This window comes from Sus scrofa, chromosome 7, assembly GCF_000003025.6.
Source record: "Sus scrofa isolate TJ Tabasco breed Duroc chromosome 7, Sscrofa11.1, whole genome shotgun sequence".
Lineage (NCBI taxonomy): Eukaryota > Metazoa > Chordata > Mammalia > Artiodactyla > Suidae > Sus > Sus scrofa.
Genome location: NC_010449.5, coordinates 9,941,278 through 10,085,456, shown reverse-complemented (window position 1 = coordinate 10,085,456; position 144,179 = coordinate 9,941,278). Strand labels below are relative to the sequence as shown.

Sequence of the window (144,179 nt, the reverse complement as noted above, 5' to 3'; positions counted from 1 at the left end):
TAAAACCTTTTCAAATGTGAAAGCCCTTCTAGATGCTAAGTGCTTCTATTCCATGTGGGTTCACCCCTCATTCTGGGGGTTCTTCCTGGACCACTCCACCCACGGCCATTGCTCCATCACCCACCTATAACCCAACGACCTAAATAGTGATGTCCTTTAAGTTCCATCTTCCATCAAGAGGTGTTAAGAATGTCCCATTTTCTGTATTCCAGGAAAAAAAAAAATACAGTTGTGCAAATGAAAAGAGGGCAAAGCATGTGAACAGACAATTTACACAATAGTAGATGTTGATGGCTTTTAAGCATATGAAGATTCTTGACCCTCCTATACAACAGAAGAACGACAAGTCAACCCACAATGAGATGTGGTTTCTCAACCTTGCAGACTAACAAAGATGAAAGAATGATAACAAAAGAAATTGATGGGGTATTGGAGAACTAAGCATCATCCTTTTTGATGGCAATATCTACCAAAATAGAAATGCACGTACCTTCTGAGCCAGGAGGTCCATTTGTAGATAGTTACATGGAAAAGGCAGCATGGAAGACACATGGTGGCCCATGACTGCTTGTGTGCAGAAGGCACAGGAAGAACACATGCACACCCTGCAGATTGTTCAGAGTGGGGGAGGGCGGGGCGCAGAAACTACAGAGCTGGGAGTCAAGGCTGGGGAGGAACTTTTTCAGTGTGTAGCTTTTCGTATTATTAGAATATTTTTGTCTTCTGCATATAGTATTTTTACCAAAAAGTTTAACATAGGAATTCTCATTGCAGCTCAGCGGGTTAAGAACCCAACTGGTATCCGTGAGGGTGCAGGTTCGATCCCTAGCCTCGCTCACTGGGTTAAGGGTCCTGCATTACCACAAGCTTCAGTGTAGGTCACAGATGTGGCTCGGGTCCCACGTGGCTGTGGCGTAGGCTGGCAGCTGCAGCTCCAATTCAACCCTAAGCCCGGGAACTTCCATATGCTGCAAGTGCAGCCATAAAAAGGAAAAAAAATTAACATAAATTAATGAGTGGATAGATACATAGACAGATAGTTGGAGGAATCTTATAAACAGAAAGAGGAATAGTTGAGGCACAAGGGACCTTGAAGGCTATCTAATCTGACACCTTCTTTTGTGGATTTTGGGGATTTTTTGTGTTGTGAGGAAACTGAGGCCAGGGCAGTTCTGTGACTTTCCTAAGATCCAAGGGTCACTGGCTGAGCAGGAACTTGAATCCAGGCCTCCTAATGCCAATCCAGCTACTGTCCCTGTCCACACACAACATCGGATTTCTTGGCTGACCCCCTCCATGAAGGAAGTTCACCTAAATAATTGGAACTTGAGGAAGAAAGAAGGCATTTGTAAGAGGGAACAATGGGATATATGCATATTTTTAAAGTCCATTCTTATATTTTAAAATTACCAGACTACAGGCACACCTCATTTTATTGTGCTTCGCAGATACTATGTTTTTTTTTTTTGTTTTTTTTTTTTTTTTTTTACAAATTGGAGGTTTGTGGCAACCCTGAATGAGCAATCTGTCAGCGCCGTTTTTCCAACAGCATTTGCTCACTTTGCGTCTCTGTGTCACAGTCTCTCCGTGGTGGTAATTCTCACCGCCTCTCAACCTTTTTCCTTTTTACCGTCTTTGTGATGATGACCTGCGATCGGCGATCTCCGATGTAATACTGCCAAAAGATTACGACTTGCTGAAGGCTCTGATGGCAGATAGCAGAAACAAACCAGACCAGTATCTATGAGGATGCGGGATCAATCCCTGCCCTTGCTCAGGGGGTTAAGGATCCGGCGTTGCCGTGAGCTGTGGTGTAGGTCGCAGACGTGGCTCGGATTCCGCGTTGCTGTGGCTCTGGCGTAGGCCGGCGGCTACAGCTCTGATTCAACCCCTAGCCTGGGAACCTCCATATGCCAGGGTAGCGGCCCAAGAAAAGGCAAAAAGACCAAAAAAAAAAAAAAAAAAAAAAAAAAAGAAAGAAAGAAAGAAAAAAGAAAAATCCCAATCTGTTTGTATTAGAGCTAATTTGATTTAGCTTTTCTGTTACATACCAGGTGAAGAGACCTAAATGACACATGTTTAAACAAATGAAAGTCCCCTCACTTCCATGTCCAAAGAATAACTACTGTAAAAAATTTCGTGCATGTGTCATTTTTTACATACATGTATGTATAATTTTTTTAAAAATAATCCTCAGTTATACTGTTCATGTTCTTTTACAGCTTGTGTTTTTTCCACTCCGTAATATGACATGAGTAGTTTCCCAGTCAATAAAAAGAAAACTCCCAGCTTGCTGCACGGTATCCCATGGTGTGGCTGTAACTTGCTTTTCAAACTATCCTAGTTTTAGAATTTTAGATTTAATCTCTATATTCTAGTAATGCTGTGAAACAGGGAGTGATGATATGGGTGGGCTCTGGAATCTGACTGCCTGGATGTAAATCCCGGCTTCACTCTTGGCTGTGAAACCTCAACTTCCCTAAGCCTCAGTTCCTCCTCCTTCTGGGGAATGGAGGGGATCACAGGCCTTCGCTCATCCGGCCTTTACTCCTTGCACAGGAAGCACTGAGGTGTGAGGTCCCTGGCGTGGGACCTGGCCCCTCGACCGTGCTCAGTTAAGGTAAGCTGGTGTTATTTTCCTTGAAGTCAATTCCTAAAATTGGACTCTCTGGGCACAAGCATGTTTACCTTTTAAATGTTGGTAGAAGCTGCCAATTGCCCTCCAGAAATAAACCAGGTTGCACTTTCCCTGAGTGCCCTTTGACCTCCGCCTTTACCAACACTGGATCTTTTTCAGTTTTTGCCGATCCAGGAAACCAAAACGTTACTCACTGCTGTTTTAATTTGCATTTCTTAGATCACAGATCTAAGATCTCTGATTGTTTATCCCTTGTTTTGCTGCTACACGAACTGCTTGTTCCTCTCTCTTGCCTCTTTTCCTTGAATTGGAGTGTTTCTCTCTGGCTCTTTGTGTGCATTTAAGATTAAACCTTCGTCTGATCCATCTGATGTAAATATTTTACTCTCGCCTATCATATGTCTTTTAACTTTTTAAAATGTCTTTTGTTTTTCAGAACGTTTTTTTTTTTTAACTCCACAATCCTCAAATTTCTTCGATGATATCATGCTCCATTGCCCTTTTTTTTTGGAGGAGGGAGATGGTTGTTGGCCCACAGACACACTTTGAACATTTTCAGAGACGTCTCAGTTGAAAATACCATAGGGACTACTGAAAGTTCCTTAAGACCAACACCACATAACAGGATACAATCCAAAGGATTGTATTTCTGGACAGGAAAACCCAGTTATGCAGGTCACATTCAAATACCAACCCAAACCAATGTGTTTATAGTAATGAGGAGGGGGGTGTGCCATATTAATTTCTGTCCCTAAAAAAATGAAGTTAACAGAATCCTGAAATACAAAAAGGCGTGCAGATTTTCTTTTGGTGCTTTTTAGAAAATAAGTTAAAATTCCATCTACTGATGCTCTATATTGATTTTATCCATTTCTTCAGAGACACACTTCCTTCAAGGGGTTGACATACAGGGTAGAGGGTACAGACCATATTTCATCGATTAGAAGATACTACCATGTGTCAATATACTCTTATCCTTTGAATCTCTAAAGGAAAAAAAAAAAAAAAAAACAACTGCTAATTAAACAATGACATGCCATGGGTCATGAGGCTTCCAGTCTGAGCAGTGTTGAAATATGAACCTACTTTGCGTTCTTCTTTCTTCCCCTCATATTATTGAAAATGTTTTCCCTCTTTAAAGACAGTATTAAAGATGAGAACAATACAAAAAAAGGACAAGATTCATGAGATTTCTGTTCACCTTACTGTTACACTTATATTCAGATGTTATAAAGGCTCTCTTTAAACAGATCAAACAAACCGTTTTTAATCATTCTGTTTGATTCTGAAAAAACTACCCCCGAGGAAAAACGCAGAACTTCCTAAGATAGTTCTGTTTGAGAGATGGTTCATTTAAACTATTATTTATTAAACACTTAAATCATGCACTAAACCAGGTGCTTAACATCTGTTATCATTTAATTCTCACCACCACCTGTGATATTATTTTCATGCCTACTTTTAGGATTAGGACGTTGACGCATAGACGCCTTAAATAACTTGCATAACAAGATGTTTCGTGGCAGAGCCAGGGCTCAAACCCAAGTCTTCACGGCTTCAAAGCTTGTATTCTTCAACACTTTATCATATGTCTAAATTATCTCACAAAGTGGAATAGGTAAAATTGAAAGAATTAATTGCTAGTAACTAATGTATCTGCTTAAAGTAGCCCAATCTATTGAGTTGTTTGTTGTTTTTTTAATGTAGTCAAATCTTGCCTTTTTTTTCCTTACGGCATCTAGATTGGGTCTTTTTAGGATAGTTTTTGGTTTGTTTTCTTCTTCTTCTTCTTTTTTTTTTTTTTTTTTTTTTTTGGCAACACCCAAAGCATGTGGAAGTTCCTGGACCAGGGATCAAACCCATGCCACAGCAATGACAGCACTGGATCCTAGCCCACTGAGTAACCAGGGAACTCCTAAGATTGTTTTTGTTCAGGATTCCTTTCTCTCTTTCATTCTTTCTTCCTTCCTCCTTTCCTTCCTTCCTTCCTTCGTTCCTTTCCTTTTTGGCTGCCCCATGTCATATAGAGTTTCCAGGCCAGGGATCAGATCCAAGCCACAGTTGTCACCTATACAACAGCTGTGGGATCCTTAACCCACTGTGTAGGGCGGGGGATCGAACCTGTGGCCTGATGCTGCAGAGACACCTCCAATCCCGTTGCACCACAGCGGGAACTCCTTGTTCAGGATTTCAGCATTTGGCTTTTCTATTTAGAGCAGGTTTGCTTGTGGCTTCTGGGCATACCATGGGATTTTTTTTTTTTTTTTTTTTTTTTTTTTTTTCTGTAAGTGTGTGAGCCATTATTATAGGCTGGTCTGAAAAAGGTTTATAGTGCCCAGCCCTGGGGGCTGGAAACTGTGTCCACAGTGCCCCCTCCTGGGCACCACCTGGACACCCAGCCTAAAATAGGCCTGAGCTGAGAGAAGATGCTGAGGATCCGGGTGGAGGAAGGGGGTGCGTCTCTGGTCTTCTGTGGTTTAGTATTTACTGAGCTACTGAGCGTGGTATTTAGCTGCGGAATAGGGGAAGGATACAGGCTATAGAAGCCATAGCGTTCCTGCCCCGAAGTTGCCGGGAAGGAAACAAACACATAAAAATCCTTTCAGTTTTCCTCTAATGCCTGACTAACAGTCTGCTGGACCTTCACAAACCATTTAAATACGGATATGAGGTTGACCACATCACTTCAGGGAATACTCCAGCATTCTACCTTTAAAAAATGGGGAATAATATGGAGTTCCCGTTTTGGCTCAGCGGTAAGGAGCCCAGCTAGCGTCCATGAAGATGTAGGTTCGATCCCTGGCCTCGCTCAGTAGGTTAAAATCCAGCGTTGCCACAAGCTGTGGTGTAGATCGCAGATGCGGCTTGGATCCCGCGTTGCTGTGGCTCTGGCGTAGGCCGACAGCTGGAGCTCCGATTCGACCCCTAGCCTGGGAACCTCCGTGTGCCTCAGGTGCGGCCGTAAAAAAAAGAAAAAAGAAAAACGTGGGGGGGGGGGCTATGATCTAAATTCCATGACAACCATGTGCCTTAATTTCCTTTACCTGCAAAAATGGGGTAACTTGAATTGTCTATACATCATAAGGGTATTGCAAGATCAGATTATGTGATAAATGGAAAGCCATTCAAGCGGGAAACAAATCGGCATTATACTACACATGCGTTTGCAATTCGCCTGTGTCATTTAGCAGTATATCCTGGGCATCTTTCTGTGTCAGGAGAATAAAATCTACCTCATTCTTTCTAACAGCTACATAGGGTCCCATGGTTGGGTGTAGCTTGATTTTCTTTCTTCCAGTGAATTTTTTCCTATTTTTAAAACATACGTAGCATAAGATTGACCATTTTAATCGTTTTAAATGTCTGTTTTGGTGGTATTAAGTATGTCCACACTGTTATGCAGCCATTACCACTGTCTGTTTAAAGAGCTTCCTTCATCATCCCGAAATGAAGCCCTGTAGCCATGAAACGATAACTCCCCATTCCCCTCAGCCCCTGGTGGGCTCTAGTCCGCTTTCTGTCTCCATGAATCTGCCTATTCTAGGACCCTCATATAACTGGAACCATCCAGTGTGTGTTCTTTTGTGTCTCCAGTGGATTTTGAAGGATGTTTTCTCGGTGCCCTTCCTGCACAATCCACACTCTCGATTTTGAAACTTCTGAGGAGCTGGTGGTTGTCCTTCTCGGTGGCCCAGGCAAGACATAGGTCCCACTGCTGACCTTCTGCAACAGGCAGCCTCTGCAGGCTTCTGACGTGTCATTAACAAAACCCCAGGTCACCCTCCTTCCCCCGACAGCTACGCTGGCCAGTGCTGGACCGGGTTCTGTGGTGTGCTCTGCAGTTGGGAAATGAAACCTCATTTTGGAGATGCAGACACTGTGGATCAGAAAGGCTAACTGGCCTGCCTGCTCTTAGTTAGGGACAGAGGGGGGTTAGAGTCAGGCCCAGGTCCAAAGCCCGTGCCCTTTGCCACTACCTATGAGTCTGACAAACACAAAAGCAATTGTTTCCAGAATATTTTCAACAATATTCTGATTAACACAGGTAGAACGCCAGTAACCTCATAACCCGAGGTTCTGATATGTAGCCAAAGTAAGTGGGGTTTGGGCTGAGCAGAAGAACTCCTCACCGATCCTCTCTTGAGCAAAACTTCTCATTTCTTCCTCAGTCGCCCAGAGAGAGAACATTTTCAACTGCATGAGTATTTGAGTAGGTGTATACTGCCTACTATGGTCCAGCCTCTTTTTTCTTTCTTTCTTTCTTTTTGTCTTTTTAGGGCCGCACCCAGGGTATACAGAGGTTCCCAGTCTAGGGGTCAAATCAGAACTACACCTGCTGGCCTATGCCACAGCCACAGCAACGCCAGATCCGAGCCACATCTGCCACCTACACCACAGCTCATGGCAATGCTGGATCCTTAACCCACTGAGTGAGGCCAGGGATCGAACCCGCGTTCTCATGGATGCTAGTCAGATTCGTTTCCACTGAGCCATGACGGGATCTCCCAGCCTCCTTTTTCAGGGGGTCTCATTCCCATCACGAGAGTATGTTGATTCAGGCAGAGGCAACCTCTGTGATCTCTGACACACATAACAGAATCCAAGTGCTAGTTTCATTTCTTCTGATATTCCCTAGCCAACTAAATGGGCAAGTGGTGTGTGTGTGTGTGTGTGTGTGTGTGTGTGTGTGCATGTGTACCCAGTTACTTCATAGAACTAGAGTCAAATGATCTGTTAAAAAAAACCCAAAAAACCTACTTTTGAATTTGATGGAAAAAATCCCCTAAAAATGGCTCTAACGATCACATGTAAAAATTCTGTTTCTTTCTCCTCCGAGGTGTCTTTTGTCTCTTGTTTTTGCCAAGAAGAAGAGAGCTCTGTTAACATTTTGCATCACCCTCTTCACGTGCTCGCCCGGGATCCTCTTTGCCAGGCTCACATGTTTTGGCAGCCCGCGGGCGTTCCTCCCTGCTTCCCCCCCTTAAAGGAGCCTCGAGCAGCCGAGCGAACCAGGCTGTCACCCGGGCAGCAGGAGGATGGGTGTATTGCAGGCTCTGCCTGCCCGATGTCATGCTCTGGGTCTGTTTTGACTAGCTGGGGAAGGCTTGATCATATCACCTGAATACGACGTACCACCCAATGCCACTCTCTTATTCATGAGGAACAGCAAGAAAACAAATAAGAATAATATCCCAAGGCCTCTTGGAAGGTGTACTGCTCAGGAGGGCAAGATTTGCCAGATCTTGGAGTTCCCGCTGTGGCTCCCTGGGGTAAGAACCCGACTAGTATCCATGAGGCAGGATCCAGGTTTGATCCCTGGCTTCACTCAGTGGGTTGAGGAGCCGGTGTTGCTATGAGCTGTGGGGTGGGTCACAAACACGGCTTGGATCCTTTATTGCTGTGGCTGTGGTATAGGCCGGCAGCTGCAGCTCCGATTCAAACCCTAGCCTGGGAATTTCCATCTGCCACAGGTGTGGTCCTAAAAAGCAAAAAATAAAAGATTTTCCACATCTGATGCTTTTTAGTGTCTTGGGTCAAACTAGTTAACATTTCTGTGTTGATGACTAATACCCAACCCCTACACAGTTACTAGGGATTTAATTATAAGACAAACGTCTGGTTTGTTATTATAAATAAGTCTAAAATTCAAATCACATGCAGCTCCATCCACTGACTAGCTTTGAAGGATACAACTTCACAGACCAGCAGCAGCTGCCTTAAACACCGGTGCCGTGACACAAAGACTGAGGGTCCATGTCATGCTAGGCAATTGTTTTGATTATTTTTTTTTAATTGAAACCAAAGCTGCTGCCTGTCTTCACTCAGACTCTGTCAGAAGATGATCTTAACCTTTGATCCCTGTGTTTCAGTGGTTCGTAAGTATGATTGTGCATCCCTGTTCAGTAAGAATCTTCTAAATTAAGGAGTTCGCGTTACACACAGGGTCCAGAAAAACAGGTGTTTTGTTTTGTTTTTCTATTTTGGCCACACCTTGGCATATGGAGTTCCCAGGCCAGGGATCAGATCCAAGTTGAGACTGCAACCTAAGCTGCATCAGCGGCAATGCCAGGTCCTCAATCCACTGGGCCAGGCCCGGGCTCGAACCTGTGTCCCAGTGCTCCCAAGACACGGCCCATCCTGTTGCGCCACAGCGGGAACCTCCCTCCAAGATTTACATGCGTGTCCTGACCATCCTTTGAGGTAGGTGAAATATGAATTATGCGGCTTCTGAGGTCTACACATTCTGGAGAGAGTGTTACTTTATATGCGAAATTCTAATAGATATTTGTTGGACTTTTGATGCTGTGCTTGCCTTCAGCCAAGAGCTGAAACTAAACGAGAGGCCAGAGGTGAAGTAGCTAAGCGGCCCCTCTTCCGAAAAAATTTCCATCCATCTCTCTCCACCCCAATAGCGTGTCCCTACCCAGGGCGCTGGTTTCCGTCTCTCAACAAGCCTGTGAAAGACATAACGAAGTGGATCTTTAAGGCACTTCACTCTCTAGTTCACGGGAAAGGCTGTGTATACATAAAAGGGCTAGAGATCCACACGAGGTATTACAGAATCGAGAGCGAGAATGTGGGGACGAAGGTGGGGCTGGGATTTTAGAAGAGGAGGAAATGGCTGAACTCAGGTTAGCGAGGTTCTTCTGCAGGAGACAGAACCTTGGGAGCGGCCTGTGAAGGAGGCGTTGAACTAGCGCAGAGGACAGAAAAGTGGGCTTTTCCAAAGACTGGAAAATAGATAAGCTCGAGCAAAGCAAAGAGGTAGAACGAAAGGACTGTGCAGCCTCGCTTCCTTTACATGTTTCTCTGCTGCTTTGCATCTCAGAGGTCCTCCCGCTCCAGCGAGGGGGCTGCAGATTCCGCGCCCAGACACCTTGATGTCTGTTCAGGGAACGTGGAATTCTGCTCTCCCATCTTTCAGGGGAGGGGAGGAGAATTGTATTTGATGGGGGAAAAAACTTAAGGAGAAGTGTGCTCTTTTCCTCCCTGGCCCTTCCCTTTCTTCCCAAATGGTTCCGTCATCCTAAAGTATTCAATGGGGCAGCGGAGACGGACGTACGCGGTGCGGGAGAGAGGTTAGCACCCAAGCAAGGTGCATGCGGGGGAGCTGGCCTGACATGGGGGTCAGAGCCCATGAGCTAGGGGCATCCACATCTGGGGTGGCTCCGTGTGTGTGTGTGTGTGTGTGTGTGCGTGCGCCAGAGTCTGAGCACGATGACCAAGCCTGCTTCGAGCGAGGGTATCGGGGCTGGAGCAGAGAGGAAAGTGGCCACGAGAGGGAGGGTGGCCGTGGAGATATTGATCAAATAAATATAGGACGGTTTCGCACTCAGAAAAAGAAGTTACAGATATGGAAAGAAGAAAAAACGAAAATTTTCACAGTGGTGTTAAACTGGGATTGGTAGGAACCATGAGTTTCAAGCTAGATAAATGAGAGAGATGGAGAGACTGGATGGATGGTAGGCAGAAGCACGGGCATAGATGTGCGTGTGCACGCAGGTGCCGCGGCATCCGGGACCACCCCCTCCCCTTCCCCCTCCCCCTCCCCCGTTACTCGCTTTGGGAGGCTGGGTCTCTCCTTGCCTTTGCCTCTTGCTAAGGGGATTACAGTAAAGAGATCCTAAGAAGGTTCCCCGCCGGTGCCCCCTCGCCCCGGTCCTCGTGCCCGTGTGTAACCCCCAGCCCCTTGCATGTGACACGGCCTGTGACTTGCTGCTAATCAACAACGCAAAGCTAATAGGAGGTCACTTCCGCTATTAATGCTGCATACGATCACGACGCCTGTCTTGCTCAGAGACTCGCTCCCTTTCTGGCTTTGATGAAGCAAGCTCTTTGTTTAGTGCCTTGCCCTGTGCAGAGGCCCACGTGGCAAAACAAAACAAAACAAAACAAAACACTGGGGGCAACCTCCAGGAAACAGCCACCAAGAAACTGAGGCTCTCAGCCCCACCAATCCACAAAGAAGGGAACTGTGCCATCCCACGAGCTTGGGAACAGGTCCCACCCCAGTTGAGCCTGGAGACAAAACCACAGGCCCAGCTGATGTTTTCTGGGGCTGTGATGCAGAGGAGCCAGCGAAGCCATTGCAGGGCTCCTGACCTCAGAAAGCTAAGATAATAACTGTGTGTCATCCCAAGCTGCCAAGTCTGTGGTAATTTGTTACGCGGCTACGAGAACTAGAACTAGAATATACACCTTAGCTCTCCCTGAGGAGGCCTGAAGGCGCAGCACTCCAACAGCAGTGAGCACAGCTGGTGCCCAGATTTGGGCTTCTGTGCCATTTTCGACTAAAAGGACCCATGACCCCTTAGAGAAATGGCTGATTCCAAGAAGGCAGCAGAGAGGACAGTTGATTCTAGAACATTTGGCTATGGCAGAAAGGAAGAAGGTGCTCAGAGAATGATGGGGACATGTCAAAGGGAGAGAGAAGGCAGCTCGAGAGGGCTCCACGAGCCAAGTCAGGAGAAACTTGAGCATCGAGGTGAATAATCATAGCAGTAGAATCTGAGCCTATGAAGGAAACTAGGAGGCCTTGAGTCCACAGAGATATAAGTAAATACTCAAAGGGATAAATTCAAAGTTCGATTAAAAAGGGAGATTTCGGAGTTCCCGTCGTGGCACAGTGGTTAACGAATCCGACTAGGAACCATGAGGTTGCGGGTTCGGTCCCTGCCCTTGCTCAGTGGGTTAAGGATCCGGCATTGCAGTGAGCTATGGTGTAGGTGGCAGACATGGCTCAGATCCTGTGTTGCTGTGGCTCTGGCGTAGGCTGGTGGCTACAGCTCCAATTCGACCCCTAGCCTGGGAACCTCCATATGCTGCGGGAGTGGCCCAAGAAACAGCAAAAAAAAAAAGACAAAAAAAAAAAGGTGAGATTTCGGGGCGGGGGGGGGGGGGCCAAGCCCATGGCAGGTGGAAGTTCCTGGGCCAGGGATTGAACCCCAGCCACAGCAGTCACAATACCCCATCCTTAACCACTGGGTCACCAGGCAACTCCAGAAGTGAGCTATTTAGGTCATTTCAAATTACTTCTTAGGAGTTCCCTGGTGGCCTAGAGGTTAAGGACCTGGTATTGTCACTGCTGCGGCTCAGGTTTGATCTCTGGCCCAGAAACTTCTTCATGATGTGGGTGTGGCTAATAGTAAAAAAATTTTTTTTTAAACTAGCAAAAAATCTAAATACTTCTTCACACAATATTTCTTGATGACAGAGGAATAGACTAACTTGATAGCAGAGAGGCCTGGCCGATACCACCTCTCTTAAAGCTCCCTCCTCACCAATGGGAGAGCCTGAAATCGTGTCACCTGGTAGGGTGCACTGAGAGCACGGGGACATGTATAAGCTATTCCTGCCCAAGATGCAGAACGTCCGCCTACTCACGAGGAAATGTCAGACAGATCCAAAGCGGGGGACACCTCAAAACAACTGGCCTTTGGCCTTCGAAAGCGTCGGTGTCATGAAAGTCAAGGAGAGATGCGAAACCGTTCCATGGCTGTGGGTACAGGACAGGTAAATGCCGTGCCTGGTTTTGAACGGAATCCTTGGGCTATAAACACTGTCACTGGAGCAGGTTGCAAAACGAGAAGGATGGGGGACGATTTGATGGTAGAGAGCTACGGGCCCTCCTTTCCTGAGCACAGTGGACCTGCTCTGATGATGTAGAAGAATAACTTTGAAAGTATGAGAAGGTGATGGGCCATTATATCCACGTGAAAGTATGAGAAGGTGATGGGCCATTATATCGGCAACTTCTTTGTTTTTCAAGGCCGCACCTGTGGCATGTGGACGCTCCTGGGCCAGGGGTCGAATCGGAGCTGCAGCGGGTCATCACCACAGTCACAGCAACGCTGGCCACACCTGTGACCCATGCCACAGCTTGCGGCAACGCCAGATCCTTCACCCACTGAGCCAGGCCAGGAATCGAACCTGTATCATCATGGAGACTACCCGTGGATCTCAACCTGCTGAGCCACAACAGAAACTCCTCAGCAACTTATTTTTAATAGCTCAGTTTAAAAAAAAAGAGATTTTTATGAGTTCCCTGGTGGCCTAGCAGTTGAGGACTTGGCACTGTCACTGCTGTGGCTCTGGTTGGATCTCTGGGCCAGGAACTTCCACATGTTGCTGCCCCTTGCCCACCCCACCCCCCAAAAAAGATTTTGTACTGTATTTCCAACTTTCTTGTAACTTTATTCTTGTTTAAGAATTCCACTCCAGTGATTCTCAGAGTGTGGTCCCCAGAAGAGAAGCAGCAGCACTGGCTGGAAACTTGGGAAATGCAAATTCTTGGGCCCACCCTGGCTCTATCCTTTAGCTGATAAGGAAGCATTCTTTTTTTAAAAAAAAATTTTTGTTATAGTTGACTTATAATGTTCTGTCAATTTCTGCTCTATGGCACAGTGACCCAGTTATACATATATATATTCTTTTTCTCATATTATCTCCATCACATGTTCCATCACAAGTGATGGGACATAGTTCCTAAGACCTCATTGCTTATCCACTGCAAATGCAATAGTTTGCATCTACTAACCCGAAACTCCCCATCCATCACACTCCCTCCCCCCTCCCCCTTGGCAACCACAAGTCTGTTCTCCATGTCTGTGAGTCTGTTTCTGTTCTATAGATAGGTTCGTCTGTGCCATATTTTAGATTCCAGATATAAGTGATATCATATGGTATTTGTTGTTCTCTTTCTGACTTACTTCACTTGGTATGAGAATCTCTAGTTCCATCCACGGCATTATTTTGTTCTTTTTTATGGATGAGTAATATTCCATTGTATGTATGTGCTTCATCTTCTCAATCCATCGATCTTTTGATGGACATTTATGTTGTTTCCATGTCTTGGCTATTGCGAATAGTGCTGCAATGAACACAGTGGTGTATGTATCTTTTCGACTGAAAATTTTCTCTAGATAGATGCCCAGGAGCGGGATTGTTGGATCATATGGTGGTTCTATATTTAGTTTTCTGAGGAAACTCCATACTGTTTTGCATATTGGTTGTACTAACTTACATCCCCACCAACAGTGTAGGAGGGTTCCCTTTTCTCCACACCCTCTCCAGCATTTGTAACTGGTACACTTACTAATGATGGCCATTCTGATGGTGTGAGGTGGTACCTCATTGTAGTTTTGATTTGCATTTCTCTAATAATTAGAGGTGGTGAGCATTTTTTTCATGTGCCAGTGGGTCATCCATATGTCTTCTCTGGAGAAATGTCTTTTCAATTGGGTTGGTTTTTTTTGGTATTAAGGTGTATAAGTTGTTTGTATATTTTAGAGATTAAGCCCTTGTTGGTCTCATCGTTTGCAACCATTTTCTCCCATTCCGTAGGCTGTCTTTTTGGTTTTTTACAGTTTCCTTTGCTGTGCAAAAGCTTGTCATCTTGGTTAGGTCCCATTGGTTTATTTTGGTTTTTATTTCTATTGCCCTGGGAGACTGACCTAAGAAAACATTTGTACGGTTGATGTCAGAGCAAGTTTTGGCTATGTTCTCTTCTAGGAGTTTTATGGCGTCTTGTCTTATGTTTAAGTCTTTAAGCCATTTTGAGTTTATTTTTGGGCATGATGTGAGGGTATGTTCTAATTTCTTTGATTTACATGCAGCTGTCTAGTTTTCCCAGCACCAGTTGAAGAGACTGTCTTTTCCCGTTTTATATTCTTGCCTCCTTTGTCGAAGATTAATTGACCAAATGTGTCAAAGTTTCAGAACCACTGTTCGAGTCCATTTATTCAAAACAACATTCAAAAAGCCATTTTTTAGCTGAGTGTAACTTAAACTATTGAAGACACATAAGATTGGTTTTTTTTTTGAATTCTCACCTCTCATTGCATTGATGATCCATTATATAGCTGATGAACTAGATACTAAGACAGTGAAATACTGGATTTTAAAACTGTTTTGGAAAAAGAAGAAAGGAACTGCTCTTTATTGAAAGTATGTCATATGCCACGTTTCTTGCTAGGTTCTTTCCTGTAGGAAAAAAAAAAAATCTGTAGATTTTTCAGGATAGCCTCCAGAAATTTACCAAATTAAATTGGCCAGAATCCCCTAACCCAATTCGCTGAATATACTAGGTTTTTAGAAGTCTATTCAACATTCATCCAGTAAACATCTACTGATCACCTCCCGTACACCACACAGTGAGCAAAGCACTGAAAGTTATACTGTAGTAAATTTACACACGTAGTGTTTTGTGGCTATGACCAAAACCTTCTCAGCACATAGAATCTTTTTTTAAAAAAATTACAGCTTTGGGAGTTCCTGTTGTGGCTTAGTGCTAACAAACCCGACTAGTATCCATGAGGATGTGGATTCAATCCCTGACCCCACTTAGTGGGTTAAGGATCTGATGTTGCAATGAGCTGTGGTGTAAGTGGTAGACGTGGCTCCGCTCTGGGATTTGGCATTGCTGTAGCAGCGGTGTAGGCAGGCAGCTACGGCTCTGATTCGACCCCTCGCCTGGGAACTTCCATATACCACAGGTGTGGCCCGGAAAAAAAATAATCAAAATAAAATGACAGCTTTATTGAGATATATTTCACACGCCGCATAGTTCATCTATTCAAAGTGTTAAATTCAGTGGTTTTTAGGATAGTCAAAAGTCATGGAGTTCCTGCGTGGCACAATGGGCTGATGATCCTGCTTGTCTCTGTGGCGTTGCCAGTTTGATCCCCAGCTTTACACAGTAGAGGATCTGACGTTGCCTGCCACACCTGTGGCTTAGGTTGCAGATGTGGCTGATTCAGTCTGTGGCCCTGGAACTTCTCTATGCCACGGGTGTAGCTGAAAAAGCCAAAAATAAGTTTTCAAGGAGTGCTTACTAGATGTAGGGCACTGCAATAGGAAATAAGCCCTTCTAAGGTGTTTCTCGTGGTTGTGTTCAGTAAATGGGACACCTATGACTCAGATTTCCCTGGCAAGCCAGGAAGTATCTCCAGATCTCTGCATCTGGTTCTACAGGCCGAGCAGCGTGACTGAAAAAACTGGCGCTTCCAAACTCCCACAGAGGGCAGAGGCACATGGCGACATGGGTTTATTTCTTATTTTTATTCCATTTTGAAAGTTACCTTCCATATACAGTTATTGCAGAATATTGGCTACCTTCCCCTTGTTGTACAACACATCTGTGAGCCTATCTGACACCCAACAGTTTGTGCCTCCCACTCCCCACCCTCTAGATTGCACCCCCCCACCCCTGGCTGGTAATAACCAATAGTTTGTTCTCTATATCTGTGAGTCTGCTTCCTTTATGTTATAGTCACTAGTTTGTGCTGCTTTTTAGATTCCACATATTAGTGATGTCATGCAGTATTTATCTTCGTCTGACTTCTTTCACTTAGCATAATGCCCTTCAGGTCCATTCATGTTGCTGCAAATGGCCACACTTTGTTCTTTTCCATGGCTGAGTAGTATTCCATTGTGTGTGTGTGTGTGTGTGTGTGTGTGTGTGTGTGTGTGTGTGTGTGTGTGGTACACCTCCATCATTCATCTGTCGTTGGACACTTCTGTTGCTTCCATGACTTAGCAGTTATAAATAATGCTACCCTGAACACCGAGGTGCATATATCTTTTGAAATTAATGTTTTTGTTTTTTTCAGATATATACCAACAGGTGGAATTGCTGGGTCACGTGATAGTTCTATTCGTAGTTTTGGAGACACCTCCACACTGTCGTTCACAGTAGCTGTACCAATTTACATTCCCATCAACAGCGTAGGAAGGTTCCCTTTTATCCCTATCCTCACCAACGTTTGTTAGTTGTGTTCTTTTTGATGATGGCCATTCCGACAGGTGTGAGGTGATACCTCATTGTGGTTTTGAAATAACCACAGTTTTTGGCTCCTCAGGGAGCCAGACAGATGTGCGATGCAGAGAACAACCAAGACACCTGCCATTGGCCTGGATTTCCCACTTTGAGTTCAGGGTGGCCTTTAAGCCACTAACTGGTGACCCAGTAGCCAGATCTGACCCACAGAAGTGGTCTGTTGGGCTCACGTTATGTTTCAAACCTCCTGATTTGAATTCCTTTACTGTGTCTAGTCTCTTATCGTTCCTACTCATCTCCTGTTTTTTATACCTCACCTGGTTCAGTCTTTTACATTCTCTCTGGCTCCTAATCTTCAACTGTGCACGTCCTGCTTAGGATGACATCTTAGTCCTATGGCGAAAGCCTGGGCAATTATTAAGTAGAGCTTTACTGTCGGCATCCCAAAGAAAAGAGTCACGGCATTGTCAACATGAAGGGGTTGTTAAGCAGATAATTGAGCAACATGTGACATGGAGAACAATACATAGATGGGACCTGTACCTACTAGGACCTTATAGACTAAAATAAACCGTGCTGACACAGACAGACACTCATGTGGTCAACAGAGATTGGAAAAAGACATACAGGAGTTCCTGTTGTGGCTCCGTGGTTAACGAGTCTGACTGGGAACCATGAGGTTGCGGGTTCGATCCCTAGCCTTGCTTAGTGGGTTGAGGATCCGGCATTGCTGTGAGCTGTGGTATCAGTTGCGAACGCAGCTTGGATCTCAGGTTGCTGTGGCTGTGGTGTAGGCTGGTGGCTACAGCTCTGATTCGACCCCTAGCCTGGGAACCTCCATATACTGCGGGTACAGCCCTAGAAAAGACCAAAAAAGACCAAAAAAGAAAAAAAAAAAAAGGAAAGAAAGAAAAAGACACACAGGCCATGATGCAGGTCAGGCCTGGGCCCGGCAGCACAGCTAAACTTGTGACTCCTGTGAACACAGGCGTCCTCAAAATGGATTTCTTTACAAAAGATGCTCTTCCCAGAGTATCCCTTTTAAGATTTAAAAGTATTTGCTCATTAGCTCTCCATAATATGATTTGCAAGACTCATGAAATTCCAACACTCTTCAGTAACACAAACGTGTTGTTTTCTTTCAGAGAGTTCTCTTATGGCAGATGTAGCCACTAAAAGGATGAGCTGGGTGATGAGAAATGCAGTTTGAAGCCACAACCATTTGGGCCTAGATGCTACGGTTCCCCCAGGGTGTTCATGTCAGGCTGCCATGAGCCTTGGTTACCCGTGGTTCACGCCACACCCTCCTCCAGAGAACTGCCCTCGCCTAAAGGGAGACTCCTTGCCCAGAGAGGCCCAGGATGTCATGCTCCCCCGGGGAGGGAGGTGGCCTGCAGCCAATGAGTGATTAGTACAGGTCGTGCAAGTCCTGGACTCTTGCTGGGGCTGGGGGCGGGGTAGGGTGCAGTTCTGTCGTGCTGAACACCCTCTAGCTCCCTGTGGGGTCAGGCTGAAGCCAGACTTCACCAAACCCTCATTTTTGCCTGGCTTCTCCCCCTGCCATATCCTGCCTCCCTAACAGATTTCATCTGAGAGCACTCTCCCCGCCAAAGGCACTTGCACTAGAAACGCTACCTCGGGGTCTGCTGCTAGGAAACCCGATGTAAGACACCTGACCTATCCTGCGAAGTGCCCCTTATGGAGTCAGGTATTTAAACGGTTGTTAAAGTATAATACACATCATGTGAGGCAGGTAATGGTTATAAAGTAAGAGCCCTGAGCTGTGGCAGCCAGAGTGACCCTCTAATAGTGTCCTTAAGGCAGTTTGATGGCATTTAGGCTTCTGCTTCGCAGAAGAGCCATTTTAGTTCATACCCTAATCATAAAATTACTTTTCCATCAAACCAGAGTGCTTATAGCCCCCTCCCCCGCCTTTGGTGTGGAAGTGTGGTCAGAACCCAGAGAGAGGAAGACTAAGCTATAAAATGATGAAGACAAGCAGTGATTCTGGAGTTGCCTTCTTGATGTATACAGCATATGAGCTCTGCAGCTTACGGAAAAGTATATTCAGGGAAAAAGCATTTTTTTTGTTTGTTTTTTGTTTGTTTTTTAGGGCCACACTTGTGGTATATGGAAGTTTCCCAGCTGGGGGTCACATCAGAGCACCAGCTGCCAGCCTACGCCACACCCACAGCAACTTGGGATCCAAGCCATGTCTGCAACCTACACCACAGTTCACGGCCACACGAGATCCTTAACCCACTGAGTAAGGCCAGGGATCGAACCTGCATTCTCGTGGATACTAGTCAAGTTCATTACCGCTTAGCCATGACGGGAACTCCCACGAGCGCTGCAATTTTGAGCAGGGAGATGAGTTCATGGTTCACGTATCCCTCTGGTCTCCACATTTTACCATATACAACTCTTTTCGCCAGCACCTAAAAGGTGTGAGCTGGATGTGCGCATTAGTTTCCTACGGCTGCCAAACAAATAACCACAGATTTGGGGCTCAAAACAACAGAAGCTTATTCTCTCACCGTTCTGGAGACCAGCAGTCCGAGATCAGGATGTGGACAGGGCTTCGCGCCCCCTACACCAACACACACACCCGCCCCCAGTTCCACAGGGGAGAATCTATTCTTTGCCTCTTCCAGCTTCTGGTGGCTGTAGGCATTCCTCGGCTTGTGGCTGCATCTCTCTGCTTCATCTTCACACAGCCTTCTCCTCTGTGGGCGTCTACCTCGTTCCTCTGTCTCAAATCTCCCTCTGTCTCTCTTCCTAAGGACACTTGCCATTGGATTCAGGGCACAGCAGGATAACCCGCAATGATCTCATTTCAAGATCCTTCATCACATTGACAAAGCCCCTCTTTCACACTCACAGGTTCATAGGTGGCGATCTTGGTGGGGGGGCACTTTGGGGCTGACCACAGTGTGTACAGGTGTGTGCAGACACAACGACACCAAGCGGAAGAGGGACTTGCACATTGGAACCACCCGATCGGGGCCAGACTACACACTTCTGCTCATAGTGAACCTCGCAGCCTCCACGCCTTCGAAGCCATTGGGGAGGTTCTTGGTGTAGTTGTGATGCATCATTGTGCCAAAGCACAAACTGCGTCACATGTATGATGAGGTTAGTGCTGGCATAGGCATATGCACTTGGTCACTGAGTGGTCTAGCCGCCCCCCAGTGTTCTCATGTCACTGTGATGCTGCTGTTCTTGACCCCTGTAGATTGTTCTCATTACGCATATTGCATTTTAGGGGAGGGCATGCTAGGCTGCGGCAGAATTTGGAATTTAAGGATTTCACAAGTTGCTGGGCCTCTTAAGAATACCAAGGATTGGGGTTCCCATCATGGCTTAGCAGGTTATGAACTCGACTAATATCCATGAGGATGTGGGTTCAATCCCTGGCCTTACTCAGTAGGCTAAGGATCTGGTATTGCAGTGAGCTGGGGGCCCAGGTCCCAGAGAAGGCTTGAATCCTGCATTGCTATGGCTGTGATGTTGGCTGGCAGCTGCAGCTCTGGTTTGACTGCAAGGCTGGGAACTTCCATATTCTGCAAGTGGGGCCTTTAAAAAAGAAAAAAAGAATGCCAAAGATGAGATGGCCGGTAGCATAAGGCTCATATGAAGAACAGAAACTGTTGGTGACATTAGGAGACCAATAATTTCACAGCAAATGCCACTCCTCTTTAAACCATTGATATATATAAGTTAATTTTTTAATTTTTGTTTTTTGGTCTTTTTAGGGCCTGGAAATTCTCAGGCTAGGGGTCAAATCGGAACTGTAGCTGCAGGCTGAGGCCGTAGCCATAGCAATGCCAGATCCGAGCTTTGTCTGCAACCTACATTGTAGCTCATGGCAACGCCGGATCCTTAACCCAGTGAGTGAGGCCAGGGATCGAACCTGCATCTTCATGGATCCTAGTAGGGTTGGCTACCACTGAGCCACAAGGGGAACTCCTCTAAGTTAAATATTCTTAAGATAAGTAATTGCAGCTGAAGCAGAAACTAAAGAAGTCTTTGAAACAGTTTTTCAGATACAGATGTTCTGACATCTTTGAAATGTTAAAATTTTTGAAAGCCTCAGATACAGCTGGGCATATTTTTCCTTGCATATCTTTAAAGGCACTTAAGGGAAACAAACAAAAAAATACTTAAAAATTTAATTACCAAGCATCAAAGGATATAGAGCCATGACAAGAGAAATAGTGAATTGGGAAATAAATTGCTTCACTAAATTACTTTCTTCTTATATTTACTTAGATTGCAAATTAGGCCTTGAGGACCATCCTGATAAAATATATTTATGTATTTTATATAGTTATCATACATATTAATATATACTATACATAAAAATCTATACTATATGCTATCTCCATGCTATACCCTAGGTACAAAGAAACTTACTTTTAAAAATTCATTTTAGGGAGTTCTCATCGTGGCTCAGTGGTTAACGAATCTGACTAGGAACCATGACGTTTTGGGTTCAATCCCTGGCCTCACTCAGTGGGTTAAGGATCCGGCGTTGCCATGAGCTGTGGTGTAGGTTGCAGACGAGGCTCAGATCCCGCATTGCTGTGGCTGTGGTGTAGACCGGTGGCTACAGCTCCGATTGGACCCCTAGCCTGGGAACCTCCGTATGCCGAGGGTGTGCGAGCCTAGAAAAGACAAAAAAAAAAAAAAAATTTCATTTTAAAGATAACAGTAGGTTAGGCCAGAGAATTACTTTTCCTGGGATATTGGAAAAATAGCCCTTGTGCTTTTTGTCTCTATTGTAGCACTTTTCATCCTCTTCCCTGAAAAATAGGTTATGTAAGTAATATTCTTTGCCACAAAACTTAAGGACCTTAACTTCGCTCTCTTTCTCTTTTTCAAAAAATTTTCCACATGCTGCCCAGCACTGTGTATTGCATATACTAGGTACTCAAAAATGATGACTGAAATGCAGCCCACATGTCAGGGAAAGTACCCGGCTGAGTCGGAGGGTAGGCAAGTTACAGTCCTCAGTGATGTCTGGCGCTTTGGGGAAAATTTTACCATTATTCTTTAAGGATAGATTTTCCTTTCCTCTTCTCTTTTTCTCCTTCTAATTTTGTCTTTTCCTTTCACCTACCTCTTCCCTCCTAACCATCTGCTATGGACTGTCTGTGTTTTCCTCATCCCCCAACCCTCTCATCTGTTGAAACCTAACCTCCCCTCTGATGGTACTAGAAGGTGGGGCCTTGGGAGCCACGAGGGTAGAGCACTCGAGAGTGGGATTAGGGCCCTTATAAGTAAGATCCCAGAGCGCTCCCTCGCCCTTTCTGCCATGTGAGGACATGGAGAAGATAGCAATTATGAACCAGAAAGCAGACTTTGGGTTTTGGGGGTTTTTTCAGCCATGCACGTGCAAGTTCCCCAGCCAGGGATCAAACCCGAGTAACAGCAGCCACTGAGCCACTTGCAGTGACAATGCTGGGTCCTCAACCCACTGCATCCCAGCAGCAACTCCCAGAAAGAAGGCTTTTATCAGACACTAAATCTCCTGGTGCCTTGATCTTGGACTTCCCAGCTGCCGGACTGTGATAAATAAATGTTGGTTATGTATAAGCCACCGTGTCTATGGTATTGTATTAGAATTTAGATCAAATGGACTAAAACACTATGCCTTTGGCTGCCTGCATGGTGTGGAATCCACTGAAACTGTAGGTATTTCCTAGACTGCTGCATGGTGTGGAATCCACTGAAACTGTAGGCATTTCCTAGGCATTTCCTAGGTGGCATTGCCTGGAACTCAGGGAAATCCTGGGGAGGCTTGCCATTCCATGATTCCACCAAGAACTTGTCACACCCACCAGCAGCACCGAGGGAGACAGCGCAGAGGAAGTGAGTTTTCAAACTTCACAGGGAGTTCTGGTCCCCACTGCTACTCCATTCCAAATGTCCTTTTCATGTCACCCTAAGGAAATAAGAAAAAGGGCGCACACGCACACACGCACAAGGGCACATAGAAATCAATATGAAAGAAAGAAGGTGAGTTTTGACAAATGAAAAAGGAGTTACAGTGGACTGGAGAAAGCAGAAGGAAAAATTAAGAGAATCAGGAGATCGATAGTAGATTATCCTAAATAATTGTTGGCCCAGGTTCTTTAAGCTAAAATTGAAAATATTGCTCAAAGTCTTATGGAACAGATTAATAAAACATCCAGTTTCCTCTAAATTTAATAACTTTTGGTTTTCACATATATTTTATTGATGAACCCTGAATTGTAACTGTTTTATTCATACTCGAATAAAACCAAATAGTGCATTCGTGTTACCCTGTGTGATGCTGCAGAACGTTTGCACCCTGAACCCTACGCCCCAAGAACACTGTCTCTGGGTTTGTGGTTACAGCCCAGCCCAGCCCCACTTTTCTGGTTTGGCTAAGATAGCGTAAAAAATCCTTCCCCCTTAGACTGTTTTTTATCTGGCCTTGGACTCTCTGAAGGCTTTGTTTCTAAAGAGCATCAACTGTTTCTCTAAGTCCTTGCTTTTCAAAAAATAGACCGTGGACCAGCACCAGTGGCATCACCTGGAAGCCTGTGAGAAATACAGAAATCTTGGCTCCCACTTGGGAAGTGCCCACAGTCACGTTTGAGAAGCACTGTTGCTGTGCATGTGCGCTAACCCTGCCTCTTCAACTGGATCGTATTCACTGAAGGAATAGATTCTGCACTGCCCTGTTCATCATTGTGATTCTTCTTCTTTTCCTTACTCTTTGGCCAGAACCTAACATAAGGCTCCATACATAATAGGTGCTTAAAAATGCTGACCAAGGAATTCCCTTTGTGGCTCAGCGGTTCACGAACCCGACTCGTATCCATGAGGTTGCAGGTTCGATCCCTGGCCTTGCTCAGTGGGTTAAGGATCTGGTGTTGCTGTGAGCTGTGGTGTAGGTTGCAGAACTTCCTACGAACTTTTGTTTTAGGGCGAGTGAGGCCCTAAAAAACAAAACAAAACAAAACAAAAGGCTGAGCAAGAACTCCTCCTAACTTGGACCCCTTCCTGCTGCAGTTTCCTAGCATTGTTCAGCCACTTGCCATCCAGTTCAGTCTGCCACACAGCTGCAGGAATACCCTGACTCCCATCACATGTGGCATTGGGCCTGTTCGGGGCTCTAGGGTGGCGTATACATTACTGGTCATAAAGTGAACTTGCTGACCTCTGGGATTTCACTGTTAGTGATGTGGTCTTGCCATCAGAATGGTTTAGAAGGGATGCTGATAGAAGGGTCTAGAGCTGGGATCACAAAATACAGCCTGTAGACCAAGTCCAGCCTGCTGCCTATGTTTTGTAAATGAAGATTTTTTTGGGAACACAGCCACACCCATTGCTGTATGTACTATCTATGGTTACTTTTCATCTAAAAAGGCAAAGTTAAAAAAAAAAAAAGCAGGAGTTCCCGTCGAGGCTCAGTGGTTAACGAATCCGACTGGGAACCATGAGGCTGCGGGTTCGGTCCCTGCCCTTGCTCAGTGGGTTAAGGATCTGGCGTTGCCGAGAGCTGTGGTGTAGGTTGCAGATGCGGCTCGGATCCTGCATTGCTGTGGCTCTGTCGTAGGCCAGAGGCTACAGCTCCAATCAGACCCCTAGCCTGGGAACCTCCATACGCCATGGGAGCAGTCCGAGAAATGGCAAAAAGACAAAAAAAAAAAAAAAAAAAAAAAAAAAGGCAGAGTAGTTTTAATAGGCATACAGAGCCTAAAGTATTTGCTCTGACCCATTACAGAAAAAAGTTGGCGTAATTGATGTGTGTGTGGCAAGTGCAGTTCCCCTGGGTCACTGGAAATTGCAACAACCCTGTGATAGGCAGCGTTCAAAGAAGGCCTGCAAGATCCCTGCCTCCGGGTATTCACACCTGGGTCATCCCCTACCCTTGAATGTGGGCTGGACCTAGTGACTTACTCTGACCAAACAGATTATGGCCAAAGCCACGGGACATCATTTCTGTGATTAGGTTACAAAAGACTGGGACCCTGTCCTGCTGCTAGTACTCCCTCAGCCTGCACACTTAAAAAAAATTTTTTTTTAGGGAATTCCCGTTGTGGTTCAGTGGGTTAAGAACCCGACTAGTATCCGTGAGGATGCACATACAATCCCTGGCCTCGCTTAGTAGGTTAAGGATCTGGCATTGCCACCAGCTGTGGCGTAGGTCACAGGTGCAGCTCGGATCTGGTGTTGCTGTGGCTGTAGTGTAGGCCAGCAGCTACAGCTCTGATTCAACCTCTAGCCTAGGAGCTTCCACATGCTGCAGGTATGGCCCTAAAAAATCCTTTTTATAAAAGTATAGTTTATTTACAATGTTGTGCCAATTTCTGCTATATAGCAAAGTGGCCCAGTTATATATGTGTGTGTGCGTATGTGTATATATATACATATATATATATATATTCTTTTTCTCATATTATCTTTTGTCATGTTCTATCACAAGAGGTTGGATATAGTTCCCTGCGCTATATAGTAAGATCCACTCGCACACTTTGATGAAGTGAGCTGCCGTGTTGGAGGGGCCCATGTGGTAAAGAACTGAAGGCCCCTTCTAGCCAACAGGGCCAGCAAGGAACTGAGGCCCTTAGACCAAGAGTGTCCAGAAACGGCATCCAATCCTCCAGGAACAACCATGTGAAAGAGCTTGGAAATGGATCATTCCTGGGTCAAGTCTTTTCAGCCCCAGCTGACACCTTGAATACCTGTGAGGTTCCTGATCCACAGAAACTGATAATAAGTGTTGTTATTTTAAACCACTCAGTTTGGGGGTAATGTGTTCAGCAGCAGTAGCTAACCAATATCCTAAAGTCACACGACAGATCTGGGCACACACTGCCATCGTATTTTTCAGTCCCTGGAAGGATACTGTCGTGGACGTTTACTGAAACTGGCTGGCCAGTGTCTGGACCTCTTTCCCGGTGTTGGAAATTCCTCAGTGGTTGGGTATCAGCGACTCCCTTCCCATTAGGGCAGCATGTTCTAACCTTTTCATGTCATGCCAAGCATAGAAAATGAACGAGATATGTTAAGTACATGAGGCTACTCACTGCCTGACGGGGACCAGAACCACAGGCTCTGGCCACTCCAGGCCCACCTTGAATTGAAGGTCTCCGTAACTTAGCATCTCTGTAAGCTGGAAATGTCTGCTCCCTGGCAGCCCCTGGCATGAATATGCAACCTAGGCTTGGCCAAAAAGGCATGAACACCTTTATGTCTCTTTATAAATAGCACCTCACACGGGCCTTTCTAAAATGATGTTGATACCCTCTGCCACCTCCAGTATGAGGAGAGGCCCGAGCCATAGCCTCCTTCTCCGCAGCTGAAATCATTCATTTCTTGAGGTTGCTAGGTAGAGAGCAACCAGTAGCTTCTATAAAAAACTTCCCACAAAATATCAGATACTTTTATTCTCTCAGCCGTTCCTAGGATATGCAGAGTTCTAAATGGTTTCTAAGTGTGCTGACAGAATAAAGTACACCTTCATAAATAAAACCTTGATGACTATTTCAAGAAAGTCTGATGAGGCCTGGAGCCCATTTTTTTCTACCTTGGCTAGCCATCATTTAAATAGAGCTTGGCTTACATTTAGCTCGTTGCTGTGATATAAATGACAGACTTAGAACAATTTAAATACAATGACATCGTGTAATTTAAAGTGCAGTGGCTTGAAGAAAGTCATCAAACAAGAGGTTAGAATTATCGGATATTTTTATTAAGGAACAACAGGGCATCCAGTTGCTGGGTAATTGAGGGAAAAATTAGACTCAATGACTATTAGTTCTGGCCAGGCATTGAGGGCCTTCAATTAAATCACCATTTACCTACCCTCTTCAAGACAAAATAAATCTCCATTCAGCCAAAAACGTTCCTGACCTGTTTGGCCCAACAATGACCCTGGTATCTTTGGAAGCAAACAAAATACCAGAATTGATATCGTGTAGATTACATGCGGAAAGCTCGATTTTTTTGCCAGCTAAGGAAAGGATCACCTGAACGAAGGGAAGCGGTGAAAACAAAATAGTAATGTTAGGTAGACGGTCAGAGAGCAAAACTTGGCGAGTTGTGCCCAAGTAGTCTACCAAGCAAATCACTACTGGGAATTGCAAAGTAGGAAGTCCTATTTTTGACTCTGCTGACCTCAGTGAATATTTCCTTGTTTTAAAAATGAGCATAATTCTTTGCTACCTAACCACGAGGCCTGTGATGAAAATTAATGAGTCTATAAAAGGTTTTGATGCCTCTTGAAGCCCTTCCGAAATACACCTTGTGTTCATACGGTTCGTGTTCCTGCTCTTTGAAGAAATGCCAATCTTTATTAGTTTTCCTAATAAACGAGTGACACTTTCTGCCACTCCAGGTTCACTTTAAGGCCTCATAAAATTAGTAAAATGCTCCCTGTTTTAAGTGGGAGACTTCCCCCTCAGAAAGGGTTATGTTAGGTATTGAGGACCGTGAAGCACGCAGAGCAGTTGGTTTGTAAAGAGCGAGGCGGCCAGCCGGGTCCTGCACGGAGGCACGAGCTCGAACAGAGCCCGAGCAGCCGGCGGACGCCTCACCTCCGGGAACCCGAGCTCCTGCGTTCGGCCGGAGCTCGTGGACCGGGCTCGCGGCGGCGCCAGCGGGGCTCGATTACTTTCGTCTGGGCGAGAAGCGGCCCCGCCGCGCCAGCGGGAACCCTACGGTGGGGAGGTGGGGCGACGACAACAAAAAGAAGTAAAGTAGGAGGAGGTTCTCCCGGGGAGGAACCGGGCGGGCGCGAGGAGGTGACGGGCTCTCGGGGACGGCGGGGACGCCCGCGCCCGGCCGGCCGGCGGGCAGCCGGGGGACCCGGGCAGAAGCGCTCCGCCCCGCGCCGCCGTCCTCCCCAGCGCCGCCTCCGCCCGGCGCCGGGACCCCCGCGGGCCAGCCCCCGCCGCCCGCGCGGCCCCGCCCCTCGTGCCGCGCTCGCGCCTCCGGCCCCGCCCCCTCGCCCAGCGCCGCCCGCGCGCAGCGTCTCGCGCCGGCCCGGCCCGCCCGCCGGGAAACAGCCGCGAGAGCAGCGGCCGCGGCGGCCGCTACCGCGCCTTCTCCTCCCGCGCTCCCGCCTCGCCCCCGCCCTCGGCGCCTCGTCCCGGGCCCGCGCCCGCGCCCCGGCCAACGTTCTCTCGGGGCCTCCCCCGGCCGGCCGCTCACTCCCCCGGCTCCGAGCGCCCCAACCGTCGCGCTCTCTCTCCCTCCGCGCGCGGCCAGCCGCCTGCTTCCGGGGCGGGCGGACTGGGCGCCTGGTGCCGGCGGCCGCAGCGACAGCGCCCCCGGGAAGCGGAGGAGGAAGGAGAGAAGAGGTGGAGGTGGCCGCAGGCTGAGTCGCGGCCGGGATGTCCGGGCAGCCGCCGCCGCCGCCGCCGCCGCCGCCGCAGCAGCAACAACAACAGCAGCAGCAGCTGCCGCCGCCACCGCCGGCGGCCGTGGCCCCGGTGCCCGGAGTCGTCTTGCCGGCACCCCCGGCCGTCAGCGCCGGCTCCTCACCGGCCGGCTCACCAGGCGGCGGCGCGGGCGGCGGCGGTGGCGGCTTGGGGGCCGCGGCGGCCGCCCTGCTCCTCCACCCGCCGCCGCCGCCGCCGCCCCGGCCACCGCGGCCCCGCCGCCGCCCCCGCCGCCCCGCCGCCCGCCTCGGCGGCCGCCCCCGCCACCGCGCCCCCCGCACCCCCGGGCCTCGCCGCGGGTCCCGGCCCGGCCGGAGGCGCCCCGGCCCCGGCCCTGGCGGCAGGCAGCAGCGCCGCGGCGCCTTTCCCGCACGGGGACTCGGCCCTGAACGAGCAGGAGAAGGAGCTGCAGCGGCGGCTCAAGCGCCTGTACCCGGCCGTGGACGAGCAGGAGACGCCGCTGCCCCGGTCCTGGAGCCCGAAGGACAAGTTCAGCTACATCGGCCTGTCTCAGAACAACCTGCGGGTGCACTACAAAGGTACTGGGCGTGTGTCCTGCGGTGGGAGCAGGGCCGCCGACCCCGGCCCGCCCCCGCCCCCAGCCCTGCCCGGGCCCGGTGCCCTCGGAGGGGACTCGCCACGGGCTCTGCTGCTCCGAGGGCGGCCTTGGGGTCGGGAGAAAGGGGCGGTTCTGGGCAGGGGAAGGTGAGTTTAACGCCCTCGGATCTAATGGAGCTGGTAATCCCAGGCCAGGAGCAGGACACCTTGGGGGAATCCAGGATGACAGGACATAACTCGCTTTCTGATTTCCCTTCGAGATAAATCGTAGGGCCGGGATGGAGGAATCTCTGGGCTCGGAGTTGGGTTACATTGTTCTCCAGGTGGTGGTGGGTCAGGCGCTCTCCTCTTACGTGGGGGGAAGAGAGGCACGGTGCTGAGGGATAATTTCTAATTAAGGGAGAGCAGGGACGTGTAGGGGGAGGAGTAATCAGTGGAGGATTTTGCCCAAAATTAGGCCAGAAACCGTCTAGGGGGACAAAAGGACCGGGGCCCAAGTTTGGCGTCGGTGTATCTTGCTGAAAGCTACGGGAGGGTAAGAGAGGTGAAACCTCTGGAGTACGTGTTTTCTTAGGGGAGCAGAAACCTACCTCTGCTGATTGGAAATGCCCCGTATTTATGCGTTGGCATTATATAAAGTCCTGCTGGAAACAGGGATTTGTTTAAAATGTTTTTTAGGATATCAGAGGAAATCGCCTGATGTTTTTCACCTGCAGTTAAAAAAACAAACATCCTTAGGCTCAGAGCTTGTCCCCCTCTTCCCTCACCTACCTCTCCTATGTGAAAACAAAGCTTTAAGCAGATCAGTTGTATTTAAAATTATAAATGGCCATAGGAATTTTTGAAATGTAGTCCAAATTAATAGCACACATCAAGTTTACTTGTCTGAGGTGGGGGGGGGGGATCAATCCAACATATCAGTCTATCCGGAAACAAATCCAGTTTTTTTAGGCCCCAAACCTGCTGCTTTTACATTCAAAGCAGCCTCATTTTGATTGGTTTCAAAGGGAGGGTCTTACTCAGATCCTAGTGACGTGGAGATAGAGGGTATAAACCACCATTGTGGTGAAATTCTTCAAGTTTACCCGACTGAAATTTGAGAAGAACCTTGATAAATAAGTTACTATTTAATCAGAAAGGAGAATGGCCGCAGAAATCTCCCAAATGATTTGGCTGCAAAGAATAACACACAAAAATAGGCCTTGTTGAGTAGTCTTTCCTTTTATCCATAGATCCAGAAAAGTACTTTCAATTTTAAATGTTATGGGTCTTAATTGAAATGGATGAAAATTCCAAAATATTGGACCTCGACTTTCTCTTTGGTAGAACATTTTGTTAATATCCTATGAAGACTACTATTTAATTTGTTTTAATTTGTGTGAACATTGCTATATTGTGTAAGTATTTACCTCTGATCTAGCTACCAGAATGCTTTTTGTTAGACCCCACAAAACTTTAAATTTATGATTAATGGTTAATAATTAGCTTACAAAATCAAAGGAAGAAGATCGAGGAGATTACTGAACAAAGGATTCTAGCTTTCCAAGTTCTGCCATCATTTGCGATGTCAAGCATTTTCGCAGCCAGGGCCTCAGTTTCTTCCTCTGAGTGATGAGGGAATTGAACTGGGTGATTTGTAAGGCAATTTCCAGCTCTGAATCTCTGTGATGCCTAAGATTTGTGATTACAGTTTACTTAGCACTGTAACATGCCTTGACTAGTTTTACCAGCTCCTTTTACGTAAAATTGATGATTTGGGTCAGGGAAAAGTGCATCTTATGTGAAATTGGTTGGAGTTTGGAGTATTTATGACCCTGCTGTCTCCGTTATTTTTCCTGTTGGCCTCTTTATTACTTTGTATTGTGTAATACTAAGATTCACTTTCTGGAAACTTCACTCTTTTATAAACATAAACATTATTTCTGGAAGAACAGATTTTGTTGTTTGTCATCTTTTTTCTTTCCTCTCCCTTTCTTCTGTCTCCCCTTTGTCTCTTCCTTCCCCCTTGTCCCAAACATGGACTCTTTTGCCCCCTTTTTCTGCCTCTTCCTCTGGTCATTTTTCATGTGTGTGAGTGTGTGTGTGTTTTTCCTGTTGTTCTTCTGTGTGCCTTCGGAGTGGACCACCCCAGAAGTTCTGCACATCTGAGCACAGGGGGGATCATAGGTAGTGGTAATCAAACTTGCAGTGACAAAATCACATTAAAAACGACTGTTCATAAAGTACTTTTGTATATTAGAGAATTTCAAAAGATTGATGATAATTATTTTCCAGAATGATGAGGATTTTCCTGACCTTTGAAGTAGAAATTTCTTTTGCTCTGAAGTATTCTGTTTTGAAGATGTTATTCTCCTAAAGTGGAGTTACTCTTTGGAAGCAGCGAAGGTCCTTAACCGAATCAAAGGGATTAATGCCAGCTCTGTACACAGACTTGATTGCATTGCAGATGAATTGGGTGTGTTGACTGTATGTTAAAAATTTTAAAAACACTTTGCTTAGCAGTCACACACCAAATGTTGAACCTCTCAAGAATGGCCCCTTTTATTTTTAAAATTCTTGTCAGCTTTGAATAAGTACAAATATACGACAAACTTAGACCTAGTTGTAATGATAACTTTATCCCAGCCTAAGCATTTTAATGAATATGACAGAGTTTGATTAGTCTGAATGTTTCGGTTACAGGTTGCATTTTTATATTTGTGAAATTCCTACTCTTTGGATACTTTGCAAAGTGTTTTGATACATGCGCTCAGGAACGTGTCAGTGGATTGGGATAAGATGGTGGAATTCTCATTTTAGACATGAAAAAGTAGGAGCATCTGGAGGTTAGATTTTCCCAGTCCCAAGTAAGCCAGGATTGGAAACTAATTTTCGCCGATTCTGTATTGAGTGTTCTTCCCACTATACCCTGTTGCCTGTTTCAATTTCTATGAGACTTAGTATCTCAAATAGATAAAATCCAGTGATCGTATTTATAACCTTTTGAAGAAGAGTTGACATTGAAGGTACTTCCTCTGGGGAAGAGTGCTGCCTTGAGTACACTAATGCCAAGGAAAAGTCCAGACACCTTGATTATCCCGATTTAGGGCAGCTTGGAAGAAATGTAAGATAAGTGAAAGCTAGGAATGGTAGGAAGTGTAATGAGTAGTGAACCGCACCTTCTAATTGAAGCGTTATGTATGAATAGTAACCAAATAGCTTGAGCTTTTGCTGCGCCTGTTACCCCTCCCCTCAGTATCACCCGACATTGGGCCTGAAACACTTCCTAAATTTAATTGCTTATCTAATTTCTTGCACTTCTTTGTGTAGAACAGATATCTCAACAAATATTTGCTTGCTTACCAGTGTAAATCTCTTTTGAGATTTATGGGAGGTGATATAAAAAGGTTCTTTAGAATCGAAGAATTTAAAAACTGGGTTTTTCCCAGGGATCCCTTTGTCGGAATTTAGCTTTAAAAATACTAGTCAATAATAGCATGAGTTAAGTGAATCTAACAGTCATACTTAACAGAAAGTAGACTATAATAACGATTTTTTAAAATGATGGTTTATTGAGCAGTTGCTATAGGGCAGATATTCTTTTAGACAGTTTGTATGTATGCCTAACTATTTATTCATTTCATTTATTCAGTGAGCTTTTAGTGAATATTGACTCTTTTTTTTTTTTTTTTTTTTTTTGTCTTTTTAGGGCCGCACCAGCAGCATATGGAAGTACCCAGGCTACGGGTCGAATCCGGGCTACAGCTGCCAGCCTACACCACAGCCACAGCAACACCAGACCCAGGCTGCACCTGTGACCTACACCGCAGCTTGCAGCAACGCCAGATTCTTAACCCACTGATCAAGGCCAGGGATCGAATCTGTATCCGCATGCATACTAGTCACATTTGTTTCTGCTCAGCCATGATGGGAACTCCTGAATGTTTACTCTGTGCCAGGTTCTGGGCACTCGGTGAATAAGATGCTGTCTGTGAATTCAAAGAGCTTGGAGGACATAAAACTGTGTAGTAAGGGGAGTGTTTTAAAAAGCACTGTGGTAGGTGGGCGGAGCATCTGCTCCAGGCTGACATTGGAAGGGGCTGAAGTTGTTGGGTCAGGGACAGCTTCTCGAAGGGGAAGAGGCCAGTGGTCAGTCTTAAAAGATGAGGATGCTATCGGGGAAGAGAAGGGGCTGGGCATTACAAGGGAAAAAGCATAGAGGAGAGAATTACTCTGTCTGTTTGGAGCTACAGGCAATATGGGATGGTTGGGATTTAAGTGTGTGACAAGGAGGGAGCAGCTGGGAAGAGATCGTGCGAAGCCTTATAGAATGTTTTATTGAGCTTAGATCATCTGTAAGAGATGAGGAATCATCAGAGGATTTTAAATAGGAAGTGCCCGGCTCATTTTCGTCTTTGTCAGATTGCACAACTAATTGGAAGATGGATTCAGGGGGCGCGGGACTGAAAGCAGCAGCCTCATCTTGACCCTGTAAGACGTCAAGACCCAAGGCTGGTCGGTGGTGGGGTGGAAACGATCAGACCTGCTGTGACCTGTGTGGAAGGGACCCTGACGGGATATGATGGGATGATAGAGTAATCAAGGATGGCGCTGGCTTTCTAGTCCTGTTAGTTTTTTGCAGAGGACTCGATCCAATAATGAGTGCAGGGAAGTAGTACAGTATATTTGGAGGTACGTACAAATGGCAATCACGATCATACCACCGTCGGACTTCTCGTAAACCAGAAGCCAAAAATCCAGTCTTAGAGAACGAGCAGAAGGAGGTCTTCTGGAGTTAAGGTGGCTCTGTAATCGCCACAGCTGGAGTCCAAGATTGTCACTTTCTTCTAATGTTAGAGTGACCCAGCTACAGTACTCGCTTTGGTTGCTGTCTTTTCTTTTCCTTGCTGCCTGGTTTATCCTTTCCTTCTTATTTTAAATTCCTGATAGACTTAGCACATCGGCCTAGCTAATTGCCCCCAGGCCCCCGTCCTTAGCTGGGCGGAGCTTTTCGTTGTCTGCCGTGGTGTGAACTGGTGGTCTTCTGGTAGGTGCTAACCTGTGTTGAATCAGCTCTAGGGACATTATGAAATACAGAGTGTTTGCCTGGCACAAGGGTAGTCTGGGCCCCACTTCCTTCTGTAGGGACGGTGCCGGGGGCAGGAAGAGCTGGTACATAACATCACTGACCTGAAGTTGGGAGAGAGGTTGAGGTCATGACTGATTGGTGAGTCACCTCCAGCTGGTAGTTGAAACTCAGAGTGTATGAGAGAAAGTAAAGTGAGACGAGCAGTGGGCCAAGGATGGAACCCTGAGCGACACCAGCACTAAAAGACTGGGAGGAGCCCAAGAAGGAATAGTTAAGAGGCACCTGGACAGAGGGAGGGTGGTGTCACAGAAGCTGAGCAGAGGAGTATCAGAAATGAGGAAGTGAACTTTAGTGTCAGATGCAACAGATAGGTTTAGTGAGCTGGGCACAGAAAAATTTCCACTGCATTTGGAGATGAGATTGTTGTGGCCTTAGGCAGAGCTGTTTGAATTGAGTGATGGGGGCAGACATCAGAGTAAGGGAAATACTGATGAGGAAAGAAGCAGTATCTGGAGGAGAATGAGGGTTAAGGCAATTTTTTTTCCTCTTTTTATTTTTTTAAATTTTTTAAATTTTTTGTCTTTTTTAAAATTTATTTTTTTAGGGCCGCACTCTCAGCTTATGGAGGTTCCCAGGCTAGGGCTCTGATTGGAGCTGTAGCTGCTGGCCTACACCACAGCCCCAGCAACGCCAGATCCTTAACCCACTGAGCGAGGCCAGGGGTCGAACCCGCAACCTCATGGTTCCTAGTTGGATTCGTTTCCACTGCGCCATGACGGGAACTCCTTCTTTTTATGGCCGCATCCACAGCATGTGAAAGTTCCTGGGCCAGGGAAAGAATCGAGCTGCAACTGTGGCAGTGCCGGATCCTTTAACCCACTGCACCAGTCTGGGGATTGAACCCACACCTCCTCAGCAACCTGCATTTGGAGTTTTAACCCACTGGGTCGCAAGGGGAACTCCCAAGGCATTTTTTTTTCCCCCAATGGCTGATGGTGGAGTTACGTTGTATCTGGGATTAACTTCTAACATCAATGTGTAAAACGTAAATCCACATAGTTAAAAGTATCCCTCAAAAGCCCTTTAGAAAGTACTCTATTGGAGATATTGTATCATTCCTAAGTAGGTCCTGTTTCAGTTTCGCTGTGTGGGTAAAACTGAAGTGACATAAGTGAGATGAGAGTATGATGTTTGTGCAAGGTATGACGTCCCAATCAATGTCTACAAAATTTAACATTTTAACAAGTAAGATAAATAGTAACGATACCTGGTTTTAATAGCTTAAAGTTAGGGAAAAAGTTCACTATGCTGACCACCAACCCTGGTGCATTCTTGACAGTGATTTGTAACACAGGCATAGAATTTTATGGACAGCGTCTATGTTTTTAGGACACTTTGCCCTTGCAGGTTGAGGAGAAGGAGAGTAAAGAGGGAGAGGATGAAAGGACTAACCCCGGAGCTTGGAGGGAGGAAAGAGGTTCAGAAGCTGAAGACGTTTGGCCTTGAAGAGGAGGGAAGTGTGCACTCTTCCTTTGATGATAGTGGAGCGAGGGACAGGTGTAGACAGAGCACCTGGTGAGAGTGGAGAGAGAGCGTGACCCCATGTGACGGAGTGTATCATGGTGGCGTCCCTTCTTATGACAAAGGAAGCCAAATTGTTTGCTCACTGAGTTTGAGGACCTAAAGTGAATGAGGACGATGTGGACCAGGCGTTGGGGGAATGGGGAGCAAGCTAACTGAAGACGTCTAAGTTGTCATCGTGGGGGATCCCAGCTGACGTCGGCAGTCCACAGTGGTGGCTGTTTGCAGGGTGGCTGGACTTTATTCAGCAAAGGCCAGCTGCCCGGAGCAGGAGCAGGAGCAGGGAAGGTGGATTATAATGTTGATTTAAGGCTGTGGTTTTGCTGGTAGGGGAAGATGGAAGGATAGACCAGTGAGGGAAGTCAAGATGTTTGAATGATGACCACGTCGTATACTATCCTGGGAGAGGAAGAAGAAAAGAAACGAAGAAAGGGTTCTGGGAATTCGAATTCCCTGGATATTGATAAGTGCAGGAGTGAATTCTTTAGGAAGGGGAGAGGGTGGGGGGTGTGTCCTGGGGGAAGACGTCGGTATTTCCGCTGTAATGCCAGGATTGCATTGCTGGAAAAAGCTCGTGTTTTCCACAGAATTGCACACTAAAAGTAACAGGGCTTATGGGAAAAATTGGGCTGGAGCAGACCACTTAAAACCTATGGAACTTTGTAACCAGAGCACTACAAAAATATCAGTCTTAGTAAAATACAAGCCCAGTTAAATTTCTGCTGCCACTTGTGCACAATATCACTGGCTGTTAGATCCTTCACAGCCTTCAACTCTGGGGTTTGGTCTCCTTGTTGGAGATGTTAAGTTCTTGCCAGTCGTTTAATAAAATTAAAAAAAAAAAATCTGATTCAGGGTTTAGTCCTTTTCACCATTTTTTTTTTTTTAAACAAAGAGGAAATACTTATCTTAGCTATTCAAGTGGCTAAAATCCAGAGAAAACCTGACCATCACAGTTGCTGGTGAGGGTGCAGAGAACGACAGGAGCTCTCAATGCTGCTTGTGAGAGTGCAAAATCACAGCCACTTTGGAAGATGGTTTGGCAGTTTCTACTAAAGCTAAACATAGTTCTACCGTATGATCCGGCAGTTGTGCTCCTTAGTATTTACCCAGCTGATTGGAAAACTTATGCCCATACAAAAACCTGCGTGCGAAGGTTCCTAACTTTTCTCATCATCACCAAAATCAAGAGGCAACCAAGATGTCTTTGAGTAGGTGAATGGGTAAACTGTGGTACATCCAAGCAATAGACTGACACTCAGTGATAAAAAGAAGTGAGCTGTCCCTGCACACAGAGACACATACGGATCTTAAATGCACATTGCTAAGAGAAAGACGCCAGTCCGAAGAGATTACATACTGTGTGATTTCAGTTAATGTGACAGAACTCTGGAGCTAGTGAAAAGATGAGTGGTTGTCGGGGACCTTTAAGGGGAGAAAGAGGGGGAGTGAGGCAAAGAACGGGGTTTTTTAGGTCAGTGGAAGTCATTCTGTGTGATGCTGTAATGTGTGTTTCACAAACACGTAGAATCTCAGGCCATAAAGAGCGAACCTTAATATGTACATATTTTAAAAAATCTTAGATGGGAAGGGGGAAATCCTAGGATAGGATGTAGAATGTGACAAAATAATGTATCTTACAGATGTATGAAAGAGTCTCAGAGAGGAGGAGGGAAAGGCACTGACCTGAGTAAGTAACTTTGGAAATCGGTGGAGTTTGTAAAACTAAAAGTATTGAGTTCTTGTTGCTAAGTTGTGTCCCATGGAGATACAGATGAACAATCCTGATATACTGGGATTTAACAAGTCAGCGGGCGGTGGAGGGTGGGAACTGGGTTTCTAACCATTGAAGTGGAATTTTACAGGTAGGCAAAGGGTTGTGTTAGAATGATCCATGCCATAATGGATTAGAGTTGGGCTCAATGGTATAAACTCATGTATAGCTTAGTATGTACACAAGTGACTACGTGTAAAAGTGTAAATGTGTGTATATATAGGGGTTAGTATACACACATGTTACTTCCTTGCTCTTATCGGAGAGAGGGCCTAAAAGCAGTGATACCTCAGCAGCAAGCGTACCTGGTACCTAGATCTTGGGTTCTAATGCCGTTTGTTCGTAAAAGGAACCAGGGCTCCTTGGGGAAATAGCCGATTCTAGGACTGGGGCAGGAAACACACAAGTTGAGCTTCCAGCATCTTGTAGTGCCAGAAAGTAACAAACAAAACCAAAAAACACATAATGGAGGTATGTCAGAGTGCCAAAGCAGCCAACTGAAAAACCTCCCGGTGACTAAACGGGGAACAGTTTGAGCAACAAAAGGAATGAAGCAGTGTGGAATTATAACCCAAAGTAGAAAGTAAACATGCATGAGATACATGAGTCCATGCCAGTATTAAAAAAGAAGAGGCCTCTTAGCACTTCTTGATCTGTATTGTACTTGCCTTTTTCCCAGATGGCTGGATATAGCAGCAAGTATAGAGTTGCTGAAGCATCAAACACAGTGTACAATAGGAAAGAAAACCCTTCTGTAGGAGTCTCGTTTTTTTGACTTAGGGCCTTTAGTATTTTGCTAAAATCTTCTAACTCATTCATGTCCCGGGAAAGGCTGTGTTATGACCTGAATGTCTTTATTATGCTGACATCATTCCCGTGCTTACCAAGTGCATGTGAGCTAGTTTGTATTCAGGAAATGTGTTTTATAGCAAAACAGACTATAGAGTTTAATATTTCTGAGGTGGAATAGTTTGAGGGCATGTCAGAATCCAGAGTGTGGCTCTGGGAAGAGTGATTGAAATCAGAGTGGAAGTTAGAGGGAAGAAGGAGGTCCTGGAATTAAAATGCAGGAATAAGAAAAACAATCACCAAAAAAGTGTCGTGTGTGTTGATGTGCTATGGAGGGCATATAAAAAAAAGGACGTTCGATGGACTCAGAGAGGTTAGAGAAAGAAGACGTGAGGAAGTAAAGCTTGAACTGGGACGGAAAGGCCAGGCAGGGCCTGGCCAGTCTGGGAAGGAAGGGCACAGCTTTCGGGGTAGCAGGGAGTAGCTGGGTCTGGCTGGTGGGGCCGGAGCAGAAGGAGGTGGAAAATGCTGAGGGAGGCCGAGATCCAACAAGGGTTTCAGGAAGTCTCTTTTTCTAGGCCGAATGGGAGGTACATTACCTGTGTTGAGGGCTAGCGGTACAAGGAAGGCAGTCTTAGACGTGGCTGCATGTTGGGGGGTGGGGGCTGGGGTGGGCTTGATTCAAGTCCTTTCTGATTCAGTCGAATGCCGTCAACAGATTGTTTGACCAGGAAGAGCTGACCTTGTTAGCCTTAGAGTTCTGAAGTAATACATGTATTTGCTTCTTGAACCATCTAGAAAGCACTTAACGGTGAAGACTGTGGGTTTTTGTATTTTTTTAACTTTTTAATTTTTTTTTTTTTTTTTTTTGTCTTTTTGCCTTTTCTAGGGCCACTCCCGCGCGGCACATGGAGGTTCCCAGGCTAGGGGTCCAGTTGGAGCTGTAGCCACCGGCCTACGCCAGAGCCACAGCAACGCGGGATCCGAGCCGCGTCTGCAACCTACACCACAGCTCTCGGCAACGCCGGATCCTTAACTCACTGAGCAAGGGCAGGGACCGAACCCGCAACCTCATGGTTCCTAGTCGGATTCGTTAACCACTGCGCCACGACGGGAACTCCGAAGACTGTGGTTTTTAAAATGCACACTTTAAAAGAGGCATTCGTGTGCGGTTGTGCTTTGGTCACCACAGAATTTAAGGTAGTAAACGTCCTGCTGATGAACAGAGTTAGAAATAGGCCCTTTGCTCTTTTAGTCCCACCTGAAAGTGGTAAGAATCCTTTTAATCTTGCATCTCAACTTTTTCCTTTAAAACTTTAAAGTTAATTTTAAAATGAAACAAATCCTTTCAACGATTTCAGAATTGTCTTTAGTGTCTAGGTAGAGCATAATGAGTATCATTGAATCTTGAAGATTTATAACCGTGTAGTTCTTCACAGTTATTTTTGCGTAATGGAAGGATGTAGAGGATTTTAATTCAGACATGGATTTAATGCATGATTCTATCAATTTGGGGCAAGTTATATAACCTCTGTAAGAATGTCTTCATTTTTAAAAATGAGGTTAAATAATACCTGTTTCACAGATGGTGACTGAGAAAAATCTGTACAAAAGCACCTAATACTTTGAGATTGTTTAGCCTCTAATATTAGTTTCCTTTCTCTTTTCCTATAGAAGTAGCTAGAATAGGAGGTGGGAATACATGTGAAGTGATCCCAGAATGCTCATTGTAACCGAATCCTTCCTGTGGGTTCAGGGCTTGCTCTGAATCAGGCTTCTAGAATTTAAATCCCAGGGAGAATCCTGGTTTGGGATTCTCGCTCAGCAGTACCCCCTGGGGAGAGTTTCTCCATCTTCCCTTAGCTTCCTTAACTGTGAAATGATAATAAATAGTACCTACTTCATAAGTTGTTTCGAATGTTGAAAGGAATTAATATATACATTGTGTCTATTTATTAACCATTTTTTACATTGAAGTATAATTAATGTACAGTGTTGTGTTTTAGGTGTACGGCAAAATGACTCAGTTATACATACACATATATATGTTTTAAGGTTCTTTTCCATTATAGGTTATTACACAGTATTGAATATTGTTGCCTATGCTATACAGTGAGTCCTTGTTGTTTATCTGTTTTACATATAGTAGTGTGTATTTGTTAATCCCAAACTCCTAATTTATCCATTCTCCCCCCACCCCCTTTGGTAACTTTCTGTTTTTTTGTGTGTCAATTCAATGCCCTGGAATGGTGCCTTTCACATAGTATTAAATGTATGTCATAGTATTAAATGTATGTCAGCTATTATCCGTAAAAGTTTTGGGATAAGGGAATCTCAAGGTATACTTAAACCGAAAATAAAGGCTGGTTGATTTAGGACTCCAGAGTTAATCAAGGTATTCTTTAGTTATTTTTAACTGTTTAAATTTTAAAAATGCTTTTCGTATACATGACCTTTCCCCAGGCAGCTCAATTATTTGAACATAAGTTTACTGAAGAAAGATGTTTTGCTGAAGTCGTAATTTATTAAATGCCTGTTTTTAAAAGGTGACTAGTGTATCATTCTGCAGAATTGAGCTGTTTTTTCTTCTTTTCCTTAGCTCAGTATAAACGTTATCTGCATGTGTTAAAGCAGTTTTGTTGGCGCCTCTGTGTTGCTGCTTACATTTTTTTTTTATTTTTATTTTCCCACTGTACAGCAAGGGGATCAAGTTATCCTTACAACTGCTTACATTTTTATCTTCTAGCTAAGTGTATCGCCTCTCAGCGGTCACCAGGCTGAGAACTTCTGCCCATAACACACACACTTAAGACCTCTGTGAGCGGCCATAGACAAGAGCAGCTGAGTTTATTCCAGTTTCTTTTAGGCCATGTGAACATGTGCGCATTTGCATCACAACTAAACATAACTGTTTAATGATAGGGTGTGCATTGATAATTTGGCAGAGTAAGGGAAGATATGTGTGATTTTTTTTTTTTTTTTTTTTGCAGGGGGTGGGGGTCGTGGGAGAGGTGGGCTATGCCTGCAGCATGTGGAAGTTCCTGGGCTGGGGACCCACCCTGCACCACAGCAGTGACCCGAGCTGCCTCAGTGACAACACCGGCTCCCCAACCCACTTTGCCATAAGAGAACTCCCTAAGATATAACTTTTGACTTAAAAGAGGTGTTTAGTTTTAAAACCAAATTGGTAAATTTGAGAGGGGGAGTTCTGCTAGCCATGAGGGTGATTAAGTTAGAGTCCGACTGAAAGATGAATGACACAAGTTTGTGTTGGGTGAAGCGTATCTAACTAGAACACCTGAGTGATGATTGCGAGCCTGGTTTCTCCTACAGACCTTTGGGGGATTGGGGAGCCTGTCTCGCTCCCTCTCTGAGTACTTTCTGACATGCTCCTTCAGCTTGTGTCTTTAATCTTCTGGTGGTTTTATGGGTATATTTCCTCTGCTCACTGGCTTTGTTCACGTGCTAGCTTTCAGGGTAATTTGTGTCTTGGGCCATGAACAGGGGAGGTGATAGAGTAAAGAAAACCCTTTGGGATTAGATTGAGGAATAGCTAATTCAGAAGTTTAAATCCATTATCTAAAGATTTCCTAAGCATGTCAGCAATAGCGTGGTGTTATATTCCTTTGTTAAAAAAGAAAAGACAACTAGAGGTTAGATATGTTTATCTGGAGGCTGTTATTGACCAAAGCAATTTTATGGATCAGCCTTTGTATAGAATTAATGATAAGAGTATGTCCAAGAACAAAATTGTGAATTCTTAAAGTAGGAAAGCTGTTTCACCAATTGAATCTAATTGTATAAAATTTCACTTAAAAATATACTCTCTGATACAGATGCTTCCGGTTTAAAAAGTATAGGCCCTTGGGAGTTCCCATTGTGGCTCAGTGGGTTATGATCCTGACTAGTATCCATGAGGATGTGGGTTCAGTCCCTGGCCTCGTTCAGTGGATTAAGGATCCAGCAGTGCCGTGGCTGTGGTGTAGGCCGGCAGCTATAGCTCCGATCCGACCCCTAGCCTGAGAACTTCTTTATGCCACCGGTGCAGCCCTGAAAAGCAAGAAAATAATAAAAAAAATAAAATAAAAAGTAGGCCCTTTGGCAAAAAGTGCTGTTTAGGAATTTTATAAATTATATTCAAATTTAGATCTAATAAAAATAATCCTTCTCATCGTGTTCTTTAATTGCAGCTTTTTGTTTCTTAAAAATACTGTCTATCTTAAAATACTTTAATTTGCATAAAGGACTGCTAGGTTCACTGTGCTTACATTCTGAAATTTTAGCAAAACTAGTAATAGTTTGGAGAGTTCCATGACTCATTTGTGCTACTTTTCATATTGGATCAGTTGTGATGATGAAAGTTTCATTAAGTCTTTGGTTATTTGTACTGATGGGAGCAGAAATGTATATATCATTCAGAACCCATATTTGATTCTGAATTATTTGTTAAGATTTTCATTTGACTGTCTTTGTTTCTTTCTTTCCTGTTTCTCATGCAGGTCATGGCAAAACCCCAAAAGATGCAGCTTCAGTTCGTGCCACGCATCCAATACCAGCAGCCTGTGGGATTTATTATTTTGAAGTAAAAATCGTCAGTAAGGGAAGAGATGGGTGAGTGTAAATTTTGGTGGGAGAAATCATTTGCTTAAAGTTAATTATTTTTGTTTCAATTCATAACCATTTATATAATACAATTGGAATTTTGTGGAAATGTCGGTAATTGCAAAAATGGCATCTGAGTATTCCAGTGTAGCAGGTTGGATCTGGTTCTGCTTAATACTAGTTGAAATTAACACTTGGGTTGATGAAATTACCAAGTTTTTCTACTAGGTTTGTCAGTAAAATGGAGAATTGAAATAAAACAATAGATTATGACTCATTTTCCATGCCTTTCTTACACTGCCATTTCATTGCCATTTTCTGAATTTCTGCTGAGAAGTTAAATCTCTAAGGTAGTTAACCAGAGCTAAAAGGTGGTTCATAGATATTTTACAGGGTGGGGGCTCAGAATTGTGGGTACAGATGAGGGACATTGTTTGCTCACAGTTGGCGGCGAGTCCCCAGAGTTAGGATGTGGTTTAGGAGTCTCCAAATGGGATCTTCCTGTAGATGCTGGAATCAGCTTTTATATCAGCTTTTCAACTTGGGATTGTGGGTGTGTGTGTGTGTGTGTGTGTGTGAATATCAGAATCAGAATCACTTAGGGATTATTAAAAATACAGTAGTTGGGGGTCTTACCCTAAAAATTCCTTAATTAGTATTTTCAGACGTAGAGCTTGGGCAAGATAGGCATTTTGAGGAAATGCCACATGGAATTTCAGTGCATATCTCTGATTGAGAGCTAATTACCTAGAATCATTGGATCTGTCTGCTGGTATATTTCTTGATAACTTCATTGTGGGATCAGAGATCCTTTAAAGCATCTATAGAGTCATTTGTCCAGCTACTGAGATAAAATTATGAGGCTGTGTGAGTTGACCTGTAGTGGAAGTGAGTCATTTAACCCCTCATGGTGCTTCTCTTTATTTGACATAATAAGTGTATTCAGTAGATTTTTCCTCTTACTTTACTTGCTGAGTATCTTCAGTGTCAACAGTATGGAAAGTACAGAGTGAAACCTTGGATTCAAGGATAACTTTTTATTTAACTACCTCAGTTTTCCCAGGGTGATGTAGCCAAAGATGAAATCAGAGAATCCAAGGATAAAGTGGTTGAGAGACCCCTGATTGAAATAGGCACATGACTGTAACCGTTTCTAACTCTTCTAACTCTTCTGCTGCGTACTCAGTAAGCCAGTTCTTTTTATACTTCAAGTAATACCATCAACTCCATAATGCCGGTGTTGCTCAGGATAATTCCCAGGGTTCTCTTTACCTGTCATTCTGCATATTCTGTCTTTGCCTGAGCTTGGCCTTTTGTTTTGATTGCTGCAAATACCCTGACGAGTCTCAACTCCAAAGCTCAATTCCCTTGAGCTCTAGACCAATATATCTCACCAGATGTTTGCATTTGAATGTCCCACAGGCACTTAAATTTAGCTTGTTTAAAATCTTTTTCTCAACCCCACTTTGGTTAATGGTTTCACCATTGGTGGAAACTCAGAATTTCCTGTGTCTAACTTTCTCTGTCCATTTCTACAGTTTCTGCTTTAGTCAGATCTTAGATGTTTGTCCTCTAAATTACCAAGGTCTCCCAATTGCTCCCTGTTTTGCTCTCACGCCTGTCTGTAACGGTCATCTGTCTCCTTTCTAATACACAACTGACCTGTGTCTGTCCCTTTCTTGAGATCATTTGGTACACCCTGGCTTTCAGGACAAAATCTAAAACTTAGCAGTGTCCTTCATGATGGGACTAATACCTTTGTAATTTTTCAGGCTCATCTCTTTTTTGCCAGGTTCCCTCATCATATTTTTTTCTTGCATTTTTGATGTTGGGCGTATCTGGCATGTAGTAAGATGCATGCACCGTTTGTAGTGTGTAGGTCTGTGAGTTTTGACAGTCACGTGTGTCGTGTAACCATCACCTCGCTCAATCTGTAGCACAGTTCTGTCACCCCCAGAGTTCCTCCACACCCCTTTTGACCTAGGCCTTCCCCGTCTCCAGCCCCTAGCAACCACTGACTGGTTTTCTTCCTTTATTGTTTTGCCTTTTCTAGGGTGGTATATAGATAGTCTTTTAAGTCTGGCATCTTTCACTTAGTATAACGCATCTGAGGTTCAGCCCTGTTGTTACCTGTATTGGTACATCAGTCCTTGTTATCACTCAGTGTATGATGGAACCAACCAAGTTTGCTTATTTACTCTTCAGGTGAAGGATGTTGGTATTATTTCCAGTTTTTGGCGATTAGGAATGTAGCCATGTAAACACTTACGTGCAGGTTTTTATATAAACATGAATTTTCGTTGAACTTGGGTAAATACCTAGGAGTGGAATTACTGGATCCTTTGTTAGGTGTGTTTTTTTTTTTTTTTTTTTTTTTTACCTTTATAAGAAACCGCCAAATTGTTTTGCAAAGTGGCTGTACTAGCTTGCATTCCCACCAACATTGCATAAGAGTTACTGTGGCTTTACCTCCTTGGTAGGGCTCATATTGTCGGGGTTTGTTTTGTTTTGTTTTGTTTAAATTTGTAGCTGTTCTAATAGGTATCTAGTGGTTTCTTGTTGTGGCTTTACTTTTCCCTGATGACTAATGATATTGAAGAATCCTTATCTGCCCCCCCCAAACCAAACTCAATAATTCCTTTATTTTGATTTTAAATTATTTGTCAGCAGTTGTGAAGGTGGTGAAGAAATTATCTACTTAAAAATACTGAATTGATGGAGTTCCTGTCATGGTGCAGTGTTTAATGAATCCAACTAGGAACCATGAGGTTGTGGTTCGGTCCCTGCCCTTGCTCAGTGGGTTGACGATCCGGCGTTGCCGTGAGCTGTGGTGCAGGTTGCAGATGCGGCTCGGATCACGTGTTGCTGTGGCTCTGGTGTAGGCCGGCAGCTACTGCTCCAATTAGACCCCTAGCCTGGGAACCTCCATATGCCACGGGAGCTGCCCAAGAAATAGCAAAAAGACAAAAAACAAAAACAAAAAACAAAACTGAATTGACAATTCAATTGAACAGAATGCTTCTTAGCGCAGTTCTCATTTTGGCATTCACCCTGATGAAATTTAAAGTCCTTATCCCTCATTTCTTTGCTAAGCTGAGGGAGCTCTGACTGGGGCATCTAGTTAATCTCCATTTCCACTTTTCTGCCGGCTTAGGCTTGGAGAAATAAGCCCCAGAAAATAGAAAGTAGAGTATTTAACAGTTGAATCAACATAAAGTGACCCCAGAGAAGAGGGATGGAACAAACTTTTTAGGTTAGGAAATGTTGCCTAACCAGACTGGTGTCCCCTTGCCCGATGTCCTGCAAAGCCAGTCTGCTGACCAAGTTGTGGTGAAGGAAGATACAGGGTTTATTGCAGGCACCAAGCAAGGAGGATGGGTAGCCCCTGCTCAAGAGACCAGAGTCCCCAAGGGCTTTCCGGGAAGGCTTTTTAAAGGCAACGTGGGGGCGAGGATTGCGGGCGTGTGATCCGCCTGTGGACTCTCTTCCGATTGTTTGGTGGTGAGGGTGATGTTTGGGAATCTGAATGATCAGCCTTCTGCTTGTGCTCCGCATGGAGTCACCGTCCACCACCTGCAAGGGTGGGTCTTACTTTCTGCAGAACACCTGAAAAATATGTGTCAGATGGTTGTGTATGTTCCTTGAGGAGGAACTAGGACTCTGTTTTACAGTTGCTGTGCTGTTGTTTGAAGCGGTCATTCCTTTTCTTGTTGACTACTTTTCCTTTGTTTCTGCATCCCCTCCTTCCCTAATTAGTAACTGCTTGAGTCTGCTCTTTGGAAGTCAAGGAAGGCCTAGAAGATGAAAGTCTTTTTTCTAGAAACAAACATGGAAGGGTTTTTATACCCAGGAAGGCCCCGCAGGGTCATTCACCCCTTTTCTTTGAAACTCCTCAATCCTGAGGGGATGAGGGGTGGACAGGAAAGGGAATAATTTTGCGTAGAGGTTAACCATAAACTTGGCTGGGGGACTTGGTTTTAAAAATACTCTCAAGGACCTTTTCTAATCAGAATTGGCATCTGTGGAACGTGCAGTGGGCACACGGGAGGTATGTGGTGCCGTTAGGTACCCTCTGTAGGGCCCTGACCGTACTTGCTGCTCGTGTTTCTAGTTCTGCGTCCAGGTTCTTCCTTCCTCCTCACCTATATTCACTTTCTCTTGTCCATTTCCCCACTTGCCAAGCTTAACTAATTATTCTTCAAGTCCTAGTTTAAAGGTATGTGTTTTTTGGTGCCACTTTCTCCTCCCCAAAATGTGATTATGTTTTTATTATGGTTCCTTTGCTTTTTTGGGCAGACTGTAATTATAATATCTGTAATTGTTTTTTATTGTCTGCTTATTGGTGGTGTGTACAGATTCAATCTGGTGTACAGCTTCAATAAGGGACTATTTTATATTTCTGTAACTCCAGTACTTAATTTTTAGCTAGCATTCATATGAATGAACAAATGAATGGATGAGAAACAGTACCTACCTCCTGAGTATTCTTGGAGAAAACTGTTGTGTTTTCTTTGGTCCAATTTTGCTTATCTCTGGTAATCTTTTTGAACAGTTTTAGATCCAACCCACTGCTTTTGGAAGGAAAGAATGAACAATTCGTTGATGGGAGAAAAGCAAGTCGTGTAGCTTATTTTGGCCAAGTAATAGCTTTCTGGGGATGTATTGAAGTATATCAAGAGATATTAAAAATTCCTTCCCAAAATCCTAACGTTATTGTAAAGCCTTGATCAGAAAGAGCAACCGTTAGTTACCTTTCATTTGCAGTGATATATGCTTATCTAGGAGTTTTTTATACTTAATTTAAAATTGAGAGTTCCCTGGTGGCTCAGTGGGTTAAGGATCCAGCGTCATCACTGCTGTGGCTCTTGTTCCTGCTTTGGCATGGGTTTGATCCCTGACCCTTGAACTTGCAAATTTTTTTTGAGTTTTCTTTTAAACAGTATGTTTATCCAAGATAAGGACAAGTAAAGAAATATTTGGGTCCAAAATGTCAGTTTTCTTAAGAGAAATTGTCATTGTAGCAAGTTTTCTCATGAAATGGTAAGACTTGGTTATGAATTGCTTTTCAGTTTGTTTGTGAAATGCGTGATTTCTAGGTCTGCCTTGGAAGATTAGAAATATGACTGTGATTGTTATTTTTATTTCTTCATTGCCTAAGAGGTAAGGCTTGAAGGAATTTCCTTTGAGTGAAACAAATAATAGATTTATTTTCTGCCTTAGGTTTTCATTTCAATGAAACATAATTTTCGTGTATGTTCAGCAAAGTTTAATTTATTAGGACAGAATAGCTTGTTTTAAGTTTTTTGATTAATTTAAAAATGAATTTCTAACACATTTTGCAGCCAAAAAATTAAATCACCTTATCTGCATAAAATCATTTTTTAGGAGATGTATTTAAAGGGTATGTATTTATGATTTTGCTAATTCTTATTGCCTGTCAAGATGAATTTATAAAAGTAGCCGTGTCTCATGAATGTACTTTTAGTTCAGGAATTTCATTCAAGTTTTAAATTATGCATATTAATAGAAGCAGTGAAGATAAAGTTAGGTGTAAATGTGAGAGATAATAAATTTTTTATTTGGAACTTTTTATAATAAGAATTTATTATGAGTGTGATATTTTTAGCTCTTCAAACAAAATGTTGATGCCATTCTGCCAGTGTGATTCAGAAGAAACCAGCAAGTAATCCCGTCTCTGTTCTGTTCCTACATGCTGCTGATAATAAAATGCAGTCTTCAGACCATTCTTTCTATTCTTCCGGCCATTCTGACTTAGGCCGTTCTGGATTATTCCTTCAGGGAGGGGAAAAGAAAGGCCTTTCTTCCCATCTAGCTTTAAAAGGCTTTAAAAGATCTTTCCTTTTAATTTCCATTGGCGATAAGCAACAATGGAGAAAAGGATAGAAAATATTAACAAAGACATCAAATAAGCAATATGTTTATTAATGTAACAGATATATTGAACAGGTATGTATCAGGCATTGTCAGCAGCTGCATGGTAAGAAATTATTTATCTCTAATGCATAGTGTCTAGTGGAGGACCTAACACTGAGTAGAAACTCAATAAATTCATTGAATGAACTGAATGTGGGTTCTTGTCCTCAAGGAATATCAAATTCAGTATTTGGAAGGTACAGTGGGGGCAGGGCAGAGAGCAGACCTAATAAGTACTTAAAGAATGAGAGAGTAGGGAGTTCCCATCGTGGCTTAGCGGAAACAAATCCAACTAATCCATGAGAATGTGGGTTCGATCCCTGGCTTCGCTCATTGGGTTAAGGATCCAATGTTGCCGTGAGCTGTGGTGTAGGTGGCAGATGTGTCTTGAATCTGGCATTGCTGTGGCTGTGGTGTAGGCCAGCAGCTACAGCTCCAATTAGACCCCTAGCCTGGGAACCTCCACATGCCACTAGTGCCGCCCTAAAAAGAATAGAGAATGAGTATCTGGGCAGACTGAGGAGAGGATGATTAATTGTAGCTCAAGGAAACAGATTTCTAAAGGAAGCAGTATTTGCCTCAGAAAATGAGTAAGAATTTGAGGCACTTTGTTGGGGGAAGACATTCTAAACTGTGACGAACGGCTGGGCTGGTCTCGGGAGGAATGGACCTGTATGGTGTCTTTGGCATATGGCTCAGTGTTGTTGGATCTTGAGGGCTTGTCGTGAAGAATTTATGGAAGTAAGAGTGGAATTGGAATCAGATGTTAGAGGGCCTTGATGATAGTTCTGAGGGGGAACCGTCTGTGTGCGGTAGGGAGCCGTCAGTCTTCCTGAGGAGGGCAGTGAGATGGGGTCTGTTTTAGAAAAGCAGTGCTGGGTGGGGATGCGATGGCAGTGGCAGTGCGGGAGGTGCCTAGTGATAGGAGGTAGCCTGGGGATGGATTGTATAGAGGTTAAGAGGAGAGGAGGAGCAGGTAGCTTAATTTTGTTGGTCAGAGAAAGAAAAGTATGGCGGAGCTGTGAGATTTAAAACCGTGAGTTTGTTGTGACAGCAGTTCATATCTGTAACATTATTTTTCCCTGAGAACTCAGCTGGTTACGGAGGAAAGTTGAATTGTATGGTTGCTGCAGGATGGGAAAGTCTAAGTTGGGTAAGTTGCAAGAGCAGTTGTAGTAGTTGAGGTCACTGATGAGGGAGCATTTAAGTCGAGAGTTTCGTTCAGGCTGGGTAAGGAAGGAATGAAATCAGTAAAGAGCTGATGAAAGCAAACAAAATGGAGAAATGTGTATGCTGCTGTTTCTCGTGAGGTTTGTGAAGAGATGTGGCGTTTCGGAGGTTGGAGCTGCTGGAGAGCCAGGTGGGATGTGGCAATGAAAGAGCTTATTGTGAGGAGAGTCGGGGAGATGGGGGTTTTGTGCACTGTATCCTCGGCGCGAAGAGCCGTGCCAGGCACATAGCAGATGCTGGGGGCATGTGTGGCCTGAGTGGAGGTTGGGGGGGTGGGTAACACCTTCCCTCTGCACCCCCTCAGCTCTGCCTCGTACAGAGTGTGGGTGTCTGGTGTTTACAGATGAACATAGTGAGTCTTGCATTTTGGATACTTCCTTACCTATGTTTTGAAACCCCCAGAGATGGTTGCGAGCTGCGTTTTTGGTGGTGAGAAAAACGTTATCTGACAAAGTACCCAGTGAAAGTGGGAAAAGTGCCCCAGAGATACATAACCATCACGTTTCTTAAAGTGTCCTTAAGCTGGTTACCTGTCTTCGGGGTAGTTTAAATCCCAAACCGCGTCTGCCCCTTCCTCCATCAGGTGCTGTATTACCCGGCAAAGACGTGGATTTTTTAAGAGCCTTTTTTCCAGTGGTAAGGTAATGTACTCTTAATGCAAAAGGAAAAATCAAGCAAATCCTGTGAAATAGGAAAAAGCAGAGCTATTTTTTTTAAAAAGCATCTGCTGTCCAACACTCATACTAAACTACAGTTCACATTTTGTGGTATATTCTGCCTGCCTTTTTTCCCTCTGTTTGAAGAGATTTTAACATTAGTCTAAGAAAGAAAAATTGGTTTAATATGTATTTGAATCACAGAAAAGAGATTTTTTAAAACACATTATTCTCATGTGTAGCACTACATAATATACGTTTAATTAAAAATACAGAGATGATCCCATTTTAATAAATATCTTAAAAGATAGCCATTCGTTTCAATATAGTGTTAAGATTGTATAGCTTTGTCGTAATGAATGTGTTACTTGAAATCATATTTCAGTTTTTCCGAACCGGAAAAACAGCTTGTAACAATCTGTTTGTGTTTACCTCAGATAGATTGAGCGCTTGCTCTTTGCCTGCTGTTGGAATCACTGATGTGGAAAGTAAGTGGTCCAGCATCAGAGGCAGGTCTGTTAGTGCCGGACCTTTTGATTCTTTGTGGGTGATTTGGCGGTTGGGTAGGTTTTTGGGGGAGAAGTGGTTGAGATGTTGAAAATGATGAGAATGTAGTAACTGTTGGGGATGGAAGCACAGCCTGGCGAAGAGTTGGGCTTCACCCCGGTGCTGCTGGCCCTGCCACTTAGACGCTTCAGAATCGCAGCACTTTCCCTCCCCCTTGACGTTTTCAGACACCAAGTTAATGCTGTCAACACCATGTATTACCCTGATTTTAGTTAGGATTTTGCTGCTGTTCTTCCTCACAAATTTGTCCATCCATGAACCTGTCATTTGTTAATGCCTTTCAGGGTGAGCGTTTCCAAATCGGCTTTTATTCATATTCTCTAATTTTACACTTGGATCTCTTCTTACTCTGAAAGTCTGTGTCTAATGCTGTCGACTAATTTTTAATTTGCTTTGTGCTAGAATATAATGATACATTTAAAAATCAATATACCAATATTACTACCAAAAAGAATATTGAATACTGTGTGATTTTTCTTAACAGTTTTTACTTATTTTTGTCTTCTATCCCACTAGGGATAGCTATTCAAACTACTGTGCTTTAAAGTCAGTTGAAGTAATTCTTTTCTGTTTCTGTCACCAACTTGATACATTATTAGTTTCACTTGTTTATCTTCTATTTATAGGGTTTACTTTATTCTTTTTTTTTTTTTTTTGTAGTCTTCTTTTTTGCTATTTCTTTGGGCCGCTCCTGCGGCACGTGGAGATTCCCAGGCTAGGGGTTGAATCGGAGCTGTAGCCACCGGCCTACACCAGAGCCACAGCAACGCGGGATCCGAGCCGCGTCTGCAACCTACACCACAGCTCACGGCAACGCCGGATCGGATCGTTAACCCACTGAGCAAGGGCAGGGACCGAACCCGCAACCTCATGGTTCCTAGTCGGATTCGTTAACCACTGTGCCACGACGGGAACTCCTGCTTTATTCTTTCTGATTTTTGTTTTCTTTAAGTAAAACGTTTGAACATTTTCATTGTTCCCAAATTAAAACCGTAGAAGGTCTGCTTCATCCTGGTCTTCTCCCCCAAAGGAACCACTTGGACTAGTTCTTGTTTTTTCATTTCATTATTTCCTTTTGAAAATATAAGCAAATGTACCATAGAACACTGTGAACAGATCTCACAAGCAACTGGTGACACTCTTGCTTCTAGCTAGGGGAAGTGGTTAGCTGGAGATCGGAGCGAAAGGAAACTTTATAAACATTTTGGTGACTTTTGAAATTTTTTTTTTATGATGTGGTCTCTTTGCTTTTTTTAGAGGGGGAATTAGTATATTTTTACATTTAGAAAATTGCTTGATCTAATCCCTCTTTTAAAGATATTCTCTCTTGTGAGCAGTGATGAAATTAGTTATCAACATCTTCACCTTCCCTTCCCTCTTCCCTAGAGCCTTTTTTTAATTGATTAATTTTTTTTTTTTGGCATTTAAAAATTTGTTACTGATTCACTTTCAGTAAAATTCACTTTGGGGGGTTGGTGGTGTAGGTCTGTGAGTTTTGACAGAGGTGTAGACCCACGTAACAATCACCCTAATCAAGATCCAGAACAACTCCCTCACCTCCCAGAATTCCCTCTTGATGCCCCTTTATAATCAGATCCTCCCCCACACCCCTAACTCCTGGTAACCGCTGATCTGTTTTCTATTCCTGTAGTTTCTCTTTTTGAAATCAGAGTGTTGTGTGTCATATAAATGGGAAGGTCATACAAACGGAACCTTTTGAGTGTGGGCTTTTTTTTTTTTTTATCTTCAGCGTGATGCATTTGAGATTCATCCAGGTAGTCTAGTGTATCAATAGATCATTCCTTTTTTTGGTAAACTCCACCCTTATCCACTTTATTAATTGTTATATGAAAAGCACATAACATTTGCCTATACAACTGTTTCCTGCTTCATTTAGTGTTACTTCTCAATTCAGTGTATTTAATACTCACCACCAGATCTTATCCCAAAGCTTCTCTTAGGGTTTGGGGTTGTCTGAAGCTCATTCTTTGCTAGAGCCTAGAAAGAGCTTATGGGAATAATGTTGTTTAAGTCCTTTCTGGTTCATAACATTTGTTTGTGACCATTACACCCGTTATATTTGAAGGTTTGATTGAATATAAAATCCCTAGCTCAGTGGGCTTGGATATCAAGTATCACTGTTAGAGTCTTATGCCATTGTTTTTTCCCTTGCAAGAAACTTAGTCTTTTGCTTGGGTGCTCAAAGAATCAATCTATCTATCTATCTTTCTTTCTTTCTTTCTTTCTTTCTTTCTTTCTTTCTTTCTTTCTTTCTTTCTTTCTTTCTTTCTTTCTTTTCTTTCTTTCTTTTCTTTCTTTCTTTCTTTCTTTCTTTCTTTCTTTCTTTCTTTTTTCTTTCTTTCTTTCTTTCTTTCTTTCTTTCTTTCTTTCTTCCTTCCTTCCTTCCTTCCTTCCTTCCTTCCTTCCTTCCTTCCTTCCTTCCTTCCTTTCTTTCCTTTCTTTCCTTTCTTTCCTTTCTTCCCTTCTTTCACTTTCTTTCGTTTTCTTTTTCCTTTTCTTTTTACGACCATACCTGCGGCATGTGGAAGTTCTGGAGCTAGGGGTCAAATTGGTGCTACAGCTGAGGCCACAGCCACAGCTATATGGGAGCCAAGTCACATCTGTGACCTACACCACAGCTTATGGCAGTGCTGGATCCTTAAATTAACACTGAATGAGGATTGACCCACATCCTCATGTTGGGTTCACAGCCTACTGAACCACAATGGGAACGGCCAGATTTTTCTTTAAAAAAACAGTTTTAAGTTAGAGAAAAACAAATATCATATGGTATCACTTATACGTGGAATCCTTAAAAAGTGATAGAAATGAAATTATTTACAAGGCAGAAATAGACTCACAGATATAGAGGACAAATCTATGGTTGCTAAAGGGGGTAATAGGGGTGGGGTGTGCGTGATAAAACTGAAGTTTGGGATTAGCATGTACATACTACTATATATAAAATAGGTAAACTATAAGGACTTACTGTATAGAATAGAGAACTATACCCAATTTCTTATAATAATCTATAATAGAAAAGAGTTTGGAAAAGAATATATGTAAAATAACTGAATCACTTAGCTGTACATTTGAAACTAACAACATTGTAAATCAACTTCAATTTAAAAAACAGTATTAAGTATGTCTTGGTGTTAAGTGTCATGTATGACTGGATGTATAGACTCAAGTCTTCTATTTCAGAAATGTTTTCTTCAGTAATAATTTTCAGTATTTTCCATTTTCTGTCACACAGGTTTCTTTTGAGGGGACTCTAATTTCAAGTGTATGTTGGATCTTCTTTGCCTAACTTCATTATCATTTGTTCACAAAACCTTTTTGTTTCCTTCTTTGTGGTTTAAAATTTTTCCTCCATTCTGTTTCATCTTTTCTTGTAAGGTTTATTCATTCTTGTGTTCCATTTAGTTTGTCTTCTTTTTTTTTTGATGTAATCCCCCCCCCAATTCTTGTATAATGCTAATAAAAACACCATTTTCTTATTTATATTAAAAAATGGTGACTTCCTATGAAAAAGTTAAGTTAGAACACTTATGGAAAGAAATGGTATTGCTGAAAAACCTTAGAGTAAAATGCACCCCAATCTTAGGTTATAGGTGTACCTCACTTGGTGTGATGGATAGTACCCATAAAATTTATAAAATTGAAATGCGAAGCGGTTTCTTACTAACTTCTCATGATTTGGAATTGCTGCTTTCATTCTTCGTCAGTTTTTAAAGATGATAAGAAATAAACGATTTTAAATATGGATTGCAGGAGTTTCCATCATGGTGCAGTGGTTAACGAATCCGACTAGGAAGCATGAGGTTGTGGGTTCGATCCCTGGCCTTGCTCAGTGGGTTAAGGATCCGGCGTTGCCGTGAGCTGTGGTGTAGGTTGCAGATATGGCTTGGATCCTGCGTTGCTATGGCTCTGGCGTAGGCTGGTGGCTACAGCTCCGATTCGACCCCTAGCCTAGGAACCTCCATATGCCAAGGGAGTGGCCCTAGAAAAGGCAAAAAGACAAAAAAAAAAAAAAAAAAAAATGGATTGCAATATAAAGAATTTTATTAACCAAAAACTTCACTTTATTGGAGTCATAAATTATTTATGCCTAGATGAAAAGTAGGATGTGTTTTATACCTATAATGTGATAAATTATTTTCCTCACTCTACATTTAAAACTCTAACAGGCTACTTTAAAAAACTGATATGTTGTTATCTGATACACATCAGATTCTTTGACAAAGGGTTATTAGAGGAACTCTCAAACTAGTGTTCTGCTTTTATTGATCTTAGAGTTTTATTGTCTTAATTAAAAAGGCAGGATAAATGAATAGGTACTTAAAGTCCATCTTAGTAAACATAGCCAGACCTTAATTTAAGATATTGATATTTATATAGCTATTTGAGAGGTAATGGGAGAAACACACAACTCAGGGGTTGATGTATATTATTGTGGCCTTTGCTGAGGCAAGAAGTAGAGCCTGTTAATTTTTGGTTTCTGTGATTCTTCTGCTTTGGGAGAAATGGGGGAGGGGATCCTTAACCCAGTGAGCAAGGCCAAGGGTCGAACCTGCCTCCTCATGGATACTAGTCAGATTGGTTTCTGCTGAGCCACCACGGGAACTCCTAATTTGTACTATTTAGATGTGCATATTCTTGAATTCCTTTTGCATATTAATAGAGGCTGATCTAAGACTGTGCATGCTGGATATAATGTGGTAAAGTCATTGGGACCAGCGGAGGCTTGGAAGGACGTTTATTATACTCATGGGACCCGGAGGGGGTTATGAATGCGGCTCAGGGTCACAGGGAAGCACCAGGTCTCAGTCAGGTGGGAGAAGAAGGTAGGGGAAGGTGAGGCTGAGCAGGGGTGGATGGTGTCAAATTGACTGCTTTGAATGATATCAGCCGGCTTTGGGCGGTCTCCAGTTAGCTGGTACCTGATCTGAGATGATGTGGGGTGGGAAATGCTGTTTTAGGTGTGAGAGTAAAATAAGGAGATTGGGGCTGTGGACTCAGAATCGATTGGTTTGTGTGTGGGAGGCATGTTCCTGGCCAAGTCTTTTGCTCGCTCATAGGAAAGGGCAATCTCTCTGACCAGCAAGTTTTTTAAGATGTCAGGACTTTGTATGAAACACAGAAAATAGAAAACATGACTAGTACAGTGGCCAAGTGAAGTTGTATCTGATTACTCTGTCATATAGTTTGTGATATGTTTATGATCTTAGCTTTCTGGATAGTTGCTTTGTTTGCTTTTTCATAAGTTTTTAAAACCTTTTAGTTGGTGATTACTTTTGGTTTTTTGACCCTGAAATATGAATCTTTGAAACAGCTGATTAAATTATTTTCCACAGGAGGACCTGCAACTTTAATGAAATGGTTTTGATTTAATGTTATAGCACTACTCTAGGGACCACTAGTTTGGTATATATCAGCAGTTCACTTTTTTTTTTTTTTTTTTTTTTTGGTGATGCCTGAGGCATGCAGAGATGCCTGGGCCAGGGATCAAACCCACGCCACAGTAGTGGCAGTGCTGGATCCTTAACCCACTGAGCCACCAGGGAACTATAGCAGGTCACTTTTTTTTTCCCCTTTTTACTGCTGTACCTGTGGCACATGGACAATCCCAGGCTAGGGGTTGAATTGGAACTGCAGCTGCAGCCACAGAAACATGGAATCCAAGCTGCCTCTGCAACCTACACCGCAGCTTGTGGCAACGCCTGATTCTTAACCCACTGAGTGAGGCCAGGGATTGAATCTGCATCCACATGGACACTATGTCAGGTTCTTAACCCACTGAGCCATGGTGGGAATCATTTTAATGATTCAAAGTAGTTACATGTTTCTTATTGATGAAGAAGAAATAGGTGTACATTCATATCTTTTTTAAATGTTTAAGATTGTAGCTTGTGAGTTGTAGATAAATGTCCTGAGTTTCTATATAGAAAGAGGCAGATATACATACATCAGTGTATCTTGCAGCACTTGTGCTCTTTTGGTCCTCTTACTATTTTTTTTTTTAATGGTTACACCTGTGGCATATGGAAGTTCCCAGTCTAGGGGTCGAATTGGAGCTGCAGCTGCTGGCCTACACCACAGCCACAGCAATGCCAGATCTGAGCCACATCTGTGACCTACGCCACAGCTTGCAGCAACGCTGAATCCTTTAACCCACTGATGAGGCCAGGGATCGAACTGGCATCCTCATACTAGTCAGATACTAGTCGGATTCTTGACCCTCTGAGCCACAACAGGAGGGTCCTTGGTGCTGTTATTTTGAAAGTCTTATTTCATTATATTTGTGATGCCATTTGACAGAAATAAAACATTTTATTTCAAAAGATATGAAGCAGTTTTAAAATCCTAAAAGACAGGATCCCACTTGTACCTTGAGTAACATGAAGAAACTATCCAGAATTTGAAAATTTTAAAATTAAACATCAAGCAAGAAATTTGATAAATGACTGTTTGGCCCATTAGATGAATTGCTTACTGAGCAGCCAAATTATTCAGATTTATATAATTTGAAATTTTCTTTATTTCTGAAATTCATGAATACTTGTGTTAAGAAATTACATTCATAAAATTGCTTTTCAAATAAGGCATTAAATTACTATGTAAATTAAAAGCTAACTCCAGCCCTGTAGGACAGAAATGTCTTGCTTGCCAGTCTTTTTGACATTGTATTATTTCATTCAAAAAGGCAAGTCTACCCCCACGTTTACCCTTTTGGAAAGCAGTGTTCATTTACATACTGTACAAGCTGTTGGTAAGATGTTTTGCCCCTGTGATTGTTTCATATCTTTACATTTCATTAAACACTGTTTCTATAACAGCGTTTACAATGACCACATAATACCCTCAAGATTAAGCCATGTTGATGCTTGAACCAGTAGGTCAGTGCTTTTTGATTCCTGAGTAGTTGTCCATTGTGAGGAGTTGCCACGCTTCATCATCCTTTCACCAGTTGAAGGACTTGGAGTTGTTTTCAGGTTGTGTCACTAGAGGGAGGACAGCTATAGAAGTATTCGCAAACAGGTTTTTGCGTGAACCTCAAATATTTTTAAGCATACTTTATTTTATGGATAAAGTTCTTTATTGTGTATGCTGCAGTATTTCTCCTAATTTGCCCTTTATATTTCCCCCTAACAATTAATAGACATTTTTAAAGAACAGTTTCAGATTTACAGAAAAACTAAGCAGAGAGTACAGAGTTCCCATATATTCCTCTCCTCCAGCTTCCCCATTGAGTTCTTGCGTTGGTGTAATACATTTGTTATGATTGAGGAACTAATATTGGCTGTTATTAGCCAAAGTCTACAGATTGATTAATTAGGCTTCCCTCTTTGTGGTGTACATTCTGTGGGTTTTGGCAGATGCGTTATGTCGCACAGCCACCATTACCGTATCATACAGAACACGTATTTTAACCACCCCCCAGGTCCCCTGCGGTTCACCTCTTCATCCCTCGGCCTCTGCCCTCCGTCTCTAAACTCCTGGCAGCCATGGATCTTTGTATTGTCTCCATAATTCTGTGTTTTCTAGAGGGTCGTAATTGGGATCATACAGTGTCAAGCCTTTTCATACTGGGTTCTTTGACCTAGCAGTAGGCATTTAAGATTCTTAGGTCTTGACACGGCTTGATCATTTCTTTTTATCGCTGAATAATATTCCTCGGCTTGTTTTTTCAGCTATTAAGGAGCATCTTGGTGATGTTCAGTTTGGGGCAGTTATGAATAAAGCTGCCATGAACATTCATGTGTGGGTTTTTGTTTGGACATTTTTCAGTTCATTTGAATAAATGCCTAAGAGCATGCTTGCTGGTTTGGGTGGTAAGGCTGTGTTTAACTTTGTAAGAAACTGCCAGTGTCTCCCAAAGTGGCTATCACTTTGCAGTCCCACTAGTGAGTTCCTGTTTCTCTGCATCCTCATTACTAATGGGAAGTCAGGGTTTGTTTGGGATTTGTGAACTATTATAATAGATGTGTAGTGGTGTCTCATCATTGTTGGAGTAATTTGCGGTTCCCTGATGGCATATAATGTTTAGCAGTCTTTTCATTGTGCTTTATTAGCCATTTGTAGATATCTTTTGGTGAAGTATCCGTTCGGAGTTTTGGCCACTTTTTAATGGGACTGTTTGTTTTCTGATTGTGATTTTTAAGACAATTTGAATATTTTGGATATAAGTCCTTGATCAGATATGTGTTTGGAGAAATATTTTCTCCTAGGGTATGGCTTGTCTTCATTCTGTTAATACTGTCTTCTGAAAAGAGAATTTTTTTTTTTTTTTTTTTTTTTTTTTTTTTGTCTTTTTGCCTTTTCCAGGGCCACTCCTGCGGCATATGGAGGGTCCCAGGCTAGGGGTCCAATCGGAGTTGTAGCCGCAGGCCTACGCCAGAGCCACAGCAACTCGGGATCCAAGCCGCGTCTGCAACCTACACCACAGCTCTCGGCAATACCAGATCCTTAACCCACTAAGCAAGGCCAGGGATCAAACCTGCAACCTCATGGATCCTAGTCAGATTCGTTAACCACTGCGCCACGACAGGAACTCCCTGAAAAGAGAAATTTTTAATGAAGTCCAGCATTCCCATTTTTATTTCACAGATCTTGCTTTTTGGTTTTATACCTGAAAAGTCATGGCTGAACCCAACAAGGTCACTTAGATTTTTTTCTATGTTACATTCCACACACTTTATAGTTTTGTGTTTTATATTTAGGTTTATCATCTATTTTGTGTTAATTTTTGTAAAAGGTATAAGGTCTCCATCTAGATTTATTTTTACAAGTTGATGTCCAGTTATTTAGTACCATTTGTTGAGTCTCCTTTCGTCATTAAATGGCCTTTGCTCCTTTGTCAAAGATCAGTTGACTGTGTTTTTGTGGGTCTATTTCTCAGTCTTAGTGGGAAAGCATTTATTTTCTCATCAGTAAATATGATATTAGTTGTAGGGTTTTATGGATGTTCTTTGTCAAGAGGATGTTTTCCTGTATTCCTGGTTTACCGAGAGTTTTAATCATGAACGAGTGTGTTAGATTTTGTTAAGAGCTTTTCTATTATGATCATATGATTTTTCTTCTAAATTATTGATGAAATGGATATATTAATTGATTTTCAAAAATTGAATTGTCCTTGGTTGTAGTGTTTAATTCTTTACATACATTGTTGGATTTGATGTGCTGATATTTCGTTGTGGATTTTTTTGTGGTTTTCTCATTAGGGAAATGCTCGTCTCAAAAAATGGCTAAGGAAGTGTTCCCTCTGCTTGTATTCTCTGGAAGGGATTTAGACAGTCATATCATTTCTTCCTTAAATTTTTTGTAGGATTTACCAGTCAAACTGTCTGAGCCTAATGTTTTCCTTTTTGGAAGGCTGTTAATTATTGATTCAATTTCTTTAATATATAGGGGCATATTCAGATCATCTGTTTCTCCTGTTGTTAATTTCGGTAGGTTATGTCTTTCAAGGAATTGGCCCATTTAGTTGTAATTATTAAATTATTATCTAAGTTGTTAATTATGAAATTGGTTTATTTTATCTCTATTATTATTAATAAATTTTAAAATAATTTCCTTTGCTTCTTTTAGTATCCATGAGATCACTAGTGATATTACTGACATTAATTATTGATTTCTTACAGTTCTGATATTAATAACTTGTGTCTTTTTTTTCTTGCTTAGCTTGGCTAGAGGTTTATCAGTTTTATTAAGCTTCTCAAAGAAACAGTTTGAGTATGTAGAGATAAAACTAGTTTTTTCATATTGTATTTGTTTTTTTTTGTTGTTTTTTTATCTTTTGTCCTTTTGAGTGCCGCACCTGGGACATGGAGGTTTCCAGGCTAGGGGTTGAATCGGAGCTGTAGCCACTGGCCTACGCCAGAGCCACAGAAATACCAGATCTGAGCCGCGTCTGCCACCCACACCACAGCTCACGGCAACACTGGATCCTTAACCCACTGAGCAAGGCCAGGGATCAAACCCGCAACCTCATGGTTCCTAGTTGGATTTGTTAACCACTGCGCCACAGTGGGAATTCCTCATATGAATTTGTATCCTGATATCTTGCTGAACGTATTAATTTAATAATATTTTGGTAAGAATTCTTTCGGATTTTTTAATGTACAAAATTAGTTGTACGTGAATAGAGGATGTTACTTCTTCCTTAGCAATCTGGTGCCTTTTGTTTTTTGCACCTTATCGCCCGGGCTAGAACCTCCAGTACTGTGTTGAACAGAAGTGGTAAAAGAGGGTATTTTTTCCTTGCTCATGATTTTAAGGGAAAAGCAGTCTCTTACCATTAAGTATGCTGTTAGCTACAGAGTTTTCATAGATACCCTTTATCAGGTGGAGCAGTTCCCTTTTCTAATTAGGTGAATGTCTTTGTCAAGAAGGGTGATAGATCTTGCCTAATTCTTTTTCTAGGTTTGTTGAGATGGTCATATATCTTTTATTAATATGGTGTATTACATTGATTTTGTTTCTAAGCTAGCTTTTTATTCTTGGCATAAATTCTTCTTGGTCATGATCCTTTTTATGTGTTGCTGGGTTTGGTTTGCTAGTAATTTGTTGAGGATTTGCGTGTCTCTGTACATAAAGGATATTTTTCTGTCATTTTCTTGTGATGTCTTTATCTGATTTTGTCATCAGGGTGGTATTGGACTTGTGGAATTAGGAAGTGTTTCTAACGTTGGGGTTAAGAGTCTGAGAAGGATTGGTGGTCATTTTTCTTTGTATGTTTGATAGAAGTCACTAGTAAAGTCATCTGAGCATGGTCTTTTTTTTTGTGGGAAGTTTTAAGATTGCTGATCCCATTTAGGTAGCTATGACTTCCTAGGAATTTGTTCGTTTTTAAGTAGGTTATGTAATTTGTTGCTGTATACTTCATAGTATTTTCTTACAGTACTTTTAATTTCCTAGTCTTTTTTAGTTTGATAGGAATGTTTCTTCTTTCATTCCTGTTTTTTAATTTGTCTTTCTTTTACTTAGTGGAACCAGTTTTTTAGTTCATTGGTTCTGTTTTTTCTGGTTTCTATTTTATTTCTGCTCTAATCTTTATTATTTCCTTCCTGTTGCCTGCTTCAGGTTTAAGAGTTTGTTGCTCTTTTTCTAGTTTCTCAAGGTTGAGAGTTGGATTATTATTAAAGATCTTTCTATTTTATAGGCAATTGGAGCTATAAATTTCTGTCCAAGAGTATTTTAGCTGCATCTTAAAAGTTTCGGTGTATTATGTTCTCATTCTCATTAATTTATAAGTATTTTTAGATTTCCCTTGTGATTTTTTTCGTATTGGTTTTATAGGAGTATGTTTAATATCCACACATTTGTGTACATTCCGTATTTCTAATTTAATTTTCTTGTGGTTGGAGAGTGTGCTGTGTATGATTTCAGTTTTTTTTTTAACTTGTTGAGGCTTGTTTTATGGTTTAATATATCTTGAAAAATCTTTGGGTAGAATATACATGTAGGAGCATGTTTGGTGGAGAGTTTTGTAAACTACTGTAGTTCTGTTAGTTCTGGTTGGTTTATAGTTATGTTCAATTTTTATGTTTCTTATTGGTCTTCTGTCTAGTTGTTTTATTCATTATTAAAGTAGGTTATTGAAATCTCCAACCATTATCGTGAATTGTGTATTTCTCCCTAATTCTGTGAGTTTTAGCTTTAAACATTTTAGGGCTCTGTTAGGTTCATATTTGTGTATAATTTTTATGTTTTCTTTATATATTGACCCTTTTATCATAATAAATGTAATGTTTCTAGTAACAACTTTTGTCGTTGCCTATTTTGTCTGATATTAGTATAGCCGTTTCAGCTCTCATGTGATTACTGTTTGCATGGTATTTATCTTTTCTTCCTTTTAATTTCAACCTATTCATATGTTCAAGTTTAAAATGTCTCTCTCCATAGACAGATACCTCATTGGATCTTAAGGAAAAAGAAAAGAAAAAGTATGTTCTGTGAGTCTCTGCCTTTTGATAGGATGGTTCTGTCCATTTGTGTTTTTTTGCAGGTGGTACTGCTGATGTCTGCCATTTTGGTCTATGTCTTTTTTTTTTCTGTTCTCTTGCTTTCTTTTGTTTGAAGTAGATTTTTTTAAGTGTACTTTTTTAAAATTTCATTGTGGTTTATTTTCTGTAGTTTTTGAGTTATTTTCTTTGTGTTTGCTCTGGAGGATTACTCATATAATATCCTAACTTGAAACAATATAATTTAATTATCAACTTAATTCCAATGGTGTGTTAAACCTAACTCAGTAATATCTTCATTTACTTCCCTCTCCTTTTTGCTATTATTGTCATAAATTTTTCAATTTATTTATTTATTTATATATTTTTTTGTCTTTTTGCCTTTTCTAGGACCACTCCCATGGTATATGGAGGTTCCCAGGCTAGGGGTCAAATCGGAGCTGTAGCCACTGGCCTACGCCAGAGCCATAGCAACGCGGGATCTGAGCCGAGTCTGTCACCTACACCACAGCTCACAGCAACGCCGGATCCTTAACCCACTGAGTGAGGCCAGGGATCGAACCTGCAACCACATGGTTCCTAGTTGGATTCGTTAACCACTGAGCCACGATGGGAACTCCATTATTGTCATATAATTATATCTTTATACATTTAAGCCCAGAGAGTTATAATTATTGCTTTATGTTTTTTTAAGTTAGCAGAAGAAAAGAGTTACAAAGAAAAATACTTTTTTATACTGCCTTTTTATTTATCTGTGGCAGTTATCTTTACTGATGTTCTTTATTTTTTGTATGTGTTTGAATCACTGTCTAGTTTCCTTTCCCTTCCACCTTATTTTTTCTTACAGTGAAGGTCTACTAGTGATAAATTCCATTTTTGTTGTATTTCTCCAGTTTTGAAATATAGTTTTATTGGGTATAAAATTCTTGGGGTTTATAGTTTTTCTTTCAGCAAGTGCCATATATCATCTCGCTGCCCTTAGGCTTCCATGGTTTCCGATGCGAAGTCTGTTGTTGATCTAATTGGGTTAAATAGCATTAGCTGTGTGAAGCAATGATAATAATATGCTTTCATGGAGTTTGTGACGTATAAAGAAGTAAAACATGACCCCAGTATCAGTACATATGGGAGGAGGTAAACAGGTTTTAAAAAGTTGTGTGTTGCATTGTTCGAATCTGATAAATATACTGATTCAATCAAGAATACAGTGTATTAAAGGTGAAGTTTTTAAAGAACTTCAGTGGTACTCATTAATACAATACCAAAATGTATAGCAAAAAGTTCACAAGGGTTCATAAAGTACAAAGAACACAGAAAAGTATGGAGAGAACAGATGGGACAGATAACAAGATAGTAAACGCCAATCTGTCTGTAATAGGAATAGGAATTAAACTAAACTAGTCCTCTTAGTTTCTGTTATTTGATTGATTTTTTTTTTTTTTTTTTTTTGGTCTTTTTAGGGCCGCACTGTGGCGTATGGAGGTTTCCAGGCTAGGGGTCCGATGGGAGTTGTAGCCACTGGCCTGTGCCACAGTCACAGCAATGCTGAATCTGAGCCATGTCTGTGACCTGCACCACAGCTCACGGCAATGCCAGATCCATAACCCACTGAGTGAGGCCAGGGATCAAACCCATGTCCTCATGGATGATACTCAGGCTCATTAACTGCTGAGCCAGGACGGGAATGCTCTCTGTTACTTGATATTTGGGACAACCTTTTTTTACTTAACAATGCTAATAATGTATAAATTGAAATTGTTTTGAATTGATCTAAAAATTCTTTGTGTCCATTTCTCTTTGTAAACTCATAGTGCCACAATAAGTTCTTTGTCCATCAAATCTTTCCCCTCCCTCACTGCTGTTGAATTTGAGCTTGTTTTTATATGTCATGCAACACTTCAAACATCTACCAGCTATCTTGGTTCAGTGTCTGTTATGGGTCACACCCATCCACATCTGGTGTTGCAAATTTCCCCCGTCCTTCCACTCCTTCGCAGTAGCTCACAGGCTGCATCATCCACTTCCTCAAGTGAACTTCAGGTCTTTTTCAGTGTAAGGTGCCTTATTTATTGTAGTATTTATGTATGTCTTGACAGCTCAACATATGTAAAACCAGTTTTATTGAATTTTGGTGGCTTTATTGGGTTCTTAACTTTTTTTTTAAGTGTTATTGATGAACTTTTTGAATGTTTTGATTTTAACCCATCTTCCCCATAAGCTCTGTGGTTTTTATTGCATGATGTTGTATAGTGCAGTGATTTTTTTAAGGAACTCAAATGTCATGATATAGCAGAACTGACTGTAATTGCTCTTTCCCGTATCTTTCCAGTCCTTTGTCCATCTGTTGATCCAGCCTATTTTTTGATGCATTTCAAAGTAATTAGACTTAATTCCTAATTACTACAACATGCATATCATTAACTAGAATTTGGTACTTTCTTACTGCTTTTCTTTAGGTCATCATAAAATTTATGTACAGGGAAATACACACATCTTAAGTGTACCTTTGGAGTTTTGCAGATGCATTCACCTGTGAAATGCAGGCCCCTTCAAAATGTAGAACTGTATCATCCTGTCCCTCATACTCCTTCCCAGTTAGGCCCTGTCCTCACCCTCTCAGAGGTAACTCTTTTCATTTTGCCTGTTCCAGAATTTCATATACATGCATGCCTTGGAGATACAGCAGGTTCAGACCACCACAATAAAGCAAATAAAGTGAGTCACATGAATGTTTTGGTTTCCCAGTGCAAGTAAGTTATGTTAGCAATATACTGTAGTCTATTAAATGTGCAATAGAATTGTCAAATGTATATATACCTTAATTTTAGGCTATTTTATTGCTGAAAAAAGGTAGTAATAATTTTTAAAGTTTGAAATACAAGAATTACCAAAATGTGACAGAGACACAAAGTGAGCAAATGCTATTGGAATATTGGTGCTGATAGACTTGCTCTATACGAAAATGTGTGGGTTTGCCACACATTTTCAATTTGTATTAAAAAAAAAATCATAGTATCTCTGAAGCGCAATAAAATGAGATATGCCTGTAAAAGGAATCATATAGCATACACTCTTATGGAAAGGCTTCTTTGATTCAGAATAACTTTTTTTTTTTTTTCCTGCACCCACCATATATGGAAGTTCTCGGGCCAGAGATCTAGTCTGAGCCACAGCTGTGACCTACACCAGATGCTTAACCACTGCACCATAGCGGGAGCTCCATCATTACAACGTTTTTTAGATCATCCGTGTTGTGTGTATCACTAATTCATTTTCCATTTTATTTCTGAGGAGAATGTAGCACAATTTATATATCCATCCATTTGTTGATAGATACCCAGGCTGCTTCAGGTTTTTTCTCTATTGTAAAGAAAACTCTTATGCATAACCATTTACGTTTTCGGGTGCACATATTGCCTTCATTTCTCTTATGAGTAGAATTGCTGCGTCTTGGGGTCCGTACATGTTCAGTCTCTTCAGAAACTGCCAGTCATTGTTCCAAAAGAGTTGCACCATTTTACGTTCCCACCAGCAGTCTGTGATAGTTATTGTGCCATATCTTTGGTAATACTGATGTTGACAGTCTTAAATTTTTAACCGTTTAGCTGGGGTGTACAGTAGTATCTTAGTGTGGTTTTCATTTGCATTTCTCTAGTGACCAATAGTGTGTAGCAGTTTCATATGCTTCTTATTTATTTGCAGTATTCTGTTTTGTGAGTATTCAGATCTTTTTTTCATTTGTAAACATTGGATTGTCTTAGGTCTTTTGGGTGGATTTAAATTATGAGTTTATTATTTTATGGTTCTTTCTTTCTGTGTCCAAGTAGGTATGTGCTTTATCCCCAGGTCATTAAAATAAATAGGTTTATATGTTTTCCTTCTTTCTTTCTTTTTTTTTTTTTTTTTTTTTTTTTTTTTTAGGGCTGCAAATGTCGCATATGAAAGTCCCCAGGCTAGGGGTCAAATGGGAGCTACAGCTACTGGCGTACACCACAGCCACAGCAATGCCAGATCTGAGCTGTGTCTGCAACCTACACCACACAGTTCATGGCAATGCTGGATCTTTAACCCACTATGTCAGGCCAGATACTGAACCTGCATCCTCATGGATACTAGTCAGGTTTGTAACCAGCTGAGCCATAATGGGAACTCCTTTATAGTTTTAACTTTCATGTATAGTTAGGCTATAGTCTGTCTTCAGTTGAGTTTTATATATTGTGTGAGGTAGAGATTAATGTTCATTTTTCTAAGTGGGTATCAGTTCCATCACTCTTTGTTAGAAAAATCTTTCTCTCTTTGGGATTGTTTTGGCACCATTATTTTATTGGTAAAATATTAAGTGACTGTGAGTGTGGCTCTTTTTGGGCCCTTTCTTAACCCATTGCATTGTTTTATTTGTTGATCCTTATTGCCAGTTCCATACTGTCTTGATTACTCAGGTTTATGTTAAATCTTAAAGATGATTAAGTCTTACACCTGTATTTTTCAAGCTTTCTTGAAATATGTTTAGATCCTGTGCCTTTCTGTATAAACATTGGAATCAGCTTGTCAGTTTTTAGGAAAAAACCTGCTAGCATGAGTATAATTTGGATTACATTGACTCTAGGATTAATTTGGAGAGAATCGCAGGCTTAATAATATTGCATCTTCTAGTCCATGAACAGGATCTATCTTTCCACTTAGTTACACCTTCTTTAGTTCCCTCTATCAGTGTTTGGTAATTATTAGCAGAGAAGTTCTAGATGCCTTGTGTTCAGTTCTTCAGTATTTTATGTTTTCTGGTGCTACTGTAGATGTAGTTTTTTTAAAGTTTTATTTTCTTAGTGTGTGTGTTTTTTTAAAGATTTTCTTTTGTTAAAACAGTGTTAGCTACAAATAAAGTCAGATTTATTTCTTCTTCTTTTTCCAAACAGGTTGTTTTTATTGGGCGAATGTATTTTCCTGTCTATATTGTTTTAACAGTAAGCTATGTTAAACTCTAAAAATATACCATACTGTTACTTTAAGAGTTTTTTTTTAAGTCAAACTAATCATTTATTCATTCATTCAAAAATATGTATTGAGCACCTATTGTGTGCCAGGCTTCCACTGGGCACAGAAAATATAATGCTAATTAGTAGTCACAGCACAGTTCTTGTTAAATACTTGGCACACTTCTAAGTTTTTTGTTTTTAATGGCCCACGGCATATGGAAGTTCCCGGGCCAGGGATTGAATCCAAGCGGCAGCTGCGACCTGCGTTGGACCTGTGGCAACGCCAAATCCTTTAACCTACTGTGCCAGGCTGGGGGTTGAACCCATGCCTCCACCTTGACCCAAGCAGGTGCAGTTGGATTCTTAACCCACTGCACCACAATTGGAACTCCCTAAGTTCCTTATATGCACCAATGTATTTAGCCCTCATAATAAGCCTATGCAACAAGTTCCATTATTTTCAGTATCTTGTTCAGATGAGTAACTTGCCCAATAAGTTCTGCCACTTACTAGATGATATTGTGTAAGTTATTTCTTTTTTATTTATGCCTTTTATTTCTCTTTATTGCTGTATTGAAATGCCTAGGGCTTACAGTACAGTGTTGAACAGAAACGGTGAGAAGCTGGCATTCTTACCCTAATTACCTTAATCTTGCAGGAATAGCTTTTGATATTTCATTATTAAGTATGGTAGTTGTAGGTTTTTATAAACATAGATTGATGAAGTTCCTTTGTAATTCTAGTTTGCTGAGAGTTTTTAAAATTGTGAATGAATGTTAAATTTTGCAAGGTGTTTTTTCTACAACTATTTAAATTTTCGTATGGGTTTTCTCCTAATTTGGTAAATAAAGTAACATTGATTGGTGTTTTGAATGTTAAACAGTTTTGTTGTTCCTGGATTAACACCACCCAGTCTTGATATGTTATTTTGAGAATTCCATCTTGATTTTACTATTTGGCTTTTAAACTAATATCTCTGCGTTTTTTAGTGGTTAATCTAAAGATTTTAGTATATATTCCTGTTTTCATAATCTACTGAGAATTAACATTATATTATTTCACATTAAATATGGCAATTTGAAACCGTATAGGTCCATTTACCCCCTCGTCCTTCCTTTTTGCTGTAGTTGCCTTTACGTATTACATCTGCTTATCTTATGAACTGCACAATACATGTTGTTTTTGCTGTAAGCAGTCATACGTGTTTTAAGGAAATTAAAAGTGAAATCAGTCTTTTATAACCATGTGTGTGCCATTTCCAGTACTCTTCTTTGCTTTCTAAAAATCCAGGTGTCTGTCTGATACACCTTTATAATATATATGATAGGGAGTTCCTGCTGTGGCTCAGTGGAAATGAATCTGACTAGCATCCATGAGGATGGAGGTTCAATCCCTGGCCTTGCTCAGTGGGTTAAGGAGCTGGCGTTGCTGTGGTGTAGGCTGGCAGCTACAGATCTGATTGGACCCCTAGCCATGGAACCTCCATATGCCATGGGTGCGGCCCTAAAAAGACCAAAAGGTATAATGTATGTGATAAATCTATCTGATGCCTTTCAGTTTGGCAGATTTTCTTTGGCATTTCCCTTAGCGTAGGTCTGCTGGCAACGTATTCTTTTTCTTTTACCTGAGAAACGTTTTTATTTTGCTTTCCTTCTAGAAGGATATCTCCTTAATTTAACACCCTGTCTTGGCGTAGCTTCTCCTTCCCCTTTTCTGCTCCATTAAATATTTTGTTCCACTGTTTTTCGGCCTTCATATTTTCTTCTGAGAAGTCAGTAGCTATTCAGCTTGTTGCACATATTGAAAGTAATAATACCATTTTTTTTTTTTTTCTGACTGCTTTCTGTTTTTCCTCTTCATTCTTTGTTTTTAGCTATTCAACTGTGATTTGTACCTTTAGTGGTTCAACTGTGTGTGCTTTTTGTGCTGTTTGTGCCTGTGTGTGCTTTTCTTTGTACTTAACCTGCTGAGGTTTGCCATGCTTCTTAAATCTGATTTTTTTTTTCTTTTACCTAATTTGGGGAACTTTTCTCAATTTTTTTGTTCCATTCTCTGTTTTTCTTCTTGTGGGGACTTAGGTTACATGTATATTAGACCTTTTGATACTGCCCTAGGGACTCTTTTCATTCTGTCAGTACCTTGTCTCTCTGTTCTTCAAATCAGTTCTCTCTTCATGTTTACTTACTCATTTTACCATTTCCAATATGCCATTAAATACATTAGTAAATATTTATTTCAAATATATTTCATCTCTGAGATTTCCATTTTTTTAATTGTTTCTTTTTCTTAATTGAAATTTCCTGTTATTTTGTTTAGTACAAGCATTTTTCCCTTTGCATCCTTGAGCATTATAGCAGCAGGTGCTTTAAATATGTTAACTGCTAATTCCAGTTACTTGATGATCTCAGGAACATTCTTTTTTGTTTTTTCTCTTGAATATGGGTCATGTTTTCCTGTGTCTTTATATGTCAGGTAATTTTGAATTGTATTCTAGCATATTGTAACAGGATTATAGATTTTGAAAACCTTAATAGTGTTTTTTTCAGTAAGTAATTAATTTTAATGGCATTTCACCATTTTCTTTGCTAATTGTCATTTCTTTGTCTCTTGCCTTCCTTCTCTCTTCTCACTTGTCTTCCTACTAAAGTCTATTCTCAAATAGTTCTTTTGTGAACATTTATGGACAGTAAAGTGTTAGCTTTACTGTGCCATGAAATACCTTACTTTGTGCTCATTGTTGGGTGATGCTTTACCTGGAAATTAAGTTCTAGGTTGAGAGTTCTTTACCTTCAATACTTTGTGCCATTGTTTACAGCCATCAGCTGTTTCTGGAGAGAAGTCAGCTGTCAGTTTAGTTGTCATTCCTTTGGAGGTAATCTGCCTTTCTCTTTGGAAGCTTTTAAGATTTGGTTTGTACTGATAGTCTATAATGTGTTTACATGTGAATTAATTTTTATCTTTCTCTGTATTTGGTGTCTACTTTCAACCTAACATATTTATCAGTTGTGAAAAATCACTGGCTAAATTATCTCAGTAAATATGGGTGCTCCACTATATAGATAGATATAGATATACTTATTTATTTTATGGCTGCATCCACACCCTGTGGAAGAACCTGGGCCAGAGACTGAATCCCGGCTGCAGCTGCAACCTGTACCACAGCTGTGGCAACACTGGTTCCTTTAACCCTCTGCACCAGGCCAGTGATCAACCCTGCAGGTTTTTTTTTTTAATCTTTTTTTTTTTTTTTTTTCCCTTAAATGGGAGTAGCAATGTTTATTTCAGATTCTCTCTTGGGGATTTTTGGTTGCTTTTTTTTTTTTTTTTTTTTTTTCTTTTTTGCTACACAGGCAGCATTTGGAAGTTTCTCGGCCAGGGATCGAACCTGCCTCACACAGCAGTGACCAGAGCTACACCATTGGGAGTGCAGGAGCCTTAACCACTAGGCCATCAGAGAACCCCCCCCCCAATTTTTTTTTTTTTTTTTTGCTTTTTAAGGTCCCACCTGCGGCATATGGAAGTTCCCAGGCTAGGGGTCAAATTGGAGCTACAGCTGCTGGCCTATGCTGTAGCCAGAGCAACACAGGCTCTGAGCTGTATCTGTGACCTACACCAGAGCTCATGGCAACGCCAGATCTCTGACCCACTGATTGAGGCCAGGGATCGAACCTGCCTTCTCAGGCATACTATTTGGATTCATTTCCATTGCACCACAATGGGAACTTCCTAAGTGTATATTTTTTAAAAATTTTTTGTAATACTGTCCATTGATTAATGATGTCGTCTAGAATGAATTCATGTTCTGGTTGTGTATTTCATTTGTCTAATATGCATCTTTGGTGTATTTTATTTTTTGACCCTCTCTCCTAAATTTTGTTTTTTTAATGATTTTTATTTTTTCCATTGTAGCTGGTTTACAGTGTTCTGTCAGTTTTCTACTGAACAGCGAAGTGACCCAGTCACACATACATATGTACATTCTTTTTCTCGCATTATCCTCCATCATGCTCCATCACAAATGACTAGATATAGTCCCAGTGCTATACAGCAGGATTTGGTGTATTTTAGAATTTTGTTTTTGCTTCTTCATTTTAACTGGATTCTTTTTTTTTTCTCTCTCTTCAGGGACACACTCATGGCATATGGAGGTTCCCAGGCTAAGGGTCAAATCAGAGCTGTAGTTAAACCACAGCATCACAGGATCTGAGCTACATCTGCAGCCTACACCACAGCTCATGACAACACCGGATCCCCCCCCCCCCCCCCCAAAGAAGCCAGGGATTGAACCTGCGCATCCTCATGGATGCCAGTCACATTTGTTTCCATTGGGCCATGATGGGAACTCCAACATTTTTCTCTCTTTTTTTTTTTTTTTTTTTTTTTGCTATTTCTTTGGGCCGCTCCCGCAGCATATGGAGGTTCCCAGGCTAGGGGTCGAATCGGAGCTGTAGCTGCCAGGCTATGCCAGAGCCACAGCAACGCGCGATCCAAGCTGCGTCTGCAACCCACACCACAGCTCACGGCAACGCCAGATCATTAACCCACTGAGCAAGGGCAGGGACCGAACCCGCAACCTCATGGTTCCCAGTCGGATTCGTTAACCACTGCGCCACGACGGGAACTCCGCATTTTTCTTCATTTTATTTATCTGTCTAGTTCTACACTGTCAAGTTATCCAGATACCTAAAATACTCATTTATTTAGTACTTTTAAGATACCATTTTGGAGCTTTACTTGAGCTCTTTACTCCTGTTTTATAGTTTTTGTAGTTATGTGATTGGTATATGTTCTACTTCTTTTCTGTAGCTGGTTATTACCTGAAAAGTTAAATTGTCTTCCTTATATTCAGTCATTTTGCTAAAATACCTGATTAATTCTAAAAGCTTTTAGTAGATTTCGTGGTTTCCTCTGTGTATGATCATAGCAACTACAAATAAAGATAATTTTATATCTTGTAGTATTTATTCTGGTTGTTTTTCATTTTCCTATTAAACTAAAGCCTTCAAAACAATGTTTAACAGTTGCAGGCGTCTCCTCCCTTTAATGGAAATAACCTCGGTGTTTCACTATTGAACACGCTTGCTTGCTGTAGTAGATTGGAAACAGGTGTGTCAAATATTAGGCATTTTTGTTTTATTCTTTGTTTTTATTAGGAGTGGGAGCTAAAGTTTGTCAAGTACCACTTTAAATCTTGATACAGTCAGTCAGTTACACTCTTAATTTGGATTGTGTGCTCTTTTATTTAGTTTTTCTCTTCTGTGTTAGTACTTCTGAGTCTATTTCTTTATACTTTCCCCCTCTTTGAACTGTCTCTATCAGATTTTATTAATATTTTATAAGCTTTTAAAAATGAATTATGTGCTGTAATAATTTACCTTTTCTTCTTGTTTTTCTTTGTGGAGTTAAATTCTAGTGTTTTGTAAATTAATAATTAGAGTCTCACTTAAGTACAGCTTGTCAGTTTGCCAAAATACTTTTGGAAAATCAATATATAGATATCCTGTGGCACATGCTTTTTAGTATAATTCTGTTAAGTATTTCAGATGTTTTTATGTGAATTAGAAATTTTTTTTCAGTTATGTCTGTGTGTGTGGTTTTTTGTTTTGTTTTGTTTTTTAAACTTTATGTATTTATTTATTTATTTTTGTCTTTTTGCAATTTCTTGGGCCGCTCCCGCGGCATATGGAGGTTCCCAGGCTAGGGGTCGAATCGGAGCTTAGCCACCGGCCTACGCCAGAGCCACAGCAACGTGGGATCCGAGCCGAGTCTGCAACCTACACCACAGCTCACGGCAACACCAGATCGTCAACTCACTGAGTGAGGGCAGGGATCGAACCTGCAAGCTCATGGTTCCTAGTCAGATTTGTTAACCACTGCGCCACGACAGGAACTCCTGTTTTGTTTTTTTTTGTGTGTGTGTGTCGTCTTTTTGTCTTTTCTAGGGATGCTTCCCATGGCATAGAGAGGTTCCCAGGCTAGGGGTCTAATTGGAGCTCTAGCCACCGGCCTACACCAGAGCCACAGCAATGCGGGATCCGAGCTATGTCTGCAGCCCCCACACCACAGCTCACGGCAACGCCTTATCCTTAACCCACTGAGCAAGGCCAGGAATCAAACCCACAACCTCATGGTTCCTAGTCGGATTCACTAACCACTGTGCCATGACGGGAACTCCTGTGTGTGTGTGTTTACCATGATTTTTTGAAAACAAATTTTTTTTTTTTTTTTTTTTTTTTTTTTGCAGTGGAGTTTGTTTTGTTGTTTTAGGGCCACATCAGAAGCATATTAAAGTTCCCGGGCCAGGGGTCCAGTCTGAGCTGTAGCTGCTGGCCTACATCAGTCACAGCCACAGCAATGCAGGATCCAAGCGGCATCTGCAACCTACACCACAGTTCACGGCAACACCAGATCCTGAACCCACTGAAACCAGGGATTGAAACCGAAACCTCATGGTTCTTAGTTGGATTCATTTCCACTGCACCACCATGGGGACTGCTAACATTTCACAGTCACAGCCTACTGCCAACGCCAGATCCTTAACCCACTGAGCAAGTCCAGGGATGGAACCTGCATCCTCATGGATACTAGTCGGGTTTGTTACCGTTGAGCCATGATGGGAACTCCTGAATTTTTTTTTTTATTTAACAATTCTTTTTTCTTTTTTTGCTTTCTAGGGCCGCACCCACAGCAAATGGAGGTTCCCAGGCTAAGGATCTAATCGGAGCTGCAGCTGCCAGCCTACACCACAGCCACAGCCATGCCAGATCTGAGCCAGTCTGCAGCCTACACCACAGCACATGGCAACGCTGGATTCTTAACCCGCTGAGCAAGGCCAGGGATCAAACCCACAACCTCATGGTTCCTAGTCGGATTCTTTTCCACTGCACCATGACGGGAGCTCCTAACATTTCTTTTTCCTTCCACAAGTCTCTCTGTACTTTTTACTAGCAGTCTTATTTCTGAATTTCTATGTGAAGATAAGTTGGAAAGATACTTATAGTTTGTTAGAATACATAAATATTAGTAATCCTTTGGGTGTATTTATGAATGATTGCTATAGGAATTTACTATGAATCTGGCTTTTGTTTAATAGTGCCCTTTTTTTCTATTCATGAATTCTAATAACTTTTTTGTAGCTACCCTTTTTTTTCATCTTGGGCTTGGTTCTGATAATGTTTGGAAGTGTTTGATAATTTATACAGATATGTCTATAATAACCTGCTTTTCTTCCTTCCTTTTTTTTTTTTAAAACAGTTACATGGGAATTGGTCTTTCTGCTCAAGGTGTGAACATGAATAGACTACCAGGTACACTTGTAATTGAATTACAGTACAGTCAGTCTTATGGCTAACTCTGGCTAAAAATGTCAAATAATAACCTGAGATATTTAAGTACATTAATCTTTTGCATTTTAAATCAGTTATGAGTTCAAAGGGGAAGCTGAATGGTTCTAATAAATGTTATGCTATTTAGCAAAACAGCACATACACCATGCATTATTTTGTTTTGCCTGGTTTTGTTTTGTTTTGGTATTTTTAACGTTCAGTATATGGTCATATCAACTACTTTAAATATTTTAACGTGTTTGGTTCTATTTCCAATCAACACATTCCTGGCTTTTAACCCATTTTCAGCTGTTTGATATCATGGGCATGTAGGCTGATATTAAATGTAAACTAAGACAGGTGTCTGAGATGGCAGAACTGTTTCCCAAAACCATTAATCGCATGGATGTGATTCCTGAATTATGTTTTCTGGGATTCTCTTACAAATGTTAAAAATTAACCTTGGAGGAAACTTTTTGAAAATTGAAAGAAAAATTTGTTTTGTATTAAACTGTGGGTGTGGTGTCTGGTGTGTGTGTGTGTGTGTAAACCAAGTCAGAGTAAACCTTTGGTCTATTAGCAAAGGAAAGATGCATGGAAAATGTGTCTTGCCATGTTTGTTTTTTCTGATAGAAGTCCTCTCTGTTTTAAGACATGTTTTCAAAGTGATCTCTGTGGCAAATGTATTTTCCTTAATGCTGTAAGCAGTATTTTAATAGAGAAGTTATGTAATGTAATTGTTGAGAATTTAAATGTACTTTGGGGAATTTTATCTTGGTACTGTCTGTTGTACTACTTTTTGCCTATCTTGTTATAATCTTAATGAATATCTCTAGTATAGAGGAACCTTACTTTTCATGGTAAATATACTGGAACTTTCTCCTTAGGCTGGGATAAACATTCATATGGTTATCATGGTGATGATGGACATTCATTCTGTTCTTCTGGAACGGGACAACCTTACGGACCAACTTTTACGACTGGTGATGTCATTGGCTGTTGTGTTAACCTTATCAACAATACCTGCTTCTACACCAAGAATGGACATAGTTTAGGTACTGAGATCATGAATTGCATGTAAATAACCAGATGTTATGATTATTGTACTTACAACGTGGTGGTCATGTTGATTATGTGATTCTCCTTTATGAGTAGATGCCTCTGGAAATTCTTTGTTCCTTCTAGGTGGAAGTTGAGGAAATGGTGAAAATTTAAATCTGAAGTATGGGCACATAATCAACTGAAACCTCTGATTTTTCTTACAGTGAAGGCCACATTGTATCACATATGTGGGCCTTATCAGAAATAATCTTCATGCTCAGATATTTATTCTAGTAGTAGAAAGCCAGGTGTTCTCTGCTTTGCTTTGAGTACAGCCCTTCAGTATGATTCAGTCCTCTAGGTTCCAGGTGCTAAGAAAAAAGGGCTCTCAGTTTTTAGGATAGTGCGGGGGTAATGACGAAGCAAGGAAGATCTTGAGGCGCCCAGCCAAATGAAGGACTTTGACCTACTGAAAAATCAGCCCTGCTAACAAAGGATGGTGACTACAACTTCTGCAAAAGGAAGCAGAATTAAAATGAGCAAATAGCAGCAAAACTTGTAAAAGACACGTGGCAAATAAATAGATTAATGAAAACTTGAGGGACTCTATCCATTGTAAGACCAGAAGGAAATTAGGGGTTTTAGTTGAATGTGCAGCTGTAATACTTTAGATTTAAAATTGTCTATGGTTGTTATGCTCCCTTTTCTTTGAAGCTTTTTTGTTTGTTTTCTATTAAAGTATAAAGGATAGTAAGACTGATGCTTTAAAAGTAAAAAAGTTTTACATTATTTTACTGTTTAAAACATCCTTGAGTCATAGCAAATTATTTCCAATGAGGTAAAATGAAAGGTGAATTAACTCTTAAGTTAACCCCAGAAGGCCAAAGTTTCAGTTTGCTTATAAATAGTATTTAAAAATTAAGCCATAAATAGTATGCCTAGACTATAATAAATGTTCTTTAATACAGAAATTCTGTAATTTCATAGTAGAAGATTCTAGATTTTTGGCATTGGTTGTAGTTACTGTTTTTTTAGTGTCTCAAAATACTCCTTATATAAAGTTACTGTCTTCTTCATCGGTACATTCGGCTTAAATCTTTTCCTTCTGATTGTTCACATTGATTCGGAGGCCCTGTGCTCTCTGACTTAAAGGTTGTGACAGGTGCACAGAGATTCTCACAGTCTTCTTAGGTGCAAGAATGTCGATAAAGGTCGCCATGCAGGTTATGTGGTTTTGTGATTTGGTGCTTGTGGCAGAATTGGTTCCCAGAAGGGTACAGCCCTTTTAGTTTTTGCTGTTACTTTTTCAGCCCTGACTTACAAAGCAGTTACCTGGGATAGTCTTCATTGACTTGGCTGCTTAAGATACCCAAGATTTTTAAACTAAGCCAGGAGAAATCTGCTTTTCGGTATGACCTTTGGTTCAAAAATGTGAAGGAAGACTTTTTAAAACCAGAATTAATCTTCCTATAGTTTTAAAACTTTATTCCAGAGAAATTTTATTTGGGGGAGATGAGAAGATCACAGGAGATAGGATATTGCCTTTACCTGTTAGATTTTCACAAGCATTTACGTTGACATTTTCTCTTGAGTTAGAAAGTTGTAAAAATGTGAGATACAGGAGTTCCCGTCGTGGCGCAGTGGCTAACGAATCTGACTAGGAACCATGAGGTTGCGGGTTCGATCCCTGCCCTTGCTCAGTGGGTCAAGGTTCCGGCGTTGCCATGAGCTGTGGTGTAGGTCACAGATGCGGCTCGGATCCCGTGTTGCTGTGACTCTGGTGTAGGCTGGCAGCTACAGCTCCGATTCAACCCCTAGCCTGGGAACCTCCATATGCTGCGGAGCGGCCCAAGAAATGGCAAAAAGACCAAAAAAAAAGAAAAAAAAAGTGAGATACTATTTAAGAAAAGGTAACTAATGATGAAATCAGATTCTAATATTAAGTCATTTTGAAACATTTGGTATTCATAAATTTAATAAATATTAAGCACACAGAAAGTCAGTATAACAGTGGTCGGTATGAGTTCTTTAGTTGCCTGGGTTTCTCTCCTGGTTTGGCCATGTGACCTTATGCAAGTTACTTAACATTTCTGTGCCTCAGATTGTAAAAGAGGATCACTCTAATACCTCCCTTATAAAGATTGTTAGGGCACACTGAAATGATGCCTGTGAAGCTATTAACTCATTACCTGGCACACAGTGAGTACTCATGAAATGTTTAGTATCATATGCCAGACTCTGGACAGGTGCTGGGGATGGAATGGTAAAGCATTGGTGAGCAAAAATTATTCCTCTAGAACAGAGTCAGCAAGCTATGGCCCATGGGCCAAATCACTCTTCTCTCCTTTTTAAATAAAGTTTTGTTGGAACACAGCCACTCTGCTGTGTTCCGTACCCATTCATTTGGTACTGTGTATGGCAGCTTTCCTGCTACAGTAGCAGAATTGAGTAGCTGAAACAGAGCACGTGGCCTAGAGAGCAGACCATATTCCCTGGCTCTTTCTAGTGTAATGTGCTTATCTTTGTTCCAGATTCTAGCTTCTAGAAGATAAAATTTTATTTTATAAAATTTTATTCAGTTAATTTTCCCTTGTATTTCCCAAAGTAGATGCTTTTTAAAAAACTTTATTGTAGTTGATTTACAATGTTTTGTTAATTTTTGCTCCACAGCAAAGTGACTCATCAAAGTGGATAATTTCTACCCAAAAGCTGTTGCATTTTTGGTTTGTCTCATGAAGGTTTCCTATATGTATAGATTTTATGTATATATATATATTTTTTTTTTTTAACCATGTAGAGAGAAATGGAAAGGGTTTTGAGAAAAATAATTGAAGGAGAAACATTTCAGTCTGCAAGTTAACTTACTTGAAATTTTTTTATTTTGTTTTATTGATTATCATTCATCAGTTGAAGATCACTTTTCAGAAAGCCTCTTTTTTTTTTTTTTTTTTTTTTTTTTTTTTTTTTTTTTCTTTGGTTACTTCGTCTGTCAGCCTACCGGCCACACCTCCGCCGCTCTGCCCTACCCCCTCCCCCTCTTCCCTGGCAGGCATCGACCCGCACCTCATTTCTTCTTCTTCCCTGCCCACGACTCTGTTTTTTTTTCTGCGGCCACACCCGAGGCATATAGAGGTTCCCAGGCTAGGGGTCGAATTGGAGCTGTAGCTGCTGGCCTACACCAGAGCCACAGCCACAGCCACGCCAGATCCGAGCCGAGTCTGCGACCTACACCACAGTTCACGGCAACTCCAGATCCTTAACCCACTGAGCGAGGCCAGGGATTGAACCCGCAACCTCATGGTTCCTAGTTGGATTCGTTAACCACTGCACCACAACGGGAACTCCCAGAAAGCCTCTTGATAGATTAGCAAATTAGGAAAAAGTTGTTTCCTGCATAAAATTTAAATAATTATACAACTTGTTCCTGTGCCATCTGAATATGTGTAGGTTATGGTTGCTTTATTTGGCAGAGTTCAAAAGTGTTAATCTGTGGAATTAAGTCGGAGTTTTTATTAGAGTTTTTTGTAAAGTGAAGATTTAGTAATTACCGACAAGAGTTTTGTTTTGGGGTTTTGTTTTTTTTTTTTTTGCTTTTTAGGGCCCCACTCACAGCATATGGAGGTTCCCAGTGTAGAGGTTGAATTAGAACTACAGCTGCTGGCCTACACCACAGCCACAGCAATGCAGGATCCGAGCCACATCTGTGACCTACACCACAGCTCACGGCAACTCCAGATCCTTAACCCACTGAGCGAGGCCAGGGATCAAACCCGCAACCTCATGGTTCCTAGTCGGATTCATTTCTGTTGCGCCACAGTGGGAACTCCACTGACAAGAGAATTTTTGCTAAAACATTAATTTAGACAATCAAAATCTGTTATCAGTAGACATTTTTGAGGAAAATGATTAGGCTGCTATTTTATGAAAAATAGTAAAATGTGTATGGAAATATTTAGTCTTACTGTTTTCCAAATCCTGTTTAGTTCTCTGAAATTTTTAGAATAAACTTTCATGCTCGTTTGGCCCACAGTCACTTGGCTTTCTATGTATTAATGAAGCTAAAGGTAATCCGAATGTTTTATGGTGGGTGGGGGGACTCCAAATTTGCTTTTCCTTTGGACACACCAGCAAGAATTTATTAGTTTTTACAAGTCATAAAACAGCACTTTAAGTTCAAATCACTATTTATTTAGAAACACATATAATGGAGACTTATAGTCAGTTTGCCTTTCAACTTTATTACTTTAAAAACAGTCTGATTGCTGTATTTTCCGGTGATATAGCAGTTACAGAGCCACAGGGTCTCAGGTGGGAAGAGACCTTAAAGATGCTTTTGACAGAAGGGCCCTCGTTTTCCAGATGGTGGCCACATCGTGAAGGTAGTGGTTCTGACAAGGTTTTGTTTTTGTAATGTGTGTTTAGACTGGAAGAATGGTGAAGAATCGTGATTAAGTGACTCACCTACACCACCCCTTCCCGTTTACTCTAGAGCTCAGTCTTCTAAAATATATGAGTGAGATCCTAGAGACGTATTTGGTTTGTTTATTATCTATTTTCAGCTAAGTAATATATTTGAGTGTTTGAAGGGAGATTATTACTCCGCCACTTTGAATGTCAGGAGATTTATTTCAGTGAAATTGCTATTGTTCGAGAGTTTCTTGCACACGACTGTTGAAATTACTGTCAGAGAACTTTCAAAAGAAATTCTCAACTGGATAAATCTTTGTCCTTTGAAAGAGGAATTAATTTTTCCCTCCAGAGTAGTCAAAAGTTTGAGAATGTACTTTTTAGAGGAATTTTTTTTTTTTTACAAAATGAAAGTGCTGTATTTTCTGTACACTTTTTTTTTTTTTTTTTTTGGTAATAAAATCTTTCCCCTTGGAATTATTTAAAAGCTAAATCTAGATAAGGAAGATATAAATAATAAGGCTAGATAAAGCAACATAAGTGTCAGGAATTAAATGTGACTATTTTGCAACCAGTTTTCTTTTATGATTCCTAACATAGCTCTGAAGATATTTCTAAAACCATTTCCAAAATCCTGGAGGCAACAGCAGCACCCCAGAAATTGGTGTGTTACTCTAAAGGTGATAAGCTTGAAAGGGGACAGCATTCGCTCAGACCTGTGTTAATGTCATTGAGAAAAAAATTAGCCTTATTTTGTATTTAGGTTTTTAATATTTTTCCTCCTTTGCTATCCTTTCTCTTTTTTAGTTAGAAATCAGCTTATCACCATACTCTGCCTTTGAAAAACAGCTTCTAATGCCATTTGTTTTCTTTTCTTTTCTTTTCGTTTTAGGTATTGCTTTCACCGACTTACCGGTAAGACATAATTTCTTGTAAAAGTAGTTTTGCACTTTTAATTAAAAGGAATATAAAGAAACTAGAACTGATCATGCTTAAAGTGCAGTCTTATTTTACATGCCATGCCGCACATGCATTAGAGCTCCTTTATCGAGCCGCTGTTGGTGCAGGCCTTCAGAAATTAAGAATCAGTTTGAGAAATGTCCATCTGTAAACTGATTAAATTCTCTTGGTATAGAAGTTGTTGGCATTTAAAATGATGCACCTTTCCAGTTCCTTAGACTGATTTGAAATCTGCCTTTTATAGATAGATACAGTATTTGCCTTTGTTTTCATCAGAAAAAAATCTTATAAATGTAAAAACAAAACTGATGTTGAGAATATGATTTTATTATGTTGATTTAAGAGTTCGAATAGTATTTATAGGAGTTGTCTTCATCTCTCATGGGTTAACAGAAGTGAAACCTGTGTATTTTTTATGTATGTTCTTTCCTATTTACTTCTGTCTAATTCTACATAGGTGTGTTTTTTTTTTTTTTTTTTTTTTTTTTTACAAACAGTTTCCCAGAAAAGATTGTTTTACATAAATCCATAAACTCCATACATGCTACAGCATGGATGAACCTTGCAAACATACTAAGTGAAAGAAGCCAGCCATAAAAGACTACAAATTGTATAATTCTGCTGATAGGAAGTATCCAGGATAGGCAAATTTATAGAGTCAGAAAGGGGTCTAGCGATTGCCAGAGGTTAGGGGGTGAGAGGATACAGGGAGTGACTGTTAATAGGATGGGTGTTTTGGGGGTTTTTTTGGAGTGATGAAAATGATGTGGAATTAGATGGTAGTGATGGCTGCAAAACTAGGGCTCTACTAAAAACCACTGCATTGTTATATTCTGTTTTCAGAAATCTATAATCTAGCAATTAAAACGTCTGTTATGTTTTTATAAATTCATAGCTTAGTCTGTTAAGGGCTTTGTCCTTAATCTCTTAACCTAAATTCTTCAGTTTCAAGGTTAAGTGGTATAAAAGTTACACTTACTTTTCACTGAGCCCAAGCTGACTCTATCATTAGTGTTTTATCACTTTCCGATGACAGAAGGTAATATACAGTATTAACTATTCAAATAATAAAAGAAATGTTTATAAATACGGTAATGTACAAAGAGAAGTTCCTTATAATTCCAGCCTCTTTGGATATAATGAATGTGTTGAGCGTGTATCCTTCTACCTCTCTTTTAAACTTAGGTTCGGCAGTATGTCCATTATTTAAATGTAGGCTGGGGAATGGTGGGGTCATTGTTTAGACAGGTTCTGTAGCTTGCTTTTTCATTTGGTAGTGGATATTGGGCCTCCTTCTGTGTCAGCATATGAATTTTTTACTCTTTTTTGTTGTTTTTATAGTACCTTATTGTAGGATGTACTAATACAGTTGGACGATGTATATTTTTTCATATTCTAACATGTGATGAGGTGCATCTTAGAATACATGGCCTGTCAGAACTTAATAGGTAGTGTTTTTTTCTTAGACATAAAATGATGGTAAATCTTGTAGATATTGGAGTCTGAGCCGCCATGATTGTGGTATATAAACCACCTGTGAAAGGACATTCTTTTTAAGTTTTTATTTGCTATTACAAATAATGCTGCAGGACATATCTTTGCACATGCTTGTTTTTCTGTGGGATTAATTTCTTATAAGCGAAACTGCTTTGTCAGTTTTCACAGATTTTGCCAAATTTCTTCCTTAAAAGGTTCTGTTGTTGCACAGTTCTGTGTATAGTGGATGAGAGGGCTTATTTTCTCAACCTTCATCAACACTGGGTATTCCCAGTCTTTTAAATCTTAATCTGATGTACAAAAACAAACCAAAAAAACCCCTCATTTTAATCTGCATTTCGGTTTGTGTCTTCATTATTTTTGTCGTCATTTTCTATTTCTTCAAATTGCCTGTGTGTCTATTGCCAGTTAAAACTTTTTGAACTAGTAATCTTTGTCCTCCTATATCATGAGTATTTTTGTATTTGGAATATTGATCCTTTCCTTTATGAGTGGCAGATTTTTTTTTCTAGAAAAGGTTTTAACATAAGAGTCTTTTTGGCTTTCTATATTTTTATTTTAAAGTATGTTGGTTTTATAATGGGTTTAATGAAAAGAATGCTGTGCTAGAAGCCAAGAGACAGGAGTTTTTCCGTGTGTGTTAACAAGCTGTGTGCTTTTGGACAAACCCCTTAAGCTCCTTGGCTCTCAGTTTTCTCATTGGTGAAATGAGAAGGTTGTAATAAGTATCTCACTCGTCTTTGGCTTAAAATTCTATGAATTTACGAGTTTTGTTGACTATTAAGAATCAGTACATTTGTGTACGTTGTGTTATCTTTTATTTCCCTAATCGAATGTGACTGTATTTCTCCATATTTTGACATGATACTTCTGTTTCTGATTTTGGTTGCTTGCTTGGTCAGTTGGTTTTAAAAGCACCCTGTCAGCTTTTTGTAGTGATGTCTATCTAAACATCTCATATTTACACACAGATTATACTCTCTTAATCTTTCTTTACTTGATTTTGTACTGAAAATACTTGTGATTACCATTAAAGCAGAGAAATAAGGCGGAAATGCAGAGAATGAAGATGAAGGAGGGTTTAGAACTGTAGAAAGAAAAGTTGAATTTAGATTGGTGTTAGATAGACCTCTGTTCTAATCCCACCTCTGCCACAGTGTAGAGTGACCGTGAGCAAGTTAATTAATCCCCAGTCCTCAGTTTCTGTGTCTTTGTAATGTAAATAGTGGTAACAGTGACTTAATGGGGTGACTGTAAAGACTAAACCCTCCTGTTTAGTAGACCATTCGGTAACTTATTTCCATTTTAGGTGTAACAACTATGACAGAATCAAAATGAAAGACAACTGTATTCATGGTACACATACTTGAAGCTATTATATGTGATTGTTTAACCTCGAAATCTGGGAGTATATTTGGAGTAAATGTATTTCTTTATGAATTTGAATGTTTAAATCCATCCTTTTCCTTTCTTGAAATGTCTGCATTTGAGTCTCTTATTTTTATGTAAAGAATCTCTTACTCTTAATGGTACTATGTTTTGCCTGTAATTAAATGTTATCACCATCCCTTTATAAAGGCATCTTAGATGTACAGATAAATGAAATTAGTAAACTTAAAATAGTACATGCCCACTTAGGGTGTACTTCTATAGTAACTAGCTTTCACATGCAGTTTCTAGAAATGCATTGCACGTATCATATATAAAAGGGTAAACCTGAATTAGATGTTTATCCTTGAATCTCTATAACTACCATATGACATATTCTTAAGAACAAGAATGATGTCTTTATTTGTTAGAAGTATAATGCCACATGGTCTCTGAATAAATAAGTAGCTTAGGGGGCTGCGTTTTTCTTGATTAGATTACAGGAAGGGCTTTTTATTTTGTCCATCATATATACATTTTAGATCGTTTGCTTTAGTGTTCCTCCACTTGGTTTGGTTGAGCTTTTTAAATATTCATGAAGTAAATTTGTAGTTCTCTTATTTTAAAGATAGCATTTGAAAGAATGAATATGTTTTTAACATAAAAAGAATGGATGTTTAGTGAGATGTGTTGTCTTCCAGCCAAATTTATATCCTACTGTGGGGCTCCAGACACCAGGAGAAGTTGTTGATGCTAATTTTGGGCAACATCCTTTTGTGTTTGATATAGAAGATTACATGCGAGAGTGGAGAACCAAAATACAGGCTCAGATAGACCGGTTTCCTATTGGAGATCGAGAAGGAGAGTGGCAGACCATGATTCAAAAGTAAGTGAAGAAATAGGAATGGCCTTATTCACAAGCGCGCTTTTTATAAAGCATTTTTTCCTTTTGGTATGAAGGACAACTTATGGGACCTTTTTTATCTATTAATATAGATCCTATTAGTTTTAATGTATTAATATTTCATTTAGTGACATGCATAGAGAATTGTGTTTTAGTCTGATTTATTAATTTGCTAGAGGAAATAAAGTGACAGTAGATATCTTAGGTTAATATATTTGCCATTCTTGGTAATAGAAGTTGATAATTTCCATAGGTTACATGATTCAGCTATTAATAGTGCCGATGCAAAAGATAAATTCAGAAAGTTAAATTGTGTAATTCATCGTTGTGGTTTTTGGACATGAACTTGGCTGTGTTAATGTAAATATTTATGAGGAAAAAGAATTTTCTCAGGAGGAATAAGCATCAAAATAATGGCGTTGTTTACATACTGGAATACAAACTTGATGTGTCTATTTCACATTTCAGGATTTGGCTAAATTTTTCCAGTGAATGGGATTCCATGCAAGAATAGGATCCACTGTTTTGTTTACTTGGCTCTCTCTCCAGCTTAAGGAACTTTAAAACCTCCATTTGCTTGTTGTATATTCTCTTGTTAGACCTTTAAGAGGAGGTAAAGGGAACAAAGAGCAAGGAACAGTGAGCATGGGGTTAGGATTCCTCAGGTCAGTCATTGTGAGGCGTCAGTAATGATGTGGTGGAGGGCAGGCAGCAGAGAGCAAGAGTGGATGTCAGTAAAAGCGCCATAAAGTGAATGACCTTTCTCTCAACTTGTCCTTTACCCCACATTTTCAACTCGTTTTATTAGGGAGCTTTTTATGAACCAGAATTGCATTGTGGAAGTCAGCAGGAGAATAACGTTCCTGAGACGGTCGAACTCTCCAGACTGCCTTTGTTCAGAAGGCTAGCGACGACCCCTAACCTCAGTAGTACTGAATGGTAGCTCTTCAACTCAAAACAGTATAGGCTTTAAACAAACACCATTGGGTTTAAATAGTCAGTTTCATTACTATAACTCAGGAAATAGCAAAGCTTAAAGATAGTGTCAGTCTGACACATTTAATCATAAGTTGTTTTTTTTCTTTTTAGGGCCGTACCCGAGGCGTATGGAAGTTCCCGGGGTAGGGGTTGAATGGGTGCTATAGCTGCAGGCCTACACCACAGCCATAGCAGTGTGGGATCCAAGCCATGTCTACAACCTACACCACAGCTCACAGCAACACTGGATCTCCGACCCACTGAGCAAGGCCAGCGATCGAGCCTGAATGAATGTTCATGGATACTAGTCAGATTTGTTTCTGCTGCGCCACAATGGGAAGTCCTTAAATTTCTTATAATTTCTTTGAACAGTCTTAAATTTAAAAATCTGATGGAGCTTTATGTGTGTATTTTTTGGAGGAAATAATTTTGGACACAGTGATGATTCTGAAAACAAGCTTTTGCCCTAGACCTGCTATCATCTGGGATTTCAGAGCCGCAACCCTAGTACTGCTGCCCTCGCAGTTGACAGAGTAGTGAGACGGACTCAGAGTCCCATGGCTGCCCTGAGGGAGAGCTGAAACAGATTGCCGTCTGCGGGTCACATCTCTCGAAGCTTTAAAAATGGTTACCACGAGCATCATGGCAAGATAGTTGCGGAGGAAACATCGTTTCTCTTAATCCTGCAGCTGGGGTTCAGTGAGGCCCACACCCTCCCCCGTTCTTCACGAAACTGACACTCACCACGACCTCCTGGGACGTCCATTTGAAAAGGCCTCCCTTCATCTCTTAGATTAATTTGAACAGTTAGATGAAATAAGATGAAAAATCTGTTTCTTAGGGGTCCCTCCGTTCCCCTCAGCCCCTTTTCCTGAACCACTGCTTCTAGCTGCTTTCTAAGGGCCTTTTTTTTTTTTTTTTTTTGTCTTTTTGCCATTTCTTGGGCTGCTCCCACAGCATATGGAGGTTCCTAGGCTAGGGGTCCAATTGGAGCTGTAGCCACCGGCCTTCGCCAAAGCCACAGCAACGCGGGATCGAGCCACGTCTGCCACCTACACCACAGCTCACGGCAACGCTGGATCCTTAACCCGCTGAGCAGGGCCAGGGATCGAACCCGCAGCCTCATGGTTCCTAGTCAGATTCGTTAACCACTGCGCCACGATGGGAACTCCCTAAGGGCCCTTAGTAGTGCCAGATGGAGGCAGGTTTAGGAGTTGACTGTTTACAGATCTATTGGATATTAGAGTTAATATTGTTTAGGCAACAATTTTTTTTTTTTTGCCATTTCTTGGGCTGTCCCACGGCATATGGAGGTTCCCAGGCTAGGGGTGAATCGGAGCTGTAGCCACCGGCCTACGCCAGAGCCACAGCAACACAGGATCCGAGCCACGTCTGCGACCTACACCACAGCTCACGGCAACGCCGGATCGTTAACCCACTGAGCAAGGGCAGGGATCGAACCCGCAACCTCGTGGTTCCTAGTCGGATTCGTTAACCACTGCACCATGACGGGAACTCCTAGGCAACAATTTTTCTAAAAAAATTGTGGTAGATGTAAATACCACCAGGTGGCTTTTTAAAAAATGTGCTTTCTCTTTGAAAGTGTCACTTAATGCGTAAATAATATGTGAATACTTACTCTCCTTTGCACTACCATACTAACGGTTTAGATTGGAAGTTCAGCTCCCCATTGATTAATACTGTCACCCTCATAGACTTTGTTCTGGAAGATTCTCCTTCCAGGTTCGTCTTAGTATTTCTTGTGTTCACACCTTGTGATCCCATCTTATGTAACCAATGGATCAGAAAAGTGATTGAACTCTGGAACACAAAGCATTAATCTGTTGTTTTCAAATTGTTTTAGTTTACAAAATGCTAACACTTCACTCATATAAGGCATACGAAAAGGTAAAACAAATTATGGTTGGTACGATTGACTAAAGGTGGGAAATGATAGGAAAGAACCTACAGCTGATGGAGTGCCAAGAATCAAAGTCTTTTACTGTCCTTGATTCTCTGAATATATTAATTTTTAGGGAGAGTAGTCTCAGCATAGCATTTGCAGTTGTCTTTTTGGAAATACTACATGAATAAGACAAAATGACTTTTTGAACTTAAAGTCTTGATTGTTCCATGGGAGTAGGTTGGTTTTGTAACTCCAGCGTAGACCTTGTTTATATAAATTGTAGTGTGAAGCATGTATTCTCTTGACTAAAAGATGTGTGTTTCTTCTTTTTATTTTAAGAATGGTCTCATCTTATTTAGTCCACCATGGGTACTGTGCCACAGCAGAGGCCTTTGCCAGATCTACAGACCAGACCGTTCTAGAAGAATTAGCTTCCATTAAGAATAGACAAAGTAAGGACTCTGTGGTGCATGACTAACACTCGTTTACAAATTATAGGTTTGGTGACATTGATTTTTAGAAATTTTATTTTTCAAATATGTTAACTTAAAATTGATGCATCTGAAGTTTATTTTTATTGACATTTTTGAAGATCAGCTTTAAAACAATTCACAGGACTGTGTTAGCATTCTGGATGTAGAAAGATAATTTTGGAGAAATTTTTGTAAGAAATGTTTACCGTTTTTTTTCCTTAAAAAATGTTTTCTTGAGCTTTCAGAAGGTAGACATTTAATTAGAAGTGTTTTTTAAAATTGTTTCAGTCCCATGATTAGATGTTAGTGGAGATGATGTGTGAAATAAATTTAAGTATCTTTGCATTTAAATTGCTGTCTTCTTTTAAGATAACGTCAATTGTAAGTATTTATTGCTTAGGTCCCAGAGCTCTGGGGCCTGTTGTAACAAGGGCGCGTCAGCCTGATAACGGTTCCACAATTAGCCATCCTAAAATTGGTGCGGTAGTCCATCAGGGAGAGTGTGACTTGATGAGATGAACAGGGGTGAAAACTACAGACATTACGGGCGAATTCGTGACGGGTGGAAACAGATTTTTCATAGGTCTTTGTGATGGCAACACTGTTGCAGCCAAGTGTGGGCTCATCAGTCTTCCTCACTGTGCTGTGCGCTCTGGCAGACAGGAGACGATCGCTTCCTCTTCACGTGCTCCTCAGCTGCCGCACAGGAGGCGCACTGGGTGGCTGTCGAAATTGAGACCTTACTCAAAGGCTAGCCTTCTTTAGTACTGGGTTCAAAAGGTTACAGTATTTGGTGAGACGTTTTGAATATTATTTCTTCAATGTTGCCTCCGGTCTTTTTAAAAAACAAAACAAAACAAAAAACACTCTGGAGGTATGGTTGACGTGTTAAAAGCTGTATGTACTTAGTGGGTTCAGCAGGACGAGTGTGGAGTCGATGTGCGTCCGTGGAACCATCACCACGGCGTGCGTGCGCCACAACACATACCTGCCTTTCTTGTCTTAGCGTTCGGTGCATCCGTATTGCTTATCAGGTATTCTTCCTATGTTAGTTTGTGTGTGTGAATTTTTTTTTTTTTCATGAAAGTGCTTTTTTTTTTCTAATTTTTTTAGTTTGTCTGAAAATTGTCCTTGAAATAGAAACCGAGTTAGAAAAAGATGAAATTAATCATGATAATTTATCGAAAGTTTTTTACTAGCTTTTTTTTTTTTTTGAGGGTCTATTGTTAAAAAAAATTGATCTTTTTTTTCCCTTCTTTTTCTAAATAGGAATACAGAAATTGGTGTTAGCAGGAAGAATGGGAGAAGCCATTGAAACAACACAACAGTTATACCCAAGTTTACTTGAAAGGAATCCCAATCTCCTTTTCACATTAAAGTGAGTTTAATAAAATGTTGTTAATTATATATATATACGTGTATGTATAACCAAAAATTATTTTCATGCTTTAATAGTTGTAATAAGTTTTGTTTTACCTCGTTTCAAATATTTAGATAAAAATTTGTGGCGTAGCTCATTGAAGTAACCGGTTATATGATGTTGAGTATGAACAGAAACCATCCTTTGCTTTGTGTTTGCTCCTCTGTTCTTCTATCCTGTGTCTAAAAACATGAAAGTAGAAGATGGGTATCTATTTTTCCTCCTGTAAAGTACTTTATAATAAGCTTGTGGTATTTTAAAAATGCGGCAAAAATATGCACAATATAAAGGTTGCCATTTTGCACGTACAGTTTTACACATTGTTTTTCATCCATCACCAACTATCCATTTCCAGAACTTCCTTCATTGTCCCGAGCTGAAACTTGGTCCCCATTAAACACTAACTCCTCGTCTCTCACTCTGCCTCCGCTGCTGGCAACCACCATTCCACTTTCAGTCTTTATAAGATCACGAGAGTTTGACTCCTCTAGGTACCGTATGTACATGGAATCATAAAGTATTTGTCCTTCGTAACGGCCTTATTTCACTTACATAATGGCCTCGAAGTTCCTCCTGACACCTTGCCTTCTGACACAGTGCTACAAGATGGTGCATAATATTCCATAATGTGTCTCTTGTCACATTTTATTTATTCATTCATCCGTCAGTGGACATTTGGGTTGCTTCAGCTTTCAGTTATTGTCAGTAATGCTGCAGTGGACATGGGGTCCCTGCATTCAGTTCTTTGGGTATTATGCACAAGGGGAGTTGTTGACCAGATGAGAGTTTTGAAAAATTTGTCCTCACAGTTCCCTCGCCCTGCGCTGTTTTCCGTTCCCACCAACAGTATAGAAGACTTCCAGTTTCTCCACATCCTTACCAACGCGGTTGTTTTGTTTCTTTCCTTCCTTTTTTTTTAAATGGCCATCCTAATTTGGCTTTTTTATTGGTCATATGGGTCTTTATTTTAAGATTCAGGTTTACTAAACTTAAGGTTTCGGGTCTTTAAGCACCAGAAACTCTTCCTAGTAAGCCCAATGTCAGAATTGTTTTGCTTGAGAGTAGCAGTTTAAATGTGGCCGTTTTGGTCGAGAGGTTGCAAATGAAACTAGGGATGTGGGGGGGGGGGGTGTTAGACTCTTTTTTTGTATGTAGGTCAGTGTGTGCGTAAAGCGCATTATATTCTTCTGTACTATTTGATTGGTTTCCAAGTGCAAATATTATTTTGATTAAATTATTTTAGCTAAAAATAAAAGGGTCCATTTTGGTTTGTTTATTATAGCCAGGTAGATTTTCTTAGTGATTCTTGATTAAAGGAGATAGAATGTCTTTTGCATTATACTCATTTTTCTGGAAAATTTTAAATTTATTCTAAGTACAGTATATGAAACTGTATTTACTATTTTTAGCACATAGAGGTCAGACTTACTGATAAATACAAGTTCTTGAACTACTTCCTTGCAGAAATCTGTTGCTATTTTAAATAATAGTAATTTGAAGATTATCTGAGTCAACTTCTCTTCTCTCTTTTTAGAGTGCGTCAGTTTATAGAAATGGTGAATGGTACAGATAGCGAAGTACGATGTTTGGGAGGCCGAAGTCCAAAATCTCAAGACAGTTACCCTGTTAGTCCTCGACCTTTTAGTAGTCCAAGTATGAGCCCCAGTCATGGAATGAATATCCACAATTTAGCATCAGGCAAAGGAAGTACTGCACATTTTTCTGGTGAGAAAAACTGGTGTTTATGACATTATCTTTAAATTTCTATCCTTACTCATTATTTTGAACCAAAATAATTTTTTAAAAAATCTAGACATTTCTGCATTTTGCGCATGTGTATATTTAATCTCAAGATGTTGTGGAAGAAAAATTGTGGGCGGGTCAGATTCATGTGTTTTAAGTACCAGAAAGTGATTTAAAGATGAGCGGTTTCTACAAACAGGTGTTAGCGCATCTCCATCAATGAAAAGCAGGATTCATGTTGTGTCTGGAATTAAATCAGAGATAACTGGGAATGAGAAGGTAGTTGTGTATTTCAATAAGTGTAACTGTAAAGGAGGTGTCCTGGCTGTGGTGTCTGAAGCCACCCATCCCACCCCGGCTACCTCTGGCTCAGTCTTTCCCTGCCAAGCTGCCACAAGAGTCAGCTCCGCCCGGTTCATGTCCTCATCCCTTTCTGGACTCACCAGTCTCACTTCTGCTGTTCTCGTAGTTCAAGTTCTCTCCTTTCTTGGCTTTTATGACTTACTTCTACCAGTTTATTTCTTATCCTTCTCAGTCTTTTTTCTCTGCTTATTCTTTAATTCTGTTTTTCCCAAGGTATTATCTTTCCTTTGAACTTTTTTTTTTTTTTTTTTTGTCTTTTCTGGGGCCGTACCCGCGGCATATGGAGGTTCCCAGGCTAGGGGTCCAATCAGAGCTGTAGCTGCTGGCCTGCACCACGTCTGCGACTTAGACGACAGCTCATGGCAACACACCAGGTCCTTAACCCACTGATCGAGGCCAGGGATTGAACCTGCAACCTCTTGGTTCCTAGTCGGGTCCATTAACCACTGAGCCACAACGGGAACTCCTCCTCTATACTTTCTAAAGCAGAAGTCAAATAGTATTTCCTTTCCTTTCACAAAGAAGAGTTAGCACCTTTCCTTGCTTTTTCCCTATTAACATAAGCCTTTTTTTTTTTTTTTTTTTTCCCTTTTTCTTTTAGGGCTGCACCCGTGGCATATGGAGGTTACAGGCTAGGGGTCTAATTGGAGCTACAGCTGCCAGCCTACACCACAGCCACACCAGATCTGAGCCGAATCTGCCACCTACACCACAGCAACGCCGGAGCCTTAACCCACTGAGCAAGGCCAGGAATTGAACCCTCAACCTCATGGTTCCTAGTCGGATTCGTTTCCACTGCACCACAATGGGAACTCCTCTTTTTCTTCTTTTTTTCCAGGTTTTGAAAGTTGTAGTAATGGTGTAATATCAAATAAAGCACATCAATCATATTGCCATAGTAAACACCAGTCATCCAATTTGAATGTACCAGAACTGAACAGTATAAACATGTCACGGTCACAGCAGGTTAATAACTTCACCAGGTAAGTCATTTCCCCAGCTCTTGCATTGTTGTAAAAGCAGCCTTAATTCTAGGTATCATCATTTTAATAATTTGGAGAAATTGAGTTAGATGGCCCATAGTGTGGCTCTGAGAGTTTCCAAAGCCGCGGAGAAGGAAAGGGGGGCGTCCCCAAAGCTTCCATCTCCCGGTGTCCGTGGAGCCTCCTCCTCCTGTTCCCTCCTCTCCCTCTTCACCCCGTCTTCCCTCCCGGGGCAGTAGGGGCAGATCCAGGGTCCTGCCTTCTCGTCTCCTGCCACCACAGACCCGTACAGATGATCACCGAAATGCCATTTGTTATGCCTCCAGGTCAAGTCACAATAGTATACTTAATCTCTGGAGTTGACGTATGATGATATGTTTACACCTTTTTTTTTTTTTTTTTTTTTTTTTTTTTTTCCTGTGTGTGTGTGTGTGTGTTGGCTGAGGGGGGGTTGGTGTAAACGTGTAGTGTTTCCTGAGTTCCAAATAACTAACTTTACAAAAAAACAGTCTTTTGGGAGAGAACCTGTCTGTAAGTAGCTTGGTTACAGCAGCTGGTCAAGTCATTTAGCAAACCTGTAGGATGTCAGACACTCTGCTGGACACAGTCCCCACCCAGAGAGCTTTGAGAGGGGGCGTCTCTGTCAACAAATGCTGGCCTCCTCAGGGTCACTTTCATGAGAACTAAGGTGCAGCTAATGTAGTCATTTGAATTGAATGCTAGTGTGTGAGAGCAGGTTCTTAAATATTCTATCAGTTTGTTGTTCGTTTGGTCTTAGAAGATGAATTGATTGGTCACACTGCATTTTGGGGAATGTTCGTCAGTGTAAAATTCTCCCATTGAAGGAGAGAGAACTACCTTTTCCCATGAATCTTAAGGGAAATGTGATTCTGAGGAAGGAAGTATGTGTGAAAATGTGTATTTGCAGGTGTGTGTTTGTTTGTTTTGCTTTTTAGGGCTGCACCCATGGCATATGAAAGTTCCTGGGCTAGGGGTCAAATCCAAGCTACAGCTACCGGCCTACACCACAGCCACAGCAAAGCCAGATCCAAGTCATGTCTGCGACCTACACCACAGCAACGCCGGATCCTTAACCCACTGAGCGAGGCCAGGGATCGAACCCACATCCTCATGGATACTTGTTGGATTCGTTTCCACTGCGCCATGATGGGAACTCCCTGTATTTGCAAATTTGAAATTAACCAGAATTTCCAGATTCTCTCTCACAAGTGACAAAAACGTACTGAAGTTATGGTGATGCGGTGCAGGTGATAGCAGAGTCCACAGAAACGGTATGAGAAGAACTTAGCGAAGGGGACTGCCTTTTGCTGAGGTTAGGGTCAGCAGAGATGACATCTAGAAAATACAGAATTGCAACATTGTAGTAAAATTTTTGTATGGAAATTTAAACGATGTAGCCTTTGGTACCTCATTGTGCTTTAAGGTACATCAGTGCTTTATCATTGTTAGAGGGCAGACTTCTGCTGTAGTTTGAGGGTAGGACTGTGGTTGCTTCATGAGTTTTTCTCTTAAGTACTATCCTCATGGCAGGAAGTTGCCAAAAGAGACCTCTTATTACCTGAGTTGAGGGAATCGAGCTTAACGGAAGGGGTTGATTACACAGCATCCTCTTTTGTGCGCATTGTAGAGGAAAGTAAGTACTGCCTTGAACTGTAGAAGGTGAGTTATTTGATAGTTGCTTACGGCTTTCCTGTCAACAGTATTGTGAAGTAGGCAAAGATGGTATTAACTGTGAAAACCATTTTACAGATGTAGAGCTGAGTCCCAGAGAAGTAAATGCCTTTTTAAAGGCCATGATCGGTAACCAGGAAGCTGCAGAAGTGTGGCTGTTGTTTCCCAGGACATCCTGCGTCTGCGTGTGTGCTTTTTCCACTCGTCTCACCTGTCGGAGATGCTCTTCCCTGCCCTTCCCCTCCTCCATCAGAACTTCTGTTCAAGCTGTAAAAATGCAGGTTCTGATGCTCCCTCTTCTAGGATGTTGGCCTTGATCTATATCCCCACCACGTGTTGTGCCACTGGTGGTGAGGAGCTCCCATCATAGTGCAGATGCTCTTGAAGCTTTTTCTAGGCTGTTCCCTCTGGGAGGGCAGGGGCTGCTTCATTAAGTCCTGATTAGCACCTAACATGGCTCAGAGGCTCTTAAATGTGAGTGGAATGAAAGTAGCCCTCCCACATACTATATTGAGTTGTCAAAAATACATTTTTATATATCAGATCACTAAAAGCTACAATCTTAAGAATTTCCATTAACCATTTTTAAAGTTTGATCTCTTAGCAGTTCTCAAATTTCATCATGATACTAAACAAGCTTTTCTGACTGACGAGGGTGTCTAGGGCCATTGTCCCCTTCTTCCTAGATCTTTCTGTGTCTTTTTCACCTTGATAGGTCTTACAGACAGAAGTATGTGTGCACCGGCACACGCTTGCCCCAGCTGTTAACCAGCGCTTGCTTTGCTGGTGTCATGCATAGAGTGCCTCTGCTTATCTGCAAGCAATGTTTTTGAGGTTTTTTTTTTTTTTTTTCCTACAAACGAATATATATTGCTTTTTTTAGTGGGAGACGGTCATTTTAATTTAAATATTTTCTAAATTTTCGTCAAGTGCTGAAAATTTGTTCTGGGCTGTATAATCATCCCCTAGATCTCGGTAGAAGAAACCTTAGAGGTTAAATGTTCATTGTTGCTTGGGGTGTGGATGGATCTGAAGGACAAACACTAACAGCTTCAGCGTGTCCACATGTTTAGAAAAGGCGAAATGAGTGAAAATGGGAAACCCCATAAGTATCTTAAACATTAAGATTCAGCAATATTTATTAATCTTCAGCCACTAAGAAAGCTTGAGAAAGAAAGACAGGTATGAGGGGATAAGACTGAGTAGTTTTTCAGATTATTATTTGCCTTTGAGAGTTTTTTGTTTGTTTTTTTCCCCTGTCTTTTTGCTATTTCTTAGGCCGCTCCCGTGGCATATGGAGGTTCCCAGACTAGGGGTCCAATCGGAGCTGTAGCCACCGGCCTACGCCAGAGCCACAGCAACGCGGGATCATCAACCCACTGAGCAAGGGCAGGGACCGAACCCGCAACCTCATGGTTCCTAGTCGGATTCGTTAACCACTGCGCTACGATGGGAACTCCTGAGAGAGTATATTTTTTAAGAAGTGAAGACAAATGCCAAAATGTCGAGACCATGAGAGAAGAAATAGTCTAGAAGCTCGTTGACTATGGGGGCAGGGAAAGAGGTGCAGTGGGGTGGGTTCCAGGAGTAGTTTTGAGAGGCTGGGCTGCGGAGTGGGCCTTCTGGGGTCGAAGGTGACTCCCAGAGAATGAAATGCAGATCTGAGTTTGAAAGGTAATGGCAAATGTGTGCTAAAGTCTGATTTTTCCATGTTGTTAGAAAGCCATACAGCCTACTAGGTTTCAGTACCCGTTTTTCCTCCCTTATCTCCAGGAGTATAAATTTATTAAAAGTCAGCTACATATTTGGTGTTGAATAATTTCAAGACTTAACTGAATACCTTTTTTCCAGATTGCTCTTGCCTTGTGAAGTCAGTTTATAAGTAGGCTATGTAGTTAAGTAGTCATTTATTTTAAACTAAGCTGCAATAATGCTATTTCTAAAATTAGATTTGTCTTTTCATTTTCAGTAATGATGTAGACATGGAGACAGATCACTACTCCAATGGAGTTGGAGAGACTTCATCCAATGGCTTCCTAAATGGTAGCTCTAAACATGACCACGAAATGGAAGATTGCGACACCGAAATGGGTCTGCAGTGATATTTCTTACATTTTTAATAAAAAATGATGACCACAAGGTTATGTTTTTACTTGTACTGATGAGCATAAGTCAAATTTAAAGATGTATGTGCCATTGGATTTGATAGTAGTGCATATTCTCTTAAAATTCCTTATGGCAGTGGGGTGCCAGAGACGATAGTTTTCAGTAACTTCTGCTGAACCGTCTGTTTCCGCACAACTGTAGTGCTTTCATCAGTGCAGAGGTACTAACGTACCGGTGTGAAATATCCTTTAGGATAGTTAAGGTTGGACGTATGGAAAGATGTGGCTTCTAGACCTATTTCAGTATTACCAATAAAGACCAGAATGGGTAGAGATGCTTTTGTAAATTCTAGTCAGTTCCTTAAATTCATTTAATGTGGCTCTGACTGTGCATATAGTTCAGTCCCTGAACTGTGATAGTAGATGCCTAAGTATGACACCCCATTTCTGCTCCCCCCCAATTATGTGGTTGAAAAATAGATTAGCATGCATAATTTTAATTTGTTGACAACTTGTGTAGAAATTGCACCATAAAAGTTAAACTGTCTGCAGACTTTCTCATCAATTGGAGAGGAAAAATTAGTGAAGCTTATTTATTCTTATTTGTCAGAATTCCAGGACATTAGATTTCTTAGTATTTTGAGATTAAAAGGTATTTATACAAATTGTTAGAAAAGCTACTTCATAAATACAAAGTTATTCTTTTGTTACTTACACAGTCTCCCCGTGTTGAGGATTATGTGTTCCAATGTAGAATTCACTCTTTCAGGCAAGGAGTGTGATTGAAAAGGCAGCCTAGTGTCACTCTATCAGATAGCAGCAAAACAACCCCAACATTCAGAGAGTAATTTGGGCATAGCGATTAAGAGCAGGAGTTCTTAGAGGCAGATCACCTGGAGCTGAAATCCTGCAGCTGCCCCTTAACTAGCTGTGTAAAACCTTGGACAAATTACTTAAGAGCTCTCTGCCTCAGTTTCTTCATCTGTAAAATGGGTGTAATAATAACTGCCTCATGGCTAATCTGTGAAAAGCAAATAGCACCAAGTAAGTGCTTAGTAAATGTTAACTACGATCATCATGTATGACTTATATGTTGTTATTAGTGATTGATCAGTGATTATTGTCAATCAAGATATACACTGTAAATTTTTTTCCTGAAAGTAGTATTTTTCTAAGAGCAGTGTCATTGCCCCTTCTGTGTTTTTTTTGGAGTCATTTAGTCTTTCTTACCGTCTCTCCTCTATGTCAGTTAAAGTCATCTGAGAAGCAGTTACTAACTTTCTTCTTTTTATTTTTTAAGTGTTGCTGTCGTTTTAGAAAATTGTGCTTAACTTTTCATAAAGTTTTCCTTGACACACGTACATCCCGACACTGTACACTGAAAGGTTGTCACCCGACGAGCTAGATAGTGGATCCTAGACTCTTGAGGCCTAGATGAAGTATACCTTTAAGCGGCAAAGTCCCATATTCAGTTAAAAGTAAATCTGCATCTTTAGGTAAAGTATTAGGAAGTAGTTAGTAAATGAAGCATCCAAAATGTCGTAAGCAGTTTATGTTCATTTCTCCCCTGTATTCCGTTCAGGAAAGTAGTAAAATACCTGTTTGTTTTGCTTACAGAAGTTGATTCAAGCCAGTTGAGACGCCAGTTGTGTGGAGGAAGTCAAGCCGCCATAGAAAGAATGATTCACTTTGGAAGAGAGCTACAGGCGATGAGTGAACAGCTGAGGAGAGAATGTGGCAAGAACACAGCCAATAAAAAAATGTTGAAGGTAAATGTGTTTTCCCTTGGAAAACTACACATGCTGCCAGGGAGCTCAAATGTAGTTTTGTAAAACATTGAGCAGTATGAGAATTCTGGTAGAGAAACTGGACTTGAACCCCTGGCTTCCTGCCTGGTCGAGAGTGACAACGTGTGGGGTCAGGCAGCCGTGCTTCCCCGGGAAGTGCTGGACCTGGAGGCAAACACGTGCACTCGGTCCCGGTTCTGCTCCCCACCAGGGCGCGGGCCCCTCGCCAGCTTGTCCCCTCCCGCTCTGCCTTCTTGGCGAAGTTACTAGAAGGAACGTGGGCCGTGTGCGCCTTCTGATCCTCGTCGCTGTGGTTCGGGTTCGCTAGAGGCCGTGTCTGATATGTGGGCTTTATTGGGATGGTGGTTGCTGAAGGGCTGGGTCGTCTTTCGCAGAAGAGTTAGAGTAAGTTTTCAGGTCTCCTGCTGCCTGTGCTGGGTCTTGAGGTGGAGGAGATGCAGACAGTTGAGTCTGGGAGCCGCAGTTCTGTGTATCCGTTGAAGATGGAGTTTTCACGCACCCTAAGTCAGCCTCGCCAGCAGTTGGATAGACAGGGGTGTTCATATTCATGGAAGTCCCACCAGCCCTGTCCAGCTGCGAAAGGTCCCACCAGCCCTGTCCAGCTGCGAAAGGTGTTTTTTGTTGTGGTTTTTTGTTGTCCTGCATTAGGTTGAGCTCAGAGTTGATTTGTTTGAAACATTTTCTCCTGAATGTTTTGAAAGAAGTCCAGAAATCAAAGGGGAGATGCATGTGGCGACCTCCCCAGTGATGCTTGGGTAGCGGAGACAGGGCAAGACTCGAGACCCCTGCCGTGCCTAGGAATTCCCACTGAGGCTCAGCGGGTGGAGAATCTGACTAGCATCCATGAGGATGCGGGTTCATTCCCTGACCGCATCAGTGGGTTAAGGATCTGGCGTTGCCGTGAGCTGTGGTGTAGGTTGCACATGTGGCTCAGATCCCAAGTTGCTGTGGCTGTGGTATGGACTGGCAGCTGCAGCTCTGATTCCACCCCTAGCCTGGAAACTTCCATACGCCGAGGGTGCGGCTCTTTAAAAAAAAACCGAAAGACCTCGGCCATCCCTTCTTGACCTAAACTCAGAGAGCGCCAGTGAGCAACACCTAGTAGTGATAAATATGGCATAAAAGCAGCGAGAATCAACAGCGCCTGCACTGTATGCCAAGGACAGCACCCCTGTGGGCAGAACCGATCTGTCTAGTCTAGGATGGGTTGTGAAGCCACGTTTACATCTCCAAGGAAAAGACATGCGTAACTTGATTTTTCCAGATTGGGGAATTTTCGTTATTACACAACTTTGTAGAATCTTCTCTGATGTCAACAATGCTAAGAAACTTAATTCTCAGGCTTTGTTCTTATTTCAGTTATCCATTTGGGAAACTTCTTTGCCAGTATGGGGGTTATTTTAGGGCAGTGGTTCTCAACCATTTTAGTATCTAAGCACTTTAAAAGCTGTTAAGGATTACCAAGGGGCTTTCATTTGTATGAGTTATATTTACTGATTTTACTCTACTAGAAATTAATGCTAAAATTATTAATTCATTTTAAAATAACAGTAAACCATTAAATAGTAATTTTTCATGGAAGTGTTATTTCATCTTCCTAAAATAAACCAAAGTAATGAGAAGCATGGCATCGCTTTACCTTTTTGTAAAGCTCTTGAATGCTGGGTTTCATGAACAATAAGCTGGATTCTCACACCTCCTTCCGCGTTCAGTCTGTAGTAATACTGCACATCGTGGCGCCCCTGGAGAACCCCACCGTGTAGGGGTGAGAGAATGAGAGTGAGAAAAGAACAAGTGCTAGCTTAGTATTACCATGAAAGTAAGTTTTGTGTGTATGTGTTTTTTATTTTTTTTTAGGGCCACACCCACGGCATATGGAAGTTCCCAGGCTAGGGGTCAAATCAGAGCTACAGCTACTGGCCTACACCACAGCCACACCCAATCCTTAACCCACTGGGCGAGGCCAGGGATCAACCCTGCGACCTCATGGATGCTAGTCAGATTCGTTTCTGCTGAGCCACAGTGGGAACTTGTATGAAAGTAGTTTTGACATCACGAGAGCCCCGGAAAGGGTCTTGGACCCAGTTGTCCATGGACTGTGCTTGGAGAACTGGTGTTTTAGGGAGCATTTGGGAGTATGCAGTGTTTTTAGGAACTCAGACTTTTTCACACCAGCTCATCTGACTGTTTCCTTGCTAAAACTATGCTAATTGAGTATGATTTTTATGTAGCGTCTTTGAGAATTTACCATTTCACGCTTCTTTATTCTTTGATTCTTACTTGCAAGAAGCACAGAAAATGGCACTACATGGCCCATTCCCAGAGATATTCCTTGATTGTGTATTAAGTGAAAATGCAGTTGGTCATCTAAAGGATGTGGGTGACTTTGGGTTTGTACCTCTGACTTCTAAGCAGATGCCAGCTACTCGTCATGTGTGACTGAAGTTAATTTTTCTGAATTTGCACAAACTTCGGAATCATACATATATATATAGAGAGAGGATTTGGTTGAAGCTGAAGGTGAAGCACTCGTGGTCTTGCTGGGCTCAGTTGTGGAGTGGTGGGTGCTCTGCAGAGCGCTGGAGGAGCCCACCTGTGCTCGGGGTGGGCCTGGGCTCCCGCTGCAGCCTTGGTTCCCTTGATCTTTTTCTGGTTTTCTTGGTCTTCCTTTCCTCCTGCTGTTGTCTTTGTTTTTGTTGCTTACCTGCCTGAGTCTGCCAGTGGTCCCCAAGAGAACCACCTGCCTTGTTGAGCAGCTGTTTCTGGAACTCAGCAGGGTGGCAGGGTGCTCCTGGAGATGGAGGAGTCAGGCTAGACAAGCTGCCCAGCCTGCAGGTGGTTCCTAATCCAGTGATCGGAGCAGAGGGGGAGTCATTTCGATGCACCTGTAGAAACTGCTGCAGGTTTTAAGCCAAATGTAAGTACAGTTGAAAAATCCTACCTAAATGTCACATTTCTCTCAGATATTGTTCCCACTGAGGTAATGTTTTTTACCCTGATCCACTGAACGAGGCCAGGGATCCAACCTGCAACCTCACAGATGCTAGTTGGATTCGTTACCACTGAGCCACGATGGGAACTCCTATTGATAGTTATTCGTAAATGGCTACATGATATTCCTGTATGTGCTTATGTCAGTTTATTTAAGCTTTGTTCTATTTTAGATTTTTATTTGCCTTCTTTCAAGTGCTTTTGTGAACACCTTTTTTTTTTTTTAATGATTTTTATCTTTTTCCGTTATAGTTGGTTTATAGCATTCTGTCAGTTTTCTACTGTACAGCAAGGTGACCCAGTCACACATACATATATATACATTCTTTTTTCTGACATTATCCCCCATCGTGTTCCATCATAAGTGACTAGACATAGTTCCCAGTGCTTTACAGCAGGATCTCATTGCTTATCCATTTCAAAGGCAATAGTTTGCATCTATTAACCCCAAATTCCCAGTCCAACCCACTCCCTTCCCCTCCCCCTCAGCAACCATGAGTCTCTTCTCCAAGTCCATGATTTTCTTTTCCCTGTGGAAACGTTCACTTGTGCCATATATTAGATTCCAGATATAAGTGATATCATATGGTATTTGTCTTTCTCTTTCTGACTTACTTCACTTAGCAGGAGAGTCTCTAGTTCCATCCATGTTGCTGCAAATGACATTATTTTGTCCTTTTTATGGCTGAGTAGTATTCCTTTGTATATATATATACCACATCTTCTTAATCCAATCATCTGTCAATGGACATTTATGTTGTTTCCATGTCTTGGCTATTGTGAATAGTGCTGCAATGAACATACAGGTGCATGTGTCTTTTTCAAGGTCGTGAACAGCTTTATACATGTATGTTTCTTCAAAATGATGCCCCTAGAATAAAGTCGCAAAAATAGAATTACTGAGTCAAAGGATACAGTTATTGTGGCTCTTGCTACATACTGCTGTATTGCTTTCTAGAAACCTCTACCAGTTAACCAGCAGTAATAAAGGAATGTGCTAGTAGCACTACTACCTTAAATTCTACTTTGGTGGGTTTAACAGTATGGCAGAACTACTTATTTGCATCTCTTAAGTAACAAGCACCAGTTGTTCTTACAGTAGGATTTAAAATAGTGATGTTGCTTTGCTGATTTTATTCCTCTTGTAAAGAAAGATAAGGTACTAGATATTTACTCCTGGGAACTTGATGGTGTAAACACTGTAGTGTGTTTAGGATCTAAGCCCTCGGCTCTGGCTCCAGCCATGCCTCTTCTCCCCCTCTCAGCCTCTGCCCCATGTAGCCTGAGCCTGCTCCTGCGGCTGCCTCTTGTGACACAGTCAGTTCTCTGTGTTAATAAGCAACACACAGCACCTCATTTCTGTGCATGTCTGCCTTCCCCACAAGGTGGTGTGAGTCCTTGAAACAGTGACCAGGGCCTGGTGACCCCTGTCTTTGCTCTCGGTGTCTGGCAGCTGTGTCCAATAAATATTTGTTGAGCTGTACTGAAAATATGAGGGTACAATTTTAGACTTTATTCCTCTTAATATTTAGATTACTGGAGTTCCCCTTGTGGCTCAGCCAGAACGAATCTGACTAGTATCCATGAGGACTCAGGTTCCATCCCTGGCCTTGTTGAGTGGATTAAGGATCTGGCATTGCTGTGAGCTGTGGTGTAGGTTACAAGCACGGCTCCGATTCGACCCCTAGCCTGGGAACGTCCATATGCCACAGGTGTGGCCCTAAAAAGGCAACAACAACAGCAAAAATTAGATTACTATTGAAAGAAAGAAGCTGTATCTTGCTACGAAGAAGTACAGTAGTAGCTGTGTAACCGCTCACAGCTTCCGTGTGCTTCGCAGGTGGGCGTAGTAGTATCAGCCTCTGAAGGTCATGGTGAGCATTTGATGAGATGATGCACATTAGCCCTCAGAACACCGCCTCACACACTATTGTATTAGTGTACAACGAATCACTGCCATCACCACCTTTTCCTATGAATTTGCTTTGAATGCTAGAAGGTGGAAGCAGAACGGTTTTGATACCAGATTTGGAACTGCGGCACTTTACCATTTTAGTAGCTTGTCAGGGATGCAGATCGGGAGGATAACTTGTGCTTAGAGTTTTATGTAGCAGTTATTCCTCGGACAGATTCTTTAGTCCTTTAAAATGTAACTGCACTATAGGGAAGGTAGCACATTAGATAGTTGTGGGATGAATTAAGTCTTGAACAAAGCTTAGTCTCGAGAAGCCATGTGGTTGATAGAGAGTTAGCTTTACAGGATATAGGATGTGAATACTTTTTCCATCAATAAATTTGGATTGAGAGGAACCAGAAGTAGAATCTAGTATCTTCGTGGGGTGCATAAAATATCTTAAATACTGTCAAGACATAGGTCTTGCAGTCAGCAGGTATATGAAGCTTTTTTTTCCCTTGTAGCCAGCACCTATGTGTAGCGCAGGGTATTCAAAATAGTATAATTTTTATCTTCAAAGAATGTTCACTAATAACCGGGGCAAGACGTCTAATGTGAAACACTCAGCAGCGTAGGCCCCTGGAGGAGCCGCACGTAGCCCTGTCAGGTAGCCTCAGGCCCTGGACTCAGCCAACTCCGAGGCTGACTCAGCCATGCTTCATCTAAGGGCCACAGCGTAGAGGCGGATGCAGATGAGAAAGGGCAGAACCAAGGTGACCAGGACCCGTCCCCCCCCTGGTCACATGACTACAGGGGAGCCCAGCAGCATATCTGGAGATGGCGTATTCGTTAGGAACTGCAGTCTCCCCCGTCTCAGGGAGCAGCAGTTTGAGGGTTGCCGGAACGCCCCCATCTCGTTTGCTCAGCAGGGCCCCCATCTCGTGGGCCCGCGGAACCGGGAGGGTGCCCTGTGTCTGACTGTGTCTCTGTCATCGTGCTCCCTGGACTAGGGCGCAGTGCCTTTTGGCCGAACAGTAATTTATCATTTATTGAAAGATTAGAGTGAACTGACATTGCTGATTTCATTTAATTCAGTTAGTCCTCCTAAGACTTTGTGAAATCACACTGCTTATAGCCCCCATTATACAAATGATTGGTTGGGGGCTTAGGAAGGTGGCTTCTGCTTGGTGACGCCACTTAACTTGAGGTCAGTGTTTGAAGCCACTGGAGTTATGTGCTCCCCGCAGAAAGGCAGAGCCATCATCTCAACATTGTGAGTCATTTCCTCGAGGAGTGGTGGCTTGAGGACGCCTAGAACTCCTCTGAGTGTCCCTGAAGGAGAGCCAGTTCACTTTTATTTTTTTTACTGAGTTTGAGAAGATGATGTCCAGTGAAATGTGTTTAGTTACCATGTCTGTTTAAAAAAATAAAGGGGCAGGTCCTCTCCTTTTAATGTCAAATGCATATTAGTGGTAACAAATTACAAAGTAAAGCATCTGAATGTTTCATCTTTGCCTTAACCACTACTAGCCCATTCCATAGGAATTGTTTCTTCCATTTCTACTTTACTTCTGTATGTGTTCAGAGATAAGGGGAAGATGATGAAAATGGCTATTTACAAGAAAAGTGAAAACAAATTAGGCTTTGCTGCCTAATCTAGTTGTAAAATTATATATGTGTAAGTCCACAGTCATTGGGGTAAATGGGTGTAAGTGTTCGTCTAGTGCCTTAAAGCCGTGTTCACCTGTCTCTCAACTTGTAACCATGGTGAGCACAGTCACTGAACTGTTTGATATTAAAAACCAAATTGTTGTTTTCAACAGGATGCATTTAGTTTACTAGCCTATTCAGATCCTTGGAACAGCCCAGTTGGAAATCAGCTTGACCCAATTCAGAGAGAACCTGTGTGCTCAGCTCTTAACAGTGCAATATTAGGTAAGTGAAGCCAGAAAGCACAACTAAAGTCTGGAGTATTTGAGAAGGTATTTGCGCTGGCATTTATATTTTGGTAAAATCATGAGACGTTTTCTACATTTAAAAAATTACTTTTAAGCATAGGAAACGTCCTCTGGACTCTCAGTCCTAGGTTAAATGGATTCAAATGGAGAACAGAGGCTCCATTGGGGCGCATCTTGTGATGTCTGGAAAACAAGGCCGTGTGTGAAGGTGCACACAAGCGTCTCCGGCCTGGGCTACACCACGCCTGACCTGGGCACAGGGCTTGTGGGTGATTTGAGTGTCGTCAGTAGTCCCCTTGGAGACAGGCGATATTTATGCTGGAGTTCAGCATCCCCACCTACATCCCTTAGCAAATAAAAGGGAACGCAGAGTGTGGCTGCCACTACTAGGAGCACCTCACTGCAGAGTGTGAGTGTGGGTTTACATACTGAACAAATGCTTTTTATATGAATTCTGTACTTGCACGTTGTGTGTATTTATAAACTCTGCAGGGTTGATTGTCTGCATAAAACCATGTTTTAATATCTGGGTCATTTTTGGAGTTCCCATCATGGCTCAGTGGTTAATGAACCCAACTAGTATCCATGAAGAGACGGGTTTGATCCCTGGCGTCACTCAGTGGGTTAAGGATCCAGTGTTGCCGTGAGCTGTGGTGTAGGTTGCAGACGCCACATGGCTGTGGCTGTGGTGTAGGCCGGCACCTACAGCTCCAATTTGACACCCTAGCCTGGGAAATTCCATGTGCCATGGGTGCGGCCCTAAAAAAAAAAAAAAAAAAAAAAAAAGACCAAAAAAAAAAAACTGGGTAATTATTTTAAAGGTAATTTAGATGTGATTTTTCTCCTGACCTCTTAGAATGTAATTCCTCAAGAAAAATGGGGGCTACCAATTTAGAAGTCTGTTCCATGCTGTTTTGGGGGTCCTGTTAGATTGGGGGTGGTGGTGCTTTGAGCAGCATGTTTGAAACAACCTTGGACAGGTGAGAGCAGTGCCGAGTTCAGCCAGGGAGACCTGTAATGAGGGCCAGGGCCCACGTGGCCAGATGTAAGGAAGCAGTTTAAAGTGTGTGTACTGGGCCTTCACCTGCTTCTTTGCCATCATAAAATTCACCATTTATTCCGTTAAGGTCGTGTGTGTGTGTGTGTGTGTGCTCGTGCTGTCATTTGCTTAAATTGAGAGTTTGTATATAATTAAATACTGTGAATTTTTTTTGGTTAGTGTGTTGTATTTTGCTTATACAGAATTCATTTAGCTCTACTGGGTGAAAATATAAGAGTACTTGTATTTAGTAGCAGTGCTGGGATTGTAGGGCAAATTATGATTTACTGTAATTGTCATTGAAATGACTACATTGTAGGTAATGATGAAGCCCTAATTGTTTTGTATCTAGGTAACACTCAGACTTGTAGTTTTTTAAGAAAAGTGACCAGTTTTCTTAACGACAGTTAAAAATCTTGGGTTCGCCAATGAAATTAAAATTTTAAATAGTAAATTGCTTAGGATAATTATCCAGGAGATACATATATGTATTTCTTATATATTGTGCCATGTTATATAGTTAGGCTATAAATAGTGCTTAAACTTTATAGCTCCATCTGTAAATAGTGCTTAAAGTTATACGTAATTCCTGCAAATTTCATATGCCAAAAAAATTTCAAGATACTTAGAACCAAATGTGCCTTCTTCGCCAAAATAAACTGTAATGAAGTGCTTATTACCTCTGAGCAAGGCTATTTCCCTGGGAACCTTCAAGAGAGGTTCAGAACGTCCCTTTGAAGGGATGCTTCCATGTCATTGTTTATTTTGTTATGTTGCTGTTGTGTAAAAATTAAGTTGTTCTTGAATCTGGTTTGTTTATAAAGCCCATGCTGCTTAGGGTTGACAAAAAACGTGATCACCATCAGAACTTCGCTAAATAACATCTTGCCAAAGAACAGCTTGTACTTTTAATCATCCTAACCCACAGATCATTCTCCACCAACCAGTGTATCTTTTCTTGCATATTTTTATTCTAATAGTCTTAATCTTATTTTATCTTCTCTTATACTTTTAAATCCTCAACCTGCTTCCTATTTTTGCTTCAACCCTTCCGGAACTTTTCTTTCTCCCACCACCAGAAGACAGCCTCAGAGCCAAGGAATTAAACCATGATGCGCCTTGGTAGCCAGGCCTCACTGTTCTTGCGCTTTGCCGTCAACTGCGTCTGCAGGACTCTAGTCATTTTACTCACTGGAATCTTCATAAAATTAAAAATTAGACATCTCCACACCAGAAGTTGCCAGTTCCTGTGGGTTTGGCCACTTTTATCACTGGTTCAGTTTTTCATCTCTAGGAAAGAACAAATTTTGGTGGTGATTACATTTGTGCTACAGCTGACACATTTCGTGTTATGTAGGACTCTGAAAATTATTGGTGATTCTTACTTATGTAGGACTCTGAAAATTTATTGGTGATTCTTACTTATCCTGTCAATTGTAAATTAACCTTTCCAATCTAGGGTCGTTGGACTCTGTTCTCTCATGGTCACCATCCCAGCTCAAGTAACGTTCACCAGTGTGCCTTGGAGCCGATCAGGCCGCCCCTTAGGTCCTATCCCCAGAAGGGAAAGAATTCGCCAGTGAAACTTTTACTGAAAATTTTCTCTGGTTAATGCCAACTGACCTTAGTCAAATAAAAGAGAAATACTAACGATGCCTTACTCCCCACTATAGACATCAGTGAGAAATTACATCTTTCCCATCCTAGTTACTATGGAAGTAAAGCTTCTGAATGTGTAACACTTTGAAAGTCCAATTCTGCAAGAATTCTTATACTTGAACACCCTGTAACCATCTTACCTGTCAGAGGAGATGTCCCAGGCATTAATCAGTCACTTAAATACTACCTTTGCTAGTGAGGTAGCTGGCAGTATAGGCATTGGTCATCGTTGGAGTGTCATGCAGTATGTTCCTGATTGAGAGATGTTTTTTTAAAATGTCTTGCTAATTGCTGTTTCCATTTTTCATCGTTTTTCCTCAGAAACCCACAATCTGCCAAAGCAACCTCCACTTGCCCTAGCCATGGGACAGGCCACACAGTGTCTAGGACTGATGGCTCGATCAGGAATTGGATCCTGTGCTTTTGCCACAGTGGAAGACTACCTACATTAGCTATGCATTTAAGGAGCTCACATTTATATTGTGGCATATAGTCAACATGGAAGTAGACCAGCTCTGCTGAATGGAAATTTAGATTTTTTTAATTATGTACTGGGGACAGGTTTTTGTCGCTTTACATTGCTTCCTAGTTTACAGCATGATGCAAATGATTTTCTAACTTAGTGTTAGGAGAAATTATTTTCCATCTTTAACCTCTTAGTTGTCTAAGAGTTAAATATTACTGAATTTCAGACGTTCAAATTGATCATCACAAATCCTTTAAAACAATTACCTAAAAGAAACCAAAAAATCCTGCCTTCTTTGTTGTGGGGGGAGACATGGGGGAGGAAACGGAACAGGTTGTGTTTGTGTTAGCATGTGGGTGATGTAAACTTCAAATTGAGAGATATTCTGACCCCCGCTCCCATACAAGCATTCAATCAGTGTAACTTGCAAAATGCATAAACATCTGACAGTTTGAATTTATAGTGTTGATGGAAGAAATCATTTTTAATGTGTACTGTACAACTTGAACTACTCAGGAGCTGAGTGAATATGTCTGTTGCTACTTACAATCCCAACCTGTTAGTCCCAGTAGTTTTGTTTTAACATGGTCTTTTTCAACTTTGTTTCCTGTTTAACTACAGATGACTTCTGTTGTAGACTCACAAGTTTAACTGTTGTATTATAACAGTATTACATGTCAACAGTGTGGTTATGACCTTTATTTATATAAAAACCAAATATTTAGTCAATTTACCGTGTCTTAATTTAATCTTTGTACACCTTCCATTTTTAAGTGCTTAAATGAGTACTATATTGCAATAAAAATGTAGTGATATAATTAACCAGCCATTAAAAATTTACTTCTACAGATGCTAGTGTCAACTGAGTTTATATATGAGGTACCTGCATACCCATGATTAACATAAAGTTAGAACGATTTAAGATGAATGGCTGCTACTGGAAATCGGAGGTCTGCAACCTAAGACCGGCCTCGATGGATTAGGGTCAAACCTGATTGTGTGGGTGATACAGGAAAAAAAGAAGGAAATTAATCTTATTTTCATAATGATAATATGGGATCTGACCTGTCAGTTATAAAGCAAACCCCAAAACTGGTTAAAAGTAAAACATAGGAGTTCCCGTCGTGGCACAGTGGTTAACGAATCCGACTAGGAACCATGAGGTTGCGGGTTCGGTCCCTGCCCTTGTTCAGTGGGTTAACGATCTGGCGTTGCCGTGAGCTGTGGTGTAGGTTGCAGATGCGGCTCGGATCCCGCGTTGCTGTGGCTCTGGCGAAGGCCGTTGGCTACAGCTCCGATTCAACCCCTAGCCTGGGAACCTCCATATGCCGCGGGAGCGGCCCAAGAAATAGCAACAACAACAACAACAAAAGACAAAAAGACAAAAAAAAAAAAAAAAGTAAAACATAAAAAAACAAGCTGTTCAGTAGAATAACCATATCCTTTGGTTTGGCAAAGGTGTTTATTGGCTGTGTTTTGTACACTGAGGCTTAAACTTTCTTTACAAAGAATGGAATTTTTAGCTGTGCTAGGATACTGCACACTTCCACACAGTCTGTGAGATTCTTGTCAACAGCAGCAACACATCCCACGGACTAAAGCATCCGAGAGCAGCAGTGGAGCTTTACCTGCTGCACGTGCTGCAGGCTGGAGGGAGGGGCAGCAGAGGTGCCCCTGTGGTGTGGGTATTACGGGTAAACAGTGATAAATGAAAGAAGTCCTTTGAAAATGCTTTTTCTTCCAGGACTCAAAAAAAACCCTACAAGGCATAATTATACTCCAGGAGGATGAAACATCCCCAAACAGATTTAGGATTTTTATAATGACCCTTTAAAATGATTAATTTTTTCAGAAAAGTTAAATCCTCTAAATAAGTTCTATACATACAAAGTACTCATTCTTCATTTAGCTTTGACGTGTTACTTCTTAGAGGTTTTCATCTTTCTGACCATCCAACGCCTTTTAAATCTCTTGGCATTTTGCTTTTTCTGGGATCCTAGAATAGAAGGTTTTGTGCAGTTAAGATTAGTAAAGAGACAGAACTCCAAGAAATAACTTTTCTAGATAACACATGGACGTAAGCACTAAAATAGGTATATGTACATACAAACACGACACTGACCTATGCTTCAGAAGCAACTCTAAAATAGCAATAGAAGCCATTCTGAGGGAAAAATGGGTACTTCATTTACTACCGCCTTAAAAAAGAACATTATTGGATACCTAAGACTATCAGATTCAAAAGAATAAAGCTGACTCTTACCCCAAGCATGATTCAAAAACTGGGCTGCAGCCTTTTTCACTGGTAACCTCTTATTGTCAAGAGACAGGAACTTGTTTACTAGAAAAGAGAATTACTGATCATTTCTCTGTTTAATTTGTAGTAAAAAGGAAGACAGACAGTCCATAAAGAAATTACCAGTAGTTCTGTTGGTTCCGGGACCATATAAGCAATTTTGTATGAAGGCTTTGGCTGCTTGCTGCCTTGAGTCTCTCAAATCTTGGTCTTTTAGCCTTAGAGCCAAGTAGCTTTTATTCTGGCTGGTGAACAACACAGAAGGTCAAAATGAGGCCATCTTATTTTCAAAATAATTTTTTTAGTTGACTCAAAACAGTGGGGACAAAAGCCCAAATCCTAACTTTGTGTATGTGTAAGATAAGAAGACTAAAATTACAGGGCTGTTTTACAACTACTGTTTCCATTTCAGTAGAGCAAATAAATGTGTTTTCTTTAACATAAGCATCAAGTGTTTCCACAGAAGATCCAATCTTAAACTGCTACTTAGGAGTAAACCAATGCTCTCTTCGAAGATCCCATCGACATCCTGCACACAAAAGAAGGGGCTCTTCTTACCCAACAGTCTGTACTTTTCGCACTTTAGCTTTCTTGGAGTCACTTCCTTGCTCACATTCTTCATTTTTCTTTTGCAACTTAACTAAAAAATTGAGTTATATTTCTAATTAGCATTTGTGTAAAATAAATCAGGAACATATACTGGAGTTCACTTGAAGTATCCATTACACACCCATGTGTATTTTTGTGAGAAACACAGGGCACAAAGTTGGCCGGGCCCGTTCCCACCCCCGAAGGATTACATCTGACAACAAAGGCACTTCGCACTTCAGGAGAAGTTATTTAAATTAGAATAGTTTCGTACCTTCTTTCAACTTTACCGGTGATTTCTTCAGACTAAGGAAGAACAACAAGAAAAACATGGGTTGAGACAGCAGTCAGCAAAGACTACTCAATGTTACAAAATTTCACCAGGTTTTACAAATAAGCGCCTCCCCTTTTACCACCACCTTTCTCAATTCTGACTCAGGCTCCTTAGGAAGAAGTCACTCCCCAGTGCACTGCCAACAACTTCCACTCTGCAAATTGTATACGAGGATGGGGTATCTTCTCGGAATTTAAAACTAAAATATATTAGCGGGCAGGCTTCCAAAGAAGCAGACTGTTGTGGTTAACAGCTGAAGAAAAATAATTATACAAGAAAGTCTTGAAATATGAAATGGAAGGTGGCGGGCTACCTCATCTTATTTGGAGAGATCTCAAAGGACTAATACAACAATTCAGACACAAGAAACAAGGACAGAGCACTATTCAAGAAGTCTGTGGTCTCAGGAGAGAAAGGTAAACTGGCAAAAACAGATGTCTATACAGAAGCACCTGCACACTGGAAAAGTTCTACCGTGGAGGAAGTGATGGGCAGAGGGAGTAAGAGAAAGGAGGGGTGATGTCTGAGCTTGGTTTTGCAAGATGAGAGGGACTTTGCCACTATGATGTATTCAGCACAATAACTCTGGAAAAGTTCTTTTATTGAAAATCTAAGGAGTTCCCATTGTGGCTCAATGGACGTGAACCCGACTGCTACCCGTGAGGTCATGGGTTCAATCCCTGGCGCCGCTCAGTGGGTTAAGGAGCCCATCTACCTGTGGCTGGCAGCTGTAGCTATTTGACCCCTAGCCTGGGAACTTGCATATGCTGTACCTGCGGCCTTACAAAGCAAAAAAAGAAAAAAAACTTGAGAACCACTGTCTTGGGCACAAAATATAGGGTTAAACTTTTGAACTGAAAGCAGTAAGAGGAGACAAGGGGGAAGAGGGGGGAAAAGTAGCAAATATTTGGAAGCCTAAATTTAGTATGGTTTGATGGATTCCATGGCATAGATGAGGAAGAGGAGGATAGCATTTAGCTTTGAAAATCTGGTGGGTGGCAAAGCTGCCAAATGAAATGGGGAACGAGGAGGGAGGACAGGTTGGTAGCAAGTAGGCAAGTTGGGGTAAAGCTGAATTTCAGGAGCCTGAGGATAAGTGCCTGCCACTCTGCTTTTACTCACACCATCTATCCTGCCCCTAGTACAATGACAGTGGGTGACAATTTACCAAATTGGTAAAATGTCACTGGGGTCAGCAACTCAGAAGCTACAGGTACCACAACAAAAATTAAAAATGGTCAAAAAGACACGAAATATTTCCTTCCACCTTTCTAAGTTCAAATACCTCCTGTATAGCTTTTAAATTTAGGCGTTATAGTTTCTTCAGTTATTTGGATTCAAATAAATACCTGTACCAGTTAGCACAGACTAACAGTCAAAAAGACTATGTAAACGAGTAATGAAACAAGATCCATTACTTACTCAGTCTGTGACGCTGCAGTTAACTTGTCTAGGATAGTATCTGGAAGAAGTTTTCTTTTCTTAAAAGACATTTTAAAAGTCAGTAAAAAAGGTTCATGACAACATGTCCCGGATTGCTTTTGAATTTACTACCATTTTAAGAAGAGCCCTCCCTAGAGACAAATAGTGAACTGGGCTGAACACTGCCCTCCACTATCTCTAAGCTGTGGGAAGCCTGGGAACCAGCAACTCCGAACCTCGTCCACATGCTTTGAAAGATCTGAAGAATGACAAGTGCCCACTGTCATTCTACTCTCAGGTCACTGGTACACACTGAAAGCAGTTACTATCACGTCCACCTGCGGGCAATTCTGTAGCCAGTCTGCTAAACGCCAGAGAGCAAACCAACCATCCTCTTTGTAAGGCCCTCGGGCTACAAAGCGCTTAATTCTCACAGCGACCCAGTTTCAGATAAACTACCTCACGGAGCGTCAGAGGTTCTCACCTCTTCTCACTCCCATCTTCAACCGATAGACAACAAAGCACCCGCGCACAGTCTTGTCACCATTGTGTAAAGAAAAAATTAGCAATCAGCGACCTTCCTCCACCCCATGTCGCAGCAGCTTCGAATTCTAACCCGAGCTGGGCAGTGAAAAACGCCTCCCTCCCCTCTAACCTTTTGTTCGATGAACAGCTCCTCGCGTCGCTTCCTCTTCTCCTTCAGAAGCGTCTTATCCCTGAAAGAAACGGTGGAAAAATCAGAGCGGGCAGGGACGAGCGGGACGGGAAGGGGCGTTTCTCCCCGCCAGGCCGCGGGCTCCGAACCTGCGCACAGTCTCCCGAACTCGCCGCTCTTCTTCTTTTGCTTCCGCCTGGGCGCTGGCGAAAGTGAGCTCCTCCGGGGCCTCGTCGTCAAGCTCATCATCCTCTTCGTCTTCTTCCAGCGGCTCGGCGGCCGAGCCGCTGCTGGGCTGCCCAAGCAGCAGGCCGTGCTCCGCCTCCTCCTCCGAGGCGGGCGGACCCTCGTCCACCATCGCGGACGCCGAGGCCGGGGCGCGAGACGCGCGCGGCCGGAGCTGCACCATGACCCAAGCTGCGCCGAAACTGCTACCCTCTGACCCGGAAGCAGCCGCCAGCAGAGCGTGACGTAAAGAGCAGGCGACGGGGTTCTGCCGCCCTCTGCAGGTTCGGAGGCTTCATTGAGCTACCGGGAGGCGCAAGCGCAGGGCGGGGAAGGGCGTGGCCTAAGGAAAGCAAGGGGCGTTCCCTTCCGCCCGATCCGGAGGCTGCGAGCGGGAGCTCAGGTGGTCATTTCTCGGTCCAGAGCTGCGAGAGCGAGTGCACGTGGGGCTTGTTTCTCGGCGGGGAGGATGCTGAGAGCAGGGTTAACTGGGTCCTCCATGCAACTGGAGCCACGCCGTCCGGTGACTGCAAGCCCAGTCGCCCTATCGCCGCTTTTTTTTTAAGCTCGGGGTTCCTTGATCGATCCAGATTCGGCTTCCTTCACTCTCCACTCCCCAAAGAAGTGCGGTTTTTAAAAGAGAGAAGTGCGCTATAGTGGCAGGACCCCATGTTCCATTGTCACCAACGAAGAAACAAGGTCGACATACTCAGACTCAAATCCTCAGCAGCAAACGTGTGCGTGGCGACCTCGGCCGCCGTCTCGCAGGAATCCTGACCACCAGCCCTGGGCCACTGGCTGTCCGTGCCTCTGCTCCGCGTTCTCACTGACCCCTCTCCCTGTATGTTGACTGACTCCCCCATTAGAACGTGAGCTCGGCGAGAGCAGGGATCCCGGGTTCACTGCTGCAACCCCAGGACCTTGCACAGCGGCTGCCCATGACACAATGACTTGGTGAACGCAACCCCAGCCTGTGTGTATTTACCCCACTCGCCCACCCGCCCCAAGTATGCGAATTTCGTCTCTTAGCCTCCGTGGCCCTTCATAATCTTTGCTTTTATCTTCTCCTAACCCATGATACAATAGCAAATGATTCACCGTTCTCTGAACAAACCAAGCTGTTTCATAGGCCCCTTGCATTTGTACAGGCGGTTCCCTCTAGTGATACCCCCCACCCCCCATCCCCCTACACACACAGAATTCCTATTTAAACTTCAAAAACTCCCAGCCAGGCGGACTTCCTCTTGAAGCCTTTCAAGCACCTTAACGTCGCCCCCATTCGCTGCGCCCATCGCCCATCTCTTAACTGCGTTCTCCTCTGAATCTTGCACAAATTTCTGTTGCTGTAGTGTCCACGCTGTGTAATAGTTTAGATGACAGTTGTCCCAACCAAATCCTTGTGAGCTCCTTGAGTCAAGGTCCACGTCTCACTCATCACTGTATTTCTAACATCTCTCATATGGTTGATGTTCAGTAATGTTAAATTAAGTCAAATGATCCTGCCTCACATGAATTTTGTAGTATTTTCAATGCTCTTTTCATCTTCTCGGATTTAGAAGCAATTCCTAGTTTAAAAACAAGACTAAAAGGTGAACAAAAATGGCAAAACAGAAACAAAAAAAGCCACTGGTGCCAAGGGCCTAGGAGGAAGGGAATTGAAAAGAAGAATTCTAAAATATTTACACCTTGGAGTTTCCGTTGTAGCACAGTGGTTAACGAGTCCGACTAGGAACCATGAGGTTGCGGGTTCGGTCCCTGCCCTTGCTCAGTGGGTTGACGATCCGGCGTTGCCGTGAGCTGTGGTGTAGGTTGCAGACGCAGCTCGGATCCCGCGTTGCTGTGGCTCTGGCGTAGGCCGGTGGCTACAGCTCCGATTCGACCCCTAGCCTGGGAACCTCCACATGCTGCAGGAGCAGCTCAAGAAATAGCAAAAAGACAAAAAAAAATAAAAAATAAAAAATAAAATACGCCTTGGTCAGATAGAAACGACAAATGAAAAATATAATCAGACTCTGAGACAGTATGCTGACTTGAATCACGGCTAACACTAGGGAGATGGATAGTGCACACTCTGAGAAGCCCTACCGCAAAGCTATTAGAAGTGAAGAAAGGTATTCTACACAAAAACTGCATGAGAAGTATTACAAGCCCCTCAGTGTAGATGCTTTGACCCACCCGTGGAAAGTCTGAAGGGAGTCCTGAGGGAGCCTGGCTGGTCCTTGAGCTTCCCTGAGGCTTACGGACCCCCCTCTTGCTCGTGCAAGGGATCCTTAGGATTTATTAAAGGGCAGGACTTGCAAACACAGTACAGGGTTTTCTGTCACAGTGTCTTGTCATCTCTTTCTACAAAAGCCAAGGGTGTCATGTTAAATGCAATTTTTGTAAGGGGTGGAGGTGACGTGGCTCAGCTGCACAATTGCCCAGGGAGTCTACCTCGAATGTACGTCCTTCCTGCCACTCCTCCCCATCAAGCCTCTGATGCTGGCTGCCCGCAGGCCTTCATGGTGCTGGATTCGACGGTGGGACTCGAGAAGGCTATATTCCTCCCACCTGACCTCAAGGGAGCATGACCACGAGCATACATCATTAAAGTCTCCCCGGAAAAACTCCCTTCGAAGAAATTCAGTGTCTGGAAAGCCTGGCAGACCCCACAGGGCTTGTGTTTGTGGGGAGGAGGAGCGTGCTTCTGTTTACGATCTTGAGAAACGGCCAACCTGCAGCTCCCTTTCCCCCTTGGCTGCTGAGAAAGGTGGTGCTAAATGAGAGGCGGCCGGCCGTGTGTATCCACAGAGTCGACACATTTTGCATCATTCTTCTCTCTCATCCTGATTTTCCACCTGGCTGTGACGTTTCCCTTCCTTCCTGGCAGGAGCATGAGTTCATGGTGTAAGCTCTCTCTCTGGACCCGGAGGTAAGAAGGCAGCCAGACAAGCTAAGCACGGAAAAGAAAAAGCCCCCAACGAAGACATCTTTTGGGATAACCACCTTTATACAGCAAATGACCTGCTGTAGAGAGTGCTTTTATTTTCCACCAAACCTTGTGCAAAAGTCACAAATATCAGGGGTTTAGCCCTCTACTTCTAGCCTTGCCCAAAGAGCAGAAATACAATCTGGAAAATTACATCTTTTAGATCATTCCCTGACAAACGTGTGTCCCTCCCCGTCACCAACCAAACGTGTCAGAGGCACCTTGTGTTTCGGTTCAAACCAAATCCCATGAATTGACTTCAGAAGTTCTATGACTTCGGAACACCTTTACTCCCCCTGCTTCTACGTCCCTGTCACTTGGCAGCAGTGAGGATTCCAACCGGAGAATCACAAGATGTTGCCAGACCTTCCAACCTCCAGCTCACCATCGGCAAGGCAGTTCCTCCCGTCGGTGGCCTGGTACTTCGCTGTGCTGTGATCTCTTCCTTCCCCGGGACGACTAAGAGACAGGTTCAGTTTCATGAGGAGCTAGGGCTTCAGGAAGAGTCGTCCCACATGGCCCCTGGAAGTGAAACCTGAAGCAGGAGACGAGGTATGGCAGTTATGAGCAAAATGAACATTCTGCTACAGAAAGTCAACTCTCTTTGTTACATCCAGAGTGAAAGCCAGGTTCTCACACATGCAGTCTTATGCCTTCTGGAGCCCAGTTCTGTCATCTGGTGTCTGACAATTCCAAACAAAGACACGTCAGTCACCAAGGGCATCTGGGAAAGCAAATGCCTAGAATTGAGGTGTTACAAATGAGAATTTTATTTCAAGGAAGAAGGGGAGACTTGATTATAAAGTGCATTCTGTGATTACTTAGCCAAACTCATAACTGAAATTCTAAGCTTTATGAAACCTTACCTACTACACAGAACAGCACTCACAGGTACTAAGGACAAGAGGAGAAGCACCTCAGGCACCACACAGATGATGAGGACTTTAACTGAGGCATCAGCTGAGGCCTCTCAAGCCGCCCTCTGGAACTCACGACTAGCCGGACTTGGCAGAAAGCAGGAAAAACAGAGAAAGAGGAGGGGAGAAAAGAAGAAAACCTAACAACTTTTGCTTCCTTCAAGGAAAACATTTAGCACAGGGGGAAAACCCAACAAATTTCTGTGCATTATTACTAAGAAAAGCAACTGAGCACAATTAAAAATGAAATAAAAAAAACTGGTCACATTATTATTATTTTTAATGGCTGCACCTGCAGCTTGTGGAAGTTCCCTGGACCAGGGCTCGAACTGGAGCTGCAGCTGCTGGCCTATACCACCGCCACAGCAACGCCAGATCCTTTACCCTCTGAGCGAGGGCAGGGATCGAACCCGCATCCTCAGAGAGACAACGCTGGGTCCTTAACCCGCTGAGACACAGTGGGAACTCTGAGAAGTCAGTTTTTTAAAAGGCATCTTCCTGGTTCCCGCTGCTTATAAGACACAGCTGAGGAAGCACGGCCTAGGACATAGGCCGTGGCTGGTTAAAAAGACCTGGAGAGTCTAGGACGAAGCCAGCTCACTCCCTGAAGAGGGTTATAGGTAAGTGGTTTCCACACCGCCTGTGACACAATTTTACCCCAATGAAGACTTCGAGCATTGGTTCTCATGCTGGCTGCACATCAGAATCACTGAGGAAAAGCTTATAAAAACCAGGAGACACCTCACATTCACATTCAGTTACATAAGAATCTCTAGGGTGAAACCCTGTCACTGGAATTTTAAAAATACATAGGTGGGGAGTTCCCGTCGTGGCGCAGTGGTTAGCGAATCCGACTAAGAACCATGAGGTTGTGGGTTCGGTCCCTGCCCTTGCTCAGTGGGTTAACGATCCGGCATTGCCGTGAGCTGTGGTGTAGGTTGCAGATGCGGCTCGGATCCCGCGTTGCTGTGGCTCTGGTGTAGGCCAGTGGCTACAGCTCCGATTCGACCCCTAGCCTGGGAACCTCCATATGCCGCAGGAGCGGCCCAAGAAATAGCAAAAAGACAAAAATAAATAAATAAAGAAAAATAAAAATATGTAGGAGATAGAAACCACTGATGAAAGGAATGACAAGAAGCTTCAGTAAAATCTTATATTTCATTCTACTTTTTTCGGGGGAGGGGGTTGTTTGTTTGTTTTTCTCTTTTTGCCATCTCTAGGGCCACACCCACGGCATATGGAGGTTCCCACCGGCCTACGCCAGAGCCACAGCAATGCGGGATCCAAGCTGCGTCTGCAACCTACACCACAGCTCACGGCAACGCCAGAGCCTTAACCCACTGAGCAAGGCCAGGGATCAAACCCACATCCTCATGGATGCTACTCAGGTTTGTTAACCACTGAGCCATGATGGGAACTCCTTATATTTTATTTATGTGTTATTTATAGTCTACCTTATTCTGGAAAGGACTCAGACTGCCAGGAATATAGGAACTACATTAAAAGTGAAGACGGGTGGGGGTGGGGGTTTGGGATGGAAATGCTATAAAATTGGGTTGTGAGGATCATTGTACAACTATAAATGCAATAAAATTCATTGAGGTTAAAAAAAAAAAAAAAAGGAAGATGAGGAAGCTCCCTGGTGGCTCAGTGGGTAAAGGACGCCACACCCATGTAAAGGTCACAGCTGCGGCACAGGTTCGATTCCTAGCCCGGGAACGTCCACATGCCACAAGCGTGGCCAAAAAAGCGATCAGAAAGGAGTCTGCCCAGGCAGCCCGGCAGGGAGGACACCGGGGGACAAGCTCTGCGTGGGTGTCCCCGGCTTCGTGCTGAGTATGCACAGACCCACTCCAAATGCCATTCCTAAATCCAGCTTAAAAATACAGATGAAAGCCAAGTCTAAAGAATCACAGAAGGACTTTCAAGCTGTGAAAACCAAAAGCCCAGTGGCAAACTCCCTGTAAAAAGACGGAGATACCGTAGTCTACCATTCATCTCTCGTTTGCTTCCATCAGAACAACTACAGGCCAGATAAGACAACACAAACGCCCGTGCTTTTAAATTAGAACAGCAGGTAAAATCTGTTTGGACGCGCGCATCCAAACCCGCCTGGGCCGTCCATCTCCCACCGGGCTGGGGACGTACCTGAATCTGTTGGTGGCGGGGGTCGCTTCCACGTTAAATTCGGCCACCGGCACTCCCCGGGCGGACACCTGTGGGGCGAAGAGGGCCGCGGGGTAGACCACCGAGGACGTTCCCACCTAGGGAGCAAACAAACCAGGCGGACAAGTGACCACACTGCAGGGAGGAAGCACCGTCTCAGAAAACCTTACACAGACTCAGCAGTTTGTGGTTGCAGATGTGCAGGAAGCTCAGCTGGATGGGATAAACCCAGAAGGTCTGGGGGCAAAGGGGAAGGTGGGAGGCAGCCCCTAACCCCCAGAATTCAGGAAGAGTACGTGATGTGAAAAGGAGAGGTGAGCACGCGGACCGAGGGGCCAAGACTCGACGCCATCGTCGCCCAAAGGGGGTTCGTTCACATTCTGGTTGTGCAGATGATCCACGTTCCTTTTAAGTTAGAAAATCCAAAGAGGAGTTCCCGCCGTGGCGCAGTGGAAACGAATCCGACTAGGAACCCTGAGGTTGCGGGTTCGATCCCTGCCCTCACTCAGTGGGTTAAGGATCTGGCGTTGCCGTGAGCTGTGGTGTAGGTCTCAGCCGAGGCTCGGATCTGGTGTGGCTGTGGCTGTGGCTGGCAGCTGTAGCTCCAGTTGGACCCCTAGCCTGGGAATCTCCATATGCCTCAGGTGTGGCCCTAAAACGCAAAAAAAAAGAAAAAAAAATTCAAAGGGAAAACATATATGTCATGAATAATCCTCCTTCTCCGAGATCATCACTCCCAGTTCACACTGTGATGTACATGCTTTCGGGTTTTTCTCCATGAATCTACATTTATGAACATTCTTTACAAGAATGGGAGGCCGGGCAAGGTTTACGAGCCAGCTTTCCTCGCCCGACCATCTATGAGCACACCGATGCCAGACCCGACACCGGGTTTGCAAGACATACCAGCTGAATGGATACGCACCCAAGAGGGGGGCCTTGGCTTTTAGAGACGTGCTAAGGAGAACTTGAGATATGCACGCCCTTTGTCTGGTTAATTCCAGTTCTAGGAAATCTGTCCTCGGGAGGTAACTTGGGCGCGTGCTAAGCGTTCTAAGGCGAGTCATCACAGCTGGGTTTAAAACAGCAAAATATCAAACAGTCTAAACGCCCAACAATGGAGGATGAATGAACTACGTCCTTTTACATCCAAACAATGAAACAGCCAAAGATGCAGCCAATTAGAAGATGATGTGCATTTGGAGGCAGTGACATGAAATATGGCAAATGAACTGCTCTGTGAATAAAGTCATTTCAAAACAGAATAGCGCGTAGGAACCCACTTTTGAATGTGACTGTGTGCACATCTGCACAAAGGTCTAGACCCTGCGGGTAAACTTGGTGTAAAAGGCTGGACAGCAAATTCTGTAGGTTTTGCAGGCTACACGGCTTCTGTCACCCGCACTTGGCTCTGCCATCAGAGTGACAGCAGTCAAGAGACAATACACAGAAGACTGGGCATGGCTGTGTTCCAATAAAACTTTGCCACGAGATAAGGTAAATGATCACAGGTTGCTCACCTCTGGTCTAGACGAAAACACACCAAACGCGCACAGTGACTACTTCTTGGATGGTGGAATTATTGGTGATTTCTAACTTCTTCTTTATAATTTTATACTTCTTGGTATTTTTTCAGATTTAATCATGAGCATATATTACTTTCAAAATCAAAACCAGTAACATGCTTTTTCATTATTTTTTTTTCTGGAGGGGAAAGGCTTTGAGAAGCCTAAGACGTGGACTTACAGAGTTTTATATTTTAAGATCATATCTTAGTCACTCTTAGTTTTTCTGTAAGACACCCCCAGACCTCTCAACACACCCTGAAGAGAAGGAAGGAAGGAGGGGAAGGAGGCAGGAAGGGAGAGAGGGAGGAAGCCACACCCCGACCCCAGGCCTGGGGTTTCAGAGCATCTCCAGGATCAGAGAAGGGCGGGACCTACCACTAGACACAAGTCACAGAGGGCCAGCTCTCTGTCAACCTCCTCCAGGATGGCAGGGTCCAGGTTCTCTCCAAACCACACGACGTGAGGTCGCAGCAGGCCCCCGCATCCCGCCTCTTCACACCTGTAAGAGTGTCATCCTTCACCCAAGCCTTGAGCACCTGCAGGTCTTGATAAATGCTCTATCGGAGGTCTGCCCGGGGCAGGGGCGGTCAGGGGAAGGCCAAGGGCTGCCCCAACTCCAGTCTGTCCGCAGAGGTCACCCTGAGCCTCCTCATCCCCCCTCCCTCCTAGCCCACCTGAGCTTGTCCTGCTTTTAGGTGCCGGTGTCAAGTTTCTATCGCATCTGGATGCTCTGGGGAGACTTGCTGGCCTACAGGCTTCAGCCAACCTCCATGTTCTTTCTTTTTTCTGTTTTTTCTTTTTAGAAAGCCAGTGACTCCAGGGACTCACCTTGAAAGTCACTTCCTTTTTTAATTTTTTAATTTTAATTTTTCGCTTTTTCTGGGCTGTACCTGTGGCATATGGACACTCCCAGGCTGGGGGTCGAAGAGACGCTGCAGCTGCCAGCCAAGACCACAGCCACAGAAATGCCAGGCCTGAGCCTTGATGTTCCCTTTGGAAACAGCTTTTTCTTTCCCAGGTCCTTCCTCACACTCATGGGCACAACGGTGCACAATTACACCGACCAGGAGGAATCGGGGACTCAGATGTGCCTCCAACATGCCGAGCACCTGCTAATTTCATTAACGACCTCATTCATCTTCTCGCAGATTCACCGCTCTCTTCTCCCATCTACAGCCAAGTTTTCCAGTGTCCGTTGCTAAAAATCTCTCACCTTGGAGTTCCCATCGTGGCTCAGCGGAAACGAATCTGACTATCATCCATGAAGACGCGGGTTCGATCCCTGACCTCGCTCCGTGGGTTAGGGATCTGGCATCGCTGTGAACTGCGGTGCAGGTGCGGCTCAGATCCCACATTGCTGTGGCTGTGGTGCAGGCCGGCAGCTGCAGCTCTGATTTGACCCCTAGCCTGGGAACCTCCATATGCCTCGGGTGTGGCCCTAAAAAGACAAAAAAATAAAAATAAAAAATCTCTCATCTTTCACTCACGACCACCCATAGGTCATCTTATATATTCATCATATTAACCTCCAACTCACAATTCTTTAGATCAAAACTTTTAGATCAAACTTTAGAATTTAGTAATGAAATCCCATTTTTTTAGTCATTTTGTCTTTTCTAGGGCTGCACCTGCAGCATATGGAGGTTCCCAGGCTAGGGGTCCAATCAGAGCCGTAGCCACCGGCCTACACCAGAGCCACAGCAACAAGGGATCCGAGCTGCGTCTGCAACCTACCCACAGCTCACGGCAACGCCAGATCCTTAACTCACTGAGTGAGGCCAGGGATCGAACCCACAACCTCATGGTTCCTAGTCAGATTTGCTAACCACTGAGCCACGACAGGAACTCCTGAAAACCCTTATTAAAAAAATTAAAAAGTTTCTATGGTTCAGTAAGTGGGTGAAATCTTAGCGGAATCACTTTGGGGAGGGTAACGATGTACTTTCACAGACTCAGCGCTCTGAGGAGTCCTGCAGCAAAGCAAACGGACTTTGTTCAATCCGGGGTTCCCACATTCATTTGAGCACATGACATCTTTTTTCCAGGTAATACCTATCGACATCGCACGGATCTAATGCTCTATGAAACACTTTTGGAAGCCCCATTTTAATGTCTGGTTTTGAGGGAGTTCCCATCGTAGCTCAGCGGGTAAAGGACCTGATGTAGACTCCATGAGGACGTGGGTTCTATCCCTGGCCTCGCTCAACTGAAATAGTGGGTTAAGGATCCAGCGTTGCTGCAAGCTGTGGCATGGGTTGCAGATGCGGCTCGAATCCAGTGTTGCTGTGGCTGTGGCGTAGGCCTCAGCTGTGGCTTCAATTCGACCCCTGGCCTGGAACGTCCATGGGCCACAGGTGCAGGTATAAAAAGAAAAGGAGTTCCCGTCGTGGCGCAGTGGTTAACGAATCCGACTAGGAACCATGAGGTTGCGGGTTCAGTCCCTGCCCTTGCTCAGTGGGTTGACGATCCGGCGTTGCCGTGAGCTGTGGTGTAGGTCGCAGACGCGGCTCGGATCCCGCGTTGCTGTGGCTCTGACGTAGGCCGGTGGCTACAGCTCCGATTCGACCCCTAGCCTGGGAACCTCCATATGCCACAGGAGCGGCCCAAAGAAACAGCAAAAAAAAAGACAAACAAACAAAACAAACCAAAAAAAAAAAAAAGAAAAGAAAAATAATGTCCAGGTTTGAAAAAATCTTTCCAAGGTTTTCCGCTGTTGTTAATCTATGAAAATTCTAGAGTTCCTGTCATGGCGCAGTGGTTAACGATTCCGACTAGGAACCATGAGGTTGCGGGTTCGGTCCCTGCCCCTGCTCAGTGGGTTAAGGATCCGGCGTTGCCGTGAGCTGTGGTGTAGGTCGCAGACGCGGCTCGGATCCCGCGTTGCTGTGGCTCTGACGTAGGCCGGTGGCTACAGCTCCGATTCGACCCCTAGCCTGGGAATCTCCATATGCCGCGGGAGCGGCCCAAAGAAATAGCAAAAAGACCAAAAAAAAAAAGAAAAGAAAATTCTGTTTGGTCCTCTGACATCGCCTTTGAGAGACCTCTCACAGACCCTGTCACCCCAGGCTAATAACGGAGGATGAGGAGGAAGACGAAGAGGACGACCTAAGGCTTAGTGACCAGTCAGTTCCTAGTTCCAAGACGCAGGCTCCAGGCTGGACACACACCGGGTAAAGCATCTGCAGCTCGACAGCTTCTGAAACCTTCCCGGCTGCCAAGGATCCCGCCACAGCACACAGCCAAAAGGCACGGGCATGAGTGCTTCTCTTAAGCCTGGTTTGGCTCGTCCTTTGTCCTCTCGCCCTTGACCTCACGAGTCACGGCTGGCTTCTGCATGTGCCCGTGAAAGAGGCATCTGGCCAAATGAACTTAGATTCAGACTCCTAATTTTCTTTTTTCGCAACCCGGAACATCAAATACGGATCAAAGTTATTTACCCACCGAGGGAGTTTCTCAACTGGGATTCTGGCATCTTGAGTCTCAGGTTCTGGAGCACTGAAGCAAATAATATCAGAGAAGAAACGATGTCCTGGGTCATTGAAGAACAAAGAAATAAGATAACCCAGTAAGAGTGCCCACCTGCCTGGCAGCATATGGTACCAAACGCCTAACGAATACACACTGACTTGGAAGGGTTCTAGAAGGATGGATACCAAACTACTAATTACCAGTGGTTCTCCCTCCAGAGAGGGAATTGTATGTCAGGAGGGGTGGAGAACTTCCACGGCCTGCCTTTGTCATCATAATTGGAATCATCGGCGATGACATCATATTAATACATTACTTGTATAATTTATACTGATTTAAATGGCCAGGTAGAACCTTCCCCCATATTCTGAGTCTACTCTTATTTTTTTCCCTAATTATAATAAGAGTAAATGTTCATCATAGAAATGCTGGAAAATTCAAAATGATACAAAGAAGAAATCAAAACTGCCCACAATCCCACCATTCCTGTTAATCTTTTGTTGAATTTTCTTCTGGGCTTTTATCTATATGCAGATACATCAACATGGTGATGTGTGTGTGTGTGTGTGTGTGTCTTTAAATACAAAGCCGGGGTTATATTACAGAGAGTTAGATCCTGTGGTTTGCACTGAACACTGTAAACTGTGAGCAAAACATCTCTTTTCTCATACTACTGTATGTAGTCTTATTTCGCATAAATATCCATGGGAATTGTAGCTGAAGGTTCAATTTCTTCACATTTATATTCAACTTAAAAGAGAAAAGAACATGTGTCCATCCTGTAATGTCGGATAATTACCCTTTTCCTGATAAAGCTGGACAAATTGGACTCTTGTAATTCTCAGCTACAGCTCCACAAGAGGTACACCGGGTTTTAAACAAACTACCTGAAAAAGACAAGTTAAACAAGACCAGAATTCAGGATGAGGAAGAGCAATCCTCTCCACACATAAAAGGGTACAAACTAACTTCGCTTGTACACGTCATTTTAACAAACGGGGCCACCCTGGGTTTCATGGGAAACATGAAAGCACGCGGCACCTTCGACCACGCCAGGAACACCTGCCTCCTGCGCTTGGTAAGCTGGAGGGGTGAGCTGGAGGCAGGTGAGACAACTTACTACGCGACCAGGGACTCTGATTCCCCGGATGTCCAGCTGGAACTGAAGTGGTCCAGGGGGTAGAAGAAGCCACTCTAAACCCAAGGGCAGGATCTAGTAAGTACAGGCCTGAGAAGAGGTTCAACAGCCTGGGATGTGTTTTACTACATCTTCATTTGACTTAACAAAGCTGGAATCTTTTCCACCAGGGCAGCTCAAAAAATATTCAGCTAATAAATGAAGCAAAGAATTGTGCAGACCAGCCGTAACTGACTGACCTCAACTCACTAAATATTCACCACGTGCCCGGTGCTGGCTGCAGTGGACACACGTGCTGCCTTCTGTCTGGGATCCCTTCCCTGGGGACCACCTCTCGTCGAGCCCACGTGCTGATGGAGCGGAGAGTCACCTCCCCAAACCTGAGCTCGGCGCGAGCTCCAGCCTGGTCCAAGCGTAGCACCCTAGCCTTCTCACAGCAGCATCTGGACAAAAAGGAGGTAAGTGACCCAGTCAAGGCCATCCAGAGACATATTTTCCAGGGAGACAGCTAATCTAGAGGGAGCCCAGAGCCCCCAGAGGCACTGCACTGGCGCTGGCGTGCAGCCGGTCAACTGCAGGGGGAGAAGGGGGGTTAACTCAGAGTAAACAAAGGGAGGAAGGCGAGAGTGAGATGCAGGGAGAGGAGGAAAGGGAGCCCGATGACGACTGGGCTCCACCAGGGCTCCTCCGTTTTGTGAGCCCGTGTGCCAATTCTGCCAGCCTTATATGCCCCTCTTTCCACCTGTTATGTCTGAAATCCAGACGTGTCCTCCAGCTGTTACCGGATGATGGAGGCCAGGTGGCTGTCACACCTGCACAGACGGGGTGAAGGATGGTGATGCAGATGGAAACGTGGGGTGACCTGGGGCTAATTCGCGGTGGCTTGAATGGACCAAGGCAACGTCCAGGGGATGTTTCAGCCAACAAACCACTGAGGGGCCATGAGAGGAAGGAAACAAATGCTGGCGGTTGTCTAGAACCCTCCCCCTGCCACCTTCCGGTGAGATGGAGAGAAGTGCAAGAGCAAGCATGCAGAACGAGTGTCAGCGGCTTGGAAAAGACCCCCAAAAAGAATGGGGCGCATGCTCTCGGGAAAACACAGCGTCACGGATCCCAGGGATGGCACAGACCACGGCCCTGGGGAAGGCATGGTCACTGATGCCCCGGAGGCACTCAGACGTCTGAACAGTGAGCTGAACGCAAGGAATGTCTAAACGCTAGAGTTCCCCCATATTTTGCTTTTTACACGCACAAGAGTGACGCTGCTTCTAAACATCCGTGTCTAAGTTAAGTTTTAAGGCACCTCTTCCGTGGCATAAGAAAACAATTCTAAGGGATAATGCCACAGTTTAGGCAGATAATCTTCTTTCGCATTGAAAACATAACGCATCTTAGAATTGATGGCATCTTCAGTTGGATAAAAGGAGGGGTTTTCTTTTATTTTTTACCAAATGGGGAGCATTCTCATCACTCACAACCCAAAAAGTCCCAACTAATGTGCATACGATATCTCACTTAATCCTGAAAACAACTCTGGAAGATGGGTGTTACCATTTTGTACACGGCAAGTGACAGCCGATATCCGAAACTGCAGAGATAAGAAGAGCCACGTGGACAGTGGCCCAGACCCAGCAGCAGAAGGTGCCAGAAAGACTCTCAGTTAGCAGGTGACTGGTGCTGGGACACAAAACCGAGACAGGATCCAAGCGAACAGCAAGCACTTAACTTGCATCGCCAGGGTAACCACAAGCCCGGGCAAAAACGGGCACCTTCACCCCCAGAGAAGAACCAGACACCTTCCCCACGGGGCCACTGCTTCCGGAAATGCCGCGATTTGAAATGCATTCCTTGGGACTGAACTTCTGTTGACTTTTAAATGAAATCCTCGTGTGCCCGCGTATGCTCTGACCGGGCTTGTGGTGAGGGCCAAGGGGAGAGCTCGAAGAAGAGGGAGGGACGCGGAGGGAGTCCTCTGGGCGAGCAGAAGCAGAGGGACCCGAGCCCAGCGCCCCGGAGTCACAGACCTGGTGCTCGCTGCAGCGACGGTCACTGCGCCGGCAGCTCCTGGGCACAGCCGCTGCGGAAGGTGCCAATCTGGGGGCCGGGGACTAAATGGATCCCCGAGGCGCCAGGTCTCTGGGGCCTGGTCCTGAGACAGCACAGCTGTTCAGGGGCCCACAGCTCCCGTGTCGCCCTAGCCCTGCTGGGGGCTGTCTGGGAGCACGAGGCCCTTCAATCAGACCCCGGGGAGGGCAGAGCGTTCAGCGTGCAGCCCGGACTCCTCCAGAGCACCCCGCACTCCAGGATCGTGTTAAGCTATGGCTCTGACGCAGCTGGGACCCAGCAGGACATACGTCACCAGGTCTGGTTCCCCCTCCCACGGGAGACTGAGGGTCCCTCACCATGGATTTCCAGAAGGTTCTTGGTGCCAGCCTTGCGGTGCAGCTCGTCGATGTTCTGGGTGATGACCACAGCCGGCGGCCCTGCCCGTGCAGCCGGGCCTCACACTGGGCGATGGCCAGGTGCCCGGCGTTGGGCGCCCTGCCCTGCACCACCTCCCGCCGGTGGTGGTAGAACTCCCACACCCGGGACGGGTTTCGGGCAAAGGCCTGAGGGGTGGCCAGGTCCTGGGGGGAGACATGGGAGGTGGTCAGGGAGGGAAAGGGGCGCTGATGCTCCAGAAGCCAGGCGGGCACCCCCTCCAGGCCCCCTTGGCTCTCAGCAGCCAGGCAGCTGTGAGGTCACGCCAGGGGCACACAGGACAGGCGGGGGCCTGGACCCATGAGGGACCCTGGAAAATCGGTTTTAATTTTTCCAGGGACAAGGCGGGGAAGGTGCAGCCTCTGCCACCCTCCACCCCAGTAAGTTAGGGACGTGAAGTAGTGCGACAGGTGGGAAGGGAACTTAGGCTGAAATCTGTTTGTCACAAGCTCTTCATCGTAGAAGTCAACTCATTTATCCACGACAGAGGAAAATGCAAAAGCCTATAAAAACTTTTTTAAAGTATGATTCCTCCTCTAGGAGAGACAAATTCAGGCTCCAGTGGAATAGCAGCGTGGCTGGGGGCTGCCGGGCTGGGAGCCGGCAGGGGGAGGAAATCCTAAGCAGTGACCGAAATATCCCCTAAGCTGCACTGTGGTGGGGATGGAATTACGCATTTTATTTCACTCCCAAGGTCACCCTTCTACCTGGTGGTGACGTCGGCCTCCACCTGGGGAGTGGATCCTCTGTGCTGCGGGTGCCCACGCTGGTCCTATACTTCCTTCCTGCCCTCTGCCTCGAACCCGAGTGGCCTGAAGCAGTGAGGGGTGACACACGGACCCACACCCTTGGAACACAGCCGGGGTCAAACCCTGAGCTGCTCTGACAGCACTGACCACGCCCTCCCAGCCCCTCCTGACACCCTGGGCTGGCTGCACGAATCCAGGGCTGCGTCCTCCTTCTGCGGGACCCTCAGGGCCCCCCCCACTCGTCTCCTTCCTTTGCCTTTCACATGATTCCAGTCTCGCCAGGAGGCAGCAGAGGGGGAACAAGCCCTCCCAAACCTGTGCCAGCCTGAAACATTGAACAGAGGAAGGAAGATTCATCCACCCTCTGCTCAACAGGAAATTACCCACTAAATCTGGAAGTCATATATGGAAGGAATTTTTATGACCACCTTTCTTCAGCCAATAAAAATCTATTAAGCATCTGCGTGAGCCAGAGTTGGAGAGGGAGCCATGAAGAAGAGACGAATTTCCCCGCCCTCTAAAACTTGGGATTTCCTGGACTGGGGGCAGAGGGGGGCACGGATATTCTGGGGTGCAGGGATGTTCTCGCTGTGATTGTGGTGGTGACTACACCACTGTATACATGTGTGAAAACTCACTGAATTGTACACTTAAAATTGATGAACTTTACTGCATTATAATATTTCTCAATAAAACCCAAATTTTTAAAAATGCCCATCAACAGATGAATGAATATATATATATATACATATACACACATATACATACACACACACACACACACACACACAAATGGAATACTACTCAGCCATAAAAAAGGACCAATTAATGCCATTTGTAGCAATATGGATGGAAACAGAGACTCTCACACTGAGCAAAGTAAGTCAGAAAGAGAAAGATACCACATGATATCACTTATATGTGGAATCTAAAATATGGCACAAATGGGAGTTCCCGTCATGGCTCAGTGGTTAGCAAACCTAACGAGCATCCATGAGGACGCAGGTTCGATCCCTGACCTCACTCAGTGGGTTAAGGGTCTGGCATGGCCATGAGCTGTGGTGTAGGTCACAGATGTGGTTTGGATCTGGCATCGCTGTGGCTCTGGCGTAGGCCAGCGGCTATAGCTCTGATTAGACCTCCATATGCTGTGGGTGTGGCCCTAAAAAAATAAAACAAAATAAAATAAAATATGGCACAAACAATTTCTCTACAAAACAGAAAAGACCGTGGACATGGAGAAAAGACTTGTGTTTGCCGGGGGGGGGGGGGGGAGGGATGGATTAGGAGTCTCGGGTGAGTAGATGAAAACTGTTGCATTTGGAGGGTGGACAATGGGATCCTACTGTGTAGCACAAGGAACTATCCATCGCATCACTTGGGATGGAACATGATGGAGGATGATGCGAGAACAAGAATGTGTACATATACATACAACTGGGTCACTTCGCTGTACAGCAGAAATTGACAGAACATTATAAATCAATTATAACACGAAATTTTTTTTAAAACTGAATTTTTTGACGTTCCCATCGTGGCTCAGCAGAAACGAATCTGACTAGTATCCATGAGGACCCAGGTTTGATCCCTGGCTTCGCTCAGTGGGCTGCGGATCCAGCGTTGCCGTGAGCTGTGGTGTAGGTCACAGACACGGCTCAGATCACGCATTGCTGTGGCTGTGGTGTAGGCCGGCAGCTGCAGCTCCGATTCAACCCCAGCCTAGGAACTTCCATATGCTGCAGATGCAACCCTAAAAAACAAACAAACAAACAAACAAAAGAAGAGCCTCTTAATGTTCTGGAAATGTGACTAACCTGAGCTTGCCATTTTCTCCAATAACCTCCTGCTCCTCTGAAGGTCGGAATCCCACTCTCGGCACTAACGCCAGCCCCCGAAATGACAACTATGTGCTTGGCTTTTGCAAAATGCTTCCGAAAGTCGGCCATACCTAAAAAGAGGATGAATCTTCATCAACCCACTGACCAGTGGACATTTACATCCCGAATCAATTGCCTGTATCTTGAAACTTGACCTTGAGGGCAATTCTACCTTAAGATACCCCAGGAAACCTCGCCACGCACCTCACGTGTGAGTGCGCAGCATCTTAAGAAAGAGGACGGTCTTGGGGTGCACAGCACTGGCTCTGAACCCCACCCTTACCCCCCTCCCCATCCCCCACAAATGAGAACTCCTGTGAGTGGCTGAGCCTCTGCCATCCTGGGTCCCTTGGCTGTTTGCTGTGCACAGTGGCGCCTTCCCTAGAGCGGGGCTGCTGGAGGGTTAAGCAGGCTAACGGATGGGAAAGCATCTTCCTTGTCATGGGGGAAAACAGCCTGCGGGGGGGACCTCAGGCCCGCTGGACCGCAAAGCCTTCCCTTCCTCCCTGCATTCACTTCCCGTCGAGGATCTGCTAATGGCCCTTCCCTCAGCATCACGACCAGGGAGGGGGCAGGACCGCTCCTCCGAGCAAACGCTCTGCCCCATCCAGACACATGGCCTCCTTCGCAGCCCATGGAAGGGCTAGTCTTTTCAACGTGGCAACCTCAGAGACCTGGGGCAACCAAGGGAACGGAACGCAGAGAGTAACACCACAGCAGGTCGTCCTGTCACAGCCTATGGCCTGCCCTCCAGGAGCCAAGGCCTCGCCCTGCAGCCCCAGGCATCCCCCTACCCGATCTCAGACCCTGAGACCGACAGGGGCAGGGACCCCCATTAGTGAGGGCTCGCTGCACCCCAGGCTCTGTGCTCAGCACTTCACTGCATCGCAGGGTGGAATTTGCCCCTGAAAGCCGTGTCATCGTCCCAGGACAAGAATGAGGGGCCAGACTGGAAGTGCCACTGTTTCTCCTGCAGAGGTTGGGTCCAGGCACAGCATGTGGCTGAGAGCGACACCCTCTCCCACGCACTGCAGCTGTGCCGCCCCCCTGCGCGGGATAAGGAGATGCTGCAGCCCTCGCAGGCCAGGCCTGAGCAGCTCAGCAGAGCTGAGCCTGAGTGTGGGAGCAAAGACTCCCCCTTTGGCCCCCACCCGGAGAAGCGGGTGTGGACCAGCATGGCCTGCAGCTGGCCTGGGCCCCGGGGGCAGGGTCTGCCTGGGCACTGCCATCTTCCTGGAGTGGCCAGTCTGTGCTAACACACTGGAAGTTCCGCAAAAATGGAAGCAGGTTCCTTGGCTGGGCTGCTGGAGGAGGCTTTCTAGTGCCCCCCCCACTCCCCCGCTACCCCTGCCCAGAGTCAATGGCAACCTAGGCTAATTAACCTCACCAATGACTCAGTGCCCCTGAGACATGGAACCGGTGATGCAGAAAGGAAGGAAGACGGTGGGAGGGGCTCAGAGACGGCAAACTGAACATCACGTACCCCCAAGCTGGGGTGGGTCCGACTGGATGCTCATACCTGATGGCTCCCTCTGGGCAGGGATGGACTTCCTTACCCTCCAAAGCCCAGAGCTGCCGCTACCACCAGCCCAAAAAAGGCTCAATCTGGAGTTCCTGTTGTGGCGCAGTGGAAACGAATCCAACTAGTGTCCATGAGGATGCGGGTTTGACCCCTGTGGCTGTGGTGCAGGGCGACAGCTGTAGCTCCGATTAGACCCCTAGCCTGGAAACTTCCATGTGCTGCAGCTGCAGCCCTAAAAAGCAAAAAGCACCCCCTTCCTTTCCTCACTGATGACTGGTAAGAACAAGCAAAGAATAAAAGCAGACCCTCAGAAACGATGCAGCAGGGGCTCCAGCTCCCTCTCCTGCTGTTCTGGGAGCTCTGGGACCATGTTTTCAGCAGCATAAGCTCAAAGGAACGAAGATGGTCCCGGCACACTTCCCTTGGGGCATAACCAGCCCAGCTGCCTGCCGCCCACACCAGTGCTCTGCCCAAACGCACGGCCCTTTCAGAGAGAGACCAGGGTGAACAATAAGGCCCACTAAAGCTGTCCAGCCAGGAGACCTCAGAAAAAGAAACCCAATCTTTGTAGTTTAGAGTTTGTAATCTGATCTAATCTCCTGAAAGAACAAGGCGCTTCATAAGACAATGAACCAGTACTTTTCTAGGAACTGCTCCCATGACTCCTGGTTTCACACACATATCCTTGAAGGACCTCCAAGTTCATGGACAGAACTTGCCCGAGCCAAATGTAAACTCTGTTACCCTACTGATGAGCAGATTCCCAGGTCAGAATTAATTTGTAGGTTTGTGTCACATAGAGATACAAATCATTTCTGTCCAGGAAAAATTAACACCACAGTACCGCAGGACCGCTGAGAGGTGAGGGGTTTAAAACACAAATCATGGAGTTCCTGTCATAGTGCAGTGGTTATGAATCCAACTAAGAACCATGAGGCGGTGGGTTCGATCCCTGGCCCTGCTCAGTGGGTTAAGGATCCCGTGTTGCCGTGAGCTGTGGTGTAGGTTGCAGACGCGGCTCGGATTCCACGTTGCTGTGGCTCTGGTATAGGCCGGTGGCTACAGCTCCAATTAGGCCCCTAGCCTGGGAACCTCCATATGCCACAGGAAGCCACCCTAGGAAAGGCAAAAAGATAAAAAAATAAAAATAAAATAAATTTAAAAAAATAAAATACAAATCATGCCTGAAAAGCTTAAACGCAAACATTCTGGAAGAAGCAACCGAATGTCTTCCATGGACTGAACTTAGCTACTAAGAGATGATTCTGACCCTGTCCTGGCAAGAGCCTCCCTAAGGAGAAGGGGACAGAGTGGCTTTCTCCAAGGTCCTGCCCAGAGCCCACTTCGAGGCAGACACTCCCCCTCCAAGTGGAGGAACTTTCTCAGATGCCACTGGAGATGAGACGGCAGGCTACGGGAGACCTACTTGAACTTGGACGAGCCATTGTTGGGCAAATCCTGGTTGGTGCGGAGGCTGGAGACGTCAACCCACAACGCAGCTGGGAAAGTAATCGGCCCGGGACGCCCAGAGAGGTGGCATCAGGTTTTCTCTGCACTAATTTTTTGAGATGGGCTGTAGAAAAATCACAAAGAGAAACAATCAGAAAACACCTGTATTTCTACAAAGACATGCATGTACACACACAAGTAGGAATGACCTGAACAAAAATTTTCTGCAGCAATCTTCGCAGCGCTTATCCTCTAAACAAGCTGTTTTGATTGGTGTTCTCAGGCGCTCCTAGGTGTCGTGGAGTAGTGGTTTACAAAACATGGTCCGCAGACCAACGGCAGCAAAAGTGTCCCCTGACATCTTGTTAGAAATGCAAAGTCACTGGCTCTACCCAGACCCACGGAATCAGGAACCTTGGGGGCGGAGCCTACATCTGTTCCAGGTGGTTCAGACGAAAGCTCAAATTTGAGAACCAAGAGATCCCATGTCAGAAATCATTTGAAAAACAGGTTCTGGAGTTCCCCTCACGGCTCAGTGGTTAACGGATCCACTAGGAACCATGAGGTTGTGGGTCTGAGCCCTGGCCTTGCTCCGTGGGTTAAGGATCTGGCATTGCCGTGAGCTGTGGTGTAGGTTGCAGATGTGGCTAAGATCTGGTGTGGCTGTGGCTGTGGTGTAGGCCGGCAGCTATAGCTCCAATTAGACCCTTAGCCTGGGAACCTCCACATGTCACGGGTGTGGCCCTAAAAGGAGAAAAAGACCAAAAAAAAAAAAAAAAAAAAGAAGTTAAAAATAAATGTCTGCAAGATGAGGCTCAAAAATCTGTTTGTGCCAAAGCAGATTTAGTTCCATAAATCATTCCAATATTCTGATTTCCCATGTTAAAAAATAAAAAACCCACCAGAATGAAAATGGTCTAATTTGACAGAAATCTCCCGAATATCGGAAGAAAGTCAGGTGATACGGTGTTTTGCAAGATATAAGGATACAAGTTATACTACAGTACTTATTTGCATGTGTGTTTTAAAAAAATAAAGACTTCCCAAGAATTGGGGGAGAAAGAGCATAGATGGAGCTAGGAAGCAAGGCTCTCCAGGAGAGGTGTTTCTATATGACCTGCAGTGACAGCGCTCTCCAGCCAAGGCCCCAGAACACACCTGCAGCCGAGCAAGGTGCAAGGCAGAGGAGCTCAGGGTGCGGCGCTGCAGGTGCTTCAGGGATGGTTAGAAAAGGACCTGGGCTTGTGTTGGGGAAGCCAGTGGTGGTGGTGGGGGAACGACTCCTGGGAGGAGGCCTTGTTCTGGACTGAACCCTGTCAGAAAACAGGATGCTCTGATTGGCTCTTTCAGTGAATCCCATCTAGGAGGAAGGAAGTGTGAGGCTTGGGCTGCATCAAGAGGTAGCGGCCCTCCTGTGAGCCAGGAGAGGAGGAGGTTTTGTCATTTTTGTGGTTTAGACCAAGTTGTTATTTATGTCTGGGCCCAGACCCTAATTATGGAGTTGTCTTATTTTTGTCCTGATTCACCGTAGGCAGGGGGTGGCCTTGTCTGGTGTTCTGTGAAATGAGTTATGGTTCCCAGGCCTATCAGAGAGAACCAGGTCAAAAGCTGGAAGCACGCCGAATGCCTACCAGCGAAAAGATGGGGAAACAAATTGTGGTTCATCCACGCCATGAAATACCATTCGGCAGTAAAAAGAACAACCGCGGCAACACAGATGCATTTTCCAAGTACTGCACAACAGTAACAGGACAGTGGAGAAGCCTGGCAGACGAGACCTTGACCAAATGGTCAAAGTTAACACGTTCACCGGTAGAAGAACATACTGCCTCCATCAGCCTCCTGATATGAAGCGATGAGAAGAGGAGAGCTTCAGGGCAGTGGCATTTTCTCCCAAAATGCAATAGCTCATGTTAATTGTTCTAAGCCCAACTGAGGGAGCATTCTACAGCGAAAGCAGCCAGGACGCTTCAACAAAGTTATCAAGGCTTCGAGAAAGACAAAGACCGGGGGCTTGTCCCAGTTTGAAGGCGAAGGAGACGGGCACTGTGGGATCCTGGACTGGATTCAAGACAGGAAAAGGGACGTGCGTGGCAAAAATTGAATGAAGCCAGCCAATTGGTTAAGGCCACTGTATCGACGTTAACATCCTAGCTTAGATCACTGTCCTAAACTAGGTCACGTGAGATGCCCACTTTAGGGGAAACTGAGTAAAGAGTACATGGGAACTCTGTATACTATGCCTGCAACAATTCTGTAACTCTCAAGTTATTTCAAGAACCAAGTTGCTTTCTCTTGAAAAAAGTAAAGCACTATGCGAGTTCCCATTGCGGCTCAGCGGAAAACGAACCTGGCTAGGATCCATGAGGATGCAGGTTCGAGCCCTGGCCTCACTCAGTGGGTTAAGGAGTCAGTGTGGGTTGCAGAAGTGGTTTGGATCCTGAGTTGCTGTGGCTGTGGTGCAGGCCGGCATCTGCAGCTCAGATTTGATCTCTAGCCAGCAGCTTTGGCCTTAAAAAGCAAAAAAAAAAAAAAAGCATTATGCTAAGTGGAGTAAGCCAGACGCAAAAGACTACCTACGAAATCACCTCCCTAGTTTTTAGGTCCTGGGGAAAGGGGAGGGCAGTGGCTGGGAAAATTCTTTTGTGGTGGTTTTTCAAAACTCATAGAACATAAAAGGGGTGAATTTTACAGTGTGTAAGTTAGTTGCATTTCAATAAACTTCATGTAAAAACTAGAAGCAAGCATGGCAACAAATCTTCATTGTAAGCTGTCTCTGCTGTAATCACAAAGCCTGGACAAGACCCTTGGACACTGAAAGAGAGGCGCTTGGAGGAAAGGGTGTAGAGCTGGCTTCCATGACAACCTCAGGGGACAAGACCCTCCTGCTGCCCAGTCATTTGTGCAAAGAAGGAATGCAGGTCAGAGGCAAAGGGAGTGCCCAAAAAAGGCCCCTGGCTGCCAGGCTGCCAGGGGGAGGAGGCAGGCAGACTCAGATGTCCGTGGCCAAGGAGGGCCATTCCTGTGGGCATCCTGCAGAGTGCAACAGTGCAGATGCCCGACCAGCCCGAAAACCCCCCCAGGGCTCTATTTAAAGGAAGCAGGAGGAAAACGGCTTTGGCAGGATCATCCACCAGCATGGGCATAAGCTTCTGACAAACTTCAATGGATGTGGAAAAACGAACTACTTGAACACCTCGGTAGGGAACACGTGAGGTGTGGCTACCAGTTGTTTTCTTTAATTGTTTAAATTATACCAAAAGAGAAGAGTATACTGAATCCCATGACCCCATCACTCAGCTTCGGTAACTACCAAGGGGGTTTTCTCCCATCCCTTCGAGGCTTTAAAATATTGTCATAGGTGATAACCGTTAAACTTGCAAATCTTGATAAACACTGTAAAGATTAATGTCCCACAAACTGCTTGACTTTATAGAAGCTCCCTATGTGTTGCCTGAAGTTACATGTATTTTGTGTTTAATATCTTCAGCTGTTTCTCTCAAAGATGATGGATTGCACTGTGGTGTTCTAATATTTAAATCTGGAGGCATCAATTTGGTCTGGAGAATTATTTCTTTTTTGTGTGAGTGTGCTTTTTAGGGCTGCACCCATGGCACATGGAGGTTCCCAGGCTAGGGGTCAAATCTGAATTACTGCTGCCAGCCATATACCACAGGTACCTACACCACAGCTCACGGCAACACCGGATCCTTAACCCACTGAGCGAGGCCAGGCATCGAACCCGCAACCTCATGGTTCCTAGTTGGATTCGTTTCTGCTGCTCCAAGACGGGAACTCATATTTTCTTCTTTTGTAGGTTTTTAAATGTTAGAGAACATTCCCACTTATTTTCAAAGAATACTGGACAGCTTCTGAATAAATGGTCACATTTTTTTCTTAGACATGTAGGCAGCATTTTAAAAGTCATTAAAACTTAAACGCATTTAAGGATTTAAAATTCAATCAACAGAGGCATCAACATAAAGCAACTGACTATATTTCTAGATGCACAGTTCTTCTGCATGAGGGTCTAAATGACGGGTTCCCTGCGGGATGGCTGTGCCATGAGGGCAAATCTTCATTCTCCCCTGAACTTGAGTATCGAATGTGCTAATTAAAAAGAGTTGTCGAAAATTCGAGAATATTGAGGATTATTTTTTAATAAGGATTGATAAAATTAAGACCTGTATTATCTGGGTAAAACATTATATATAACTTTTTTTTTTTTTGTCTTTGTGCCTTTTCTAGGGCCGCTTTCCACGGCACATGGAGGTTCCCAGGCTAGGGATCCAACCGGAGCTGTAGCTGCCGGCCTATGCCACAGCCACAGCAACGCGGGATCCGAGCTGCGTCTGCAACCTATACCACAGCTCACGGCAACGCCAGATCGTTAACCCACTGAGCAAGGCCAGGGATCGAACTCACAACCTCATGGTTCCTAGTCGGATTTGTTAACCACTGAGCCACAACGTGAACTTCAAAACATTACATATAACTTTTCATTTAAGTTTTTCTATTCAAATGTTTTCATTACTGAGTCATGGTAATTATCTTCACTCTAATACTAAACTCAAAATAACAAAATAGAAAAAAGTTTTAGGAGTTCCCATCGTGGCTCCAGGGTTAATGAACCCAACTAGGATCCATGAAGACTCGGCTTGGGTCTCTGGCCTCACTCAGTGGGTCAGGGATCCGGCGTCACCATGAGCTGTGATGAAGGTTGCAGACTCGGCTTAGATCTGGCGTTGCTGTGGCTGTGGTGCAGACCAGCAGCTGTAGCTCCAATTTGACCCCTAGCCTGGGAACCTCCATATGCCTCGGGTGTGGCCCTAAAAAGCAAAAAAAAGAAAAAAGTTTTACTTGCTCATGTTTCAATAGTTCCAGATTTATTTCAAATCTTTCATCATACTAATTTATAAGTGCAATCGAAGTTTTTCATGTCTATCTGAAGTAATGAGTGAGGGGATAATTTTGGTCCTGGGGGTTACTACAAAAGCCAAACAGGTCTACTGTCTGTTTTCATAGTCATGTCATGATTTTTCAAAAAATGAATGTGGGAATCGCTTTGCTAAATTCTGCAAGTCTTTCAGTAAATGTGAAAATGAAGGAGACTAAAAACTTTTCTGTGTTTTTGAACACCGCCACCTGAAATGTATTTCCTATGACTGGAAATGCTCAGAATATAAGACTGTTTTGGAGATGGTACCACAAAGTATTCACTGGAAGCATCTTCTGTGCCAATATTTACCTGCTTTTCTGGGGGATCTGGGTGGGCAGCGGTTCTGCCTTCCACAAGCTCACCCACCCCTTTCAAGTGCAAAAGCAAATACTCCGGAGGGAAGGAGAGAAGGCCCCCGGTGTGTTGAGTCAGAGGACTAAGAGCTCAGGTTTTCTGGTATAAGAGCTCTCAGGGGTGAAAACTGTCCAGGGTGAAGCCACCAATTATCCTGCCTTGATTTTATCTTCAGGTGGGAAGACAGGCCTTAGGGGAGAAAAATGAACTCCTGCATCATGGATTTGGGGAGCTTTGTGAGTGCAGGATAGGTTCCCAAACACCGATATTATTCTGGGTGAATGGCATTCTCCCATTAACCAGGCTTTCTTGTGCAACCTGAAACTCACCTACCCATGAGAAAAGAAAAACGTCTGTATGTTCCCTGCAGAGAAAAAAGGGGGCACCCCACCAATTCTGAGAAATGCAATAAATGAAAGATTATATTAGGAGGTGGAGAGAAAAGAAATTTACAAAAAAAAAAAAAACCCACTTAATTTAAAATACACAATAAGTACACTGCAAAGGAACTGCAAAAACTTACAAGGGTGTTCAATAGATACTTCTGAACACCTACGAGCTGCCCAAATGCAATGTACCAGCCCCCAGCCATCAGCACTGGCAGACTCACTCCCTCTCCCCCTCTCCCACCTGCTCTTGTCAAGGTCACCTTGCTGAACCCAATATTCCATCCTCCTACTGCATCGCGCCCAGCCTCTGTCTGACCCATCTGATCACCCGTCCCGGAACCACGTGCTCCTTCGTGCTTCCAGTCGCGATCCTCTCCTGGTTTTCCTCTTACCTCTCGGATCTCCCAACCACCCAAGGCTTCAAGAGGGCGTCCCCTCCCCACCCCCAAGGTCCAACAGACGGCTCCCGCCTCACACAGCTAAGCCCGAACTCTGCACCGAACTCAGCACCAGCCTCCTGGGCCCCGTCTCCTGCCTTCCTCTCACATCTCACACTTACAGCCTGATGCTCAGCAAATCCCGACGGCGGCGGTTTTAAACGACGTCCGAATCCGACCGCTCCTCCCCGCCCTCCCTCCCACCCCCCGGGCTGCTGCAGTGCCCAGAGTGACTCGGGTCAAAGGGGACTCCGTGCTCCGCGCCCTTCACAGCGGCCTACCAGGCCCATCGCCCTGGCCGCCTTTCCAACCTCCCCGGTCTCTCCCGCCGCAGTGGTGCCGGGGAGATGACGGGACTGGAGCCTCCGCGCTCACCTGTTGGACCTGGGCCCCCTCCCGCCCCCTGAAGCGAGGCCCGCTCCCCTCCCCCTCGCCCGTCCCCTCCCCCCTTGACTCCGCGCGGACGCAGGAACCGACGGGCCGAGCTGGCTGCGCGTGCGCACCGCGGCCGTGCTGGCCCCGCCTCCGTGCCCGACCGCGTCCGCGTCGTGTTCCCAGGCCGCGGGTGCGCTCGGCCCGGCGAGAGCGCCTCCTCGGCTGGGACCCCCGGGCTGGAGCCCAGGAAGGCCGCGGAGGGCCCGGCCCGGCCCCAGGGTGGACTCACCTGCAGGAGGTCGGAACTGCAGCAGCAGCGGCGGCGGCGGCCCCGGCGCGGGGGCGGGACGAGGAAGCCGGGGGCGGAGCGGCTCGGGCCACCTGCTGCGGCTGCAGCGGCCCCTGCCGGAGACCCGCGTCTGGCCAGGCTGGCGATCCCCGAGCGCCCTTCCCTGGGCCGGTTCTTCATCAAACGAGATTGTTTCTTTGCGTTTCTTCCTTTGGGGAACGGCTGGGCTCCGGGAGGGGACAGGATCTTGCTTTGTCTTGGGGAACTCCCCAGATATGTAGTGAAGGACAATCGGCTTTCCTCCTTGAACCTGCAGCTGGATCGCACTACTTTGCGGCAGAGCGTTTGAAATGTGGGGACTGGCTTTCCCTGAAAGGCTATTCCCAATGATAGTTAGCGGGGTTCCCAGGCCAGCCCTCCAAACCTGAGTTCCGGTACTGAGATCCTTACCCGGAGTCCCAAAAGGAACAGTTTCAGGGCCTTGAGGACTCTGTGACCCACGTGGCTCCATGTGTCTGAATGTCCTTAAAATCAGTCATCTTTGTCTTTGATTCAGGGTTCCCACCAGCACTGCTTTTCCCAGAATGGAATCGCCAATGGGCGTCGTGCCAGTGATTTGAAAGGGCAGTGGTCTGAGAACTTGGGTGCATAGAATGTTCCATCAACATTTGTTTTCTTTTTTCCCAGCCCAGACCTCAACCATTTCCCTTAGTTTGGCTGGAAATCCTGCACACGTTGGAGCCTCTTGTTCTTGCAGACTGTGCCAGCCTTCAGAGACATGGAGCCCAAGAAAACTGGAGAAGGACCTCTCACCTGGCTCTTTTTTCCCTTTCATGTGTGTGGCACTTTGTACCAGACACCTCTAAGAACCTCACATTTGAACCAACTGAAATCTTGCCCACTATTTGATAAAACAGGCAGAGAAACTGAGGCCCAAGGAGGTCAAGTAACTGCTGAAGGCAGAAAAGCTGTTGAATAGAAGAGCTGGGATTTGAGCCTGAGTGCTTCGGCTCCAGACACAAGGGTCCACCCCACCACCATATACCACTTTTCCGTAGCCCCTCACTGCAACTTTCCATGGTCCAAAGGCCCAACAGGTAGCTCTCTGCCACCACCACATCAGGCCCTTCCTTAGGCATTGCATTCCATCAAGGTCCAGGAGTCACTGCCCATGGCTGCCCATCACATACCCCTTAACCACATCCTTTCTTCCAGGCTTAGAAAAGTTGACTCTTCCACCAGTGTCAGGCTACTTCCTCTTCTTGAAGCATCAACCGCCATCTTTTCCATCTTTCTGAGGGGTGGTGGGGGTGGGTGGCTGCACCCAGGGCATGTGGAAGTTCCCTGGCCAGGGATGGAATCCTAGCTGCAATACCAGATCCTTAACCCACTGCGTCACAGCAGGAACTCCATCTTTTCCATCCTTAGAGCAACTCCAGCTTAATTTCTTGATGCCCTCGTCCTTCCAAAATGGAAGCGTGTCCCTCTTCCTAGAATATTTGTTTTTTTATTCCCTCCATAGTAACTCCTCTCATCCTTCCCGTCTCAGCTCAGTTGTCACTCCCTCAAGGAACCTTCTCTGACCCCAGCTCCCACTACCTCCTCTACGTGAAATCCCTTGTCTGTGATTCAGGCTCTTAGGGCACCATAACAATTATCCGAGGGAAGACTTCAAATGTGTTTCTGTTCATTTGATTAAATTTTCTCTCCTCGCCAGCCTGTAAGTTTCCCTAAAGAAGCCCTTTTGTCTCCCTTCACTCATCATCATATTTCCAGTCCCTCACAGGGCCTGATAGGAGATGCTCAGTTTATTAATTCTTTTATATGTATTAAATGAACGAATGAACAACCTCACAGGAAAAGCAGCCCAGCCTACGTCTCCTTGTCTGTTTCCACTGATGTTTTTGGAAACAGACAAGGAGAAGTAGGTATAGAATGAGAAGAAAATAATAGACACTCTTGGGATTCTCCATATGCTCAGATTTTACCCAGGTCCAAGGTCCTTTGAACTTGCTCCTTCACTTCATGATGGATGTGCGTGGTAGATGGTACCACCAAGGAAGCCCTATCTAGTGAACTGAGAGGGGAATGGGAGCTCAAAAGAAGAAAAGGCAGTGGGAGTTCCCGCCATGGCGCAGTGGTTAATGAATCCGACTAGGAACCATGAGGTTGCGGGTTTGATCCCTGGCCTTGCTCAGTGGGTTAAGGATCTGGTGTTGCCGTGAGCTGTGGTGTAGGCTGCAGACACAGCTCATATCCCTTGTTGCTGTGGCTCTGGTGTAGGCCAGTGGCTACAGCTCCGATTGGACCCCTAGCCTGGGAACCTCCATATGCCGTGGGAGTGGCCCAAGAAATGGCAAAAAGACCAAAAAAAAAAAAAAAAAAGAAGAAGAAGAAGAAAGGGCAGTAACTACAGAGCCTCTGAGGGTGGATTCATCCTCAGGGTAGAAAAAGTCAAGGGTGATGAGCCGGATGCAGCAATAAGCCTAAGGTTTGGAGGAGAGGGGAGGTTCCAGGTAGGGCACAGTGGTCATCACGTGAGCCAGCCCCAGGCCAGTCCCCTGAACAACATATGAGTTCGAAAGAGGAAAGAGCTCTTCTAAAAGGAAAGCATTCAGCTCATTAAACTCCGTGATCCCTGGGGTTAAAGATCTCTCCTGGGGACCTCTAAGAACACAAACCAAGGGAGTTCCCGTCTTGGCGCAGTGGTTAACGAATCCGACTAGGAACCATGAGGTTGTGGGTTCGGTCCCTGCCCTTGCTCAGTGGGTTAAGGATCCGGCGTTGCCGTGAGCTGTGGTGTAGGTTGCAGACGCGGCTCGGATCCCGCATTGCTGTGGCTCTGGCGTAGGCCGGTGGCTACAGCTCCGATTCGACCCCTAGCCTGGGAACCTCCATATGCCGAGGGAGCGGCCCAAGAAATAGCAAAAAGACAAAAAACAAACAAACAAACAAACAAACAAACAAAAAAAAAACGCAAGCCAAGAAGATCAGTATTTCGGGCTCCTTACCCATTACACAGGAGAAATGACATGTGCACAGTGGCCCAAGGAGACTGTT

General features: G+C 43.6%; 3 protein-coding genes and 1 non-coding gene across 5 annotated transcripts; 1 reads left to right on the top strand and 3 right to left on the bottom strand.

The window, feature by feature from the left end:
* MIR9837 (microRNA 9837) lies at positions 83 to 160 on the bottom strand. The gene has a single exon (NR_128524.1). It is a non-coding gene; the product is annotated as a microRNA 9837 (primary transcript).
* RANBP9 (RAN binding protein 9) lies at positions 27,700 to 109,363 on the top strand. Its single transcript, XM_021100196.1, is given in 16 exon segments — positions 27,700 to 28,033; positions 28,036 to 28,066; positions 28,069 to 28,374; positions 42,105 to 42,216; positions 74,788 to 74,840; positions 75,746 to 75,913; positions 81,199 to 81,221; positions 84,833 to 85,017; positions 88,259 to 88,371; positions 89,662 to 89,770; positions 91,347 to 91,537; positions 92,757 to 92,901; positions 96,563 to 96,684; positions 98,316 to 98,467; positions 105,215 to 105,326; positions 108,369 to 109,363. Coding segments are annotated over 16 exon segments (2,199 nt in total). The 5' UTR covers positions 27,700 to 27,787; the 3' UTR covers positions 108,500 to 109,363.
* Positions 107,340 to 115,974, bottom strand: NOL7 (nucleolar protein 7). Of its 2 annotated transcripts, XM_021100198.1 has the most exons (9): positions 113,958 to 115,974; positions 113,809 to 113,869; positions 113,154 to 113,212; positions 111,672 to 111,703; positions 111,368 to 111,449; positions 110,933 to 111,054; positions 110,777 to 110,854; positions 110,401 to 110,509; positions 107,340 to 107,678 (listed from the first exon to the last, which is right to left on the bottom strand). In XM_021100198.1, the coding sequence occupies exons 1-8, from the start codon at positions 114,215 to 114,217 to the stop codon at positions 110,433 to 110,435; spliced, it is 771 nt and encodes a 256-aa protein (XP_020955857.1). In that variant the 5' UTR covers positions 114,218 to 115,974; the 3' UTR covers positions 107,340 to 107,678; positions 110,401 to 110,432. The 2 variants fall into 2 exon arrangements, with proteins under 2 accessions (XP_020955857.1, XP_020955856.1); XM_021100197.1 differs by lacking the exon at positions 107,340 to 107,678 and having other exon boundaries at positions 109,936 to 110,509.
* Positions 117,453 to 134,433, bottom strand: SIRT5 (sirtuin 5). Its single transcript, NM_001105308.1, is given in 10 exon segments — positions 117,453 to 117,536; positions 120,067 to 120,182; positions 122,028 to 122,151; positions 125,094 to 125,147; positions 125,920 to 126,007; positions 128,661 to 128,730; positions 128,733 to 128,885; positions 131,303 to 131,436; positions 134,314 to 134,411; positions 134,414 to 134,433. Coding segments are annotated over 10 exon segments (927 nt in total). The 5' UTR covers positions 134,428 to 134,433; the 3' UTR covers positions 117,453 to 117,460.

Excerpts from the sequence above, each read along its gene's own strand:
- NOL7 (XM_021100198.1), bottom strand. The coding sequence starts at position 114,217 with ATGGTGCAGCTCCGGCCGCGCGCGTCTCGCGCCCCGGCCTCGGCGTCC. Across the intron at positions 113,213-113,808 it reads AGCTGTTCATCGAACAAAAG|AAAAGAAAACTTCTTCCAGA; the intron begins GTTAGAGGGGAG and ends ATGTCTTTTAAG. Across the intron at positions 111,055-111,367 it reads CGAAAAGTACAGACTGTTGG|CCAGAATAAAAGCTACTTGG; the intron begins GTAAGAAGAGCC and ends GTTGTTCACCAG.